Source organism: Dipodomys merriami, unplaced genomic scaffold (assembly GCF_024711535.1).
Source record: "Dipodomys merriami isolate MVZ:Mamm:240054 unplaced genomic scaffold, mDipMer1.0.p SCAF_3, whole genome shotgun sequence".
In the NCBI taxonomy this organism is placed as follows: domain Eukaryota; kingdom Metazoa; phylum Chordata; class Mammalia; order Rodentia; family Heteromyidae; genus Dipodomys; species Dipodomys merriami.
Window position 1 is genome coordinate 42,636,329 of NW_027204492.1, and position 144,179 is coordinate 42,780,507.

General features: G+C 38.7%; 1 protein-coding gene across 2 annotated transcripts; it reads left to right on the forward strand.

The window, feature by feature from the left end:
• Positions 1 to 28,751: 28,751 nt before the first annotated feature.
• Zmat1 (zinc finger matrin-type 1) lies at positions 28,752 to 69,960 on the forward strand. 2 transcript variants are annotated; one of them, XM_070039025.1, is made up of 7 exons: positions 28,752 to 28,867; positions 45,353 to 45,459; positions 48,225 to 48,326; positions 48,407 to 48,581; positions 51,035 to 51,103; positions 59,559 to 59,658; positions 67,995 to 69,960. In XM_070039025.1, the coding sequence occupies exons 1-7, from the start codon at positions 28,804 to 28,806 to the stop codon at positions 69,286 to 69,288; spliced, it is 1,911 nt and encodes a 636-aa protein (XP_069895126.1). In that variant the 5' UTR covers positions 28,752 to 28,803; the 3' UTR covers positions 69,289 to 69,960. The 2 variants fall into 2 exon arrangements, with proteins under 2 accessions (XP_069895126.1, XP_069895127.1); XM_070039026.1 differs by lacking the exon at positions 28,752 to 28,867 and adding an exon at positions 39,538 to 39,580.
• The last annotated feature ends 74,219 nt before the right edge of the window (positions 69,961 to 144,179 follow it).

Below are 144,179 nucleotides of genomic sequence, written 5' to 3' on the forward strand. Positions count from 1 at the left end.
ATAGAGTGCCAGCCTTGAGTGAAAAAGCCAAGGGAGAATACAAGGCCATGAGTTCAAACCCCAGTACTGGCACATGCCAAAACTCACATTTCCCATTCCCCCCCACAGTTATTCCTTTGTATGAAGGCAATTACCTATAACAAATTTTTGTCATCTCGATTTACAAATGAATTTAGGAGGAACTATAATGAAAGTATTGTATGTAAATTGTTTTGTTAAGTTCTCCTATAGGAAAACCAAGAATGGAATAAAATCTGCAGGACAAATGTAGTATATTAGCTATAAACTCTATATTAATGTGTGCAAAAATGCCCTACTATGTAATGTTAAATAAAAATAATAGGAGATTATTATTTGGATTTTAAGGTGTTGGATTAGTCTCCAAAATGCCAGACTAAAATCAAAAGAATTACTCATACTGCTACTGAAACTCTTGGACATAACACTTGACTCCGGGTCCAAACATTCATCCACATTAAGAAAAAAACTACATACTGAAGGATTGACCCCCGCCCTATTGTCCCAGGCCCATAGAGATGCCAGGCAAAATCCCAGGTGTGTGTGAACTTGTGTGAAGTGCAGGCAGGGCAATCCACCTAAGCTCAGCTGTAAACATCCCATTGTGGACCCAACTGAAAGGCTCCCACCTCCCTTGACCTAGTGGCTTTTTCATTAACCTCTGCCTCCTTGCTTGGACATCCAAACCTGCCGGAAGGTCTGTGCCCCTCGCTGTTCCTCAACAATCAGTCCTTGCCTGTTGATGATCGAGTCCTGCCTATTCCTTTTCCGTTCTTCTCCATTTTCCTAACATACACGCGCACGCGCGCGCGCGCACACACACACACACGTAAAATACATTTACAATTTTGGACAGAACTGGATAAATTATTAACCTGTCTCCTCCTTGCCAAAAATTACTACAATTTCTGTATGTTCATAGTGTAACAATTTGTAGAGAGATGAAATTAAAGCCAAAAAATATGTATATGTAGGTCCCAATTACTATAACTGGAAGCTAGTCTTTTTCCTTATGAATAAGACTTTCTTCTGGTGCCAAGGCTCTTGTGATGAACCATTTCCTGTAGGGTATTTCCTGACCCATGCCCAAATTCAAGGTATGCACATATCAGGTCTGGCCACAAAGCTTTTCATGTCAAATAAAGAGAGATGTAATGAGAGGCACAGTGAACACTTCTACCCTTCTTCTTTGTACAGACATAAGCTTTAGGTTTAAGTACATTTTAAAAAAATTGAGGCTAAGAGCATACAGATATGCATAATCACTAAATAATCCAAGTCACAGTGGAGTTTGGGTGGGTCATTATCTCAGTCCTTTTTTTGGAGGTGGTGTGGGGAAGTTGTCCCCCTGTCTTCCTTTTAGGTGGAAGAACCTGGTCAGGATAAGCAGTCATTGTCACCTGGTTGGTGGTTTGTCCTAAGAAGGCTCTGCTGTTCCTTTCCTTAAAGGCAGTTTTCTTCATCCCTTCTTGTAAACATGTTATCAATCAGGTCTGTCCTTCTTGGAGGCCATGCTGGCGGCAAAGTGAATGGCTTACAACAAAGATAGATACAAAAATGAACACAGAGATGCCAAGTTTTCCTACTGCTTTTAATTAATTAATCTGCCTAAAAGTCAGTAGTTGTCAGCAAAAGAAGTTTAAGTAATTAAACTAGTAATTCTTAGGGCTCCATTATGATACTGAACTTTCACCAAATGGAAACTAAATTTTGATTTGATCTTTCAGAAATTAGGAGATAATAGCCAAATTTCTTTGTCCCACCAATTTCAATTAGCATGATAATGTTTATGATCCTTACTTTTTTAAAAAAGAAAAAGTAACCTGAAGTAAGCTGACTTTGGCCAATCCATTATTTTTCTATTGTTCTATCTTCTTTTGAAGTAATCTACATAGGAACTTTGAAGCAACTAACCATTATTTGTTCATTGTTTCTGCTTTCTTTAGGGTTTCCTTATCTATAAATATTCTGCTCTTTCTTATGACATGAAATGTTTCCTGATTCTAGAATTACAAATAAAGCTACTTAAGAACTTTTAATTTGTCAGTTTTGTTTTTTGACAGCTGTCTTATTCAGAGTGTTGTGTATGCATAACTTTGATTTGAAATGAAATTTCATTCTTCCTATGCTTTGTGGTGAGTATTCTATGTTGGTGTCAATGGAGGAAAGGTTGAAGAGGATCCTGGGATAAGAGTCTAAACTTGTCACCCACAAAATTTGAAGTGATTCATGGAAGTAGGAAGAGGCAATGATTTTATCCATTATCTAATTCAGGGCAAACGAAAGATGATGGAGAAAATACACACCAGTAGATTTCCCTTGGATCTTTTTATATTAACTAAAATTGGTTAGGGGAGTTTTACTTCAAGGTTCTCCCACATCATTTTTTATATTTAAAAACAGGTACTATTCAACCATTTTTGTTGTTCCACTGTTTTGCATTGCCACCTTAGACTAGTGGTATAAAATATATTCAACTTACTAAATCTAGGTCTCTGTGATGTAGATGGCATGTTTTCCTTGACCTTCCCTTTAGACAAAGGATGGCTTTGTTAGATGCGCCTTTTAAGCCAGGTGATAATTTTTTTTTCTTTGTAAACATTTCTGAGATCACTGTGTGCAAAGGAGTCATTTTTTTACCAAATGTTTCTTTTCCCAGAATGTGTCTTTTGAAAGAAATTCTTGCCCAGTTCCCAGAGTATGCTAATCATATTGGATAGTGGGAAAGGTTAAAGAAAGGGAGGTGCTTTGTTTTCTCTTTTCTTACTTTTCTTGTGTGTGTGTGTGTGTGTGTGTGTGTGTGTGTGTGTGTGTGTGTGTGTGTGTGTGTGTGTGTTACTGTATGTTGCAGCTTAGTGAGGGAATGTGAAGGTTAAAGCAAACAAAGTTGGGCTTGTGTGCTTTTAATCAGTTACTGTACAAGGTTTAGCTCTGAATTCCTGCCTCCTGTTTCTCATGCCTTTTTTCCCATTATCTATCCTGTGTAATTGGTAGGATTTTATTTCCTGAATACTATAGATAGCTATGGATTTGAAACAGGGTAAAGAATAGACGAGAAGCCATGATTTCAGGCAAGAGAATGACAAGTTATCTAGACTGTGAAGCTGCTGGAAATTTTGTCCAAGTCAGGCATCAGGGCAAAAGTAAAAACAGGAACAGTATCTTAAGCAGAAGATAGGATTGTAAGACCTACACAATAAACTTGGGAGCAAGGCACAGAGAGATCTGATGAGAAATTTTAGGATGACCAAAACACAGAAAGGTGAGGAAAAACTCATCAGAAATTCTAGGATAGTCAGGAGTTCTTCAGCAACCAAAATGAGTAGAGAATATCAAAGAGCAAATATATTAGCCTCTAAGATATGTGGCAAGTTATCCTAGTTAGAGGACTCATATACTTTCTGGAAGATAAATATCAATTGCAGTGCTGGCTTACAGAAGCTGTAAGGAACAATGAGGGCAGATCATGATTTCTATCTACAATGTAAGTATATTTCCATTCCAGTGGAACATTAGTTCTACTCTTCCATTACTCTGGTAGTTTAGCAATAATGATTTCAATACACAAAATGTGCAGCAAATCTGAAAAGAACTTGTGCCGAAATGAAAACAAATATGCAACTTTTAAAAAAGATCATGTAAATCACTTAGTTGACCCAATAAAATATCTACTACTGTGACTAATTTTGAAAATTCAACCAGTATACCCAAGTTAACCTAACCATACTCATTTGTGACCTGGATATCTGTAGTGATTGCTCCCTGTCTGTCTTGTACCAGTTAAAATACATTAAATATTATTTCTCTATATGTCCCTGGGAAGCAATATGGGCCCAGGAGATCTCCAGAGGGAAGAATCCTCACCTAGGCGTACAGTGTTTTTGATGATATCTCAGAGAAGAAATAGGTATAAGTACGCATGAAGAATATTTCTATTGGAAAAGTTGGACAGAGATTGGAATGTGTTCATTTACCTGCTTTTTAGTAGATTTGGTATCATTTATCATAGCTGACAGCATCTAGCTGTGTTTTCGCATGATAGAAGAGTAATAAGGGCAAACAAACTCCCTCAGGCCTCTTTCATAAGGGCACTAATCCTAGGTAAAATCCTAGGATTTTACCTCTTAATACCAATACATTGGACATTCAAATTCAACCTGCTAGTTTTGAAGGGACATGAACATTTAACAAGAACAGATAATCTGTGGACATAATTTAAAATTATCATGCTTCCTTTATATCTTAATCTCATCTTTTTCTCCTACTAACTTCTTATAAGATATATCAATAAATAATATTATTTTAAACTTGCTATTGCTGTCATCATTAAATAAGCTCCAACTGGTGTCTGCAAGGTTTTTCCTGCAAGGATTGAGGCAAGTTTACCTGGTCCCCAATGACTCGTTCATGACCATGTGTAAGGCACTGTGATTACTCCTTGATAAAAATTACCCCAATTGTTTCTACTGTCACTGGAGGTGAGGTTTAGTGAAGCTTCCTTTTAAATGTAGGAACTCTTCACTTAGGGTCCTTGACTTCCATCACAGAATAAGAATTTATGGTTTTTTTTTCCACATTCTAAGTTCTGTTTTGATTTCCTTTTTCAGGGCTTTAAAGTTTTCATCATAGAGGTCCTTCACTTCTTTGGTTAAGTTAATTCCTAGGTATTTTATTTTTTGTGGGGCTATTATGAATGGAGTTGCTTTCCTGATTTCAGCCATGCTTTTCTCATTGTTGGCATACAGAAAAGCCATTGATTTTTGAGGGTTAATTTTATACCCTGCTACTTTGCCAAAGTTTTGAATAAACATGAGTAATTTGGGAGTGGAGTCCGTGGGATTCTTTAAATGCAAGATCATGTCATCTGCAAAGAGGGAGAGTTTTACTTCATCTTTCCCTATTTGGATCACTATTATGTTTGCATCTTGTCTTATTGCCGTAGCTAAGCATTCTAATACTAAATTGAAGAGAAGTGGAGAGAGTGGACATCTTTGTCTCATTCCTGAGTTAAAATGAAATGGCTTTAGTTTTTCATCATTAAGTATAATGCTGGCTGTAGGTTTGTCATATATAACATTTATTGTATTGAGGAATGTTCCCTGGTTCCTAATTTTTCCAGAACCTTCATCATAAAGGGGTGTTGGATCTTGTCAAATGCTTTTTCTGCATCTATTGAGATAACCATGTGGTTCTTATACTTGCTTTTATTGATGTGATGAATTATATTAATTGATTTGCATATATTGAACCAGATTTGCATCACTGAAATGAATCCTGTTTGATCATGGTGTATGATCTTTTGGATGAGTTTTTGAAGTCGATTGGCCAAAATTTTGTTGAGAAGTTTTGCATCCATGTTCATCAAAGAAATGGGTCTATAGTTATCTTTGATGAGTCCCTGCCTGGTTTTGGGATGAGGGTTATGATGACTTCATAGAATGAATTCAGTAGTGAACTTTTTCTTTCAATTTCATTGAAGAGTTGGAGAGTATTGGTGTGAGCTGTACTTTGAAGGCCTTGTAGAATTCAGCTGTAAATCCATCTGGTCCTGGGCTTTTCTTAGATGTGAGGTCCATCAGAAAGAACGTCATTGACCCATTTGTTAGGTAATGGAAAGACTTGGAAAAATTATATTAAGTGAAGTAAGCCAGGTCCAAAGAAAAATAGGTCCCATGGTTTCCCTTATTTGCAATAACTAGTATTATGTCTGAGACAAGCAGATAAGGTCAGATAAGTTGATGTTAGGCAAAATGAATCCCAAGATAAGGATTCAAATGTTTTTTTTCTTTCTTGCGATTGTTTCTAACATACTTATAAAATGATTTCTTTGTTGCTTTGTATGTCCTTCCCCCATGGTATAACCCCAGTTTTCACAGTATTTGCTGTTGGTATCATTTGTGGAAGGGAAGGGAAAATTGTTTAAATAGGGCTACAGGTGGACCCATTGCAACAATGAGATGTACAAGACATTATGTCAAAAAACAAATTTTACAATTTTGGTGGGGGGGAGGTGGGGAGGAGATGGGAAGGGATGAAATGGGTAAACAAAGGAGGAGGCAACAATGCTTGATAAGAAATGTACTCATTACCTTGCCCATGTAATTGTAACCCCTCCATACGTTATTTTCACAATAAAAAAAATTATGGACAAGTCATGATGGTAAGAAAACAGCGGAGCTTTATAAAGTAAACAAGCAGACAGAAAGCAAACACACACAGAAGGTCAGGGGCACACTATGAGTATGGGTGCTCTCATGGGGAGAGATGTTAGGTTTTTAAAGAAGAGGTTGCCTAAGAACAACACCACGCATGTGATATTCAGGTAAGGGGTAGATTTATTCATCATTCTGGCTGGTACCAAGCCAGGGTGGCACTCCATTTGGTTGGGAAGAGACCTGAGAAAGAGAGCATCTGGCCTTGGGCTAGGCCTTATCTAGGGTAGGGGCAGGGAAAGGTGTGGCCACATTGAATCCAGATGTGACCTCAGCTGATGCAAATGTGACCTCTTCCAGGTGTGCCATTTGCCTACGTAATGCAGGTACTGGGCAGAGACTTTGCTGTGAGGGGGGTGGAGTCTGCTCTCCAACAAGAGCAGACCTTACATTCCAGCCTTTTAATAATAATGAAATAAGGCATGGATTGTCTCTGGATACTTCCTGCTCACAAGAGGCTTCAACATTAGGGGTAAAAGGCTGGACTGTGGTCCCCTCCCAGAGAAGCATCGAACAGCAGCTGTCCCTTGGTAGGCGTGAGTCCTTAGATGAAGTCTGGAGGAAGCAATCTCTTGGATGAAGTCTGGAGAAAGTCTCATGAGGCTTTGAGGAACTGAAAAAAATAATACTAGAGAGCAAATAAATGGCAAGAGGAAGGACTTGGGGCTGAAAATTTAAAAATTGGATGACTTGGCTAGAATGACTAGTTCTTATCTCCTGCATTCCAGGATGTCTTGGAGTTGGTAGAAATGTCCCTAGCTACTTCTGACATCTGGCAATTAGGTAGGGGAGAATGTCAAGTAACAAAGGCAAGAATGTAAATTCCTGTCCAGTTAAAAGGTAGACAGGTTGGACATTAGATGGATAGGCTTCTTAGTTCTATTGACCTCCTGGCTCTGGTTAATTTTGAAAGGGCAGGCACAAAGTGGCTGATGTGACATCATCTCCTCTTACTCCTCTCCATGTTCCCTTGTTCCCCAGACTGGCTGAGTCTAGGTGCTCGTTGTTGGGATGGCTTGTCCCAGTTGGTATTCAAGGAGGTTTGAACTCAAGACCTGGCACTGTCCCTGAGCACTTCTGCTCAAGGCTAGCACTGAACCACTTTGAGTTATAGAACCACTTGCAGTGTTTGCTTGTTAGAGATAAGAGTCTTAAGCCATGATTCCAGCCTGGCTCTTTGCAGTTAGTTGGGAGATGGAGTCTTAGGGATTTTTCAGCCCAGGCTGGCTTTGAACTGCAATCTTTGCCACAAAAGCCCTTTATTATTTCCAATTAAAACAACAAGGAGATCAAGTAGAATAAGTAGAGCTTACTTGGTTCTTATCAAGAATTGACTAATAAATATTCTGAAATGATAAAACTTGTTAGATAGATGAAAATTTTAACACAGATATAGTATTGACTTCTTTCTGGTAACCCTAACAGTGCTTAAGTTAACCAAAGTTACAGAAAGAGCCTTAGCTTTTACAAATCCAAAGCAATCTTTCACCAGGAAATCAGCTGTGTGTGATGGAGCCAAGCAAGACTCCAGTCTGCTTTTACCATGGTGGAGGTAGTCAGGATGGTCTGGGTAGGAGTAAGGCCTGTCTTCCAGGTTGGAAGAGATGGACTGGATCTGGACTGCATGTAGACTGGCTGGCACTGAACTACGTATCCAAAGTGAACAAACCAGGAATAGCAGACAATTTAAGCCAAATAACTTGATTACAATGCCAGATAACAAGTTTACACAGACACAGACATACACTTATAGGTGTGCACACACAGAATCAAGTTGAGGTCGATGCAAAATTGAGTTGGCACAAAATAGCAGCTGAACTCCCATAATGCCAAGATGGTGCATCTGCCACATGGTCAATGCTAGAGAGAGCTAAAGATTTTGACAGTAGGGGTGCACTGCTTCTAGCACACATGGAACTTCAGGTTCTACCCCACTACAAAGGCAGAGTAGGGGTCCACAGGGGAGGGGGCCTTGCAGGAAAGGCCACAGAGGGAAGCCCTCGCATGGGAGGCCACAAATAGGGGCTGCACCTCACTTGAGAGGCCACAAAAGAGAGGAGGCCCTCGCAGGGAAGGCCGCAAAATGGGGTGTACCTCACTGGGGAGGTTGCAAATAGGGGTGCCTCACAGGGGAGGCTGCAGAAGTAGGTGGAGTAGTAAGCTTGGTGGAAGGTTGAGTCAGACAAGACCCAATCCTTAACCCACCATGTGGTCAAGATGGCAACTCAAGATGTTGAATTTCTGACAAAACACAAAGAAAACCTAAACAAATGGAAACTCTGCCAATTTTCAAACCTAGAGTGGCTAGCCTTTGAGAGGGAACCTAGAGGGGGGGTCCCCGGGACCCAGCCTGCATTGCACTCCAGGGCACAAGCCAAAATGTTGTAGAAAAGAGAAGAGGAGAAATAGGGAAAGTTAGACATGATTGGCAGAAAGAGAGAGAGAAAAGAGAGCCTGAAAGTAAACAGACATCTGACCATTTGCCATTGCAGTGGCAAAAACTATCTACATCTGAGAATGGCATAAAAATTAGACGCTCTGGCTTTGGAGGTGGCTGGTCTTTCGGCTAAAGACCATAGGAGCTCTCTGGCATGGTGCCACATCTAAACAGAGACTGAGCAACAGAGAACTGTAGAGAGTAGTTTCACTCACTATAGTAGAGAAGTGTGAACGTGGATGTGAAGGCCAGCAATGGTAATGGTGAAAAGTCTCACGTGGTGTCTCAAGGCAGTTCAGTTTGCAGAAAAGGGGCGGTTAGGAAATTCTAACATTTCCAGCTCAAAAACCCCATCCGAGTCACAGCACCATATGTAAGGTATATTAAATAGGTAGGTTTCCTTAGGTAACCGATGAAGAGAATACTACAAGCTATTCAGGCAGGAAAAGAAGTTTATTTACTGAACTGCTGTTTCCCCCCCACACACACCTTGCATGGTGGAGAGGCATGGCTGAAAAAGAAATAGGGGGAAGACCTACCTCTGGGCCAGGAATTATCTAGGCCAGGGACAGGAAGAGGTGTGGCCAAGTGGGGGAAAGGTGTGGTCACACTGGATCTGGATGTGACCTCAAGGTCTGAGACCCTCCTAAGGTCAGATGGGAAGCATGTGACCAGAGGTGACCTAGCAGGAGGGGAAGGTGACTGCTTCCAGGTCTGCCAGTTACCTAGGTAACAGATACTGGGCGGAAACTTAGCTAAGAGGGAGGGAGGTGTCCCTGTTCAGATCTTACAAGTACTAGAATACACAACACCAAACAAAAACTCAAAACCTAAATTTTTTATAATTCTTCCTATTTTTTAAATTTTTATTGTGAAAATACTGTACAGAAGGGTTACAATGACATGAGCAAGGTAATGAGTACATTTCTTATCAAGCATTGTTGCCTCCTCTTTTGTTTCCCCTTCCCATCCCTTCCCATCACCCCCCCATCCCTTCCCCCCCCCCGCGTGCCAAAGTTGTAAAGTTCGTTTTTCGACATAATGTCTTGTACATCGCATTGTTGCAATGGGTCCACCTGTATCCCTATTTAAACAATTGGTTTTTTCCCTTCCCCTCCACAAATTATACCAACATCAAGACTTAAAGAGAAACTTCTCTGAAGAAGAAAGAAGGATGGCCAATAGACACATGAAGAAATGGTTGACCTCCCTAGCCATAAAAGAAATGCAAATCAAATCAACATTGAGATACCACCTCACCCCAGTTAGAATGGCTATAATCAAGAACTCTAATAACAACAGATGCTGGAGGGGATGTGGACAGAAGGGAACCTTACTGCATTGTTGGTGGGAGTGTAAACTTGTTCAATCACTTTGGAAAGTAGTATGGAGGTTCCTCAAAAGACTCCACATAGAGCTCTCCTATGACCCAGCAATCCCACTTTTGGGCATTTACCCAAATGATTACAAACAAGACCATACTAAAGCTACCAGCACAACTATGTTTAGTGCAGCATTATTTACCATAGCTAAGATATGGAACCAACCCAGATGCCCCTCAGTAGATGAATGGATCAAGAAAATGTGGTATATATACACAATGGAATTCTATGCCTCCATCAGAAAGTATGACATTGCCCCATTTGTTAGGAAATGGAAAGACTTGGAAAAAATTATATTAAGTGAAGTAAGCCAGGCCCCAAGAAACATAGGTCCCCTGGTTTCCCTTATTTGCAATATCTAGTATATGTCTGAGACAAGCAGAAATGGTCAGATAAGTTGATGTTAGGTGAAATGAACCCCAATATAAAGACTCAAATGTTTTTTCTTTCTTGCTATTGTTTATAACATATTTATAAGATATTTCTTTGTTGCTTTGTCCCTCCCCCATAGTATAACCCCTGTTTTCAAAACCTAAAATTTTTTACACCATTTGTGTTAGGTTTTTAAAGAAGAGGTGACCAAGTAAGAACCACACCCTGCATGTGGTATTCAGTTAAGAGGTAGGTTTATTCAGTAGACTGGCTGGCACTAGGCCAGGTTGGCACTCCACGTGGTTGGCAAAGACCTGGCAAAGACCTGGGAAAGAGAGCATCTGGTCCTAGGCCAGGCCTTATCTAGGGTAGGGGCAGGGAAAGGTGTGGCCACATTGAATCCAGATGTGACTTCTTCCAGGTGTGCCAATTGCCTAGGTAATGCAGGTACTGGGAGGAGACTTTGCTGTGAAGAGGGTGGAGTCTGCTCACCATCCTGGAGTGGACCTTACAAGAGACACACAGCTCCTTGTGCTGTTGGGATATTTATATGCTAAAGGCAGGGGGTTCTGGTTTTAAAGTTATGCAGAGCTGGGTTCTTTGTCTTTGCTCTAATCACACATGGAGTTATTTTCTGAGTATCAAGGTACTAATACATTCTGCCGTAAAACAGATCCTTATCCTTGAGACCATGAGGCTCTATGCTATCGCATTTTGGGGTAGGTGGGAAAGCATTTTTCTCAGGAAGGCATACATAAATGCATCCCTCAGGAATCACTACATCCTGTTATGTCTCTTTGAAGCAAAGATATCATTACTAAGTTTCTAAATACCACATTTCTGAGTTGCCTTCACTAGGCCTCAGTTTCCTTAAGTTACCCTCAATTTCCTTAAGCTATCCTTTTTTTCACTACAACATGACTTAAATATGGTGTATTATCATTTCTATTCACTAAGTGATGTCTTGGGTGACACAGTCACTATACGGAAATATTTATATTGTATTCCCTGTCCTCATATTATAATCTGTTATTTCCTTTGGGATTGGCATCATATTTGAAAAGAATTTGAAGTACAAATACTGGAACTGATCCTATAAGTCATCTATACTGTATACTTTAATAATATGGAGGTACATTAGTAAAGATCTATGGAGTAAGTGTAATATGGGTTCTGGAAAGGGAAAATATGGTTTAATTTTGTGATAGAAAAATATTTTGAAAAATGAGTTTATCAGCTAAGTTTTTGTGACTTTAGTGGTCTTGTGAAAGTCATATTTGGGGTATCCTGTGATCAATGTCTTTAACAGTGAAAAGTTTATGGCACGGTATGTGGTCACATGGGGTTGAATATGCACTTGGAAGAGCAATCTTCTCTTATGTTTTAAATTCTAATCTTGGTAAAGAAGGGCAAAAACACCTTATTACTTCATTGCTGTTTTAGTGTAGAAAAGAGAGGAGAGCCTCTAGTTGTGAATATAAAGATGCCATATCTATAATCTAGGAAGGGAGATAGTGTTCTTAAGAAATAGATACATAGCTTTTGACCAGTTAAGATGATGTTAAGGGAAATGAACCCCAAGATAGGGACACAAGTGGTTTTTTCTTTCCTGCTATTGTTTCTAATGTATGTATAATGTACCATGTGAATTTTTGTTTCTTTATATGTTCCTCCCCCATGGTATAACCCCTGTTTTCACTGTATTTGATGCCGGTACCCTGCATCTTGTATATACACTTCTCTAATTTATGGAGGGGAAGGGAAGAAACAAAATGCTTAAATAGGGATACAGGTTGACCCATTGTAACAATGAGATGTACAAGACATTGTGTAGAAAAACAAACTTTACAATTGGGGGGGGGAGGGAGCATTGTAGTTGTGGAGGTGGGAGGGAAGGGATGGTAGAGGAAAAACAAAGGAGGAGGCAACTATGCTTGATAGGAAATGTACTCATTAACTTGTTCATGTAACCCCTCTGTACAGTATTTTTACAATAAAAAACATATTAAAAATAGCTACATATTGGTTTGATAGGGACTTAGGTGAACTCTCAGTAGGTAGTTGTTAAACTGGATTCCAATTTGTAGTATAATAATAACTAATAACTTCATTTCAGAGTGTTTAAACCTCTTGAGTATATCTCTTCTAAAAATCAAATGAGTATCAGGACTACTCTTGTTGATAATAGCTCCAGTATGCCTCCTGATGCCACTAGTATCAATGGAATTTACCAGGTGGTATTTCATTGAAATAACCTAATCCTTAAATTATCTTTCTTTACAATTCTGGGCATTTTAGAATCAAGGTAGATGAAATTTAGGCTAGTAAGTAAGGTGAAGGGGAGAGCTGAAGGGATTTATGTAAAGTCAAAATTTGTAGTTACTGAGTTAATCACTGGCACCCAGACAAGTTTCCTGAATTCACTCCAATGACCTCTCCAGCAGTCACAGTACTGTTTTTTAATACTTGTTATGTGGTACTGGGGGATATTTGGAATTGTGTAGACAGCATAGGGAAAGAGAAGAGAGTCAGGACTGGTTCTAGAGGGCCATGGACCAGAGCAGAGGCAGCCCACTTGTGCTCTGAGGTTACCCCATACATGTTCTACAGTGGGTAATCTAATGAAGATGCTCACAAGAATGCATAAACATTACATCTGCCAGTCCAGGAAAGATAGGAGTAGGCTTGAGATATGAATAGGGAAAAAGGATAAAAAAAGATGTAAAAAAAAGATGTAATAAGAATCCTGGCAAGATATCACCAGTCTTCTGTCTTGGGTCCTCTTCTCTTCAGAGAAGTCTGTTACATTCACTTCCAGCTAGTTCGAATCTTACAATAAATCTTTTACTTCTACACTGTCACTTTACATTCTATATTTAAACACCTCCTGATTGTTCAGGCCTCATACAAGATAAGGCAGCCCACTGGTTGCAGTCAGGAAGCTATACTGACAGGCCAGTTATCAAGAGGGAAACAGTCTGGGACTTTTCTCCTTGCTCTGTGCTAAGCTTTTAAGTTCTTGTGTCCTTTCCTTCAATTCTTTTTCAGATTGAGACAACAAACCCCAACCCTAGAAAACATCAGTATCTCACCTTTTAGGGTAATTTTGTGTGTGCACATGTGTAAGAATGCATTTTAGGGGTCAGAGAAAAGCTTAGTACATTGTATTATCACAAAATAGTTACAGGATAGTTACCTAATTGAGTTAGTAAAAAAAAAAAAAAGAAGAAGAAGAAGAAAGAAAAGAGCTAGATGCCAGTGGCTTATGCCTGTAATCCTAGATACTCAGGATATTGAGATCTGAGGATCATGGTTCAAAGCCAGCCCAGGCAGGAAAGTCCATGAGACTCTTATCTCTAATAAACTACTCAGAAAAAGCTGAAAGTGGTGCTGTGGCTCAATTGTAGAGCACTAGCATTGAGCTCAGGAACTGCATCCAGGCCTTGAGTTCAAGCCCTTTTGATGGGTAAATAAATAAATGAAAAAGAAAAGAAAATAATAATAATACCCCATTGTCTTTCATGTATTTTCCTATACCTGTGATTTAGAAGTTTCTCACTGAGTTTTCAAAGTAAATGATATAGAGGAATAGAACACAATACTCCTAGACAAATTAATTCTGTTGTGTAACTCATGAAAATGTGGACTATATCATGTACTTCCTCATGGCAAGGATAAGAAAGAACTTATTTCCTAGAATAATGGTCACATATCATGTATTTGAAATCATGTTAATCTATTATAGCAAAGAAACCAACCATATTCAGTACAGAAGCTGCAATTGATGTTCATAGCCATTGTAGTTTTGGATATTTCCTTTCTTACTCCATAATGCCTGTTGGCTTTTTTAAATTATCTAGACTTGTTTATTAAATACCAAAAATATGGACACTAGTACCCCTACAACCTTAAAGACTTTAAGTGTGACACAAATTTCTGTCACCCCCGCAGGATTTTTATGGAATTCTACTTACTATCTTAATGGTTATTATAGGAACCTCAGATATTTCCACTTGGATTTCCCCAGGAGGCTAATCTTTTGCTCACAAGTTAAGAAAAATCCATGGTTCCCACCACCTGCCATGTGTATCAGTTTAGTTTTATGTTTGTGGATCAGGGAAATGATAAGCAGACTAGTTCATGAACTCACTATAATGACAGTGAACATGAAATGTATCTTCAAGCATCCATGTCAATAAACTCTGTGTCCACTGGCTGGAAAATGTCTAAAGAGTTTTTCTCCAAGTGTACAATTAGCTGAGTAAATTGCCATAAGTCCCTTTGGGGAAGGACTATGAAAATTTTCACTATATAAACTAGTTGTAGAGTTACAAAGCATATAAAGCAAAGTTACAACTGGAAATTGACAATACTAAACTTGGAATTAGCAGATGTGTGTTCCATAGTCTGAACTATCGGTATCAAATAGATCACATTCTCTCTTACCATGTTTGAAACCCAATAAAAACCAGTAACTAGTTAAATGGCCCATGAGCTTTTGAATAATTTTGAGAACAAAGCCCTGTAGAAATTGTCCAGAAGCTCATCTAAACACTAAGAACAGAGTTATTTTGGCCTTAAGTATACTATTGTTTTGTCCTACTCTTGTATTGCCTTATTACCTTAATAAGACTGTTTTCATTTGTACTCTTATCATTCTTTTTCATGAGTGGAGATTCATTTCTGAAAGTAATAAAATTTCATTTTGTTCATTAACAAAAAGATAATCTTTCCTGAAGAAAAGGCTGTTGAGTGCCTCTATTAGTGAGTTCAAAGATGTAAGCATGTTTTATTCAGTACACCCACCCCCACATGTGTGTGTACACACATGCACATGTACGCACACACCATATATATTCAAGGTATATTAGACCATCTTCATAAACATAAAAATCTCAAAATCTATAATTGTACTATATTGCTTCATAATGTTTATGTAAGAAATAGACCCTGTAGCATTATCAGAAAAAATGGATTTAATGTCATTTATTCTGATATTCATTACATATAAGAGAAAAACCAGGCTTAAGATTAGTCTCATCTTGTTTGTGTGTGTGTGTGTCTTTGTGTGTGAGAGAGAGAGAATGTGGCGAGAATGTTCAGAAATGGTGAATTTTGTTTTTTTCATTGTGATGGGGAAATTGTTTAACATTGTCAATATTCATTTTACATATGTCTGTTTTCTCAGCAGTTAGAGATGGGTAGATGGGTAGATATATAGACAAAGGTAGAACATGCAGTAAAAATGGACTCAAGGAAAGTAAGTTAAGACAGATAAATTTACTGTATCTATCTTTCTTAAAGGCGGACTACAATTAGGAACTGTGTAGTGAAAACACATACATATAAGTAGGAATATCTATATGCACACATACATATGAAGATGCATATAAATATGTCAAATATACATGTATACATATATGTGTGCATACAAGTATGGACACAGATTTTTATGGCTTCTGAGCAAACAACCAGTTCCTGTAATCTTAATTATTTTAAACTAAAAATATGTGGTGCACTGAGTGTTGATAGCTCATGCCTGTAATCCTAGCCATTCAGGAGGATGAAATCTGAGGATCTAGATTCAAAAACAGACTGGGCAGGAAAGTCTTCGAGACTATAATTAACCACTCAAAGGCTAGACGTGAAGCTATGGCTTGAGTAATTGTGTTAGCCTGTAGTAAAAAAAAAAAAAAAAAAAAAAAAAAGCTCAAGAACAATGCCCAGGCATTAGTTCAAGCCCCAAGAACAGTACACACACAAACACACAAATACAGTATTACATGTGTGGGTACTTTTATTTCATGGTCACTTGAATGTAGAGAAGAGTCTCCAATGAAAATCTAGCTCTAGACACACCAGGGAGAAGAACTGATGTCTCTAAAAGCCCGAGTTGCCTGGTGATGTAAATATGAAGGATAACAAACATAACACATTAAAATCAGAAAACAAGAGGCACATGAAACAAAAGGAAGTGTGGTGGTTAAATCACTGACTCTATAATTGTGTGATTTGGGGAACAGTGTCTAGTTATATTCTCCCCTTAATCTATCAATCACAGAAGAGAAACTTCCCTGTAGTTGTAGTCCATCAGTAGAATTTATGTAGCACAGAAAACATCAAATATGATTCTAGTATAGATTTGTATATTAAATCACATGGTTAAATATTCCCTTCAGACTCTTTGTAGGCTGATACAAAATGTGTGTGTGTGTGTGTGCGCGCGCGCACGTGCACACACACACGCACAGGTGTGTATCATTTTCTGTGTCTCTGTTTCTCTCTGTGACAGGGTGAGGTTCAGAAAACATGAATGAGAAACATAAATATATATATATATATATATAGTTTTATTCTATAAGACAAATTAAGCAAGCAAAAATATATTTTTATAAAATCTCTATGATCTTTTTAAATTAAATACACATTTGAAAGGTTTTACTGTCAATATTGTACATTTTTATAACATCGGTTACTAATCAGTACACCTTATGATATAATCTAATGTTATACCTTTTTTTAATTTTTTTATTGTAAAGATACTATACAGAAGGTTACAGTTACATGAGTGAGGTAATGAGTACACTTCCTCTTGAACATTGTTACCCCCTCCATTGTTTTCCCCCTACCATCCCCTCCCTCCCCCCCCTTCCCCGAGGTTCTTTTTTTTTTTTATTGTGATTAAGTGATTACTTAATTTCCAGAAATTCACAGTATTGTGGAATAATGATGCTCATTTAAAGTCACTAGTTCATTCTAACTTTCCTGGAGCAAATTGTCTATCACAGTCTGTAATATATAACGGTGCTCACATGTTATATACCATAAATGTGATCAGCAGCATGGGGATATTTGGTAGTGGTTCAACCAGATGAGTGGGAGTTCTTTGTTTCTTAAGTCCTGTTAGTTTTGTCATATCACCTAACATTTTGGATTTATCATCCACTTATCAGGGAGACCATGTACTGTTTGTCTCTTCGTTCTTGGCTTACCTCGCTCAACATGATTCCTTCTAGCTCCATCCATTTCCCTGCAAATGCCATTATTTTGTCATTTCTAATGGCTGCATAATATTCCATTGTGTATAGATACCACAATTTTTGGATCCATTCATCTGTGGTGGGGCATCTAGGTTGTTTCCATATCCTAGCTATTGCGAACAGTGCTGCAATAAACATGGAGGTGCACGTGTCCTTGTATATTGGTTCCTGTTGTTCAGGGTAGATGCCTAGAAGTGGTATGACTGGGTCGTAAGGGAGGTCAATCTTTAGCTTTCTAAGGACCCTCCAGACTGCTTTCCAAAATGGTTGTATAAGTGTACATTCCCACCAGCAGTGTAATAGCGTTCCTCGTTCTCCACATCCCCTCCCGCATTTGTCGTTGGCTGATTTGTGGATGTGGGACATTCTGACTGGGGTAAGGTGGTATCTCAGGGTTGTCTTTATTTGCATTTCCTTCACCACCAGGGATGATGAACATTTCCTCATGTGTTTCTTTGCCATTTTTATTTCTTCATTTGAGAAGTCCCTCTTTAGTTCCCTTGCCCATTTAGTAATTGGTTTGTTAGGTTTGGGAGGGATTAGTTTCTTGAGTTCCCTGTATATACAGGATGTTAACCCCTTGTCTGATATATTGCTGGTAAATATATTTTCCCAATTAGTTGGTTGTCTTTCTAGCTTGGTTGCGATAGCTTTATCTGTGCAGAAGCTTTTTATTTTAAGTTAGTCCCATTTGTCGAGTCTCTCTCCAACTTGTTGTGACCCTGGGACTCTGTTCAGGAAGTTCCTTCCTGTGCCTATTAGTTCAAGTGTCTCTCCTACTCTGTCCTGCAGTAGTTTCAGAGATTCAGGTTTAATGTTAAGTTCTTTAATCCATTTTGAGTTGATGTTGGTGCATGGTGATAGGCTGGGGTCCACTTTTAGTTTTTCTGCATGTGGCTGCCCAGTTTTCCCAGCACCAGCGTTGAAGAGGCTGTGTTTCTTCCATTGTATGTATTTGGCTCCTTTGTCGAATATCAGCTGGCTGTAGGCCTGTGGATTTATTTCTGGATCTTCTATTCTGTTCCATTGGTCTTCGGGTCTGTTTTTGTGCCAGTACCATGCTGTCTTTGTTATTATAGCTCTGTAGTACAGTTTGAAGTTCGGCATGGATAGCCCTCCCATATTGTCTTTATCCCCTAGAATTGTTTTGGCTATTCTAGGTCTTTTGTTGTTCCATATGAATTTTTGGACTGTTTTCTGTATTTCAGTGATGTACGTCATTGGATTTTAATAGGAATTGCATTGAATTTGTATATTAGTTTTGGAAGTATTACCATCTTTACTATATTAAGTCGGCCTATCCAGGAGCATGGGAGGTCTTTCCATTTCCTAGTGTCTTCTGCAATTTCTTTCTTTAACTTTTTATAGTTCTCATTAAATAGTTCTTTTACATCTTTGGTTAGGTTAATTCATAAATATTTTATTTTTCGGGAGGTTATTGTGAATGGGGTTGCTCCCTTTATTTCCTTCTCTTCCTGTACATTATCAGTGTATAGGAAGGCAACTGATTTTTGTGGGTTTATTTTGTATCCTGCTATTTTGCCGAAGTGATTTATGATTTCTAAGAGTTTGGGGATGGAGTTTTTGGGATCGTGGAGGTATAGTATCATGTCGTCTGCAAAAAGGGATAGCTTAACTTCTTCTTTCCCTATGCGGATCCCTTTAATGTCTTTTTCTTGCCTTATTGCCCTGGCTAAGGGTTCTAGGACTATATTGAAGAGGAGCGGAGACAGTGGGCATCCTTGCCTTGTTCCTGATTTTAGGAGAATTGGTTGTAGCTTTTCCCCATTAAGTATAATATTGGCTATTGGTCTGTCATAAATGGCTTTTATTGTTTTTAGAAATGTTCCTTCTATTCCTATTTTCTCCAGAGCTTTTAACATGAATGAATGTTGAATTTTGTCAAAGGCCTTTTCTGCATCTGTGGTGATAATCATGTGATTCTTGACATTGGCTCTGTTGATATGTTGGATTACATTTATTGACTTACGTATGTTAAACCATCCTTGTGTCTCTGGGATGAAGCCTACCTGGTCATAGTGAATTATTTTTTTTATGTGTTTCTGGATTCTGTTAGCTAGAATCTTGTTAAGGATCTTTGCATCTGTGTTCATCATGGAGATTGGCCTGTAATTACTTGTTAACTGGAACTATTTTTAAATGAAGTGTTTTTCTGATCCTGAACTCCTAAATCTACAGTGATCCAACCACAGGATAGGAAACATCTCTTGAAAGTTCAGTTCCAACCAGGAAAGTTACCTGACTCGCAGCCTTTTCAGCCATTACATAGAAAATGAGCCAAACGTCCAAGTATGCATCTTGGGTCAAAGGAAAAGTTATTCATGCTTTTATAAAAAAGAAAAAAAAGGGAAAAAAGGAAAAAACTGAGGTCACAAGACATATTTGCTTCTTTATCTTAGAAAAATGGATGATCTACATGGACTTTCCTCATTTATCTCCTCTATTCCAAAGTTGAGAGCAGGATAAAATCTACTACATCTTCTTAAGTTTAGAAGTCACACATGCCACTTTTCTTCCAGCCTTAGCCACACAATAAACAAAGGTCACGTGCTAAATGATGCCACAAAATATGGTGAATTTGTGATATGACGGCCTCTCATCTCTAGGCGGTAAACAGGTTTCCACCACTGGGTTCTTGATACTGTGTTTTCTTTCAAATTTAGTTTACCATTTAAAATTGTTTTCTGGACACAGCGTCTACCTATGTAGCCCAAGCTAGCTTTGCGCTCACATCCTCCTGCCTTCACCTCTTGAGGCTAGGATTACAAGCGCATGCCACCATGCCCAGTCTGTGTTGTTTTCTTTTTAACATTCATTAAGTAAAACGCAAACATGCATACACAAGGTTAGCCACTGCACAATCTGGTCCTTCCTCAGAAGAATGAAAAACAAAAACAAATACAAAATAAAGCCTTCTGAAAAAAAGTTAACAGCTTCCTTTCCCAAGAGGAAAAAAAAAAACCCCTCCTGTGATTCAAAACTGGAATAAAAATATGTTTCGGTATAGAAACTATGGTAGATTGTTCAAACATGAAATCAACGTCAGCATCTCATCTCAATGCTTTTTTATCACAATGAACATTCAACTACAGAACTGGACCTTTGTTCTTGTGCAGGAATTCTATGTCGCAGGAAAAGCCAAGATATAGAAGTGTATAACTTTTTAGCATCTTTTCCATTTCAAATTACAAACAATATCTGGAATTTACTTCTGTAGTCACAAATGTGTTTTATCAGATATGGTAGAATAACTTGTCAGATCTGTTTTCAAGCTTGCAAAATCATTTCTTTATAATTAACCAAATTGCATTGGAAGACCCACATCAGCTGCTTTATTTCTTCCAGGAAAATCGGCAAGACAATTACATCCACAGGGCATCTCTGTGTAGAATTGGAGAAGACAACAGAGAAATTCTTGCCAAGTCCTGAGTTCAGAATTTTGAGAATATAAAAGCACCGATATCAGGGAAATGTTCTTCCTGTGTGATAAGGTTCCTCGCACAGTCCAGCAGGCCGGCCAAGCCTCTCGGCGCCCAGCGCGCACGCCCCGGGACCGGAGCCCAGCGGGCCCCAGGACGAGTCACTCCGCCATCTTCGCTCCTTCTCCTAATGTTATACCTTTTAAACAATGCAAGAACATATGAATTATCTTGTATTTTCATCATAACCCTGATTTACCACAAACTACCCATTCTTAGTTTTTTGTGGAGTTCTTTTGGTCAGTTCTAAGGTTTGAATTCAGAGCCTGGACACTGTTCTTTAGTTTTTCTGCTCAAGGCTACTGTTCTACCACTTGAGCCACACCTCCACTTCTGGCTTTTTGTGGTTTATTTGGCCATAAGAATCTTACGAATTTTCCTGCCTGGGCTGGCTGTGAACTGTGATCCTCAGATCTCTCCCTCTTTAGTAGCTAGGGTTACAGGCATATGCCACTGGTGCCTAGTCACTCTTAGTATTTTTAAATATATTCTCCATATATATTTTTTTCCCTTCCCATCTCCCACACCCCCCACCTCCTGGCCAAAGTTGTAAAGTTCGTTTTTCGACATAACAACTTATACATCTCATTGTTGCAATGGGTCCACCTGTTCCAGATAAATTTTTATGAGTGTGTGTATAATTCAAATGCTATATCTACATTTAAGTATATATTTGGGGGATATATGGCTTGAACTCCGGGCCAGGGTGCTGTCCCTGAGCTCTTTACTCAAGGTGAGTGCTCTACCATTTTAAACCATAGAATCACTTCTGGTTTCCTGGTGGTTAATTGGAGATGAGTGTCATGGGCTTTCCTGTCCAGGCTGGCTTTGAACTGTGATGTTCAGATCTCAGTCTCCTGAGTAGCTAGGATTACAGGCGTAAGCCATCAGCTTTTGGCTTAAATTTATTTTTGTTCAAAATGGATTCGCTTTACACACACTGCTATAGTTTGAATGTCCTTCCACATGTTTGTGCTAATATTTTATTGCCAATGAGATAGCACTAAAAGTGACACCTTTAGGAGGTAATTAGGTTATAAGAGCAGAGCCACCATGGATGTGTTTAGGGTACCTATAAAAAGATGTGAATGAGGATGTGAAGGGTAAACAAAGGAGGAGGCTGCAATGCTTGGTAAGAAATGTACACATTATCCTGCCCATGTAATTGTAACTCCTCTGTACAGTATGTTCACAAATAAAATAAAATTAAATTTTAAAAAATGTGAATGAGGGAATTCATTATCTTCTACTGTTCTGCCATGTAAGGACTTAACATTCATTCTTCTTACCCTTTTCACCCATTTTGACATGTGAGAATACAAGAAGGCTCTCCCCAGGTATCAAATACCAGTTCCTTGACACGGGACTTCCTGACATCCAGAGTCTCAAGAATCAAATTTCTGATGGCTTTTAAAGTATAAATAATTGTAATTTCACCTATATTCTTTATTAGTATCAACTACTTGCAGAAGAGTGTTTCATCTTGACATGTTCTTTTATGTGTATAAAGCACCTTGTTCATACACAGCCCCTATGTCACTCACTCTTCTTCCAAAACCAATCTCAATAAGCTTCATTGATTTTACTTTTACACATACACATAAAGAATTTTAACCATATTCCTCTTCTTTAATAGTCTCTGCTCATCCTCTACCATCCTATTACTGCCTCACCTCAGATAGGACCTGTTTTCCATTCCTGTTATTCATTTTGGGTTACATGAGAGTATTCAAAGGGGTTTCACCATGGCATTTCACACATGCTAATATAGTCAATACCTGAGTATTGACCCTCTTTGCTTATTCTTGTTTTCTCTATCTCTACTTCCTCCTATTGTTTAACAGCTCTCAGTGAGTTTAGTTTTGCTATATTCATTTATAGGTCCTATGTAATATTGTTCACTCAAACTTCTACAATCCTCGTAAAGCCATAGTAGCAAAAACACTATAGTACTAGCACAATAACAGACACAAACACCAATGGAACAGAGTAGACAACCGACAAATAAAACTACACAGGAACAGAACTCTGATTGTTGACAAAGGAACCAAAAATGTATGACAAGACCACCTCTTCAACAAATGATTCTGGGAAACATGAAAAAAACTGAAATTACCTGGATGCTGGTAGCTTATGCCTATCATACTAGCTACACAGAAGGGTGAGATCTGAGAATCATTGTTTGGAGCCATCAGGACAAACAAAATCCTGAGACTCTTATGTCCAAATAACTAGCAAAAAGCCAAAAATGAAGATGTGGCTCAAGTGGTAAAGCACTACCTAAGAGCTAATAATCCAAATGAACATGATAGGCCCTGAATTAATGCCCAGAATTGGCATAAAAAAGACAAATTAGATTCCTATCTCCTTCCTTGTACTAATATCAATTCAAATTGGATCAAAGATATACATATATGTATATATGTATGTAGGTGTGATAGGTATAAAAAGCATGCTTGTTAAGTTTCTGATTTGTATAGACTACCTAGTCTCTGGAATTTTTGTGTAGCAGCACAACTATACTATTTTAAGCTCTCCTTTCCAGTCACACTTCCACTGCTATACTTCAAGTCTTTGTCATTTCTGGCCAGAAAGAACTATAGCTTCTGCCCAGTTGATCTCCTTTCTTCTGTTCTCAGTTCCTTCTATCTATTTCCATATTGATGTTGTTCATCATGAGCTCTCCATTGCTTGCTGGATAAAATCAAAGAATACAATTTTGTACTGCTGATCTTCCCCGGCCACACATACACATCTCCCTGATTTCATCTTGTACTTCCCCATTCTCCCACTTCTTTTTTGCTTTGTTTTGCTGTTGTCTCATTACGTGGTCCAAGATGGACTCAAACTCACTGTACTCCTTCCTTAGCCACCTGAGTAGTGAAATTGAAGGTGTATGCCAGTCATCATGCCTAGCTTCCCTATTTTATTTTTATAATTCACTTATATAGAGAGAGTTTTGTGAAGAACATGCTAATTCACGATGCAGCGTCATTAGATATGTTGTTCTCGTTCCTGCAATGTCCCTTTTCCTACACTGCAAACCGATGTAATTAACCATATATTCCTTGAAACCAAGATAACATCACCTGCAAATAACCTATTATTCCTGTTTAGTGTTAATGACATACTCTTATGCCCCACACCCATATCTAGTGACTATTTTTAGTGAAGTAGCTTGTATTTTGCCCTTCTTTTTTAAAATTCTTGAACTATTTTGAAGTTAGCATCTGTTTTATTTTTGACTCCTCATGATCCAGCCTAGTACATTTCAAAAAACAGTGGCATCATAACCCTGGACACATACATAATTCCTTAGGTCTAACCTACAGATTTTTCTACTTTATTTCAACAATTACTTATTTCACTCCTTATGAACACTTTGAATATGCATTTCATGCAAAAAATCTCATGAAAATAGTCAGATTTGGCAGTGGTGGCTGTGCATTCCTAACTGGCAACAGTTGGTTGATTCTGAAGTTCAGAAGGTTGGATGGCTGAGCTTATCAGAACTTACATTATATTGGGTTTTTTTGTTCTATAATTTACCCAAGGTCACCCAAGTTAGTGGGTGGTTTCTGTTCACATTACCATGTCCTTCTTTTAGTGTGACTTTTACTCACCAAAGTAATGACTGGAAATTTCAAGAAATGTCCTGCTAAAGTAGCCAAAAGAGAACAAGGTAAATAGACAAGCAAGATGTGATTCTATTTCTTCCAATAGGGGTGGGAAAATCCTTTAAAAAGTGTTTTTTTCAAAATATGAAATACTGTTCACTTATATGTGAGATATGCAACAGGTATATCTATGACTGTCATTTAATATTGAATGTGGAAATTGGGCACTTAATTTATTAAGTTGTGGAAAAAAATCTTCTTTAGACTACATGGAAAATTCTGCCTACTGTTCAATACAATGTTAAAAATAAGAGAGAAGATAATGGATAGACTATAGTAGTTAATTCCCTAACTTCATTTGGTGATATGCTGTTCTTAGCCACTAGGTTGGTTCTTTTAGAGACAACCACCTAAGCTTGAAAGAAGAAAACTTTGGCCCCTTAAATAACTGCAAACTTCACAATAAAATTCTGTTTTATTTCAGAGGAGGCCCACCAGAGAAACTTGCTAGGTGAAATACAAATGATTTGTGTGCCAGCTAAATTCGGAAGCCTTCTTGTCCCACACTTTAAGGTGACCTAGAATTAACTTTTGTTATTATATTGTAATCAGCTAACTGGTTTCTTTATCTTATGTTGGATAGAAATCAAATATGGACTATTTCTAAGGCAAAAGCAAACTTAATGTCGATTACAGTGAGGATGTACAGTAGACTACTACAGAATGTTTTACTATGATAATGAAGTGGCAGTTATCAGGCAGGGGCCTTTATTTTTTGTACATTCTAACTAATGGAAAGCCTAGGACCCCTTTAAAAGCAGAATGGAGGCACTAAGGATTTAAAATGTCACTCTTAACACCTGAAGGAGCTGGCAGTTGCCACATCTGTAGTCCACAGCTTCAATCAGACAAGAATATGCTTTGCGGATTTGTCAATGATGCTCAAAGTGAGGACTAAGGAGGATCCCTTACAGGGGCAGGGACCTCATCTTGCCTTCCAATACCCAGACCTTGACTCGACTGTAAGCAAGAAACAAGGACATACAAACAGGAGGGTTGCATCAGTTTAATAGCAAGCATGTATAGTATAATACACAATCAAGATGTAGAGTCTAAATGTGAAAGAGACCTAAAATCTTTTTTTTGACAGTACTGGAGTCTGAGCTCAGGGCTTTGTACCTGCTAAGCAGATGTTCTACCACTTGAGCCATACCCTTTATGATTGGGCTCATCTGGATTGTAATCCTCCTATTTGTACTTCTAGCATAGCTGGAATTAGAGGCACACATAATAATGCCCAGCTTTTATTGATTGAGTTATTTGCCTGAGCTGTTTTGAATCAGAATCTTCTCTAACTCAGCCTTCTTTGTAGTTAAGATTGCCCCTGGAGAGAAGAGAGCTGAGCTCTTTTTTGTTTAGCAGAGACTATATACCTTTTGGGAGGAATTTATCTTTTACTTTAGCTGTTGTCATAGCATCTTATCTGAAAGGTTTATCATTGTGTTTTGTGACTTTAGAGAGTAAGGGAGCCTAGTGTTTTAATTATGTACTTGAAATACAGCAGTGGAAATGAGAATGGAAAGGAGAGCTTCCAGGAGAGAAACTTTTGTATAAATTTTATCAGGAAGTGTGTCCATTAGCAAAAAACAGATGTGACATTGTACAACACTTACAATGAATAACTACAGTTATGAGTAGCAACATATCTTAGAAAAAAAATCACTGAGTAGACTATGTCCCAGAATGTTACATAGAAAAAAAACCTTATCATTTTTTGCGCATATGAAATCTATGAGAATTAACCCACAGTGTGTGTATTTACATATATCCAGTAAATATGTTTAAAGAGCAAGGAAATAAACAAAAATCAGGGTATTTGCTTTTTTAATTTTAATTTTAAAGGTGATGTACAGAGGGGTTGCAGTTATATAAGTCAGGTAATGAGTACATTTCTTTTTGAACAGTGTTACCTCTTTTCCTTGTTTTTTTTCTCAGTTTTTTCCCTCTGGACGCCTCTCCCCCACAAGTTGTAAAGTTCATTTCCAAAATAGTGTCTAGTGAGTATCACTGCTGAATTAGTTCACCCTTGGTCCCACCATTTCTTTGCTTCCCCTTCCCCCTCACCAAATGAGACAAACTTACATACAAGTCACGAAGTACAGAAATCATAAACAGAGACAAAGGAGGGAAAACAGAAAAACAGAACAAAACAAAAAACCTCTTGTTAAGGTATTTGCTTTTTAGGGGAAGAAAGGCTGAAGGAAAGATTGTGAGATTGAAATTTCTGTGGGAGTTCTGCTTTTCCACGGGGACACTGACAGTTGTTTATTGGAATTTAGATGGGTAGTTGGACAGAGAAGCAGTCTTTTAAGAGCCATGAAGACAATGTGCAGAGAGCAAAAATTCTACTTATTTCTGTTTCCTGTAGTGAGAAGATTCTTTTAAGAGTTATTCTGGAGGTAGGAATCCATAGATTTCCAGCCAGTCCCCCCCCTCCCCATTCCTGGGGTTTGAACTCAGGGCCTGCACACTGTCCTCAAACTATAAGTCGAGGCTACTGCTCTACCACTTGTGCCACAGCTCCAATTCTGTCTCTTTTTTGTGGTTAATTCGATATAAGAGTCTTACCAACTTTCCTGCTCACCGCTGACTTCAACCCACCATATGTGGATCTCAGCCTGCTAAGTAGCTAGGGTCATGGGTGTGAGCTTCTGTCACCCATAGGTTTTATTTTTATTTTTATTTATTTTTAATGCAGATTCTGGGGCTTGAACTAAGGGTCTGGGCAGTGTCCCTGAGTTTTTTTTTTTTTTTTTTTTTTGGCCCAAGTGTAGTGCTCTACCACCTCTTCTGGCTTTTGGGTGGTTAATTATAGATAAGAATCATATCATAGTGAGGCTGGTGCCAGTGGCTCATGCTGAGATCTGAGGATCATGGTTCAAAGCCAACCCAGGCAGGAAAGTCAGGGAGACTCTTAACTACAATAAACCACTAGAAAACCGGAAGTGGTGCTGTGGCTCAAGTGGTAAAGTGCTCTCCTTGAGCTGAAGAGCACAGGGACAGCACCCAAGCCCAGAGTTCAAGCCCCACAACCGACCAAAAAAATAAAAAGAATCATAGGACTTTTCCTGCTCAGGCTGGCTTCAAATAGTGATGATCAGATCTCAGCCTCTTGAGTAGGTACCAGATGACCGGCTTGTAGCGGGTTTTTTGTGCCAGTCCTGGTTTCAGAAGTCAGGATCTGAATGCTGTCCCTGAGCTTTTTGCTCTAGGACTCTACCAGTTGAGCAATAGCTCTTTGAACTTTTGGTAGTTAATTGGAGATAAGTCTCAGTGACTGTGTTGCTAGGGATGGCTTTGAACCATCACCTTTAGATCTCAGCCCATCTTCCAAGTGTGAGCCACCATCACCAGGTGCTGGGATTCCGGCCATTCTAAAATATTAAACATATTATTTTTATATTTATTTATTTACTTTTTTAAAAACTGGTCCTGGGGCTTGAGTTCATGGCTTTGGTGGCGTCCCTGAGCTATTATGCTCAAAGTTAGTGCTCTACTAGTTGAAGTGGATTTCTGTGAAGTGGATTTAAGAGTCTCGAACTTCGCTGCCTGGGCTGGCTTTGAATCTGGATCCTCAGATCTTAGTCTCCAGAATAGCTAGGATTACAGGCATGAGCTATTGGGCACCTGGCTTCCAACTATTTTTTTTAAAAGTGCTTTTATATTAGCTCCTCCAAGGGAAGAGTCTTTATGGTATAAATGCGTCCACATCCCACTCCTTTTGCCCTTTGCTCTTGACCATCCTCACTTCCCCTTCAAAGGGGGTTGGTGATCCAGGCAAGGGAGGGAGGAGGAGGCGTCCTGTGGGTGTACTATGTCCCTATTGGTGGGTAGAAGGATCTAGATCGAGGCTCCAGCTGAAGTGAGGAAAAGAGGGGCGAGAGGGTGGAGCTAAGAGGAAGGAGGGCCTAAAGAAATCTAACGGGATCTAGATGCAAAGTGCACTTGTGGGCGCTTAACTGCGATGGCGCCGGCGCCCATCGGTGTCACCCCGCTGGCCTTGGCGTCTTCCCTTTAGGAAGCTACTTTACCAGCTGCTGCCTCATCATCTTACATCGCCTGCGCCTGTAGCGGTAGCCGTGATTCTGTCAGCCTCCTCTGCCACCTCCACCCCCGCCTGCTCGCTTGCTGGTGGTTGTGGCTACAGCGTTTTGGCGGCTCCACTATGGCGGCGGCGGGGAGGGGGGACAGTAGTTTTAAAGTAGACACCCGCCCTTGGCTCAAAGAAGGTGAGTTCCCGTCCCGGGCGCGGTTACGGCTCCATCCCCTTTGCTACTTCTTGCCAACCTCTCCAAGATCCAGCTGGGCGCGGTTCGCTACTGCCCCACCCCCACCTGCTGTGGCGCAGTAAAGGCCAAGGTCTAACCGCTCTGTCCCGCTGCTGTTAGCTCCTGGGGTGCCAGGTGGATCCGGGCTGAGAGGCGCTTCCTGGCCTCCTGCTCCGCCAAGGAATGGCTGGTACCCAGAGGCAGGAGTTGGAAGGGAAGGAAAACCGCACCTCATTTCTCTCAGCCCAAAACCTTTAGTGGGCTGCAGATCACTGAGGTGCGAGTTGGGGAAAAGAAGAGGCAAAAGTCCAAGTACTACCGACCCAGAGGGTCAGGCATAGGAAAGGGAGATCAAAGAGGAAAGGTCACAGATATAAGAGGGAGGAACACCTCCCCCTTTTGGTGAAATTCAAAGTCCTGTAAAGTAGATATTTACAATAGGTTATTTACAGAGAGCTAGAGTTACGGATATCGGTAGATTAGCCAGTATACTTGAGGTTCCAAGTAGATCTGTTACTTTTGAGAATAGTCTGGTGTGGAGCGGGGCTGGGTGCGGGGAGGGGGTTCGGGGTGCGGGGGCACTTACTAGACGTAGAGAAGCAAAGGGTTCGGAAAAAGCAGATTTTAGAAATCGCTTAGGGTTCTTTCCTTTGGGTTTTGCAAATCGTTTCTTAAGGAAAGCAAGGTATGCAGGTACATCTTCAGATTACTTTGGGTTAAAAATAAATGCTGTTCTTCCTCCCAGCACAGTTCAGTATAAGTGCTGTTCAACTTACACAAAATGCTAAATAATTGTAGATAGTCTACCAAGACACGGTAGTATTTCACATTGAAATATGTTTTAAGTCAGCTTTAGAAATGTTCTTAGATGTTAAAAACAGATTACACTGCAGAAGATCTCACTAGAGAATTTTGCTATTACAAATTTCATAATTTCAAGTATTTGTTGTGCTACTTTATCTTGCTAACTTACCTCTAAAATGAAGGATTGTTAAGTACTAAAACAGAGAAAACTAAGTTACTTTTGTGTCAATAAGGACATTCCATTAAATTTATTCCATAAAAACAAGTTTCTCTTTAAATCCATACCTGATATTTCCCTTTAATGTTGTTACACCATGTTTTGCACCTCTCCTTTGACTGAATGGCAAAACAGTAAAAAACAAACTTCTCACAATGTTTGTAGCAGGCACATTACATATATGCCACTTACAAAACACGGAAGTTAGAAATACACTGTAATTTGATGTTTATCAATTCTTACTAAAGGCAACCTTTAAATGACTATTTACTATGTTCAGTTAGCCATGATCTATACCATTGTTCTATATTAAAGCAGTCTTCTTTGTTTAAAATACTTTTGTACCAAATTTTCTTCTAAGCAGTAAGTGAGAGCAGTTTGGTAGGCAGCGGGATCACTGCTCAATTTTGCTTGAGATTTCATGGAGAAAAATATGATGCTTTTTTGGTCTAGATTTGTAAGAGGCATAATTTGCTGTTTCTTTGAATAAATGCAAATATTAAAAAGTTTAAGAGATGTCTCTGTTCTCTCTCTCCCTCCCTCCTCTCTCTTGCTACTCCTGGGGCTTGAACTCAGCGCCTGGGATCTGTCTCTGAGCTTTTTTGTGCTCAAGACTAGTGATCTACCACTTGAGCCACAGTGCCACTTCCACCTTTTTCTGGTTTATTGGAGATAAAAGTCTCATGAACTTTTCTGTCCGGGCTGGCTTCAAACTACGATCCTCCTATCTCAGCCTCCTAAGGAACTAGGATTACAGGTGTGAGCCACTAGTGCTTGGCAAGAGAGATCTCTTAAAATTCTCAAACTAACAGCAATATTGTATTGATAATATTGCTCACTGGTAAAATGAAGAGGACCCTAGTTTAAGAGTCTGGTGCAGTGAACACAGCTTGCTCATTAATCCACTAAATATTGTGACCTAGAATGAGTCCCAAGCTTCCTGGATTTGGGCTGGAGGATTTGTGAAATAGTTTGGATTACCTAAACCCTGAGATTAATTTCTGATCTGAAAGAATGTGCCATGATTTTGCAGTTCTATACATTCGCTGTCACTTCCATTACTATGTACTTTGTAGTTATTCATAAAGCTGTAAGAAACCTTGACCAGTAGTTGTCATTTGTTACTCACTGAGTAGTAGAATCTATATTGAATTGGTTGGAGACAGTTTATGAGTATATGAAAAATTGTTACTTAGAATTATTTCATTTAAGACGAACATTAACTGTTCTGTCTAAACTAAACTCTTTTCACTTAAGAAATGGTAAATATTTGACATATTGTACTATTTAGAACACTAGTAGAGGGGCTGGGAAGGTGGCTCAGTGGTAGAGCGCTTGCCTTGCATGCTTGAGGTCCTGGGTTCGATTCCTCAGCACCACATAAGCAAAAAGAAAAAAGCCGGAAGTGGCGCTGTGGCTCAAGTGGTAGAGCGCTAGCCTTGAGCTGAAGAGCTGAGGGACAGTGTCCAGGCCCAGAGTTCAGGCTCGTGACTGGACCAAAAAAAAAAGAACACTAGTAGACCTCAGTGTTTTTGCTTATAAATTAATTAAAAATGTAAGTTGTTTCTGGTTATCCTGGATAATGGACAAGGAGAAAATATTACTTGATTATATGCTAATATCTTTTTTCCATTTGTGTTTTCTAAATTCTTGCTATGATATGACTCCAAAAGATGTCAAAAGAACTAATATTACAAGTCCACTCTTGATAATATGATTGCAAGTGCATTGAAAAAGCATTTGTTGACCCATTTTCAACTGTAGCTTGCTTGAGGATTTTATCTGTCTTGAGGTTGGTAATTAGCAAATATCACTGGAGGTTAGAAATTGTAAAGTAGGGAATATTAGAAATTTTCAAAAATTACTAATGAGATATTAAGCAATAAATTTAAAAAGAAAGCAAACCAAAGAAAATCCAAGTGAGCACAGACAACAGTAAAGACATATATACACTTAAAATTGAAGTTTTGTGAGACACTTAATGTTACATTAAGTCAAGTTCTCAAAAAATGTATAATGGCCTCCAAATGAATTTCACCCAGTAACGATGTTACAATATACTCACAGCAAAAGCCAAAGCAAAAATAAAATCCTCACTATTTACAGTACTTCTTCCTTTCTTGAAGGGAGGCAGTAGGAGTTTGATCTCAGGGCCTCATACTTGTTTGGCTGGTACTCTACTGCTTGAGCCATGCATGTAGTCCTACTTTTTTGCTGGTTATTTTGTAGATAGAGCCTAGTGCACTTTTCTGTCTAAGCCTTGAGCCTAGATCCTCTAGATCTCACCCTTATGTAGCTAGGATTTGAAGTGTGAGCCACTGCTACTGGGGTATTTCTTCCTTTCTTAAAGAAAAGGAAATTATCAAATAGTACTTGTTTAAATTGGAAGACATTATGGCAAGTCAGCCATTTGCTCATTTGCATAATAATTATCTTATAAGATTACCTTTGTCTCTGTATTTCAGACAATTTTCAAGTCATGTGTCAGTTAAGTCCACCACAAGAAATTTAGTTATTGATCTTGCCTTCACCCAATAATCATTTATTGAACACCTATATATGGGTGTGCCAGGCACTATGTTTTGTATTGAAACCCACATAAAATTTAGACACAGTTATATGAAAGCATTCTATAGTAGTGCTTGATAGTAAAATTATAAAATAAATACCTGAGCATTGGTAGTTCATTCTTGTAATCCTATGTACTCAGGAAGCGGAGACACAGAAGATCACAGTTCAAAGCCAACTTGGATAGAAGAATCCAAAAAACTCTATTGCCAAAATAACCAGCAAAAAGCTTATCTGAAGGTGTGGCTCAGCACTAGCTGAGGAAGAAAAACTAAGCTCAAACTGTTGTACTTGCAAAATATTAAAAAATACAAAATAAAAACAGTGAGGGGAATGTAGGAATTGTGTTGCGGGGGAGGGGGTGGGAGAGTTATGGCTTGAATTCAGGGTCTCTCATTCTGGCTTTTTCAATCAAGGCTAGTACAGCTCCCCTTCCAGTTTTTTGATGGTTAATTGGAGATAAGAATTTCATAGACTTTCCTGCCCAGGCTGACTTTGAACTGTGACCCTCAGATCTCAGCCTCCTGAAGGATTACAGGCAAGAGCTACTGGCACCCAGCTGGAAATGTAGTTTTAAATACAACTAGTCAGATTCCTAAGCAATCAAAAATTTTTTTACTGTTTATTACAAATATTCATTCTGACTGTAGTATCTTATATACTTGTAGACATTCTGAAGCATGCTGTGTTAAAAATCCAATGTTGATATCTGTGCAGAATAATTAAATAATGAAATAAACTATTAAGATTAAACTTCCATTTCTAGTACTTGGATGTTTTTTTAGTGTCTTCTAGATATTAGACCATTTGTTAATTTCTGGTTGTTTGTATTAGGACCAGAATTGATGTGAAAATAGTTACTGAGCTTGTTATAGAGACTAACTTTAAGTAAGCTTCCTACTTAATTTATTTGTTAGGATGGAACTTTGATTTTTTTTCTGCCTGAAATAGTTCGGCATATCCATTTATATTCATTAATATGTGGGAATGAACAGCATATATTTAATGGCTTTCTGTTACAAAGCATTTGTCAATGGATCAAGTAAATCCTTGCATCACATAGGATATCAATTTAAGTTCTGTTCCCCCAGTAACAGTTTGAACTCAGGGCCTTGGGCTTGTTTGGCTTGCTTGCTCTAGATCTCAGCCTCCTGAGATCCCATTTGTAGTTTGTTACAAAACTACTCTTTCATTTTAATTAATTCTCATAAATGTTATTCAAAAGAGGATCGGTTACATCATTGTAACAAAATAAAGGCTTATCACTTATTTTGGCCGTTTCTTCTGAGCAGTAGTTTGATCATACAGCCACTGTCATTGCATTGATTTCAGATGGAGGTGTTTTCACCTCATTTTTATATTTTTGTATTGTGATAAAATGTACATGTGATAAAACCTCACTTATTGGTGGGTGCTATTGACTCATACTTGTAATCCTAGCTACTCAGCAGATTCAGATCTGGAGGATCATGGAACTAAGCCATTTTGGGCAGAAAATTCTAGGAGACTTCACCTCCAATTAGCCAGCAAAAAGCCAGAGTGGAAGGATGGCTCAAGTGATAGAGCTCCAGCTGAGTGAGCTGAGTGAATAAGAAGCCCTGAATATAAAACGTGGTACCAGCAAAAAAACCTTTTCTATTATTTAAAATATGCACTCCAGTGGCATTAAGAATATTCACGCTATACATCTTTGGAACTTTTTCATTGTCCCAGTCTAAAACTACTTGCAATCATAATACTTTCATATGTCTATAATAATCCCCCATCCAGAAAAATTTTCTGACCCATCTAACTTCTGGAAAGCAACATATATTTATTCCCCCCCCCCCCCCCGCACCGACGTTGTAAAGCTCGTTTTTGACATGACAACTTGTACTTCTCATTGTTGCAACAGGTCCACCTGTATCCTTAAACGACTTGTTTTTCCCCATCTCCTCCACAAGTTATACTGACATCAAATATAGTGAAAGCAGGGGTTATACTGTGGGGGAGGGACATACAAAGCAACAAAGAAATAATCTTATAAATGCGTTAGAAACACATGCATGAAAGAAAAAAACATTAAAATACATATCTAAGGGTTCATTTTCCTAACATCACATTATCTGACCTTTCCTCTTGACTCATACATATACTAGATATTGCAAATAAGGGAAACCATGGGACCTATGTTTCTTTGGGCCTGGCTTACTTCACTTAATACAACTTTTTCCAAGTTTTTCCAGTTCCTAACAAATGGGGCAATGTCATTCTTTCTGATGGAGGCATAGAATTCCATTGTGTATATATACCACATTTTCTTGATCCATTCATCTACTGAGGGGCATCTGGGTTGGTTCCATATCTTAGCTATGGTAAATAAGGCTGCAATAAACATAGTTGTGCTGGTAGCTTTAGTGTGGTCTTGTTTGTAAATATTTGGGTAAATGCCCAAAAGTGGGATTGCTGGGCCATAGGGGAGCTCTATGTGAAGTCTTTTGAGGAACCTCCATACTGCTTTCCAAAGTGGTTGAACAAGTTTACATTCCCACCAACAATGAAATAAGGTTCCCTACTGTCCACATCCCCTCCAGCATCTGTTATTGTTAGAGTTCTTGATTTTTGCCATTCTAACTGGACTGAGGTGGTATCTCAATGTTGTTTTGATTTGCATTTCTTTTATGGCTAGGGATGTTGAGCATTTCTTCATGTGTCTATTGGCCATCCTTCTTTCTTCTTCAGAGAAGTTTCTCTTTATCTTTCGCCCACTTATTTATTGGGCAGTTGTTTCTTTGAGGATTTGTTGTTGCGGGATTTAATTTTTTGAGTTCCAAGTATAGTTTAGATATGAGACCCTTGTCCGTTGTATGGCTAGTAAAGATCTTCTCCCAATCCGTGAGCTTTCTATTGATCTTGCTAGCTATGTCCTTTGCCATGCAGAAGCTCTGCAACTTTATGCAATCCCATTTGTCCAACCTTTCTTTGATTTGTTGTGTTTCCGAGTCTCTATTCAGAAAATTTCGGCCTGAGCCAAGGAGACCTAGGGTTTCTCCTATTCCATCCTGTAATGTTTTCAGAGTGTCTGCTTTGACTCCGAGGTCTTTGATCCATTTGGAGTTGATTCTGGTGCAGGGTGATATATAAGGATCTAGCTTTAGTTTTCGACAAGTAGCTAACCAATTTTGCCAGCACCATTTACTGAAGAGGCTGTCTTTGTTCCATTCTATTGTTTTAGCTCCCTTATCGAAGATTAGATGGCTATAGGTCTGTAGGTTCATTTCTGGGTTTTCCATTCTATTCCATTGGTCCTGAGGTCTGTTCTTATGCCAATACCAAGCTGTTTTGATTACTATGGCTTTATAGTAGAGTTTGAAATTTGGTATTGATATTCCTCCAGCAGTGTTCTTTCCGTTGAGGAGCGTTTTTGCTATTCGAGGTCTTTTATTGTTCCATATGAATTTTTGGATTGCCTCTTCTATTTCCTTGAAGAATGAGGTTGGAATTTTGATAGGTATCGCATTGAATTTGTAGATAGCCTTGGGAAGTATTGCCATTTTCACGGCAACCTATATTTAAAATGTATGCTTAATTTGTTAACTTTTGACAGCCCAAAGGAATTTAGTTAATTACACTCATGAAACACAAAACAAAGTAGTTTAATTTTCTTAACCATATGTATAAATCAGGCCACTTATTAAACATTGGTTTTATCTTTTTTTTTTTTTTTCCGGTCGTGGGGCCTGAACTCTGGGCCTGGGCGCAGTCCCTCAGCTCTTCTGCTCAAGGCTAGCTCTCTACCACTTGAGCCACAGCACCACTTCCAGCTTTTTTCTTTTTGCTTATGTGGTGCTGAGGAATCGAACCCAGGGCCTGAAGCATGGAAGGCAAGCGCTCTACCACTGAGCCACCTTCCCAGCCCTGGTTTTATCTTTTACATATCAAATAATTTTAAGCCCAATTCAGTATCAGATTTAGGTTCTTTCTCCATTTTAACCCTAGTCTTTTAACAGTACTTTCTTATTCACCATTGCATAATTGTTTTTGTTTTTGCCGGATCTGGGGTTTTAACCCAAGGCTTTGAGTTTAAATTGCTGTCCCTCTCTGCCCCTCTAATCACATAGGCCATATCTTCAAGCCAGTTTGTGTGTGCATTGTGTGTGTGTGTGTGTGTGTGTGTGTGTGTGTGTGTGTGTGTGTGTGTGTGTGTGTGTGTGTGTGTGTGCTGGTACTGGGACTTGAATTCAATGTCACTTAGCATTTTTTCTCAAAGCTGGAGATCTACCACTTGAATCATAGCTCCACTTCTGGTTTGTTGGTGGTTAATTGGAGTAAGAGTTTCATGGACTTTGCTGCCTGGGCTGCTTTGAACCAAGATTCTCAGAGCTCTGCCTCCTGAGTGACTAGGATTGCTGGTGTGAGCTATCAGAGCCTGTCTTAAAGACAGCTTTTTGATAGTTATTTTGGAGATGGAGTCTTACACATTGTTTTCTGCCATGTCTGGCTTCCCGAGTAGCTAGGATTATAGGAATGAGCCACCAGTGCCTGGCAGCTTTTATTTTATGTTGAACTACAAAGAAATGATGTCACAATCAGAAATTAGTGTATGTTCAGATGTGCTACTCTAGAAGTATTTTAAATTATCTACAATTAACCTTACCATATTAAACAAGTTTATCTGTAGCAGATGAGAGTCCACTTTGCAACATTCAGAATGTTATCACTGGATATTTTAATGTATAATCTATATTTTTCATCCTAGCTCGCTTAACCTTTTACTGAATATGAGATAGATTTACCACCTGCTTTACTGTCAGAGAAAAATCTAAGCTTATTATGCCTAAATACGAAATGGATGGACTTGGAAAAAATTATGTTAAGTGAGGTTAAGTCAGGCCTAGAGACAAAAGATTCATGCTTAGATCTAATTTATAAATCTAAATGTAAACATATACATGGTCATATGCATATATACAAAAATGTTTTAATTCAAGTATGGTATACTCAAAGGAGGATTCCAATAGAGTAACTCCTTTCAAAAACTAACTTATAGTCTAACAAAATTCATACTAGGAAGTTGGAATTTAAGATGTCTGGGGGGATGTGGTCAAGGGAGGGGGTAGATGAATAAAGACAAGGGTAAGAAAATACAGTCATGGTATTCAGTGTATACATGTTAAATGGAACTAGGAAAATTGACAGGGTAAGTGGGGTTGAGAAAGATATGAATGATGAAAGTGGTGACATTGATTAAGATGCATTGTACTCATAAGCTGACATGTTGAATTGAAACCCCTTTAATTAAAGATAATAAATAAAATGTTAAAACATATTAGTTTTATAAAAACTTTGTGACAATAGCTAAAGTGAGTAAACACTATACTTTGTAGGAGAAATGCTAGATGTGTTTTGCAAAAATTATTTTGAGAGAATGTTACATAGTAAATGCATGTATAAGAACATGAAGGTTATGGAGTAGCAGAGAAAGAACTATTATGAACATTTGATTTTTTAATTACTAGAGACAAATGGTTATAGGGTTATTTCTTATATTCTTATCAAAACTGTAAGTTACATTTAAAATTTGTTACACAAATTTTACGAAGAAAGTGTGTTTTGATATTTACAACAAGCATAAAATGTGCTTTCACCAAATCCACACAGTCTATATTAATTTTTCTTTACCCATCCCTTTCCTCTCCCTTCATTTTTAACAGTTTGGTGGATTTCATTATGTATTATGTAATTTTCATATATATGTACTTATATTAATCTACCTGCTACATTCTCTTTTTTCCCTTTCTCTGCCACTAGTTCCTCCAAAATAGTCTCTATTTTACAACTACATCATATTAGCATTTTTAGATCTAGATTTTGCATATGAGCAAAAACTGTAATATTTGTCTTTTTTTGGTCATATTGAGTTTGAACTTGCTCAGTTTGCTTGTCAGACTGGTGCTCTACCATTTGAACTATGCCTCTAGTCTGAGATTTTGCTGGTTATTTTTGAAGACAGAGTTTAGTGGGCTTTTCTGCCTGGGCTGGCTGCAAATCTCAGCCTTCTGGCTCTCAGCCTTCTAGGTACCTAAGATTACAGCAATGTCTGTGGTAATTATCTTCTTACACTTGGCTTACCTCATTTTCATGATGATATCCAGAGGAACATATTTTTTTAGGCTCTTAAGGTATTATTAACTGTATAGGTCCTTAAAGCTTTAAATTATGTTTTCGGTTTGCTCATTATTATATTATTTGGAAGGAGCTAAGACAGTCAGTTCCTCTGTAAGTGCCTTGTCAGAATTCTGATTCTGTATATATTCCTATTTGAAGTACTTTTCCCTACTAATCACCATAGAAAATATAAAATCAAATACAAAAGAAACTTCAGAAATAAAGGTCTGAAAGATATTCTTTTTTGTTGGTGGTGGTCATGGGGCTTGAACTCAGGGCCTGGGCACTGTCCCTGAGCTCTTTTTGCTCAAGGCTAGCACTCTACCACTTTAAGCCACAGTGTCACTTACAGTTTTCTGGTGTTTAATTGGAGATAAGGGTCTCATGGACTTTCCTGCCTGGGCTGGCTTTGAACCATGATCCTCAGATCTCAGCCACCTAAGTAGCTGGGATTACATATGTGAGCCACCCGTGCTCAGCTTAAAGTTGTTGTTGTTGTTTGGCAGTTGTGGGGCTTAAACTCAGGGCCTAGGCACTGTCTCTGAGCTCTTCATACTCAAGGTTACAACACTAAAACTTCAAGCCATAGAGCCACTTCTGAAAGATGTTCTTGATCATATAACTAGTTAGTACCAAGGTGAAGACAGTTTTGTTTATTCTGGTACTTTATTTTAATAACACTGTTTGGGGAATTAAGAATCAATATAAACACATATTTAGCCATTAGTCAATAATATGCATTTGTTTTCTACATTAATAGGCTAAAGCAAATGTAAAATATGGGAAGAGTCTAAAGAAGAAAAGGAAAGGAAGATAGAAAATCCCCAGGTTTCTTCACTATGCCTCAGTTCCTAAGTCCTAGTTCTTTGCCAGAACACTTTAGTTTGTGTAATGTGGAGAGTTCCCAGAAAACTAGATTCTGTCCTTCTTCATCACAGGTAACAGTATGTGCTCAGTTGACCTCTAATTTAACATCCATTTTCTCTCTAGGTCTCAACCCTGAGATAGGTTGTAAAAAATATTTACTGTTATCAGTTTCCTCTCCCACTTTCAGAATTGGCTATAGGCCATTTATTTCTAGGAGTCCAAAAGTCATGTCTAAAACAGTAGGTGTAGAAGGTAAAATAATCCTTTATTTAGCATCTCTTGTGGATCAGATGTATTTTCATTATGAATGCCAACCCTAGATATGAAGTCTACCATTCAAGATTTTGGGCTCTTTGTGTGTGTGTGTGTGTGTGTGTGTGTGTGTGTGTGTGTGTGTGTATGTTGGTCCTGGAGCCTGAACTCAGAGCCTGGACCCTGTCCCTGAACTTCTTTGCTCAAAGCTAGTGCTCTACCACTTGAGATACAGCCTTACTTCTGGCTTTTTGGTGGTTAATTGGAGATAAGAGTCTCAAGAACTTTGCTGTCCAGGCTGGCTTTGAACTGTGATCAGATCTCAGCCTCCCAAGCAGCTAGGATTACAGACATAAGTCCCCAGTGTCCAGTTCATCTTTGGACTTTTTAAAAGTTAACTCTCAATGAACCCTTGGTCAGACTTGTCTGTACCAACTAATAACTGTGTGACGTTAGGAAAATCATTTAATATCTCCAAGTTTCATACATGCTCCTCATATTCCTGTTTAAAAACACATATTCTTGGACTTTGCACATGGAGATTGAAGTAGATTTGAGGTACTGTCTAGTAATATGTACATTTGTCCTCCTTTCCCATTCCACTTCAGCTACCCCTTCTCTTTTCTCTTTCACTTCTCCCTCTGTTCCTTCCTCCCTAGTTCCTTCTTTCCTTTTCTTTTTGTCTCCCTCAGTTTCTTCCCTTCGTTTTATTTTGTAAAAAAACCTTAATGTTAGTCTGATGCATAATTTAACTTGATAACCTTCTAGATGATAACAAAGTTTGCTTATTATCTAAACAAATGCTGGACAACTATGATATGTAAGAGTCTGAGCCTGAAGCTCTTGCTGAGCTTCAATGGTTCTTACCTGTAAATCCAAGCTACTCAGAAGGCTGAGGTTTGAGGATAGCAGGAGTCAGCAGAGACAGAAAAACCCATGAGCATCTTTTCTCCAATAAATTAACAAAATGCTGGATTGGGGATATAACTCAAGTGGTAGAGAGGTAGTCATGACTGACAAAAAGCTCAGTGATAGCACAGAATCCTGAGTTCAACTCCAGTGCCTGCCCCCAACACCAATGTGAGCCTGTGCATGATTTTGAAAAACTGCATATGTGAATTTGATGAGAAACCCCAAATAAGACTCATTTTTACAAGAATTGTTCCAGAAATTTTGATATTTAATCATATTTGAATTGCTTAGAAGAGTATAGTATACAGATAAAATTAGAGTGAATCTTTTTAGCTACATTTCAAATGTGTCATCTCTGAAATCTCCTTTTATAATTTCATATATTTTAATTTTTGATTAACCGAAGTAAGGGTTTCAGCATATTTAGTGTATGTATGTGTGTATGTATGTGTGTATGTGTGTATGTGTGTGTATGTGTGCTTGTCTGAGTATGAGGACTTGAACTTAGGGCCTTACACTCATGGCTTTTTTTGCTCAATCTGGTGCTCTACCACTTGAGCTACACCTCTATGTCTTGCTTTTTGCTGGATAACTGAAGACAAGTGTATAACAGATTTCTCTGCCAGGGCAGTGATCCTCAGATCTCAGCCTAACTGAATATCTAGGATTACTTGCATGAGCCACAGGCACTCACAATACACACTCACAAATATACTTACATATGTAGCATATATATATACATACATACATACATATGCACATTTTTATGACATTACTAAGGCTTTCACTATTAATGTTACATCCACATTTTTTCCACTGTATAGATGAATTTATTGGATACAAGGTTATAACTTCAGCCCTAATATTGAGTATCATTTCTTATATTTGGATGTAATATATCTAAGGGTTTACCATGCGTAAATCAAATTCTAAGCTCACCTGTTAATGCCTTCTAACTTTTTACTTTTCTTCCTTTCTATATGCACTGCCCCTTTTCTGGTTCAACCACTTTTTTTTTTTTTTTTTTTTTTTTTTGGTCCTGTGGCCTGAACTCTGGGCCTGGGCACTGTCCCTCAGCTCTTCAGCTCAAGGCTAGTGCTCTACTACTTGAGCCACAGCGCCACTTCTGGCTTTTTCTGCTTATGTGGTGCTGAGGAATTGAACCCAGGGCCTAATGCATGCAAGGCAAGTACGCTACCACTGAGCCACCTTCCCAGTCTTAGTTCAACCACTTTTAAGCTACTCTTTGCCTCTGTTAAATGCAGACGTAAATTTAAGTACTCTCTGTCATGATTTGGTTTTATTCAAAGCTTTCCATTATTGTTATTTATAGTATTTCTTACCTTGAAATACATTTACTTGATTTTTTACTTAAAATTGCCACATCTTTTAGTCCCTAGATAAAGAGTTATTATCTACAAAGTGTCCTTAAATTCCTTAGCAGGAATATACTTTACCTTCTTCTCTCTCTCTCTCTCTCTCTTTTTATTGTGAAAATACTGTACAGAGAGGTTACAATTACATGGGCAAGATAATGAGTACATTTCTTATCTTATCAAGCTACTTTACCTTTTTAACTCTTACAGTATCTAAAATATTTAGGATTTGGGATTATAGGCTTCTTTGTGGGGTTTTATTTGTTTTGTTTTGCTTTTTGGTCATGGGGCTTGAACTCAGGGACTGGGCACTGTCTCTGAGCTCTTTTTGTTCAAGGCTAGAGCTCTACCACTTTGAACCATGGCTCCCATTCTGGTTTTCTCATGGTTAATTGGAAATAAGAGTCTAACAGAACTGTTCTGCTCCAGCTGGCTTTGAACTGTGATCCTCAAATCTCAGTCTCCTGAGTAGTTAGGATTACAGGGTGAACCACCATTTTGATTTATAGTTCTTTCTATACACATTTTATCTTTTTGTCAGTCATGGGGCTTGAACTCTGGACCTAGGAGCTATCACTTAGCTCTTCAGCTCAAGGCAAAGACTCTACCACATGAGCCACAGTGCCACTTACACATTTTATCTTTGCTAATGGATTGTATACTCCCTGAGATTATTCGGTTTATCATTTTCTACATGTAAAATAGATTTGTATGTGTAATGGAGTTAAAGTTAAACAAAATTCATGTCCCAACTCCATTTAATAACACAAGTGACAAGTTATTTTCACTTCACTTAATTCTAATTTCCTAACTTTCACAATATAGTCAATATAACATATCATATACATTTGCCTTTAAAAATATAAAGGAATTAACTGCCATCTTGTTAGACACACTGTAGACCTTCAATTAAAGTTCATTCTTTTCCTACTTCTTCCCCAAATATCTAAGCTAATGATGTCCACAGACATTCAGGGCCCAAACTAAGCAGTGTTATATGGAATTAAAAGGAAGAGGTAGATAGGAATGTTATGTTAAAATTGACACAAATCAGTAATTTTCTGAAAATTATTCAGATTTTGAGCTAGAAAATATCTTTTCATAAAGAAAAATAAACCAAAGTGGGCATGGTGAATTTGGCCAAAGCACATTGTGTGCATATCATAAATATCACACTAAGACTCTTTTGTACAATTCATTTATGCTCATAATATGGTTTTTTAAATGTTTTAAAAAGAATTCATATCTACTAGACCTATTTTGGACTTCATTCATACCTCCAGAGGTGCTAAAGAATAAATTTGTTGTTTTGAGCCAAAAAGGGAAGAAAAGGGGGAAGGGATGGAGAGAAGGAGGAAGAAAGGAAGGAAGGAAGAAAAATTAAAGCAAATCAAACTCTTTCTGAGAAACTGAGTTAAAGACAGTAACTTATGCAATGCATGTGTGCATGTGTACACACGTGTGTGTGTGTGTGTGTGTGTGTGTGTGTGTGTGTGACTGAGGCTTGAATTCAAGGCCTCCTGCTCTTGCTTATGATTTTCTTTCAATGTTTGCTCTCTATCACCTGAGCCACACCTCCACTTCTGGCTTTTTGGTGTTTAGTGTTTAATTGTAGACTTTTTTTTTGCTGGGGCTGGCTTCACACTTCAATCCTCATATCTCAGCCTCCTGAGTAGCTAGGATTATAGGCATGCGACATTAGTGCTTGGCTAATCAATACTACTCTAAAGGAAAAGTTAGAGAGGAATCAGTAATTTCATGTAACTGATGACTAGGAATGAAAGCCTGGATTAAAATTTTAACCAGATATTCACCAACCTGAGTGTCAATTTCAAAACTTTCTTAATAGTGGGTCAACCTGTAATTATGGGTTGATATAGAAAATAAATCAGAGTATTATTTAGGAATTCTTAAATATCTAAATTGGTGGTTCCTTATTCCTTAGTATATTATTTATATAATATGGCATATTGTCTCCAAAGGATAACCTCACCAGAGATTTGGGGCAGGTCTCCTGATGTGATTCTAAGGAGAACTTGCTGCTTGATTCCTTGGCTAGTCTGGTTCCTTGGTCAGCAACAGGTAGGTCCTCAGGATTTAACTTAGAACATGTACACAGTATGATAGATATTTTTCATGTCTTTAAGGATAGACCTAAAGCTAGGATGCACAAAGGCAGGTCTGGTTCTTCCTGCAGAGGCTAGTCTGAAGCCTGGACATATAGGAATTTACCGGGTACTGGAAAGAGCCTTCAGCCTGAATCTGCAAGTGCTAACCTAGCTCTGTGGTAGGCTGGGAACCTGGAGCCACTATTACAGACTTGGCACCTGAGCATTCGATGGTGGACTTGGAGCTTCAGTCCAAGGAGTTCAGCTTGTCTCTAGGGTTTAATCGAGTAGCCTGTGCCCTGAATTTTGTGAAAAAGGATTGAACCCTGGGTATTTTGGAGCCAAGGGCCATAGAGAAAGGTCTGGAACTTGGTGCTGGGGCCAATATGGAGTCTGAGTCTGGAAAAAAAAAATCTCATCTGGAGCCAAAGATTATGGTTAACTAAAGCTAACCTGTTTTAAATTTAGTTTCTATGTATTTAAGTTTCTGTTAGTATTATGAATTGGATGTATTATGTTTGTTCTACAACTTTCTATCTATTTAACATAAATTTACTATGTCTCCATGAAATTATGCATAATACCAACTTAGTCATTTAAATAGCCAAATACTAAGTAAAATTTTAATGTTCTGTGATTCATACACTATAAAGTAACAATCTTGTTCAGAACACTTGGAAGCTGTTAGGGAATTTGTATGTTAAGTGTGTAAATACAAAAAATGTTTGACATGTGCTATTCATTACAGGGAAAAATACTACAACATCAGTTTTTAGATCTTAATACATGATCATTACTTGATATTTTGGTGGTGGAGTTATGTGAGATTTGTTTGGCCGAATGAGTGTGCTAGTGTTTACACAAGTGTTAGTCTTACCTGCACAAAATAACAACTATTATAATTTTAAAGTTTATGTTTTAATTATTGATCCCCCATTCTATGAAGCTTGTAACGTTACTGGTGCCCTCAAATTTATCACCTAAACTTACAATACTAAAGTGACTAATTCTTACCATGGAAGATATTAGAAGCTTATCTAATATATACATACTAAAATGAATACTTGACAAGCTATACCTGCAACCCCACAAACTTGAAAACATGAAGTGATACTGTGAAATAATATGCAATCATGGAATAAAAATTTTGCCTGTAAAGATTTGTTAATGTGATAGTTTTTTATTCTATTCATAGATATTACTTGGAATGAGCAGAGGAAGGCTGAACTTTTTACAAATGATTTTTGTCATATTTGTGGAGTGGTGCTGCAGTTTGAATCCCAGAGGATTTCCCATTATAAGGTTGGTTAAATATAACAGGAAAAGAGTGTATGGCAAATTTTTGATGTGGCAAGTAACTTCTTATAAAATGTCTTACTTTATTATTACAAAAAATGCCTAATATTTCCATTCATGGAGGGAAATATTGGCTCAGAGAAAGACAGCAACATATGACCTTAAATTTTGGGGAATCCAGGTTAAACTCAGTTGTTTTGAACCCAATGGTCATTTTCTTTTCATTACATTATTCTGTGTCCCTTTATGTTGATTGTCCTCATAGTAAATATATAAAAGGCATTATAACTCTTGAATAGGAAATTTTTACTGTGAATCAAAGGATGTTATAGAACATGTATAATCTTCTTTTACAACAAATGGAGACTATAGAAACAAAATAAACCAGTTTTGACTTGGATACATGTTTTTAAACAGTGAACCAGAGAATTCTAGAGCCAGAAGAGAAAATTTTTAGTGTTCTTACTCTTAGCTTATAAATTAGAAATCTGAAACTCAAAGTGATTTTTTCATAGGTATTCACCGGCATACCTAAGCTTTAAAATGATCTGATTTCATATTCAGTGCTCTTTTATTTGGCACTGCTTCAAATTCTGTATCATCAAATGAAATATTAGGTTTGTCTCATATCTAATATTTAGATTATCAAGAGTACTAAATACATTTATTTCAAACGAATGTAATTCCCATTCTACATTTTAAAATTTTTTTTACATTTTAATTGTTTTTATTAGGTGAAGTACAAAGGGGCAATGTTTCATAAGTCTTGTAAGGAGTACATTTCTTTTTGGGCAATGTCACCCTCACTTCTATTTATTTAAACACCTTATTTTGTTTCACTTATTGCCTCTCTTATTCACAATTATATTTTGTTTCAGATGTTCACTGGGATTGAATTACTGAGGGAAATTGTGTTGTATGTGGATTGAGATGAAGTAGGTTTAAATCTTCACTCTACAAATGACTACTTATATAACCCAGGGCAAGTGGTTTTGCCTCTCTGAGCATGTTTCTTGAACCTCAAAAAAATAGGAATAGTGAAAATATCCCTCGTCATACTTATGAGAGTTAAGTAAAGAGTTAAGTAAGAATGTGCCTAGCACATTCTCAGACAATATAACACAAAGAATTAGAATTAGTAGTGAGACAGATATGATATTGAGCTATCAAAAGAAAATCGAGGGGCTGGGAATGTGGCTTAGTGGTGGAGTGCTTGCCTAGCATGCATGGAGCCCTGGATTCAATTTCTCAGTACCACATACATAGAAAAAGCCAGAAGTGGAGCTGTGGCTCAAGTGTAGAGTGCTAACCTTGAGCAAAAGAAGCTCATGAACATTGCCCAGGCCCTGAGTTCAAGCTGCAGGACTGGCAAAAAAAAAAAAAGAAATAAAAAAAGAAAATTGAGAAAAGATATGCAGCATATTCCTAAAATACGAATTTTACTATCTATAAATTCAGCAGTGTATAAACTGTATAGTCACCAGCAAATGTTATAAAAGAATAAAAGCATGAGAGAAAATATTATACATGAACTTTGAGTTAGTATGTACCTATGAGGAGAGAGAGGAAAAGATTGTGGGCATGAGGGTATGGGACTCTATCTGAAATTGTTTTTTAGAGGGGGGTCCAGTCATGGGGCCTGAACTCTGGGCCTGGCCACTGTCCCTCAGCTCTTCAGCTCAAGGCTAGCGCTCTGCCACTTGAGCCACAGCGCCACTTCCGGCTTTTTTCTTTTTGCTTATGTGGTGCTGAGGAATAGAACCCAGGGCCCCAGGCATGCAAGGCAATCACTCTACCACTGAGCCACCTTCCCAGCCCCTCTATCTGAAAATTTTAGACAAAAAAAGTTGATGTGAAAAAAATGAACCAAAATGTTAATATCTGTTGAAACTAGATGGTGAGTATGGGCTTCAATTGTAGTCTTTCTTTTCTGCCACATCATGGTGAATATATTCCACAATTTGAAATTTTATAGAGAGAATAATTGCTAGAAATAATATGTTCAAGAAGTTCTAGTTTCCCTTTTTCCTACACCAACATCTTATTTATTCTTACATATTTCACTATACATTTTTTTCCGGCGATTGTTTCCAATGGGGCTTGGCTTGAGTGCAAAATATTTTATTTCCTCAAATAAAACAATTTGAGAGATAGACGGTGAAGGATTTATTTGAAAACTCCATGACACAATGAGGTAGCTTGGCATTTTGTCTTTATACTCTGATGAATAAGCTTTTGTTTTCACGGCCACCCATGGTCCAAGATGACTATTGGAACTTCATCCTTTGCAGCTTAATTCTAGAAGCAAGAAAAAAGAAGAATAGAAAAATTATCTCACAGCTTCCCAAAAGTTTCACACAACACTTTGGATTAAATAGTAATTAGTGTGTGTTGATTGTACAAAGGGCTATCATATATTTTATTGGCCACAGTCTAGATATATGTCTATAGTTTGCTGAAAGGAGGCTGGAAAATATACTCTTCAAGCTGGAAACATTGAACAAGAATTTAACTAAACATTTGTTTACTGAGTAGTAACCAGGAGCCTCTGACAAAAGGAAGAATATAAAAATTATTGCCTTGTACATGGTAGAATTAATTTTACTTTAACAGAGATTGAGGAATGTGAGCGTATATGGAACTCTTCCATAGAATTAATGCAGATGAAATATATTAAAACTTACATGCTGTCCTGAAATTCAGAAAGATTTAATATGCAATGATTCTGCTATGGAATTAACAAAGTCTTATTATATTGTTCTTTTTTCCAGAGTGAAAAACATGCTCAAAACGTTAGATTTTATTTTCAAATGTGTTGGGAACAAAAGGAAGTACCTGGTAAGAAAAGCAAGATGTATGTTGAGAATTTCCAGGTGAGTTTTCTATGTTGAGTGTGGTAATTTTAAACCTTGAGGTTATTTTACTCTTTCCAACAAGACTTTGCTTATTTCAGATGCATGAGAATGAAGTAGTGGACAGAAACAAATTTTGTGATCCCTGCAACATGATTTTTAGCTCCTCAGTTGTCACTCATTCTCACTGTGAGGGGAAGATACATGCTAAAAGACAGAGGCAATTAATGGAAGAATGCAATCAAATATCTCCACCAGGATTTCAACCAATGATGAGTAAGGTTCTATTCCCTATTTATCTTGCATACAGAATCTTCTCAACCCCCTTCTACCCCACCAGCTCTATCATCTATTTTTATTGGGAAAACTTTTGTGTTTTTTACTTTTATATTATTAAGTAATTATACAAAGAAGTTTCAAAATGTCAGTACACCTTGAATACTCCAGTTTAAAAACTTTGACTATTGTTTTGCTCAGTCACTTCTCTTGTACTTTCTGCATCTCTTTTTTTTTTACTTTTTAAATTGTTGTCTTCAACTGTATAAAGGAGTTGCCATTTAACAAAGCCATTTATGAATACAATATATTGTGATCAATATCACCCCTTTCAACATTCTTACCCATCCTTCCCCTACCCATCCCTCTTCTTAATTTTATAGGATATACAATGGATTCTTGTCTGCATTTCCTCTGCTTCATTTGTCTACCCTTTTCCTCTTTGCCCTACCCCACCCCTTTGAATACTGACCTTCTTTTTGTTTATTTTCCTGAACTTTGACTTCGCCTTTCTAAGAAATTATACCATTTGAGATATCTTCTGAATGTATTATATTTCTGTTGATACAAATGCCACCCAATGTATTTACTTATGGATTTGTAAGCTAAATCTACCATCCACATATAAGGGAAAACATGGAACCTTTGTCTCTCTTGGCCTGACTTACTTCACTTAACATAATTTTTTTCCAAGTCTTCCTATTTCTTTACAAATGGTACAATATCATTCTTTCTAATGGATGAGTAAAATTCTATTGTGTGTATATATAGCACATGTTTTTGATCCATTTGTGTATTTAGGGGAATCAGGGTTGATTCTATACTTTGACTAGAGTGAATAGTGCTACAATAAACATGATTGTGCTGATGGCTTTACTGTATCTTGGTTCATAATCTATATCTCCTTTTGTTCTCTATCTCTTTCCTTTGGAGATTATAAATACTAGCTGATTTTTTTATGTTTTATCCCTCTCTCTGTTTTCTAAATCAAAATAAAAGCAACTGATTTGCCACACTGCTATAAACAACAGTAGAAAACTAGAGTTATTTCAGTTTCTAAGGAAACCATAAAATCTTAGCCCATTGCTACTGTATTTTGCTACACTATTTTCCAAAACATTTTCTCACATGTATGTTCAGACTAATGTCTTTATCATAATATAGATAAAAATATGGTATTTCCTAACTATAACCATAAGTTAAGAAAAGTTAATGAATCTTTTATCCTGATAGCTTATTCCTTTCTTCTCATGAACATTAAAAACTCCCACTAGCACCATGAATCAGTAGTCCCTGAGCAATTACAGTATATTAAATCCCAAAGATGCAGATGCCTTTTCAGAGAGATTGGGATTCCAGCACATATGAGAAATTTGACCAAAGTGTCCTGAGATGGCAAAGTGGATTCTGAAAAATTCAATGTTTGTATGCTACATCAAAGAAATGATGATTAATGTTTTGCCATAGTCACTGACATTAGAAACATTATTAAAGCTCATTGTTTTCTTAATGAGTGAAGACAGAATTAGTGTTAAATTTATTCTAATCTCTCTAAAGTGTTGTACATTTATTTATTATGTCTGCCCATCTAGAAGTAACCTAATATGCAATGTAAGAGAGATATTTTGAACATTTTGTCTTATCTCCAGTCCCCAAAATTCATTGATTTGTTCTCAAGAGGAGAACAAATAAAAGAGCAAAAAAACAACTGGAGTTGTAGCTATGTGGATATATATATATATATATATATATATATATATAGTATATATACATAATTTTACATTTCTAATTACAGTTTTGCAAATACAGTTAGAATAGATGACTTATTATGTTATTCAAGAAAAATACCAACTTAGAATTTGGTGCTATCTGACTTACCCTCACTATTTTCAATCCTGATATGGTTCCCATGCTATCACTGGTTCTTCAAATAAATATATGTTGTCGATTTCTTATACAGAACACTTATTTCCTTCCAGGCCTTTATTTAACAAATTTGGTGATAGACGAATCAATTTGCATTGTCACAGAAGGAATTCTTTATTATTAAATACCTTTGTCTAGTAGTGCTTTGCTGACCAAATCCAAAAATGGAGTGTTTTTAGAGAATTCAAAGTTTCTTTCTTTTTTTTTTTTTTTTGTCGGTCGTGGGGCTTGAACTCTGGGCCTGGGCGCTGTCCTTCAGCTCTTCAGCTCAAGGCGAGCGCTCTACCACTTGAGCTACAGCGCCACTTCCGGTTTTCTGGTGGTTTATTTGAGATAGGAGTCTCACGGTCTCTTCTGCCCGGGCTGGCTTTGAACCGCGATCCTCAGATCTCAGACTCCTGAGTAGCTAGGATTACAGGCGTGAGCCACCAGCGCCCGGCTAATTCAAAGTTTCTTTAACACTTTGTCATGAATGTAGTTCTAATATCTGAATCCCTGTTGATCATTTCTCATTACAACTATTTCAGCAGGTGAACGTTTTCCCTTCTCTACAGCATCAACCTTCTTGAAGCCCTTTGCTGTCAAACCTCCTCCAGGTAAGATTATAATCAGGATTGCACCATCTTCCTACAGTCAGTGCTTTGAACTTGAATAATCCAAACAAGTATTGTGAGTTCTGTCCACTGATGAACCAACATTATGTGGGAGAAAGAAATCACAAAAGATATGAAGCTAAGAAGTCATTTGTAGACAAGATAAGATAGAGATCTTTTCCAGAAAAATTAAACTCAAGTGTTAAACAGGAAAATTATTGGGAACTCTGTCACAGGAAGTTTGTATTTTATAAAACATACTACTTGGGGCTGGGAAGGTGGCTCAGTGGTAGAGCGCTTGCCTTGCATGCCTTAGACCCTGGGTTCGATTCCTCAGCACCACATAAGCAAAAAGAAAAAAGCCGGAAGTGGCGCTGTGGCTCAAGTGGTAGAGCACTAGCCTTAAGCTGAAGAGCTGAGGGACAGCACCCAGGCCCAGAGTTCAGGCCCCACGACCGGACCCCCAAAAAAATAAAAATAAAAAAATAAAACATACTACTTTATTTTATACTTCATTACTTCTGTTGATTAAGAAGTGATAACACTCCTGGAATCACAGAATTTTAGAGAAGTAATGACTTTCAAGTCCATTTAGTTTGAATTGTTTTCTAGAAATTATGCCTAAAAAATTTTGGATGACAGTTATTAATCAAATCAAACTTAGGTATTCACATGATTCCATGTTATTTTGAAAACTCAAGAAAGTATTTGAAATTCATATTTGGCAACATCATTCATTCATTAAGTATGGTGTAAGTATGGTGTAAGTTGCTGGACTACTTTTCCTGAAGGAACAAATATGTAAACTAGTCGAGTTAAAAACACTGCCTCAATTTCACAAGGCAGTAGACATAATTTTGAATATATATTTTTGCGAGGTAAAAGAGTGAAACATCATTTAAATTTTTTGGTTATTAGAAATGGGAAAGCGAAATGATTCAGACACAATATAAAGACTAAACCACTTACTCTTCTAATCATATTTAAAAAATTCCCCCCACAGACACCTTCTGAATACTCGTACTTTATCCTCAGCTCACAATTACTTTTCATTTCTTTACTTAGTAGAACCTTTTTCTTTGTGTAAAATGTCCATTGCTCCTGTCTACTTGAACCTCTGTTCTTTGTCCTATATAGAACTCCTTATGATCAGTTCATTTGCCTGCGTTTCTGTTTCTTGTCCACTTTGTATATTGGCTCTGTTTTATTCATTACCTAGATGTCTCATGGTTCCATTCTTGGACTTACTCTACAAACATGATTCAGTCTATTTCCGTGGTTTAGATCCCTTTTGTATGCTGTGACTTTTCCATTGTTTCCCTTTTGCATGATGTGACTTTTCCATTAAGACTGAGACTGACATTGGCTAAATGGAAACTACTCTTTCACCTGGACACTTCAAAGGCATCAAATTCACATGTCCATAGTAGGACCTACAATTAACTGTAATCTTCCCAACAGCACCTTCTTTACTTTCTATATATAATGAAATATTAAGCTGTGGTCATTTTACCTCTGAATATTACTATACCTTTATCTCCAGCTCTAATTATTACACCCTTCATTTCTAATTTTCTTTTTTTTCTTTTTTTTTTTGGGGGGGGGGTCCGGTCGTGGGGCATGAACTCTGGGCCTGGGCGCTGTCCCTCAGCTCTTCAGCTCAAGGCTAGCGCTCTACCACTTGAGCCACAGTGCCACTTCCGGCTTTTTTTCTTTTTGCTTATGTGGTACTGAGGAATCAAACACAGGGCCTCATGCATGCAAGGCAAGCGCTCCACCACTGAGCCACCTTCCCAGCCCCCATTTCTAATTTTCGTCTTTCATTTCTTCCTAGAGTTTTGCTATTCAGACTATGAGCAGTACCATTGACATCCCCTGGAAGCTTGTTAGAAAAGAAGAATCTGAGGTCCCAGTACACACCAACTGGACCAGAATTGTCATTTTAACAAGACCTCTAGTGATTTATGCTCATTGAGTTTTGAGAAACATTACTCTAAATATTACCAAAATGACCAACTGTTGCTAACCCAGTTTTGTCTCCCAAATCCACTCTCAATTTAAATGCTAGAGTGTTTCAGTTAAAACATATGTTTCTATATCACTTTTCTTCTTAAAAGTCCATCAGCATGGCTGGGAAGGTGGCTCAGTGGTAGAGTACTTGCCTGGTGTGGATGATGCCCTGGGTTTGATTCCCCAGCACCACATAAGCAGTAAAGGCTGAAAGTGGTGCTGTGGCTCAAGTGGTAGAGCACTAGCCTTGAGCTGAAGGGCTGAGGGACAGCACCCAGTCCCAGAGTTCAGGCCCCATGACTGACAAAAAAACTCCATCAATGTTTTCTGTTTTGTTTTGTTTTTGTTGGTCATGAGGCTTGAACTCAGGACTGGGCTGGTTAATTTGAGATAAGAATCTAATGGACTTTCTTGCCCTAGCTGGTTTTGAACCACGATCCTCAGATCTCAGCCTTCCTGAGTAGCTAGGTTTACAGGAGTGAGCCACTAGCTCCCAGCCTTGCTTTTGTGTGTTGTGTGTGACACTGAGGATTGAATTCAAGGCCTTGTGCTTGTTAGGCGGGCATTCTGAACCACATCTCTGGCCTTTTTTGTACTTGTTATTTTTGAGATAGGATCTCCCTTGCCTGTGTTATAATGTGTCTATTTTACTAGGATAATAAATAGATTCCACTGTGTCAGCTCTTAGTTTAGAAAGAGTCTTGGAACCTTTTCTGCCCAGGCTAGCCTCAAACCATATTCCTCCCAATCTCAGCTTCACAAATAGTTTAGATTATAGGCATGAACTACTGGCACCTAGTAAATATTTTGTTTTGTCTGTACTAGGTTTTGAACTCGGCACTTTGCTAGGCAAGTGCTGTACTACCTGAGTCTACTATGTGTGGGGGGGGGGAGGGAGAGAGAGAAAGAGAGGGGGAGAGAGGAAGAGAGAGAAAGAGAAAGAGAAAGAAAGAGAGAGAACAATGAGCGATTGTGAATGCACTGAGGCTTGAATTCATGGCCATTGCCTGGATTCTGTTTCTTAGTTGTTTCTGTTTTGTTTTGCTCACTCAACTTCTGTCTTTTTGCCAGTTAATTTTTTATTAGAATCTCATAGATTTTTGTGCCAGGATTGGCTTTGAACCACCATCCTTAGATCTCAGCCTCCTGAGTAGCTAGAATTAGTGGCATGGGCCATCAGTGCCAGGCACCCACTCTATCTTTAAACATGAAATTTAAGCTCATACCTTTATACCTTCTTGGTACTAGCCTCTTCCAGACTTGCCCTCTACTACCTCCTGCCATGATCTATGTGGTTTACTACCTGAAAATTGCTTACAGTTTTCAGAATAACATTAATTTCTTATCTATACCTCTGTGTGTGTTTCCATATTGCCTTGACTATCTCTACAATCTTTTTTTTAGATAACTCCTACTTATTCTTAAACATGCTTCTGTTACCTGGAAGCCTTTTCACTTCCTTCATAGCCATTTTTCTGTGCTTCCTTAACCTGAATGTCTCTATATGTTTTCCCCACCCCACCCCTATTACAATGTGAGGTCTTTGAGAGAAAACACTTCATCTAATGCATCCATATTTCCAGTGTTAGACATAAAACAATGAGACAGAATTAGTCCTATTACAATATAGACTAGTTTAATAAATGAATCCTAGAACTGTTTGTTTTTATTTTTGAGTGTTAATACCTACTATTTCAATTTCCTACTGTTTAACACGGATTGATCTATCTCCTGCAAAAGTCCATAGAGATATGTTGTTTTGTCTAGGATTTTAAATAATGTTGATTTGGGCAAGTTCAGAATAGAAAGTAGATGCTTGGAAAATATAGCCAACTTCCTTCCACTTGTTAAGGAATTTTTCCTGTCCCTGATCTGAAGGTTTCTGAAATAGTTCCTGGTTTAGTAGCATTATGTAAATTTAAAGTGACTCAACTATAAGAAGTGCTCACAATCTTGTCTCCAAAGGAGAGTTCATTTATACTCCCTGAAGAATTTAGAAATTATCATCAGTTTAATGTAACCCAGTTCTTGAAGTCTTCACACTAAATTCTGAAGCAATTTTTGAAGGACAGATTTTCTCTGTCTTGACTACTGATTCAGTAACCCTAAACAATTACAATTTAAAAATAACTGGAGAAATTAAATTATATGATGATAATTTTTAAAGAAAATAGAAAGCAGAAATCCATAGTACAATTGAGAACATGGTAAGTAAAAATAACATGGCTTATTAATTATTCACATTTTGCTCATGTTCTTCTCTCTGTCTTTGCCTTCCTCTATCTGCTCTTGCTTGGATGTATTTCTCTTATATCTAATGTCTTCCCTTTTTCTTGATCATTCTCACTGTGTTTTATTGTCCATCCAACCAAGATCTTACTAACACAGGAATGGGTACCACAACAATATGGAACCAAAGTATGTATGTATTATTTATTTATTGTACTTGTTTCACCTATCTTGCTAATTTCTAGCTCCATTGTTGAATTCAATATAGCACCCTCACCTGTATCTCAACATATCTAAAATTAAATTACTGATCCTTTGTAAAAACCAACTTGAATTTTCCAAGTTTTTGTCTTTCTAGTAGTACCAGCATTAATCCTGTACTAGGATCTTTATGGACATCTCTGGCCACTTAATTCCCTACATGCTTTCCATCAGCAAGTATTATCAAATCTTCTTAGAACTATTTCCCTAATTGTTTCACTACATTTCTACTACTATTACCTCACACATTAATGTGAGAACATTCTAGAAAGCTTTACATGCATTTCAATGTTTTTCTCTCACTCCCTAGTAGCAAGGTATCAACTCTGGATTAACTTCACTCCCCACTTTTTTTTCTACTTCTGAATTTAAGATACTGAGCTATTCTATAGCAAACTATGTACATTTAGAAAATGGGTTCCCATGTAGTCTAGGTATGAAACCTCTTTGAGTCTGTAGTCCTTTTTAATTATTTTTCTTCATTTAACCATTAGCAATAATTTTAAGCAATATAAATCTCCAATAATAATCTTGTATTGATCTACACTTAACCCTCTTTGCTATCAGACAAGAAAGAATTGGCCATCAGATAGGGGTTACTTAGAAGTAATTGTTTTGTGCTGGTTCTGGGGCTTGAACACAGGGCCTGAGCACAGTTCCTGAGCTATTTTGGCCAAGACTGGCACTGTACTATTTGAGCCACAGTTCTACTTCTGGCTTTTTGGTGATTAATTGTAGAGAAGCGTATCATGGACTTTACTGCCTGGACTGGCTTTGAACCATGATCCTCAGATTTCAGCTTCTTGAATAGCTAGGGTTACAGGTATGAGCTGCTGGTGATAGGCTTAGAAGTAATTCTTTTTATTTTAAAATTTTATGTGGTAGCATGATAATCCAAGATAAATTTAACAGCTGTTGACAATATAAATGCAAAGTAGTATTGTTTATACAGTAGTAACAATAGACAGAAACTTAACACTGAATATTATATTCTGTGTCTTCTTTTACATGGAAAAAAAGTATTTTAAAATCTCTTGCTTAGAAGTAATGCTTAACTCATAAGTTCTTTAAGTACAACATTCTTTTTAGCCAAGACTGTGTGTATGTGTGTGTGTGCATGTGTTCATACTGTCTTCACTTGTATTCACCCATTCCTCAACTCACTCATTTGTTGGCACACATTTTCTCAGCATTTACATCTCTACTTTTCCACTTGATTGAAAATATTCCTTACAGTGCCCACCAGATTTCTAAATCAAGTGGATACATTTATGACACTTTTGTCTACTTATCCTTTGAACTCTTTTCTTCACTTAAAATTTTTTCCATATATATTTTTATATATACGGAGCAGTTACAGTTACATGAGTAAGGTAATGATTTCATTTCTTATCGAGAATTATTGCCTCCTACTTTGTTTTTGCCCTACCATCCCTTCCCTCCCTACAACCCCAACTCTTCCCTACCCCTCCGAAGTTGTATAGTTCATTTTTGACATAGTGTCTTGTACATCTCAGTTACAATAGGTCAACCTATATCTTTATTTCAGCATTTTGTTATTTCCTTTCTCCTCCCCAATTTAGAAAAATGTATATACAAGATGCAGGGCACCAGAATCAAATACAGTGTAAGCAGGGGTTATACCATGGGGGAAGAACATAAAAAAGAAAAAAATGATCACATGGTACATTATAAATACATTGAAAACAACATCAAGAAAGATAAAACCTCCTGTGTCCCTACCTTGGGGTTCATTTCGCTTAGCATTATCTTATATGGTAATATGTACATACCTTTTGACCTTTTCTGCTTGTCCTAGACATATACTAGTTATTGCAAATAAGGGAACCATGGGACTTATGTTTTTTGGGGCCTGGCTTACTTCACTTAATATATTTTTTTTCCAAGTCTTTCCATTTCCTAACAAATGAGGCAGTGTCATTCTTTCTGATGGAGGCATAGAATTCCATTGTGTGTGTTTATATATATTATGTATTATAATATATATCACATTGTCTTGATCCATTCATCTACTGAGGGGCATCTGGGTTGGTTCTATATCTTAGCTATGGTAAATAGTGCTGCGATAAACATAGTTGTTCTGGTAGCTTTAGTATAGCCTTGTTTGTGATCGTTTGGGTAAATGCCCAAAAGTGGGATTGCTGGGTCATAGGGGAGCTCTATGTGGAGTGTTTTGAGGAACCTCCATACTGCTTTCCAAAGTGGTTGAACAAGTTTACACTCCCACCAACAATGTAGTAAAGTTCCCTTCTGTCCACATCCCCTCCAGCATCTGTTGTTATTAGAGTTCTTGATTATAGCCATTCTAACTGGACTGAGGTGGTATCTCAATGTTGTTTTGATTTGCATTTCTTTTATGGCTAGGGATGTTGAACATTTCTTCATGTGTCTATTGGCCCAGGCCCTTAGTTTATTTTTTTTTCTTTTTTCTTTTTTTTTTTTTTTTGGTCCAGTAGTGGGGCCTGAACTCTGGGCCTGGGCGCTGTCCCTCAGCTCTTCAGCTCAAGGCTAGCACTCTACCACTTTAACCACAGCACCACTTCCGGCTTTTTTCTTTTTGCTTATGTGGTACTGAGGAATCGAACCCAGGGCCTCATGCGTGCAAGGCAAGCGCTCTACCACTGAACCACCTTCCCAGCCCAAAAGAATTTCTTTTTTCTTTTTTTTTTTTTTTGGTCGGTCGTGGGCTTGAACTCTGGGCCTCGGCGCTGTCCCTCAGCTCTTCAGCTCAAGGCTAGCGCTCTACCACTTGAGCTACAGCGCCACTCAGGCCCTTAGTTTAAACTCCATCACCAACCAAAATTATATATATATATATATATATATATATGCATATATATTCATTGTTTTTACTTAATCTTTTGGGATATTTCATGGGTATGTTGGATAGAAAAAGAATTAGAGGCAACTAAGTATAGTGGCACATTCTGTGATCCCTACTACTCACAAGACAGTGATAAGAGGATCATAGTTCAAAGCCAGGCCAAGCCAAAACAACAAAAACAACCAAAGACTAGCAAGACTTTATCACAATTTAATTAATTAATTAAAAAAGCCAGGCTAGGTGACATACATCTGTAATCCCCGATACTTGAGAAGCAGATTTAGGGGTATCATTGTGTGAGTCCAATCTGCACAAAACAGGAGAACTGATCTGAAAAATAAAACTAAAAGTAAAGGGACTAAGGTCACAGCTCCATGTAGTAGAGTGTTGTTTAGCAAGCATGAAACTAAGAGTTCAATCCCCAGTAATACACTGCTCCCCCCAAAAAAGGAAATAAAGGAGGGAAAAGATAGAGACAGAAAGGAGAGAGAAGGAAGAGAATTAGAGACAAAGAAACAAAATGAGGTTCATTAAGACATGAATAAAGATTAATTAACTATGCTAAATTTGAAACGTCGACTACACCTCCTTATAACAATAAGCAAGCAGATTATGAATTCTTAGGAAGTAAGTCAAGGTTAAAAACACGGTGTAGTATAAAGAATTCTGGTTCTTTTTTTTTTTTTTTTGTCGTGGGGTTTGAACTCTGGGCTTGGGCGCTGTCCTTGTGCTCTTCAGCTCAAGGCGAGCACTTTACCGCTTGAGCCACAGCACCACTTCTGGTTTTCTAGCAGTTTATTGGAGGTAAGAGTCTCACGAACTTTCCTGCCCTGGCTGGCTTTGACCGCGATCCTCAGATCTCAGCCTCCTGAGTAGGTAGGATTACAGGTGTGAGCCACAGGCGCCCGGCTAAGAATTAATACACATGTGCTTTAAGAGGCTAACTCTTTGACTAATTGGTTCTGAGACCCTGACAAAGTCATTTACCTATGTGGGCCCAATCTTGGAAAAATTTAAGTAGCTGGTCTTGAATACATTTTTAGCCAGATCTAACAATAGGTGATTGTAATTGTATCCACACTGACCTTTTAAACTTGAACTTTGATTTTTCAGCAGTTCATATGCGTACTTACATATGTCGTATTTGCCGCATCATCTTTACATCTCTGAATATGTTCCGGTCTCACATGCAAGGAAGTGAGCATCAAATTAAGTAAGTGGTTTTTGCCAAAATAGTCTTATGATAACAAAGACCAAGGCTTCATCTTCACTTTTATTCCAGGCCTGAGAATTTTTTTATTAGCATATATTGATTGCACAAAATAATTGGTTTCATTGTGATATTATCATACATGCATATGACATACTTTTATCAAATTTAACCCCATTAGCTTCTCTTATGCTCCATCTCTTTTCCTTAAACTCTTTCCTAGTAGCTTCTATTCTACTTTGATGCCTTTTAATTTAGATTCCACATATAAAAGAACCCATGCATGTTTCTGAGTCTAGCTTACTTTGCTAAAATTATTCTTTCTAGTTCCATTCATTTTTCTCAAAATTTATTTGTTCTTTTTTTGGCTATATAATACATATATATACACACATACATATAGATGTATATACACACATCTATATGTATGTGTGAGTATATATGTATATATATATATATATATATATCACATTTTATTTTTCCATTCATCTACCTATGGACTGTTTCCATAACTTAACTATTGTCAATAGTGCTACAATAAACATAGGCGTTCATGTAACTTTGGTTCCTTCTGGTACACATCCAGTAGATGTACAGACCGACCATATTGTAGTTCTAATTTTAGTTTTTTGAAGATTCTCCAGACTTATTACCATAATGACTAATTTACATTCCCTGCAACAGTGTATTAGAGTTCTTCTCCTCCTACCTCCACCAGCATCCTCACCAGCATTTGTTGTTTGTTTCTTTGATGGCTGCCATTCTGACTGGGATGAGGTGGAATTTTTATGTAATTTTGATTAATATTTACCTGATGGCTGAAGATGTTGGACTTTCTTTTTCATGTATGTATTGGCCATTTGTATTTCTTCTTTAGAAAACTGTTCACTCCAGTTTACTCCATTGACCAGATTGTTTTTCGCAGCTTAATTTTTAAAATTCTGTATATATTCTTCTAATTTAATTATAATAACTGTCAAAAATCTTCAATTCTACAGATTGTTTATTCATTCTGGTAATTGGCAGTACAGAAGCTTTATAATCTTATATAATACCATTTGTCAATTCTCGAGATTCTTTCTTGAGCTTTCTATCCCAAAAGTCATTGCTTATGCCTACATCTTGTTTGCTCTACTTTTTCTCCTAGTAGAATCAAAGCTTCCAATCTCAACTGTTTTGAGTTGATTGTTGTTCAAGTTGAGAGACAGAGATCTAGTTTCAGTCATGTATATGCAAATATCAAATTTTGAAAAGGATATCTTTTCTCAAGTATATGCCTTTGGCTCCTTTGTCAAAGATCACATGTCTGTAATTGTGTGATTTTATTTCTAGCTTTTCTACATTGGTCTTCATGCCTCTTTTGGTGTCAGTAGCATGTTGTAGTCATTACTATGATTCTATAGTATAATTTGAAGTTAAGTATTGTGATAGCCCCAGTGTTGCTTTTATTCTTGGGATTGCTTTGGTTATTTCTCAAAGGTTAGCATGGTTCAAGGGATTCAGGGTAGCTTGTGCTTCCATATGCATTTTAGGCTTGATTTTTCTATTTCTTTCTTTGATGAAAGGTTTTGGAATTTTGATGGGAATTGCACTAATTTCACATATTACCATTGTTAAGTTAGCCATTTAAAGAATATTGGTTTTTGAGCCAGGCTTGTTATCTTGTTATTGACCTGTTACAGGTCAATATATAAATAACACCTTGGTTCAGTTTTTCTGGCAGCATATATATATATATATATATATATATATATATATATATATATATGTATATATACATATATGTTTATCCATTTCTTCTACATTTTACAGTTTATTGAAGTATGTTTTCAAAATATTCCCTAATAATTCTCTCAATTGTAATGTATCTGTTGTAGTATTTCTTTATTCCTCTTTATTCTCTTTAATTTGGGCATTCTTTGTCTTTCTTTTGGAAACTTTGCTAAGGGTTTGTCCATAATGTTTATCTTTTCAAAGAACTATCCCTTCGTTTCATTGAGTCTTTGTGTTGTTCTTTTAGTCCCCATTTCATCTCTCTTGTTTATTATTTCTTTCCTTCTAGTAATATTGTGCCGGATTTGTTCTTGTTTTTATAAGTTATTGAGTTGTGTCATTAGGCTATTTGTTTGAGGTCTCTCTGATTTATAATGTAGGCACTGATAACTAAACTTTCCTCTCAAGACTGCCTTTGCTATTTCCTAAAAGTTCTGATAAGTTGTGTTTTAATTTTCATTATATTTAATTCTAGAAAGTTTTTTCTCCCATGATTTTTTCAATAACCCACTGATCATTCAAAAGACTATTGTTCAATTTCCATTCATTTGTATATTTTCTGTAGGTTGGCTTGCTGTTGATTTCTAGTTTTATTCCATTATGATCTGGTAAGATACAAGAAATTATTTCAGTATTTGTACTTGTTAAGACCTCCATTATGGCCTAAAAAGTGATCTAGCTTGGTAAACAGAATCCATGAGTTGAAAAAAAAAATGTATTTTTGTGCTATTAAATGAAATATTTTATAGATGTCTCTTATGTCATTTTAATTTGTGATATAGTTTAACTTTGAAGCTTCTGGGAGTTTTTTTGTCTGAATGATCTATGGATTGATTACCCACTATTATTATGTCTAGACTTCTCTGTTCTTTTTGCCCAATAATGTGTTTTATACAATTTGATACGCCAGAATTCAGCACATACATATATATATTTATTTATAATTGTTATATATTTTAATTAAATTAGTCCATTTATTTGTATGTAGTAATCTTCCTTATTGTTTCTAATTTTGGTTTGAAGTCTTCTTTGTCAGATATGGTATTGCTACTTAAGCTTGCTTTTGGATTCTGTATTCTTGGAACTTTTACCATCCTTTCAGTTTTACTCTGCATGTCTTTACCAATGAGGTAAGACTATGGGTTTTGTTTTTAAATCCAATCAGCTATTCTTCATCTTTTAATTGGAAAGTTGAAACCATTTATATTTAGGGTTATTAATGAAAAACTTGTACTAATTCTCATTGTTGTTTTGTTAAACCCAGGGCCTTGAACATGTTAGGCAAGCATTTTATTACTAAGCTACTCCCTAGCCCTTGTGTTTGCTTACTGCCTTTTTCTCCTGAAATATTGTGTATTCCTTTTTTCACTCATTCATCTTAGAGGTTTGCTGTTTTGCTAAGTTAATAACATTTGATTCTTTCTTAATTCTTATTTAACTGTTCTTTTAGTGTGATTTATTATTTTCCAAGTCTTCATAGTTGTATATATTATCTTTCTTTGTCTGTATATAGGACTGCTCTCGGTATCTTCTAAAATACTGGCATCTGTTCATAAATTGGTTTATGCATATCAAGGAAGGTCTTCATTTCTTCTTAAATGTTAAAGGATGACATTGCTGGATATAGTAATCTTGATTGGCAGTTCTTTCTTTTTTTATTGTGAAAATACCCTACAGAGGGGTTACAATTACATGGGCAAAGTAATGAGTACATTTCTTATCAAGCATTATTGCCTCCTCCTTTGTTTCCCCTTCCCATCCCTTCCCATCTCCCCCCGCCGCACCCTTTGTCCCCCGCCTCCTCCACCAAAGTTGTAAAGTTCATTTTTCGACATAATATCTTTGTTTGAAGTACATCATTTTATGTCTGCTTGGCCTTTAAGGTTTCTGCTACTGAGTCAACTTTTATTCTGATAGGTTTGCCCTCATAAGTGATTTGTTGCTTTTTACAGTATTTGATATTCTTTACTTGTACATTTAGCAGTTTAACTATAATATGACAGATATGTTCATTTTGAATCATGTCTTATTGGGATACTAAAAGCCCCCTGTGTCTGGATGTCCATATATTTTCCTTGATTTAGAAATTTTTTTGCTGGGCTTGGAAGGTGGCTCAGTGGTAGAGCGCTTGCCTTGCATGCATGAAGCCCTGGGTTCGATTCTTCAGCACTACATAAGCAAAAGAAAAAAGCCAGAAGTGACACTGTGGCTCAAGTGGTAGAGCGCTAGCTTTGAGCTGAAGAGCTGAGGGACAGCGCCCAGGCCCAGAGTTCAGGCCCCACGACCGGACCCCATCCCCCCAAAAAGAAATTTTTTTGCTATTATGTCACTAAGTAGTGTTTTTGTGCTTTTTTTGTTGTTGTTGGTACCACGGTTTGCACTCCAGACCTCACGCTTAGTAGGCTTGTTTTCTAGACTTGTTTGTTCTAACCACTTGAGCCATGTTTCCACTCCAGCCCATTTTTTTGTTGACTGTTTTGGAGTTGGAGTCTGATGGACTTTCTTGCTTTGAACTTTGATCCTTCAGATATCAGCCACCTAAAGTGTTGGATTACAGGTATGAGCCACCTGTACCAGGCTCCAAAAATTCTCAAGGTTTGTTTCTGGCATAAATTTGTGTCCTCTATGTCTTTAATGTTTGGTCACTTTCTTGCATTTTTGTTTACTGTCTGAATGTACTAATGCACCCATCTTGTCTTCAAACCCTGGCATTCTTTCTTCTGCTTCCATATAGCTTATTAGTCATGATTGCTGGTGTCCTTTTTATTTAATGTCCTTTTCATTTAATGTTTTCATTTTTAATTTATCTTTGTGTATCTGTGTGTGTATTTGTACTGAGGACTTGAATTCAGGGTCTTTTACTCTTGGTTATCTTTTGGGCTCTTGATTAGAATTTCCAAGATTTCTATTCGGTTTATTTCAGAATATTTCTTTGCTGGGTTTCTTATTCATAACCTGTACTTTCTTACTTTGATGGTTTCTTTATATTTTTATTTGAAATCATAGATCATCTTTTGAAAATAGGCTTTTGAGACATAGGATAAATAATAAATAAGATAACGTTGCATGTATATACAGAGATTGCATAAGAAATAGTGAAAGAGTGAGAGGGTAGGTAGGAAAAGAGATAGCAATAGATGAAACAGAGATGATTAAGTTAAAATGTATGTATATGTGAATTACCATAGTGAAACCCCTTTATACAAGTAATACACACTTAAAAATAGACAGGAAATTAAAACAAGTTTTATTGATGGTGGGTACATTGGAGTCATGAGGGCCAATGTAGAGGGTGTATGGGAGTGGATATTGTTGAAGTAGTATATTTGCATGTACAAAAATATAATAATTAAATCTGCTGAAATTGTTTTAAGAAATTGGGAAGTAGGATGAAGGAGAGTGAAGAAGGGGGTGAGTTTGATCAGAGTACATTTTGTGCAAGTGTATGGAAATGTCACAGTGAAACCTCTTTGCACGACTAAAATATGCTATTAACATGTTTTTAAAAAGAGTCTTTTGAATTCTTTGCCCAGCATTTCATCTGATTCACTAATTTTGAATTACTTATTGAAGAGTTAGAAACTTCTGGAGGAGTCATGTTGCCTTAGGTTTTCTTATTCCTGGTGTTTCTATGTTGTGATTTGAACAGAGTTCTTCCATTTTTATGTAGGAGTCTTCTTAGTGATCAGCTCAATCCCCAATATATCAGTAGCAGTAGCAACAATACAAAAAGCAAACAAGATCTCTAAGTATAAAACCAGAAACACTCAATCCCATCAATAATGCAAATGAAGTGGTTAAAAATAATGTTAGGAAAACTGGCTGGGCACCAGTGGCTCATGCCTGTAATCTTAGCTACTCGGGAGGCTGAGATCTGAGGATTGTGGCTCAAAGCCAGCCTGGACAGAAAAGTCCATGAGACTCTTTCTCTAATAAACTACTCAGAAAAGCCAGAAGTGGTGCTGTGGCTCAAGTGGTAGAGCCCTAGCCTTGAGCACAGAAAGGCTTAGGGACAGTGCCCAAACCCCAAGTTCAAGCCCCAGGATTTGCAAAAAAGAAAAAGAAAAATGAAGAAACTAAAAAAAATTGGTAGTGGAGCTGTGGCTCAAATGGTAGAACACTGGTTGTTGAGCACATAAAGCTCCAGAACAGCACCCAGACACTGAGTTCAAGCCCCAGGACTGGCACACACACACACACACACACACACACACACACACACACACACACACACACACACACACACACACACACACACACACACACACACACACAATTATGATGGCAAATTTAAGGAGTTGAAGGCACGGCTCAATTAGTACAGCACTAGCCAATGACCAAAAACAGGTACTGAAGTTTGAGACCTGATTTTGGGTCTAAAAAGGAAAAAAAAAAAACAAAAACAATTCTCAGGTTTGGAGGCATGGCTCAATTGGCAGAGCACTGGCCAATGAACAAAACATCAGGTATGGAGTTCAAGTCCCAGTCTTGGACCTAAAAATTAATAAATAAAATTTAAAATCTAATAAAGGTAAAATTAATGATAAAGTAATAAAAAGGGAAAGTAGGGGGAAGCAGAATAGAAGGGGATGCAATATGTAAGAAGAATGTGAGATAGATAAACAATTAAAAATAGTGAGGGAACAAGAAATGTACTCATCTGGGCTGGGAAGGTGGCTCAGTGGTAGAGCACTTGCCTTGCATGCATGAGGCCCTGGGTTCAATTCCTCAGCACCACATAAGCAGATAAAGCTGGAGGTGGTGCTGTGGTTAAAGTGGTAGAGTGCTAGCCTTGAGCTGAAGAGCTGAGGGACAGCGCCCCAGCCCAGAGTTCAGGCCCCACGACTGGACCCCCCCCCAAAAAAAAGAAATGTACTCATCTAACTTAGGTAACTATGACCCCTGTGCACATCATATTTATAATAAAAATAACAAACCCCAAATGTAACCATTCAAAAAAAGAAAAAAATCCAGAAAAATAAACCCAGAAATTTCTCCTTGCTGAGACTGGGACACTCCTTACTTCTTTCTTGGCCTCTGCATTGAGTTTGTCATATAGAAGGCAAATTCTAAAGTTCTTTTCTAAATTCTAAACAGGTTGAACTAGGTCAGGTAGTATGGAGGCTAATGCCTGTATCACCTTGTCTACATGCTCAAGCTAAAACAATATACCTATATGACTGTTTTCACCCAAGTGAACTTTGTGTGCAAGACTAGAATGACTTTAAACAAAGGAGGAGGCTGCAATGCTTGGTAAGAAATGTATGCATTATCCTGCCAATGTAATTGTAACCCCTCTGTACAGTATGTTCTCAAATAAAATAAAATTAAATTAAAAAAAAAGAAATGTACGCATTATCCTGCCCATGTAATTGTAACTCCTCTGTACAGTATGTTCACAAATAAAATTAAATTAAATTAAAAAAAAAGAAAAGGAAGCAAAAAAATAGAATGACTTTAAGAGCTCTCTGTATGTCATTCTTGCCAGCCAAGCTTGTAGACCACTTGAGTGAGTGACCCTTCACACATAACATGCTTCATTATTGAGAAATGCCCATTGTCTCTGAACCTCTGTATGTGATAAAGGCAATAAAAACCAAAACAGTCTTTGCTAGGGTCAGACTGGGAGGAACAGCTGCTGATGCTGAGTGATTCTTCCAGCTCTAGCCACATACGTATCCTTCCCAGACATGTGCAGAAATACACACACGACTGGTCTTGCTCTTCTCAGAGATCCAACGGCTGCTATTGAATGAAAGCTCTTTCTGCTTGCCTCTCTGATAGAGACCATGCTTCCCAACATTCAGACTTTTATCCACAAACTGTGTCCAAGTCACAGTCAGTTTCCAGGGCTCACATGAGGTCTCAAAGTGTCTACTTAATAAGCCAGTGAAGCAGAAAAGTTGTTGGAATTTGACAATGTAAAAATGTGAGAACTTCTTTTCTAACTAGCAGTAATGTCAGATAGTAGGATTCTTCTTAAAGATTTCTCTTTTTGCAGCATTTGTGACTAAGCTGGTAAACCTAGCACTGGCTTGCTAGTACAAATCTTCTGTCTTAAATTGTGCCGGATTCTTCACTCAAAACACTCACCAAGCGCTTCCTTCTCTCTTTTGCTTGTAACCCCATTACACATCCCCTTTTGTATACTGGGTGATAGAGGTCTCTGTCTTACAGTTCTACAGTCCAATATTTCTGAGTTTTACCTAGTTGCTGACTATTTCATTCTACTGACTTTCTATAACTCCCACTTGTCCTGGCAGCCCACAATTGTTCTCTTTCAATTTCATAAAACCACATTAAAGTACTATGTTTCTTTAATTTTTTTCATCTTCTGATTCTGACGAACAAATTTTGCACAAAAATTGTGAGGTTCTGAGACATATCTGACTATATCTGAATATTGCTACTGTATCATTGTAACACACACATCCTTTTTAACTCTTGTAAAGAAGTAATTTTATAATTTGCTTGAACTTTTGTTAATTTTATTAATTTTGAGAGCAAAGACAATATTCAGGACAAAAAATTCTAGTTACAAGAACTTTCTGTTATTATCCTTGCAGAGAATCCTTTGTAATCAACCTAGTGAAGAATTCAAAGAAGACACAAAACCATTACCAAGATGAATGTGCCAATTATATCAAAGTGCAGAAATCCAGAGAGCTTGACTCCACAACTTGTTTCAGAAAGATGGAAGACAATTCTTTGGAAACACATGGGTACAGAGAAGTTGATTCCAGACGCAGATTTAAAATTTTTGAACAAAACATCCCATTTGAACCTTTCCAGACATACTCAGGACCATACAACAATCCACAAGCAGTAGAAAACCAGTTACCTCATCACTTACCAACTCATTCAAAGACACAAGATTCTTTCCAAGATGAACTTGAAGACTACATCAAGGTTCAGAAATCCAGAGGTCTGGAGCCCAAAACTTGTTTTAGAAATATGAGAGAAAACTTTATGAACCACGAGTACAGAGAAATAGTGGATTCTGGGCCCAAACAAAGAATGGCTCAGCAAAGATTTTCATTTGACGATTCCCACACCTACCAACAACAATACAATCCTTTACCAGTGGAAGGCCAGTTACCTCATTGGTTAACATCTGATTCAAACAAGACAAATGACTCTTTCCAAAATGAACTTGAAGATTCCATTGAAGTGCAGAAAGCCAGAGGATTAGAGCCAAAGACTTGTTTTGGAAAAATACTCAGTATCTCTATGGAAACTCACAAGTATGGAGAAATGGTTGATAACAGACCCAGACAAAGAATATTTGAACAAAGACACCCATTTGAGACTTTCCAACACTACATGAGACCATATAGTAGTTCACAGGCTATGAAAAACCAGTTCCCTCATTCACTACCTGCTCATGACAGCAAAAGGAGACAAGAATCTGTGAATCATCATCACCACACTAGAGAATACTCAGTACCCCTCAGCCTTAGTCAGCATAAAAATAACTCTGGCTCACACAGTGTAGAATGTGAAGTTTACAAGCACCTCCCCTTAGAAAATGTTACCCAGGACCATCAAGAAAGTCATAAACACAGACATCAGAAGAGAAAACTACACCCAGGGGAAAGCAAAGGAAGGCCAGAGAAGGAGCAATCCAAACATAGAAGGAAAAAGAGCTATAATTTAGACAAAGATGAGAGCATCAAACAAAATAAAAGATGGGAAGATAAAGTCAAGATCAGTTCAGGAAAACTTAAGCATCGAAAAAATAAAAAAAGCCATGAAGCATCCTCTGAGAAAGAACGGAAGCACAAGAGAGAGAAAAAGAAATATATTGAAGAAAGGACAGAAGAAGAAATACTTTGGGATGAGTCAATTCTCGGATTTTGAACTATAAGTTTACCCATGGATGTTTTAAGGAAAATAATATTGACTTGGATAAAGACAGGACTGTCCAATAAGAGATAGATGAAAGTGTCAGTTCAGGAAGCTTAGTATTTTGTGTTTGCACAGAAATTGAAATTGAATTGAAAGAAGAAATAAACATACAAGGAAGCTTAAATCTAGCTTTGAGAACATAACATCAGACAAAAAGAAATTAATTGAAAAAAAAAGTGTCAATATTTTGGGGTGAGTCTACTGTTGAATTTTAAGCTTTTATTTACCCAAGAAACCAATTGAGAATGTTAAGTTATATAAAGAAAAAAGTATCAGATGGGAAACAAAAAGGTAGATGCAGTCAGTGTCAGTTGAGGAAAGCTGAATTCCTCCTTTCCTCCCTCCCTTTCTTCCTTCCCTCCTTTTTTCCATTCTCTGGAACCCTAAATGAAAGAAGAAACTCATAAGCCTGAACTTAGTGACTGAGAAAAAGAGAACAGAAGAACAGAAGAACAAAGAGAGAAAACTACTGAAAAAATAAGACTCAATATTTTGGGATGAGTCTGCTCTTGGATTTTAAACTCTCCAGCTTTGTTTTCTTAAAATTTGAAAGTGTAGACTGAAAAGTTTAGTTTCATGAAACTTGTGTTACTTGAATTTTCTGTGTGGAAGCATAATTTAATCTTTTTCAAAAGCCAAGTGAAGTGAAAGTATTCAATATGTTTTCATCAAATTACTTTCATTTAATAAGAAGATACAAACAACGAATAATTGTTATCTGATTCTTACATATTATGTAGTTTTCCTAAATGGTGTTGTTTCTACTGTGTTCATAAAACTGTAGTATAGTGAATTTTTTATCCATTAGGGAAATTATTTTAAATGAGAGGATTACTAAATGTTGTTTATAATGAAACCACCCTGAATTCACCTGATCTTGTTTTAATCTTGGAAACGTGGTGGAGCTGTCAGACAGCAAACCTTGCAGAATCCATTCCTTTTTGGATTTTCATTAGAGTTGATAATATTTTATTACTGTTGTGTGTTTGTTCATGTTTCTCAGTATCTTTACAGGAAATATATGAAAGAATTTAGACTGGTTTTTTCTTTGTTAAATCTAATTTGCAGTGTATTTTTGTATTTTCTACTTTTGGAAGTGGAAAACAAAATAGTCTATAATAAACTTAAATGATATATACTTTATAAAAGTTCTCAAAAAGTATAGATAAAAAGCAGTCTATATTCTGGAAATGTTTATATATTAAAGTATTCTAATTTCTACGTCTTGCTTAATGTAAATGATCAGTTTCTTTGTAAAAGTGATTATTCTAAGAGTGAGTGGCAATAATTAAACAGTATTTACTATCCTCAGGGGAGATCACAGTTCACAGACATAAATATTTCCATTTCTTCTACATCATGAGCAATACAAGCTAGTATTCAATCTTTAGCACAGTTTAAGCTTAGCAAAATACCATCAACTAATTACTTGAAACTGAAGAAGGAAAATTTTAAAGGAGTAGAGGGTCATGAGGGTTTATTACCTTTCAATTCTTTGGTTTTCCATTTTTATACTCTATTTCTCCCTTTTTATGATCATCACCTCCTGTAGGCATTTGAGAATCATTACTGTGTCACATCATTCCAATCTAGGATTTGTCTTAGTTGTACAACCAAGTTGTCATGTGAAGTAAACGTATTTAATATGTTACAATTGATTCTTATTTAATATGTTGAATCAGAGTCCAATATAGAGTTGCTAGGAATAGGAACAATAAGCTAATATATCTTGCCAATCCTAGCAAAAATAAGCAAACTTTGCCATTTTTCCCCTTGTGATTTGAATAAATATGTGTTGAAGCATTGTATTATTAGTTGGCTTTATAGCTAGTTGAATGAATAATACAAAACACCTAGATGGTAATAAAATCAACTTTGCTTCTATTAGACATTTGAAGGAGATGGCAGGGGGTGGGGGCAGGGGGGGAGTGGAATCCATGTCAGAACAAATAAGCTGGATTTTCAACCTAGGCAAATTCTCTTTTTTGAGCACATACAAAAATGTATTTTTTCACAGAAAATGCAAAATAAGTACAAAAGAATTATAATTTTTAAGTTGGTAATATTCTTTCATAAATCCACTTTTGACCTAATCTGAGAGGGATTCATATCTATATATATATGGAGGGATTCATATATATGAATGATATATGATATATATCACAGATGTATTCATTAGGATAGTAAAATACTGTTATTGTTTGAAAATATATAAAAAGTATTGCATGAAGAATAACCACATATGGTTTTAAGCTTTGGTGGGTAAATCATTTAAATTATAGGAAGTGGGGATATGGCTCAAGTGTTTGAGCACCACCCTTGAGCAAACAGCCAAATCAAAGTGAGAGGCCCTAAGTTCAAGTCCCAGGATTGGCACATAAGAAAGTAAATAATAAACAAACAAATATGGTGGTATGGAGAGTGGAGGGAAAGAAGATGGTGTGGTATTGATTATAGTATTAGTTAGGAAAATGTCTTTTACAGATTTTAAGACAGAAACATTTTTGCCAAAAATAAATGTCATGTAACTAGAAAACTTCTACACTTTCTGGTTGTAGCTGGTGACAAGGACCTGGAACTCATCTTTGATACATTTCTTCTCCTCTCATTCTCTGGCTCTGAGTACTTGGAGGTAAGAGTATGTATAAATAATGGCATTTAAATACATGTGCAGAATCCAAAATGATCTCCGATTCTGGAGATGTGTGCTGCATCTAAGATAAAATTTAATAATACTAATTGCAAAACCTACATTTGTGTATGGAAAACAACACAAAAATATTTGAGGAGACTTAGTTTAAGATATTACAAGTGAAAACAATGTAGGGAAATGTATTACATTTGGTTTAAAAGAATAATATTGAGACATAAATTCACATATAACCAGAGACAAATACAAATATATTGAAAACCCTGCACAGAACAAGTAATTAATAGTGCCTAACTTCAGATATATTTATATATATATATATATATGTGTAGATGTGTAGATATGTAGATATATAGATATCTTAAATGGAACTAAAGATACAGGAAGCAAACAGACTGGATTTGAAAAAATAATATTCAAATTACTGAAATTATAAAATGTATTTATTAATTTATATATATAATATTTATTTATTAATTTATATATATTAATTTATAAGTCCACGGGGCTTGAACTCAGGGCCTGGGCTCTGTCCCTGAGCCTCTCTGTGCTCAAGACTAGAGCTCCACCACTTGAGCCACAGTGGCACTTCCAGTTTTTTCTGTTGTGGTACTGAGGAATCAAACCCAGGGTTTTATGCATGCTAGTCAAGCACTCTACCACTAAGCCACATTCCTAATCTTCAAATTACAAATTTTAAAATTTAGAAGTTTTGAAGAATATGACTATCTTTGAAAAATTCAGTATTTTGTCATATGCATGGATTGAGCAAAGAATCAGTATGTGCTAGGAAGGAACTTGAGGAAAGAAAATGAAAAAAGGTTCTGTTCTCAAAAAAACTCAGTGTCCAATATAGAAGATAGAACATGAACAGGTAATTGCAACATGAATGTGATAAAAAGCTATGATAAGTATGATGAAAAGTGTTGCGTATAGCAAGAGTAACGAGCTTAATGGATGGGAAGAGGCATCCAAAACTAAGTTCTGTCTGTTCAAGGATTTATTCCTTCAAAACTGGAGGCATGGCCCAAGGAGTTGAGTACCAGCCAGAAGTGGAAAATAAACAAAGCATGAGGCCCTAAGACTGACATTAAGAAAAGAAGAAAAGGATTTATTTCTTTGATATATTCACATAGGAAACAGATACTGAAAACTTAATATAGCCAAAGCAGAATTCTGCTTCTGCCATTACTAGTCACTCACCTCCTAGTTTCTCTTATCTATCAAACCTTTATGCAGTTGCTCAAGCTAGAAATCATACTTTTCTTCCCTCAATTAAGCATGAGAAATTCCTCATGAACATATCACCAACATATCTACCTTAATGTTCAATTTCCTCCACCTTCACTGCCATTATCCTAATCAGAGACATCAGTATTTCTTGATCAAACTAGGAAAACAGATTTGAGAGCAATTGAATCATTTGAAGACGTTACAGGTAAGTGAAGAAAACTAAATTGAATCATTGAGATAAAAGCTGTAGTGAACAAAGTCTTTGAGGATTTGGGAACTATCCATCATATATTTTCCTCCAGAAGAAAAATTCTACTTAGAAAAGGAGAAGCAATTGTTGTGGAGAATTCAGTCAACAAGAAACAGAGAAGCCACATTTTCATAGGTTGAATTGGGAGTCTTTATTGGAGACTTTATATGGTCAACTGCACGTGGACTATTGTCAAAAAGACCTGCAGCCCAGCACAGGACTTGCTTGCACAAAGCATTTAAAGACAAAACCACATGTTGGGTTGGAGACCCAATTCTAACAGAAGCAGATATTATATGGAAATACTCAGATATTTCTAGGTACTCAGGTACCACCAAAACTTTCCATCTATGGAAGTAGTTCAGGGGCCAGCTAAACTTTCCATATAGGGAGATACTCATAGGTGAGCAAATAAAACCATTTATAGAGATAATAGCAAAGCTCCCTTGGGGCTAAACATGGTTTGTGCAATTCTCTGAAGCAGAACTGTCCTAGCTCTCTTGCAGCTAAGCATCTTCAATTCAAAGAATGGCTTGTCTCACCTCTAAGCTTGGCACCCAGCTAGGTGCCAAGACAGCTGTGAGGACAAGGCATGTTGCTTAGACCCAGTCTCCTTTCTTCACAATCATCTCAAAATTCAAATTGAACAGAGAAGAAACATTGTAAGTGATAAGGGGAAATTCAAGTAGTATGGGGGAAGAATCAAAGAAAGCATATGTCATGTCAGAAAGTACATAGACAACAAAATAAGCTTACAAAAAAGTGAGAGTGATGACTTGCTAAGCAAGACTAGTGAAATGTAAACACAGCAAAAACACAATAAAAAATACATGACACATTCATGAAGCGTTCCATATTTTTGGTTTATTTGGAGTGGAGACATTGTTTTTTAAGGAAAAAAACATGTCATGCAGGTTGTCTAAAAATAAAGTGCATTTAAACTAAAAAATACAGATACAGTACATTTGGAAATGTTAACAGTATTTTTTTCAAACTTTGGTGGTGAGAAGGAAGTAGAGTCTCACTATGTAACCCAGGCTGGCCTTGAACTTGCAATCCTCCTACTTCAGCTCCCAAGTTCTAGGTATCCTTGAATACCTTCACTCTTTGTCTTCATCAGATCTCCCCTGAACCCTCTGAGCTCTTGGGTTAATAAATAAACTAAAGAATGCCGAGTGCCATTTAAATTTCATACAAATAGGTAATTTTAGCATAAATATCCCAACCAATATTTTGGACAAGCTAGTAAAAAAATACTTCTTTATCTGAAGTCCAAATTGAACTGACTGTCATTGTATTCATTCATTCATACATACATACATTCACTTCCCTAAATATGATCATTGGTGCTAGACTTTTTGTCACTGTACACAAAAACTCACAGAAACAACTTAACAGAGGAAAACTTCATTTTAGCTCATGATTTCAGAGACTTCATACTCTTCAGACTCTGTTTATTCTGGGCTCATGGTGAGCCAGAACATTATGGTAGCAAAAGTATGTAGAAGAGAAGGCTGTTCACCTGATGCTGGAGGAAACAGACACAGGAAAGGGTCAGGACAAGATACCTCAAGGACCCACTCCAGGAACCTACTTCCTCCAATAAAACTTCACATACTAAAATATTTAGTGTTAGGAAACTGAGTTATGAGAAAGAGCAGAAAACAAACTCAACAGAGCACATCGATTTTAATGCAAAGTTGAAGAGAAAGCTGGTGACCTGAGGAAAATCTGGAGACAGTAGGCTTGCTGGAGGGCAGGGTCTTTGGTAACTGGAAGGTTCAAAGAGAGCTTAAGATGCAGATCTGGCTCTGAGAACCTATTTGAGCAAGTCCCCTGCCTCATCTGCTTGGAAGAACTCAGGTACCTATATCCTAGGTGGGGGTGCTTTCATGTAGATTTAAGATTCTGAGCTGGAGAATTTCAGCAAGGTCCCACTGGGGTAGAGGGGAGTCAGTGGGCCAAGCCTTGGGAGCAACATTGAGTTATGAGAACAGCAGATTCCCATCATCCAGCACTTCCCAAAATACCACCCTTAACTACGGACCTAAGCTTTTACACATAAGCTTGTGAAGGACATTTCATATTTGATCCATAACTCACCCCATAAAACAACTCATTTTATGTAATTAATGACTATATCATTCTCTTGCATGAGATGATATTTTTGTCCTCCACCCTGCAGGAGAGCAAGCTCTTTCACCCATCATTTCTTCCTGTCATTCATGCTGAGCACCAGAGTACTTTTCTGATAAGATGAAAAAGGAAGAGGTTTGGTGGGACTGGGCTCAAAGATCAAATAATTAGTGTCAAGATTGCAAGAGGTCTGAAAGTTTCCAGGAGAAGCTCCACTGGGAAAGGAGAATCAGGAACAGAGAAAGAATAGGCTTTCCACAGAGGGAGCTGCCTACCTGAGAGTATACAGCAGAGGCTAGGCAAATGGAGAGAGTAATATCAAACACAGAGGACTTTTACAAACAAGGAACAAAAGGCTTGGTCTGTTGGGATTTAAATGGTTTTTGTCCCTTTCAACATTTTTTTTCTGGAAACATAATCCTCAATGCAGCAATGTCTTGAGATGAGGCCTAATGTTGTGTGGTTAGTTTGGCAACAGTGTTCCACTACAATATATAGCCTTGTGGAAGTGCTTTCACTCTCTTCAATATTTTTTGCCATTTGAGTGACAGCATTCAAGGGACCAGCTAATAAGTGGAGACCACATCCTTTCTACATGTCAAATCTGTCATTACCTTGGTTTTGTTGACATCTAGCCAAGTGTGTATTCTTTATAAATTACCCAGTCTTGGGTATTCTGTAATAATAACACATAATGGACTATGACAGACCATGGGTATTTATTTACCTAAGCACAAAAAGATGAGAGAAAGCTGGTCTGGATAATTTCTGATGGTCTTAAGTTGGTGTAATGTGCTTATAAAAAATTGTGGTGAGCCAGGTGCCTGGTGGCTACTCAGAAGGCTGAGATTTGAGGATTGTGGTTCAAAACCAGCCCGGAGAGGAAACTCCGTGAGACTCTTATCTCCAATAAAAAGCACTAGAAAATTGGAAGTGGCGCTGAGGTTCAAGTGGTAGAACACTCACCTTGAGCTGAAGAGTGCAAGGACAGCGCCCAAGCCCAGAGTTCAAGCCCCATGACTGACAAAAAAAAAAAAAAATTGTGGTGTGAAACTGAAAAGGTAGGCAAGGAAGGAAGCTATCACTGGACAGAGAGGTAAGGTTTAGTGAAGCTTCTCTTTATATGTAGGAACTCTACATTTAGGGTCCTTGATTTTGATCACAGAAGTGATCCTAGACAAGTCAGGATGGAAGGAATACTTGGCAGAGCTTTATTGAGTAAGTAAACAAGCAGGCAAACAGACAGACAAAAAGCAGACAAGGGTTGGGAAGGTGCCTTGCATGCATGAGGCCCTGGGTTTGATTCCTCAGCACCACATAAGCAGAAAAAGCTGGAAGTGGCGCTATGGCTCCAGTGGTAGAGCGCTAGCCTTGAGCTGAAGAGCTGAGGAACAGCGCCCAGGCCCAGAGTTAAGGCCCCGTGACAGACAAAAAAGCAGACAAACAGAAAGTCAGGGGCATACTCTAACAAGGGTGTGGGTGCACTCATAGGCAGAGACACATAGCTCCATGGTCTGTTGGGGTATTTATATGGTAAAGGCAGGAGTCTGGCTTCCAAGTTGTGCAAAAGTTGAGTTTTTTGTCTTTGCTCTAACTACACCTGATATTATTTTCTGAGTTTCTATGTAAGAATGCCATAAAACAGATCCTTATCCTTGAGATAAGGAGGCACCCTTAAGTTTGGGGAAGCATTTTTCTCCAGAAGGCATACATAAATGCATCCTTCAAGAATGAATCCTGTTTCTCTTTATTTCTGAGTTGCCTTCATCAGGCTCCCACTCAGTTTCCTTAACTTATCCTGTTTCAAGGCGAGCAAGCAGAGTTCAAATCCTGGTACCAGAAAAAAACAGACAGGGGTGGGGTGTCTGTGGAGAGGGGAAGAGAGAGAGAGACTGACAGAGACAGAGAACAGAACTTCATGTACTATGTCTTAGATATGAAACTGTTTCCCGTTAAAGGCTTGGTCCTTTCCCACCTGGTAACAGTGTTGTAAAATGATTGTATAATGAAGGTTCTAACTTCATCAATAGGTTTATCCATTGATTGGTTTTATACTGAATGATTAGGAAGTGCCAGGAGCAAGTAGGTCACTGGAGTATGTCATTGAAGGGTATATCTTCCCTTCTCCACCCTCCTCCCCCACAATGGAACTTCTTTTACATTCCTATCATCCATTTTTAGTGTATATTAATTATATATTTTGGTTATTCTATGTCCTTTCACAGTTGAATGTATTATCTTTTAAAGATTAATCTACTACTCCCATCTTGTTACCCATTTCGCTACCCCTATTATTCAACAGTTCTCAATGAGTTTTCTTAAGCTATCTTCATACATAGGTAAAATTTATTTGATTATTCATCTTCTATCATTATCTATTTCTCTTTGCTTCCTATCCTTCTCATCTCCCAGTGTTATATTTATACATGTTCTTTCTACATATATGAATATAATATATTCATATGTGTAGATTCATAAAATAATTTATCTGTTGACCTTTAACTAGCACACAGAGGATAGAAAAGTGTGTCTGGGAAAACTTTGTACTTTTTTCTCAAAATATTGTAAATCTCACCTCATTAGTTAGATAAACCAAGGGAAAAGATAGTAGTTAGAAAAAACAAAGTTTAAATGAATGTTGATGGCTCAGGAGGTAGAGATCTGGAGGATTGCAGTTTGAGGCCAGCCTAGGAATACAAGTTTTCTAGATTCAATCTCCAAAATTAATCAGAAAAGGCAAGGCTAGAATCATGGCTCAAGTAGTAGAACATTAGCCTAGAAAGCACAAGGCTCTAAATTCAAACTCCAGTACTTTAAGAAAAAGGGAGGAGGAGAAGTCTAGCTGGAAGGTAACCCCTCTCCCCAGTCTAATGGCTAAGCAGAAACTGAATAGTTCTATTTCGCCGTCATTTGTAGTGAAATAAGGATACATGCTTTGCCCTCACAGACATCCTGGCTCCTAGCGGGTGATGGGGGCTTTTCATCCGGTTTCTAAAGCCTACAGGTGAAACAAGCCATTCTTTGAATTGAAAACGCTTAGATACAGGGGAGCTGGGAGAGCTCTGTCTCAGAGAATATGCAGATGTTATGCCTTTAGGAAGTTTTACTGGGCCCTGACTGTTTCCCTATATGGAAACTTTTGCTTGTGTGTGGTTTACTTTTTTTTTTTTAATTTTATTTTATTTTATTTGAGAACATACTGTACAGAGGGGTTACAATTACATTGGCAGGATAATGCATACATTTCTTACCAAGCATTGCAGCCTCCTCCTTTGTTTACCCTTCACCTCCCTTCCCAGCCTCCCCCCTCCCCCCCACCCAATCATACCCCCCTCCCCCCCACACCGACATTGTAAAGCTTGCTTTGACATGACATTTTGTAATTCTCCTTGTTGCAACAGGTCCACCTGAATCCTTAAACGACTTGTTTGTCCCCATCTCCTCCACATGTTATACTGACATCAAATAAAGTGAAAGCGGGGGTTACACTGTGGGGGAGGGACATACAAAGCAACAAAGAAATAATCTTATAAATGCGTTAGAAACACATGCATGAAAGAAACGAAAACATTAAAATACATATTTGAGGGTTCGTTTTCCTAACATCACATTATCTGACCTTTTCCGCTTGACTCATACCTATACTAGATATTGCAAATAAGGGAAACCATGGGACCTATGTTTCTTTGGGCCTGGCTTACTTCACTTAATATAATTTTTTCCAAGCCTTTCCATTTCCTAACAAATGGGGAAATGTCATTCTTTCTGATGGAGGCATACAATTCCATTGTGTATATAAACCACATTTTCTTGATCCATTCATCTACTGAGGGGCATCAGGGTTGGTTCCATATCTTAGCTATGGTAAATAATGCTGCAATAAACATAGTTGTGCTGGTAGCTTTAGTGTGGTCTTGTTTGTATACATTTGGGTAAATGCCCAAAAGTGGGATTGCTGGATCATAGGGGAGATCTATGTGAAGTCTTTTGAGGAACCTCCATACTGCTTTCCAAAGTGGTTGAACAAGTTTACATTCCCACCAACAATACTTTTGTTTAGGCTTGGTCTACACCCCAGCATGTGGTTTTTGCTTTTAAAACCTTTGTACAGGCCCAGTTTGGGCCTACAGGTCTTTGATACAGGAGTTCACCTGTAGTCACCAGTTCTCCAATAAAGACTCCCAATTCAACCACTCAAAATGTGGCTTCTGTGTTTCTTGCCGATCAAGTTCCTGTACAAGAGTAGATGGGTTTCAAAAAGTAAGAGGTTTATTTGGTCCCTTGAATTTTCAGCCACTCTGAAATGAGTAAATCTATAAATACTGGCATAACCAAGAACCATAGCTTATCAAGCTCCCACATATTCTGAAGTATTACATAAAGTAATCAAGAAAGTAATCATTTATTTTATTATATTTATGGTAAGTCATATATTTCTCTTCCAGAGCTGATAGAGCCTTTAAGAGTTTGGATGGGACAGGGCATAGATCCTTGGCAGGAAAGGAGAAAATCATTGCCTTGTGTATATCTCACATCCAATCAAGTTTGAACAATTCTGAAATTTTCCTTGAACTGAATTCTGGGTAGTGTAGTGTATTCAATAACTGGACTCAAGCTAAGAGCCATAGTTACTTGTAATTCAGGAGGGAGAGGCAACACAGAGTGGTTGAGGCCTGGGATCAAGATTCAGGGTTCAACCTGAGGATCAGGGTTCAACCACTCTCAGGTTCCTAAAAGTCAATGAGGTCGAGTTACTTAACTTTTTTAAATATTTTTTTTGTCATCTATAGCCTGGAAACTTAAAAAAACTTAATTTCTCAATGTTATTCAGACATATTGAATTTCCATAAATGTTAATTAAATTAGAATATTAAGAGAGAAGATTTATGGAGGCTTTAACTAGGTATTTCATTTAGTGGAAGAGCATATGTCTAGCAACACAAGGTCCTAATTTTGGTCCTCAGGACTGGGAAAAGTAGCTAAAAAATAATGTGATATAATACATAAATAATATAATCATATTTAAATATAGGCATGCATTTGTATTTAAATATATACACATTTATATTTAAATAAATGACATTAAATATATAGACAATGTAAATATTTAAATATATGCATATATACTTCTATTTAACATATATATTAATATGAATTATTATCAGGCCACTATTGTTGTAAGTGGTTTGGGCTGTTTCTTGTCTTTATATATATTTTTATTGTAAAAATACTATACAGAGGGGTTACAGTTCCATAATTAGGGTAATGAGTACATTTCATATCAAGCATTGTTACTCCCTCCTTTGTTTTTTCCCTACCATCCCTTCCCTCCCCAACTTCTCCCTCCCCCCCTTTAAATTGTAAAGTGTGTTTTCAAAATAATGTCTTGTACATCTCATTGTTACAATGGGTCAACCTGTATCCTTATTTCAGCATTTTGTTAATTCCCTTCCCCTGTCCAAATTATAAGTATATATATACAGGATGCAGGACACCGAAATCAAATAGAGTGAAAACAAAGGTTATACTGTGGGGGGAGAACATACAAAAGAAACAAAAAAATCACAAAGTACTTTAAGTATATTAACAGCAAGAAAGATAAAAACACTTGTGTCCCTATCTTGGGGTTCATTTCGCTTTCCATCAACTTATATGGTCATATGTACATAGCTTTTGACCCTTTCTGCTTGTCTGGTAAGATTATCCTACAGGTATACTAGTTATTGCAAATAAGGGTCTGGCTTACTTCACTTAGCATAATTTTTCCAAGTCTTTCCATTTCCTAATAAATGGGGCAATGTCATTCTTTCTGATGGTGTAATAGAATTCCATTGTGTATATATACCATATTGTCTTGATCCATTCGTCTACTGAGGGTTATCTGGGTTGGTTCCATATCTTAGCTATGGTGAATAATGCTGCAGTAAACATGGTGATGCTGGTAGCTTTGGTATGACCTTGTTTGGGATCGTTTGGGTAAATGCCCAGAAGTGGGATTGCTAGGTCATAAGGGAGCTCTATGTGGAGTCTTTTGAGGAACCTCCATACTGCTTTCCAAAGTGGTTGAACAAGAACAAGTTTACATTTCCACCAACAATGCAGTATGGTTCCCTTTTGGCCACATCCCCTCCAGCATCTGTTGTTACTATATTTCTTGATTATAGCCATTCTAATTGGGGTGAAGTGGAATCTCAACATTATTTTGATTTGCATTTCTTTCATGGCTAGAGAAGTTGAGCATTTCTTCATGTGTCTATTGGACATTCTTATTTCCTCTTCAGAGAAGTCTCTCTTTAAGTCTTTAGACCACTTATTAATTGGGCAGTTTTTTCTCTGAGGATTTTGTTGTTGGGGGATTAAATTTTTTGAGTTCTAAGTATATTTTAGTTATGAGACCCTTGTCCTTTGTATGGCTAGTGAAGATCTCCCAAACCATGAACTTTCTATTGATCTTGCTAGCTATGTCCTTTGCCATGCAAAACTCTGTAGTTTCATGCAATCCCATTTGCCCAACCTTTCTTTGATTTGTTGTATTTCTGGGTCTCTATTAAGAAAATTTCATGGGGAGGATTGGTTGGGGGGGCAGGGGGAGTATGGGAAGGGATGGGAAGGGGAAACAAAGGAGGAGGCTAAAATGCTTGATAAGAAATATACTCATAGGTCTGGGAAGGTGGCTCAGTGGTAGAACGCTTGCCTTGCAATGCATGAGGCCCTGGGTTCAATTCCTCAGCACCACATAAGCAAAAAGAAAAAAGCCAGAAGTGGCGCTGTGACTCAAGTGGTAAAGTGCTAGCCTTGAGCTGAAGAGCTGAGGGACATCGCCCAGGCCCAGAGTTCAGGCCCCCAACTGGACCCCCCCCCAAAAAAAGAAATGTACTCTTTATCTTGCCCATATAATTGTAACCCCCTCTGTAAAGTATTTTCACAATAAAAAAAAGAAAATTTCAACCTGTGCTAAGGAGCCTTAGAGTTTTTCCTATTCCTTCCTATAATGTTTTCAGTGTCTGCTTTTATTCAAGGTCTTTGATCCATTTGGAGTTAATTCTGGTGCAGGGTGATATATACGGATCTAGCTTTAGTTTTCTACTGGTATTTAATCAATTTTACAGCACCATTTACTGAAAAGGCTGTCTTTCTTCCGTTCTATTTTTTAAGATCCCTTATCGAAGATTAGGTGGCTATAGGCCTGTGGGTTCATTTCTGGGTTTTCGGTCCTATTCCATTGGTCCTCAGGTTTGTTCTTGCACCAGTATCAAACTGTTTTGACTACTATAGCTTTATAGAAGAGTTTGAAACTTGAAATTGATATTCTTCTAGCGCTATTCTTTCTGCTAATGATTGTTTTTGTTATTTGGGGTCTTTTATTGTTCCATAAGAATTTTTGGATTTCTTCTATTTCATTGAAGAATGAGGTTGGAATATTGATATATATCACATTGAATTTGTATATAGCCTTTGGCAGTATTGCCATTTGCACAATTTTAATCCTCCCAATCCAGGAGCATGGGAGGTTTTTCCACTTCCTTCCCCTTCCACTTCCACTTCCTTCTTGCTTTAATCTCCTTTTTCAGTTTTGTCATAGAGATTCTTCATCTCTTTAGTTAAGTTTACTCCTAGGTATTTTATTTTTTGTGAGGCTGTTACAAAAGGGGTTGCTTTCCTAATTTCTGCTCTGTTTTTCTCATTATTGGCATACAGAAAAGCTACAGGCATACAGGCTGCTACTTTGCCAAAATTTTGGATCAGCTCAAGTAATTTGGGATGAGTCCATGGAGTTCTTTAAATACAAAATCATGTCATCTGCAAAGAGGGAGAGTTTTACTTCATCTTCATCCCTATTTGGATCCCATTTATGTTTTCATCTTGTCTTATTGCCCCAGTTAAGAATTGTAATACCAAGTTGAAGAGGAGTGGAGAGAGTGGACATCGTTGTCTCATTCCTGGATTTAGAGGAAATGGCTTTAACTTTTCACCATTAAGTATAATGCTGACTGTGGGTTTGTCATATACAACCTTTATTATATTGAGGAATGTTCCATGGATTCCTAGTTTTTCCAGAGCTTTCATCATAAAGGGGTGTTGCATCTTGTCAAGTGCTTTTTCTGCATCTATTGAGATAATCATGTGGTTTTTATCCTTGCTCTTGTCAATGTGATTAATTATATTATTTGATTTGCATATATTGAACCAGATTTGCATCTGTGAAGTGAATCCTGTTTGATCATGGTGTATGATTTTTTTGCCAAATTTTGTTGAGAAGTTTTGCATTGATGTTCATCAAAGAAATGGGTCTTTGATGATTCCCTGCCTGGTTTGGAGATGGGGGTTATGATGGCTTCATAGAAAGTGTTTGGTAGTGAACTTTCGCTTTCAATTTCATTGAAGAGTTGGAGGAGTATTGGTGTGAGTTCTGCTTTAAAGGCCTTGTAGAATTCAGCTGTAAATCCATCTGGTCCTGGCTTTTCTTGGGTTGCAAGGTCTCTTATTGCTGTTTCTATTTCGATGCTTGATGTGGGTCTGTTAAGTTGGTTTAAATCATCTTGGTTTAGTTTGGGCATGTCAATATTTGCTAGAAATTTGTTCATATCTTTCACATTCTCAAATGTATTAGCATAAAGGTATAAGAAGTATCCCCTTATAATGTTTTGAATCTTGGCTGTTTCTGTAGTGATGTTTCCATTCTCATCTCTGAGTTTGTTTATTTGGGTGTGTCTCTTTTTTTCTGATAAGATTTGCTAAGGTTCTGTCAATTTTGTTAATTTTTTTTTGAAGAACCAACTCTTTGTTTTGTTGATTCTGTCTATAGGTTTTTTGACTCTAATTCATTTAAGTGATTTAATTTTAATTATTTGTTTCCATCTACTAGACTGAGGTTTAGCTTGTTGCTGTTTTTCAAGGAGCCTCATTAAATTGTTGGTTTCAGATCTCTCCAATTTGTTAATGTAGGAACTCAGAGCTATAAAATTGCCTCTGAGTGTTGCCTTTGCTGTGTCCCAGAGGAGGTGATAGTTTGTGTGTTCATTTTTGTTAAATATCATTAACATTTGAATTTCCTTTCTAATCTCTTCCATGACACACTGGTGGTTCAACAGTGTGTTGTTCAGCCTCCATGTGTTACAGGATTTCCTTTGGTGGCTTTTGGTGTTGAATTCTAATTTTATTCCCTCCCTTGTGGTCTGACAGAATGCAGGGCATAATTTCAAATTTCTGAATTTGGACAATTTGCTTTGTGACCCAGAATGTGGTCTGCTTTGGAGAATGTTCCATGTGCTGCTGAGAAGAACGTGTATTCCTATGCTGCTGGGTGAAATATTCAGTAAATGTCTGTTACGACTAGTTGATCTATGCTTTTCTTAAGTTCCGAGGTTTCTCTGTTGAGTTTTTGCCTATCCAGCGGGGATAGTGGTGTGTTACAGTCCTCAACAATTATTGTTTTTGGATCTATGTGTGATTTGAGGGAAAGTACTGTTTCTTGGATAAATTTGGGAGCTCTGTTATTTGATGAGTAGATATTTAGAATTGTAATATCCTCCTGAAGGAGAAATCCCTTACTTAGTATGTAGTGACCTTCTTTATCTCTTCTTAATAATTATAATTTGAAATCTATTTTATCTGATATTAGAATTGCAACTCCCAACAGTTTATAGGGGCCGTTTGCTTGGTATATTTTTTCCCCCTCCTTTTATAAAAATGGCCAGAGTTGACCTTTGGCCCGGCTGAGAGAGCCCCTGTCCAATTTTGTGGAAGTACAGTGTAGGCCATATTATTGCCACAAACAAAAACCTGGCTCTGTTGTGAGTATAGGGAGGCAGAAACATTAATAACATTGTTGCACAGGGAAAAGGAGGATATCCCAACATTAATGCCATACTACCTGGGGAAGTTTATAACACTCTTTGCAATAAAACAATTAGCGTGGATGATCAAACTGAGGTAGTCACTCTGGGAGGTAAGGGTTAGGGAATCTACAGTGTTACAGGCTTGTGATTAACACTTGGCCTAGTCTGCTGGGCTCATCAAATGGCCCTAATCTTGAGCCCCCTAAATCGGGAGTTTTTACACAGGAATGCGGAGGAACATACTCCTTGTTTCTTATCTTGGGTCCCATTTGGCCATATAGGGAATTTACTTGTTAGCCCTTTAATTACGACTACAGAGCTTGTCCCAGGGCCAACACCTAGACCCCGAAACCTTTTCTATATCTTCAGGGAGGGGAAGGGTCAGTGCTAGCGCAAGCAAGTTTACAGAAGCAAAACCAGCAGTTAGCAATTGTAAAATGTAACTCTAATTTTTAATCTTTTATTCCCCCATTTTTGGGGGCTAATTTTAATCTTAAAATTTAGGGGTTTTTATCTCAGTCATAGGGGTGTCTCTATATTATCTTGTGGGGTGTCAGTTGTTCTCAATGCTTGGTATTTGGATCTCAGAACTAATAGGACTGCGCTGATCTTTTTCTTTTACAAAAGACACCAGTCTGTTGAGTATACAAGGTCCGATTGTAACAAAAATAACAGTACCAGAGCCCCTTACATTTTTTTTTCAAGGCTTTCTTTACTACCCTCTTTTTTTATGATTTTTTGAGCATCTTTGTGGCTGTAGTTTAAAACTGCCCAATTTTTCTTTGGCTTGCGGAACCTTTATCTTAGAACAGCCTTAAGGCACCACTGTGATGCAGAAGCTTGCTAGATTTTAAGGCTAAGAGTATTACCTCCACTGATAACACACTCAGGTTATTACCATACTAGAGCCAAACTAGGCTGTGACCATAGAGTGGATTTTCAGTCACTATGCACTGAAGTGCCTAAGACAAGCAAGCCAGTGATATTCTTGTCCCCAGTATCCACTGTGGGAATAGAGGGTTTCTGGATATCACCCAAAAGAATGTCCCACAAGATCTTAGATTTAGCAGCAGTCAACCAGGAAGCAGACTCAGGTGATGGAATCAGGCAGGAGTTTCTCCAGGTGACTGTCAGACCTGCGTTGAACTTTACCCATCAGGGTATGCAGCAGCAACAGCAGGGTCTCTCAGTGGCTCCAAGGGACTGTCACACCTCATGCTGGGCTGTAAATTCCTACACAGACTGGTTAAGGATACATTGCATAGGCTTGGCAGGCTTTGATCCTGCTGGTTTTTAAGATCTTTAAACAATAGTCCAGGACTGTTAGGTTTTAAAAAGAGGTGACCGAGTAAGAACTGAAACTGCACCACGCACGTGGTATTCAGATAAGGGGTTTATTCAGTAGACCTGCTGGGACCAGGCAAGGGTGGCACTCCACGTGGCTGGGAAAGGCCTGGGAATGAGAGAGAGCTGGGAAGAGAGGAAAGAGAGAGAAAAGAGCAGAGAGAGGGGTAAGAACAGTAGCACTCACGTGGTATTCAGGTAAGGGGTAGACCTGCTGGGACCAGGCAAGGTTGGCACTCCACGTGGCTGGGAAAGAGAGAGAGCAAGAGAGCAAGAAAAGAGCAGCAAGAGCTAGAAACGAACAGAGAGAAAAAAGAGGGGAGTCTGGGCCTGGGCTAGCCCTTATGTAGGGTATGGGTGGGGAAGGTGTGGCCACATCAAATTCAGATGTGACCTCAGCGGATGCAGATGTGACCTCTTCCAGGTGTCCCAGTTGCCTAGGTAACGCAGGTACTGGGTGGGGACTTTGCTGCGAGGAGGGTGGAGTCTGCTCGCCATCCAGGAGCGGACCTTACATTCCAGCCTTTTAATAATCATGAAATAGGGCGCGGATTCTCTCTGGCTACTTCCTGCTGACAAGGGGCGTCGATAATAGGGGTAAAAGGCTGGAATTTGGTCTCTTCCCAGAGAAGGCAGTGAGCAGCAGCTGTACCTTGGTGGCGTGAGTCCTTAGATGAAATCTGGAGAAGTCTCATGAGCATTGAGGGGCTGGAAAAAAAATACTAGAGAGCAAATAAATGGCAAGAGGAAGGACTTGGGGCTGAAAATGTTGGTAGAAATGTCCCTAGTTACTTCTGACATCTGGCAACTAGGTAGAGAAGTCAGGTGACAAAGGCAAGAATATAAATTCCTGTTCAGTTAATAGGTAGACAGGTATAGACATTGGATGGGCAGGCTTCTTACTTCTACTGACCTCCCGGCTCAGGTTAATTTTGAAAGGGCAGGCACAAAGTAGCTGATGCGACATCATCTCCTCTTACTCCTTTCCACGTTCCCTTGTTCCCTAGACTGGCTGAGTCTAGGTGCTCGTTGCTGGGATGGCTTGTCTCAGTTGGTATTCAAGATTTGAACTCAAGGCCTGGGCACTGTCCCTGAGCACTTCTGCTCAAGGCTAGCACTGAACCACTTTGAGTTATAGTACCACTAGTATTTAAGGAGGTTTGAACTCAAGGCCTGGGCACTGTCCCTGAGCACTTCTGTTCAAGGCTAGCACTCTACCACACTGAGTTATAGTACCACTTGCAGAGTTTAGCTGGGAGACGGAGTCTTAGGGATTTTTTAGCCCGAGATGGCTTTGAACTGAAATCTTTGCCACAAAAGCCCTTTATTATTTCCAATTAAGGCAACAAGGAGATCAAGTAGAATAAGTAGAGCTTACCTGGTTCTTATCAAGAATTGCCAACAAATATTCTGAAATGACAAAACTCATTAGATGTGATGAGAATTTTAGCACAGATATGCCCAGTATTTTAGAACCACGTAGTCAGTAGTAGAATACACAACACAAAACAAAAAAGGCAAAACTCAAAACCTAAAATTTTGACAACATTTAGACATCTTTGCTAACAAAGCACATCAGATGGTTGGGCCTCAGTTACTAGGGCCTGCGAAAAGAGCAACTTGTTAGCAAGGCACCTTAGAATAGATGGAGTAGTAAACTAAGTGGAAGGTTAAGGGTCAGATGGGGCCAAACCCTTAACCCACCACGTGGCCAAGATGGCGGATTCAAGATGGCGAATTTCTGAAAGAATGCAAAGAAAGCCTGAATAGATTAAGCCTACATTGGCTAGCCTTTGAGAGGGAACCTAGAGGGGGGTCCCTGGGACCCAGCCTGCGTCGCACTCTTCAAGGCACAAGCCAAAAAGTTGTAGAAAAAAAAGGGTAGAAAGTTGCCCATGAATGGCAGAGAGAGAGCAAAAAGCCTGAAATTAAACTTCTGACCATTTACCATTGCAGTAGCAAAAACTGTGCTTCTGAGAATGGCATAAAAATGAGGCTCTCTGGCTTTCCAGGGAGCGCGGGAGACATTTCAAAGGGGTTTCACGGCTCAGGCGTGATTCGTAGCACCCCATTAAATGAGTAGAAGAGTCAGTCTGGTGAGTGAAGGAGAGCTGACCAGGCAGAAGCGGCGTCCCGACTTCCCCCAGAGCCCTCTAGAGAGAAATGGCCAAGCCCCCAAAGCCAAGCGTCCTTGGCTTCAGAGGTGACCGCCTTTCAGCTAAAGGCCGTAGGAGCTCTCTGGCGTGGCGCCACGTCTGGACAGAGACTGAGTGACAGAGAGCCGTAGAGTAGTTTCACTCACCAGAGTAGAGAAGTGTGGACGTGGATGTGAAGGCAGCAATGGTATCGATGCGTTGATTCCGCCGCAGACAGACTGGTTCGCAAAAGGCCGTCAGAACTGCGGGTATTCCTCAGAGCATAAAGGGAAGAACAAAAAAAAGAAAAAGAAGAAAAAAACAGAGAAATCCCAGCTATCCTGACTTTAAGCCTTTATCCGAGTCATGGCACCATTTATGTTAGGTTTTAAAAAGAGGTGACCGAGTAAGAACTAAAACTGCACCACGCACGTGGTATTCAGATAAGGGGTTTATTCAGTAGACCTGCTGGGACCAGGCAAGGGTGGCACTCCACGTGGCTGGGAAAGGCCTGGGAATGAGAGAGAGCTGGGAAGAGAGGAAAGAGAGAGAAAAGAGCAGAGAGAGGGGTAAGAACAGTAGCACTCACGTGGTATTCAGGTAAGGGGTAGACCTGCTGGGACCAGGCAAGGTTGGCACTCCACGTGGCTGGGAAAGAGAGAGAGCAAGAGAGCAAGAAAAGAGCAGCAAGAGCTAGAAACGAACAGAGAGAAAAAAGAGGGGAGTCTGGGCCTGGGCTAGCCCTTATGTAGGGTATGGGTGGGGAAGGTGTGGCCACATCAAATTCAGATGTGACCTCAGCGGATGCAGATGTGACCTCTTCCAGGTGTCCCAGTTGCCTAGGTAACGCAGGTACTGGGTGGGGACTTTGCTGCGAGGAGGGTGGAGTCTGCTCGCCATCCAGGAGCGGACCTTACAAGGACAATTTACCAAAATCACAACTTTTTTTACTAACCAGATATTTTTGTAAATATTTTGTAAATAGACACAGGCTCAGAAGGCTTAGTCTTGTAGCCATCTCTGACAGATGCAGTCTCCACACCTTGCACACCGACAACTGTTAACACTATTTTTTATGCCTTTTTTTAAAATCTATTTTGCCTCATTTTTCCAAAACTGACTCTGGACCCTTGATCTTAAAATGGGGGTAGAAGGGCGAAGGTCCATCTTCTGTAACTTCTTCAAGCTGACTTCAGGGGCGTTGATCTTACCTAGCCAGGAACCTATAACCTTAGCCTATTTTACAAAGAGGCTATCAGGGTTAGATGTCATTAAGAACAATATTTTAACTTTTGACAACTGCACAGACCTTTTCTCCGGCTACAGCAGTGTAGCTTGTTTAGCACTCTGGTTTGCAAAAACATCTTTTTAGATGGCTTAGGAATGTGATCTCTAATGTCCCAAACAATGCTTAAGTTACCTTTGCAGGCCTTTAGACAGATATCAATAGAAACACACTCTCAGGTTTACAAACTTTTTCCTGAGCAGATGAACTTCATGTAACTGATGTCAGCTCAATAGTTACTGCCAATTAAAGGGGTTGAGATTTAAACTATCCCCCACATTTTATAACATTAGCTTTTTATTATCACAGAGGACTGGCAAGTTTCTGTTCCTTACAAGGTAGTCATGAACATTAGGCATGCTTTCAAACTATCTTCCTATGACCTCCCGGCTCTGACCAGTTTTGAAAGGCCACGCACAAATGACTCTAAGATCTGACATTTCTGCCATCCAAGCAGTGGCTTACTGCCTCTGGATGCTCCTCCATTGCTTTTGTCCCAGGAGTGTCTTCTTCACATTGGGATAAATGCCTCATTGGCATTTCCCTTAGCTGGTCACTGGACTTGAACTCGGGGCCTGAGCACTGTCCCTCAGCTCTATAGCTCAAGGCTAGCACTCTGCCACTTTGAGTCCCAGACTCGGGGCTTGAATGCTGTCCCCTAACTCTTCAGTCCAGGGCTAGTACTCTGCCACTGTGAGTCTCGAGCTTGGGGCTTGAGTACTGTCCCCTGACTCTTTAGTCCAGGGCTAGTACTCTGCTGCTGGCTGAATAGAGGTGACAGTCTCACAGGAACCTTTTTGTGCCCGGGCTGGCTTTGAACCAGATTGCAGATCAATGAGTCTTACAGAAGGCCATTTTACTCCAATTAAAAGCAACAAGGTGGTCAACATAGAAGTAGCTTTTAAGCATGCTCTTACCTGAAACTTATTAAGAGTCAAAGTTACATCTGACAACTTGTAAGAATCCTCTGTGCTTTGCTTTGGGCTTGCTGGAAACTTAAAAATCCTATAAGAGCAAACTAGAATAGCAATTATTTTGGTAATCTTAATTTTTCCTTTGTGCACATTGAGGCCAATGTTAAGAACAATTTTATATTTAAACTTTATATCCAAAAATCCATTTCTATTTTTTTAAACCTCTTATTAATTACCTTTAATATTTTATACTTTAGTTTTTATTTGCATTTTGAAAAGATCCCTTAAATCTTGAGGCCAAGTGTCACTCATTGCCTCTTGGTTGCTTGTTTTAAAACAGACACACATTAAGATTTTTAAACTCAAATGACAATTTTTCCTTAATGCAAGAATTACAGTCATCTTTACTATATCACGAAGCTAGACTTAACACCTTTATAACTTTTAAAAGCATCCTAATTGTGGAACATAATTGAAAGTAAGCCACATTATATAAATAACTTTTTAGCCCTCTTTTAAGGCCTTTCTAATTTTAATGTTAACACATCCAAGGGGAGGTTTTAGCAATACTAATCAGATCATCACATCACTCATTTTAACCATCATGTTTTCAGTGTCTATCTGCAGAGAAAAGAGAGAACAAAGATGGGCCACCCAGCCCCTTCTATAGAATGGCCACACACCCAATCTGACTCTTTAGGATTAGATGAACTGCATTTGCATCAGCTTGCCCTCTTTTACCATGCGTGGACTCCTCCCAGGGCCTGTCCCACCATGCATGACAAGCTGAACTGCACTTCTGCTTGTTCACCCCTCACCCCTAAAGATAGGTCTTCTGTTGGCTTCTAAGTTTTTCCCCGTCTCTTCTCTTGGTTCTCGAATGAAATACACAGTTTTTAGACAGACAGAACAAGTAACATCTTTGACAGTGTTAAACTAACCTTTACATTTAAATTTCTAATACTTATCCCCAAATTTTAGCCAAGGGAACTAGATCCCAAACAGCCAATGCATTTTTGTTAAGCCAGGCAACTTGATTACAGTATAAACTGTCTTATGCATTTTAAAATATTAGTTTTTAAAGACCAGATTTTTTAAATTTGCAAGTTAAAGAATCCTTACAAAGCCATTTAAAACAATGTGAAGATTCTTTAAAATTTTTGGTAATGTCCAAACCTCATAACCTTTTGAATTTTTAAATTTAAACTCACTCGATTGTTACAGCATGCTGACAATTTTATCTTTGATCACGTTTACAGACACACTCAAAACACTCACACAGATCTTAAAGCGCGCAAAAATCAAATCAGTTGTACGTACACCTTTTAAAGTTTTTAAACAAAAATTTAAGACAGTATTTCTTTTAAACCAGGTACCTTTGTTGGGCTTCATTTTCCCAGAGCTTGCTTATCTAGCAAGGCAATTCACTAGTCTTTTGAATCTCTGTGCTGTTCTCATTCAGCAAGCTGAATCCAGAGTCTGCTGAGTGAGCCTGCCACACTCACCCAAATCTTCCCTACCTCAGAAAACATAAAACGAACACACACACTAAACAAGACAAACAAGTGGCCACAAAGACAAAATCAGGTCTCAGTGAATGGGGCGACATCTCACCACCATTCACTTACCAGGGGACTCAACACCCCTACTCACCTCCGGAGGATTTTTTCTCTTAGATTCCTGCAGACGTTGACCCAGGGGCCTTCCAAGGTGGAGGAGAATTCCCAGTCATCTTGGGGCAAGGGAAAAGAAAAATCCCTAGCGGCCGTCCCCTCAGACTGACAGGTTCTCCACCACGCCCAGACCCCCTGAGCCAAGGCCCAAGGCTGAGATCTAACTGGGGCCACTCGCAGGTGGTCAGTGGCAATTTCATAATTGACAAACAAGCAAGTTCCTAAAGCCTGACAATCTGGGCTCGAGCTGTAACTTTTTTCCAGTGATCTAAAGTCAGACTTAAGGGGGTTGTTAGTTGCCGCCCCTACCCTTTAAGGTCAACAAGACAGACAACAGAGACAATTAACACTAAACAGAAACAGAGGAAACCAGACAGGCGCTGCGCGGCAGTCGAAGGACTGCAAACAGAAAAGCAACTTCAGATGGTAATGGCCATCTGAACATGTTTTTTGTTTATGATAGCCTGAGCCTCTGCCTTATCTATAAATTCAGCCTTCCAGGTTAAGAACTGGCTTCTAGTCAGGACTGACTGAACCACTTTAACCCACTCGTGAGGCAGCAGGCTGCCTCCTTGGCCCAGTCCTTCAAGTATAGAAAGGGTGAAGGGTGCATTAATACCATAATTTTTTACTGCTGAATGTAAGTCTTTTAGATGTTTAATTTTTAATTTTTTATATATGGCCTGGCCCACAGTACCTCCCCCTCGTTCTTCCTCTAATTCTTCCCCCTCTCCCTCAGATGCCGAGGTCCCTTGTTCAGCATTTTCATCCTCTGAGTTATCACCCTGGGTGGTGTCTACCTGATTTCCCTGAGTACCAGAACGGGTGATTACTGGAAAAGAGAGTGACACTGAAGTTGGTGTCTTGCTACTTTTACTTATCCTTGGCCTGGCCTGTGCTCTGGGTAAGGAACCCACACAGGGCAAAACAAAGCCAGCTTCTCCTGTAAGGTCAATCTGTAATTCCTGTATTTGCTGGGTGAGATCTCTCAATTCCCTTTTTATGGAAAGGACATCTCATCTTTTAAAGAGGAGACCTGTCTTAACAGGGAGTCTTTAGTTTTTAAGAGTCCTTCTACCCCTGGAATCTGGGTAAGAGGAACTAAATTATTTGGGGGGGCGCTTGGAGCACTGGGGGGACATGGCTCATATGGAGGTGGATAGGGCCAGTGGAGTTGTCTGGGATGTTCCCAGTCTGTTATAAAAGCTTGGGACTGATATTGAGGGTGGGACCCGTGTTTTTCTTCCTCATATCTGGCAGCCTCCGTCTCGAGGCTGGCCTGCTGTGAGGGGTCAAGCCAATCATCGTCAGGGACATTTTGATGAATTACAGGATAGAGTGCCTTATTTTTTGATGATTTATCTGGAGGAGGTGGCCTCAATAAAGGGGGGGCCAACTTCGTGGGGATAGGCTCATCAATAAGGGATGGGGAGGGCGAAGCCGCACCAGTGGCAGCCTCATCCAGGCCTGATGTCCCCTTTTCCAAATTAGTTTCATTTCTTAAAGGGACGATTGGCGGACTGACCTTGGAGCAAGGTTCATGTTCTGCCGGGGGACAAGTAAAGAGGTCATCCGCAAGGGCTAAGAGATGGGAAAATCATCCATCTCCCTCCACATCTTTTAAGATGTCCCTGATGACCCCATAAAAACTAAAAAAGGCTTCAGGAACCTCTTCTCCGTCTCTGAGGAGTTTAATATCCCTTCCTACCTTATTCCAGGTAAGAGGGTGAATTCCTGGACCATGTAACACTAACCATGGACATTTTTCTTCCACAAAACAAAAAAATTTATGCAAGTCCTTTTTCTTAACTCTAATTCCTCTCTCCCTGATACTACTTTTCATTTCCTTAATGAAAAGACCTTCTTTAGACAGATTACTTCCCATGGTCAATCGACAGCAATGCTTACCCCGAGACCTTTCCGGTGCACGAGCGATGCAGTCCGGCCGTCTCTACCTCGCGTCAGGAGCTCCTTGTTTGTCGGCTGTCGGTAAGTTACCGCGTCTCGGGCCCCACGTTGGGCGCCACTTGACCCGTCCAGCAGGCCAGGTAATTTGGTGGGGGATCCGAGGGGGCACCACCTGAAAACCAAGGGGGGGAGAGAGAATCGAGACCAAGCGCATTAAGAAAGACAGAGCCACTCTGAGTCGCGTCAAGGTCTGCTTTATTAAAGTGAGGCAGGGTTTAAATACCCGAAGGGACAGGGGAAGGGAAAGAAAAAAGAAAAAAAAAAACTTTGCAGAAGCAAGGGTGAGGAGTCCCGGGGTCAGGGATGGGTCGTGCTTATCCTTTTGGCCATTGTGCTCTTCTTAAAGGTATCTCCTGTGATTTCTTTTATGGTTAGCCAGGCGCCGTTTGCTCAGGGCCGGAGATAAGATAAGTTTTATGGCTGGCCAGATGTAGTTTGTTATAGGAAGTTATCTAAATGTGCACCTGGGAATTTCTGAGAACGGCTACTTGTTAATTAAGTGTTTGAAAGAGGCCAGAGCATTCTCAGGCAGGTTTCCGGTCTCCAACAATTTTTTGCCAGCCTTTCACTTTCAGAATGTTTGTTTTTGTGAGCAAGGTGTGTCTCCTGAAGACAGAAGATAGAAGGATCTTGCTTTTTGATCCAACTAGATAATCTGTCGCTTAATTGGAGAGTTAAGTCCATTAATATTGAGAGTTAAGACTGAGAGGTGGTTCATTTCACCTAACATCAACTTATCTCAAATGGTTTTTCTTTCTTACTATTGTTTCTAACATATTTATAAGATGATTTCTTTGTTGCTTTGTATGTCCCTCCCCCACGGTATAACCCCTGTTTTCACTGAATTTGATGTTGGTATAATTTGGGGAGGGGAAGGGAAAAAAACAAATTATTTAATAGAGATACAGGTGGCCCCATTGCAACAATGAGATGTACAAGACTTTATTTCAAAAAACGAACTACAACTTGGGCGGGGTGGGGGGGGCAGGAGATGGGAGTGCAGGGATGGTAAGGGAAACAAAGGAGGAGGCGACATTGCTTGATAAGAAATGTACTCATTACCTTACTAATGTAATTGTAACCCCTCTGTATGGTATTTTCACAATAAAAAAACAACTGATTAATAAAAAAAAAAAAAGACTGAGAGGTGTTTGTCTGTCCCTGCATTTTTATCCATTTGAGGGGGGGCTGTGCCTTGGCTGTTCTTGCTGTGATTATGTAGTTCTCTGTGGACCGTTTCATTGCCAATATTCTGTTCTTGTTGGTTTTCTACATCTTTGAGGATTTTTGTCGAGCTGGTTTGGTAGTTATATATTATTTCAGTTTTTCCTCGCTGTGGAAGGTTTCTATTTGTCCTTCTCCTAGGAATGAGAGTTTAGCTGGGTAGATTATTCTTGGTTGGTAATTATTTGTCTTTAGGGCATGACATACCTCTTTCCAAGCCATCCTTGCTTTCATAGTCTCTGCTGAGAAGTATATTGTTACACTATTGTTGTAAGTTGTTTTAGATGTTTCTTAAAATAAATCCTGATATAGACAAATTTAACAAAATGATATATATGAAATGTTGGACTTGGAAATTTTAGAAACTGTATTTTCATTATTTTTATTGGGACAGATTTACTAGGAAAAGTCTACCTTGAAAGAGTAATAAACATAAGACAAATTTCTCATGTTAATAGAGTTTTCAAGCTACTGCTTTATAGGATGCATTTATTTTACCAATGGCTAAAATTATAAAATAGTGGATATGTAATTAATAATTGTACTGTCTTGAAAGACCCCCGACTTCGGGTGTCCCCCATATCAGGACCTCCCTGCCCCAAGCACCAGTCAGACGACACCAGATGCAAAAGGCAAGAGGGTTTTATTTGGGCATGCCCAGGTTCCCAGGTGCACGTGACCTCGAGATCCGCAAGGTTCGGGTCAGTGGCTGGGAACCCCGAGCAGTCCCGGGGATGGTCCTTTTATGAGACCCCTCTGTCCGTTACAGGAGTGCCCGCGCTTTTTCAGCCAGTAAATTTAAAGTGTTACAACCTGGTCTGCACGCAGGCAGCCAATCCTTTTAAAACAAATCATGTGTTTTGGCCAATCACTGTTCGAGGGGGTCCCTCGGTGTACGTGCCGAGTTGTGTGTCTCCGGCCCTTGGTATGAGGAAGTGACCTTTGTCCGAGTCGACGCCTAATCGTTCGCTCACACCAGGGGGCTGACTGCGGGGTGGGGTTAGTTAGTAGTGTGTGGGCTTATTGATTAACTGGTGAGGTTAGTTATCAAAAGGGGGAATATGGGGGTAATATAATTTTCTTAGCAAAGCATGTTACAGAAGCCAGAAATAGCGTGGTTAGATACAAAACTCTGTTCCCCTAAAAAAAGGAGGCTCAGGGCCTGGTTGGTTAGGGAGGGGGTCTTTCATTCCCCCATTTCTTTTGTTAGTGCCTCTAACCTTAGAGGCTTTGTCCTTTTTTTTTATTTTAACTACCAGTTCCCTGTTGTCTGAGGGCTTGATATTGTTGGGTCAAAACTAGGGCCTGTACTACCGATAGGCAGTCTTTTACAAATTGTATCAAGCGGTTCACAATGCAAGGGCCTAAAGTAAGGATTAGCATTAGTAGTATAAGTGGTCCCATTAAGGAGGATAATAGGGTAGTGAACCAGGAGACTTGTTCCATAATCCTTCATACCAGCTCTGTTGGGACTCAAATTCCCGCTTTCTTTTATCTAGCCTCTCTTTGAGTTTGTCTAGGGTCTCGATTATTACTCCTGTTTTGTTAGCGTAAAAACAACACTCTTCTTTTAAGGCTGCACATAGGCCCCCTTCCTTTAGAAAAAGCAAGTCTAACCCCCTTCGATTTTGGAGGACTACCTCAGCTAAGGAGCTTATGGAGTCTGTCAACGCCCGGACAGACTTTTCTAGGGTCTTTAAGTCTTTATTTACAGCCTGATGTAGGAGCATGTATTGATCTGCCTTCATCAGGGCTGTGGTTCCTGTGGCGATTCCGGCCATTATTCCTCCAAGGCCCAAAAGAACAGCTAGGGAGAGAGTTACAGGTTCTCTGTTGTCCCTGTATACAGGGTTCTCGAAATACTGGAGGACAAATTCATCGGGATGGTAGGTGATGGGGAGCCAAATTTGCACTAGTACACAATAATCCCTAGTTGGGTTAAAAACGGCTGTTGACACACACGGGGTAATTCCAGTGTTACAAGCCCAATTTTCCTTTGGCTTGCAGAACCTTTATCTTAGAACAGCCTTAAGGCACCACTGTGATGCAGAAGCTTGCTAGATTTTAAGGCTAAGAGTATTACCTCCATTGATAACACACTCAGGTTATTACCATACCAGAGCCAAACTAGGCTGTGACCATAGAGTGGATTTCCAGTCATTATGCACTGAAGTGCCTAAGACAAGCAAGCCAGTGATATCCTTGTCCCCAATATCCACTGTGGGAAGAGAGGGTTTCTGGATATCACCCAAAAGAATGTCCCACAAGATCTTAGATTTAGCAGCAGTCAACCAGGAAGCAGACTCAGGTGATGGAATCAAGCAGGAGTTCCTCCAAGTGACTGTCAGGCCGTCGTTGAACTTTACCCATTAAGGTATGCAGCAGCAGCAGCAACCGTAACAGCAGCAGCAGCAGCAGCAACAGCAGGATCTCTCAGTGGCTGCAAGGGACTGTCACACCTCATGCTCCGCTGTAAATTCCTACACAGACTGGTTAAGGATACATTGCATAGGCTTGGCAGGCTTTGATCCTGTTGGTTTTTAAGATCTTTTAAACAATAGTTGAGGACAATTTACCAAAATCACAACTTTTTACTAACCAGATATTTTAGTAAATAGACACAGAAGGCTTAGTCTTGTAACCATCTCTGACAAATGCAGTCTCCACACCTTGCACACCTACAAGAGTTAACACTATTTTTTATGCCCTTTTTTAAAATTATTTTATCTATTTTGCCTCATTTTTCCAAAACTGACTCTGGACCCTTGATCTTAAAATGGGGGTAGAAGGGCGAAGGTCCATCTTCTGTAACTTCTTCAAGCTGACTTTAGGGGCGTTGATCTTACCTAGCCAGGAGCCTATAACCTTAGCCTATTTTACAAAGAGGCCATCAGGGTTAGATGTCATTAAGAACAATATTTAACTTTTGACAACTGCACAGACCTTTTCTCCAGCTATAGCAGTGTAGCTTGTTTAGCACTCTGGTTTGTAAAAGCATCTTTCTGGATGACTTAGGAATGTGATCTCTAGTGACCCTAACACAATGCCTGAGTTACCTTTGCAGGCCTTTAGACAGATATCAATAGAAACACACTCTCAGGTTTACAAACTTTTTCCTGAGAAGATGAATTTCATGTAACTGGTGTCAGCTCAATATTACTGCCAATTAGAGCTTTTGGCACATAAAGGGGTTAAGATTTAAACTACCCCACACATTTTATAACATTAGCTTTTTACTATCACAGAGGACTGGCAAGTTCCTGTCCCTTACAAGGTAGTCATGAACATTAGGCATGCTTCCAAACTATCTTCCTATGACCTCCCGGTTCTGATCAGTTTTGAAGGGCCACGCACAAATGACTCTAGGATCTGACATTTCTGCCATCCAAGCAGTGGCTTACTGCCTCTGGATGCTCCTCCATTGTTTTTGTCCCAGGAGTGTCTTCTCTACTGGACTTGAACTCGGGGCCTGAGCACTGTCCCTCAGCTCTACAGCTCAAGGCTAGCACTCTGCCACTTTGAGTCCCAGACTCGGGGCTTGAATGCTGTCCCTTAACTCTTCAGTCCAGGGCTAGTACTCTGCCACTGTGAGTCCCAAAGCATCTCTGCTTGCTCTTTCAGCACTCTGCTGGCTGAGTAGAGGTGACAGTCTCACAGGGACCTTTTTCTGCCCGGGCTGGCTTTGAACCAGTTTGCAGATCAATGAGTCTTATAAAAGGCCACTTTACTCCAATTGAAAGCAACAAGGTGGTCAACATAGAAGTAGCTTTTAAGCATGCTCTTACCTGAAACTTATTAAGAGTCAAAGTTATATCTGACAAACTGTAGGAATCCTCTGTGCTTTGCTCTGGACTTTGCTGGAAACTCGAAAAACCTATAAGAGCAAACTAGAATAGCAATTATTTTGGTAATCCTAATTTTTCCTTTGTGCACATTGAGGCCAATGTCAAGAACAATTTTACATTTAAACTTTATATCCAAAAATCCATTCCCTATTTTTTTAAACCTCTTATTAATCACCTTTAATATTTTATACTTTAGTTATTATTTGCGTTTTGAAAAGATCCCTTGAAATCTTGAGGCCAAGTGTCACTCATTGCCTCTTGGCTTCTTGTTTTAAAACAGACATACATTAAGATTTTTAAACTCAGATGACAATTTTTCCTTAATGAGAAAATAACAATCATCATAACTGAACCAAAAAGTTAGACTTAGCGTCTTTATGACTTTTAAAAACATCCTAATTGTAAACATTAAAAGCAAGTCACATTATACAAATAACTTTTTAACCCTCTTTTTAAGGCCTTCCTAATTTTAATGTTAACACATCCAAGGGGAAGTTTTAGCAATACTAATCAGATCATCACATCACTCATTTTAATCATGTTTTCAGTGGCTATCCACAGGGAAAAGAGACAGAACAACGATGGGCCACTTGGCCCCTCCTATGGAATAGGCAGGCACACACCCAATCCGACTCTTTAGGGTTAGATGAACTGCGTTTGTGCCAGCTTGCCTCACCATGGGTGGACTCCTCCCAGGGCCTGTCCCACCATGCATGACCAGCTGAACTGCACTTCTGCTTGTTCACCCCTTACCCCTAAAGATAGGTCTTCTGTTGGCTTCTAAGTTTTTCCCCCTGTCTCTTCTCTTGGTTCTCGAATGAAATACACAGTTTTAGACAGACAGAACAGGTAACATCTTTGACAGTGTTAAACTAACTTTTACATTTAAATTTTTATTATTTTTCCCCAAATTTTAGCCAAGGAATTAAATGCCAAACTGCCAATGCATTTTGTTAAGCCAGATAACTTGATTACAGTATAAACAGACTTATGCATTTTAAAATATTAGCTTTTAAAATACCAGATTTTCTAATTTGCAAGTTAAAGAATCTTTAAAAAGCCATTTAAAACAATGTGAAGATTCTTTAAAATTTTTGGTAATGTCCAAACCTCATAATCTTTTGAATTTTAAATTTAAACTCACCCAATTGTTACAGCATGCTGACAATTCTCATCTTTGAACATGTTCACAGACACACACAAAACACTCACACAGATCTTAAAGTGCGCAAAAATCAAAATCAGTTGTATGTACGCCTTCTAAAGTTTTTAAACAAAAATTTAAGACAGTATTTCTTTTAGAACTAGGTACCTTTGTTGGGCTTCATTTTCACAGAGCTTGCTTGTTAGCAAGGCTTTTGAATCTCTTCTGAGTTGGAGGAGGGCTGGGGGAGGGAGTCACCTAAAACAAAACTGGCCTGATTTATTTATTTATTTATTTATTTATTTATTTTACCCAATTTTAGACAGAACTAGCTGAAAAGTCCAAACCAGGCACACAGCCTTCTACGCCCTCGCCTGTCCTCCAGCAGCCTCCACTGGGAGAAGGTGCAGCCTGAGGCTTGAAGGGAACCAAACTAGCCCAGTAACCTTCCATGCCTCGCAGGGAGGGTGGGCATAGCAGGTCTGTGACCAAGCCCAGTTGGAGCTTTTATTCCCTCAGAGATGTTTAAATAAATAAATAACAAAAACACAGATACACACAAAAACCAAGGATCCACATTTAAAACTGGTACCAATTTTAAAACAGAACTAGACAAGAACCAAAGGCTGAGTTGGGGACTAATGGGCCCCAGTTTATCCCTACCGGAACTCTGTGCTGTTCCCACTCAGCAAGCTGAATCCAGAGTCTGCTGGGTGAGCCTGCCACACTCACCCAGAACTTTCCTACCCCAGAAAACATAAAACAAACACACTAAAGTTAACAAGACAAACAAGTGGTCACAAAGACAAAATCAGGTCTCAGTGAATGGGGCGACATCTCACCACTTACCAGGGGACTCAACACCCCCTCTACTCATTCCAGAGAAATTTTTCTCTTAGATTCCTGCAGACGTTGACCCAGGGGCCTTCCAAGGCAGAGGAGAATTCCCAGTCATCTTGGGGCAAGGGAAAGAAGTCCCTAGCGGCCATCCCCTCAGACTGACAGGTTCTCCCCCACGCTCAGACCCCCTAAGCCAAGGCCTGAGGCTGAGATCTAACTGGGGCCACTCGCAGGTGGTCAGTGGCAATTTCATAATTGACAAACAAGCAAGTTCCCAAAACCTGACAATCTCGACTTAGGCTGTAACTTCCAGTGATCTATAGTCAGACTTAAGGGGGGTTGTTAGTTGCTGCCCCATCCCTTTAAGGGCAACAAAACAGACAACAGAGACAATTAACACTAAACAGAAACAGACAAAAACAGACAGGCGCCAAACAGAAAAAGCAACTTCAGATGGGAGTGGCCGACCACGGCTAAACTCCCCGGGAAGGAGAGAGATTCCACGTTCCCTCCTTTCCCCGAGAAGGAGAGAGATTCCACGTTCCCTCCTTCCTCCAGGTCACCCTGGAGTAGGACTCCAGGGCGTGGCCAGGAAGAGAGAGATTACTTCTCCAGTGGTCTAGGGTTAAAGACAGAGGAGTAACAACAGCCTGACCCATGTTAAAAAGAACAAGAGTTAAACCAACACTGAACACAAAAAGAACCAAAAACGGACAGGTTAAGACAAACGCTGCGCGGCTCCGGTCACAAACCGAAAGCAGATTTTCAGATGGGGAAGCAAAATCCCCGGGAAGGAGAGAGATTCCACGTTCCCTCCTTTCCCCGGGAAGGAGAGAGATTCCACGTTCCCTCCTTCCTCCAGACATGAGCTCCGAAAAATCGAGCCCCTCTAATCCCTGAGGCGTCCCCCAGGGTGGCGGGGGAGAAGTCCGAGCTCGTCAGCTCCTTCTCAAGCCGCCCAGATACAGAGCTATTACGCGTAATAGTACAGACGCTGCGCGGAGACAAACACCAGACAGACAGAGACAAAGACAAAGGCTGGCTTACCTCCTGGTGGGTCCGAGCTGGAGTGGGTCAGGGGGCGATCCCGGACGAGCCCCCAAGATGAAAGACCCCCCGACTTCGGGTGTCCCCCATATCAGGACCTCCCTGCCCCAAGCACCAGTCAGACGACACCAGATGCAAAAGGCAAGAGGGTTTTATTTGGGCATGCCCAGGTTCCCAGGTGCACGTGACCTCGAGATCCGCAAGGTTCGGGTCAGTGGCTGGGAACCCCGAGCAGTCCCGGGGATGGTCCTTTTATGGGACCCCTCTGTCCGTTACAGGAGTGCCCGCGCTTTTTCAGCCAGTAAATTTAAAGTGTTACAACCTGGTCTGCACGCAGGCAGCCAATCCTTTTAAAACAAATCATGTGTTTTGGCCAATCACTGTTCGAGGGGGTCCCTCGGTGTACGTGCCGAGTTGTGTGTCTCCGGCCCTTGGTATGAGGAAGTGACCTTTGTCCGAGTCGACGCCTAATCGTTCGCTCACACCAGGGGGCTGACTGCGGGGTGGGGTTAGTTAGTAGTGTGTGGGCTTATTGATTAACTGGTGAGGTTAGTTATCAAAAGGGGGAATATGGGGGTAATATAATTTTCTTAGCAAAGCATGTTACAGAAGCCAGAAATAGCGTGGTTAGATACAAAACTCTGTTCCCCTAAAAAAAGGAGGCTCAGGGCCTGGTTGGTTAGGGAGGGGGTCTTTCAGTCTCACATTGGTCATAGTTGTATTTGTAAGCCAATTTCACATATCAGAATTGTCCCTAGTTCACAGATGAAGAAAGTAAGGTTTTTCTGTTCTCAGCAAAAGTTATGCACTACCTGAAGATAGTTAATATCTATATGCCCACCTTAGTGGCCTAATTTGTCAAACATCATATTCTCTGATGAAAAAAAAAGATTACTTGCAACTACACACTAGTGACTTACACCTATAGTCCTTGCTACTCAGGAGGCTAAGATCTGAGGCTCTCAGTTCAAAGCAAGACCAATTAACCACCCCAAACAACTCAAAATGGACCTGTGGCTCAAGTGGTAGAGTGGTAGTCTTGAGCAAAAGTTCAAGGACTGTCGGAGGCATCCACTCACAAGATCCCATCTGAGTTCCTGTGTGTCCTGAGGATGTGTGCTGGCATGCATTCCTCTGGTGGGGAGGGGGAAGAGGGATGCCCCTTCTTCTGTGCGGGGCAAAGTCCTGCGCCCGGAGCCAGACTCAGGTGATGGTTTTTGGGAAGTGCCTTTGTGCTCATCTTAGTTAATTATGTACAACTATGCCTCAAGATTCCTCTTGTCTTTTAATGGAGCCCAACCTGTACCTTGCTTCCTCTTTTATTACCTTGAATGACTCTTTTGGATCACCGATTAAAGGCTGTTAATTGCCCACATTCCCCAAGAAAGTCAACTTCCTGTCCCCTGATTGTCTCATGACTATCCTATGACTGTCCCCTAACTACAGACTTACCTTCTCTGCCCCTATGCCCTATATAAGTATATGATGTTTTAATAAACTCTGTCTATACCTTCATGGTATGGTCCTTTTCTGCCAACCAGATATGGAGCTCTTGGGTCTTGCTGTGTGAACAGCAACAAAGGATAGTACAGAGGCCCTCAGTCCATGCTTCAGTATTGGCACAGACAGAAACACACAACACACATACACACACACACACACAGAGCACACACACACACACACAGAGCATTACTTTCAAGAGTGTAATACTGTCACATACTAGAAATACTCCCTCACTAAAAATATTTGGTAACTTTGCAACTATCTGAAAAAAGAAAGAAAGGACTGGTCCAAAAGTATAGCCCTCCCCAAAACAATGAATTCTATCAGGAAGGTTTAAGTTCTGTTGATTAGAGAGCGTCCTTAATGCATGGAATATTTATTCAGCCATTTCTCTTATAGAACATGAAGAGAAGGGAATTGGAACTACATTTTCAGTACTGGTATAGGACTAAATTTTTTTTTTTGCCATGAGGCTTGAACTCAGAGCCTGGACACTGTCCCTAAGCTTTTTTGATGAAGGCTAGTGGTCTACCACTTTGAGCTACAGTTCCACTTCCAGTATTTGAGTGGATAATTGAACATGAAGGTCTCCCAGGGACTTTTCTGCCTGGGCTTGCTTTGAACCATGTTCCTCAGATCTCAGCCTCGTGAGTAGCTAGTATGACAGGCATGAGCCACCAGCGTCCGGTTTGGACTAAGTACTTTTGCAAGTTACTATTTCTTTGAAATTTTACATTACTGATGAGAACCTAATAGCAAAAAAGAAAAGTCAGTCTCAAATCTATTACCCAAGATCATAGAGATGAAATGGGGGAAGAGCTGAAATGATTGTAATGTCCACTTTTTTTTTTACTACAATACCCAGGCCTCTAGATACTTTTAGGGGTCCACAATAATGGTATAATTTAGGGGACTGGATCCACTCGAAATGTCAGCCTCATGTGCTCCGATGGCCCTGTCCCTCTACAAAAGCAAGAAGGTAAAAAAAGTTATGAGAGGAGCTAGGAAGGTGGCTCAGTGGTAGAGCACTTGCCTTGCATGCATGAGGCCCTGGGTTCAATTCCTCAGCACCACATAAACAAAAAGAAAAAATCCAGAAGTGGCGCTGTGGCTCAAGTGGTAGAGTGCTAGCCTTGAGCTGAAGAGCTGAGGGACAGCACCTAGGCCCGGAGTTCAGGCCCCACGACCGGACCCCCCCCCCAAAAAAGTTATGAGACTCAGTATTCACAGAACTCTGAATTGTAGTCAAAATTTTACAACTAGAGGAAAGTTCAATGAGTAAAGAAGCTGTAACATTGCAATAAGGGAGTGCTGTTGCATTTTAAATAGTTTTCTTAGCATCCTCATTCCCCAGGTCAGTAGCAACCATGAAGATTCCTAATGGAGGTTGCCAAGAGCCAAAGGAACAGTACAGACCTTATTCTAAAATAGTAGATCTCCCTGAAGGTATGTTTCAGGGCTTCTCTTTGTTTCTCTTGACTTGGAGAATTCTTCCAGCTAAGGCAGTTTTTGCTGAGCAAAGGTGTCCAGATAGTTGGTCAGACATTATTCTGGATGTTTCTATGAAGGACTTTTTAAATGAAATTAACATTTAAATTAGTGAACTTTGAGTAAAGCAGATCACCCAGCATAATATGAGTGTGTTTAATCCAATCATTTGAAGGCTTTACTTAAAGACTGACCTCTCAGAACAAGAAGAAAATCTGCCAGCATATCTTTTCTACTTGAACTGTAGGCTCTTAGACCCAGTCAAGTGACTAGGTCCAGGTTCTTGGAAAACCCTGACTTAAAAAAATCTTATGGTTTTTGTGTCCATAATCTTGTCAGTTAATTCCTTAAAACCTGTCTGTCTTCCTGTCTGTCTCTCTATCTATCTATATAGTGTTAGTTCTGTTTCAAAAAGTTAGACTAGTAGTAGATTTTTGGTATCAAGAAGTGGGGTGCTGCTGTATTAAATGTTTAAAAATGTGAAAATGACTTCAGAGAAGAATAATAGGCAAAAACTGCAAGGGTTCTGAAAAACAGTATGGAAAAAGTATAAATTGTCTTAAAGAGGCTATTACACCAGGCACTGGTAGCTCACACCTTTAAGCTACTCAGGAGGCTGAGAACTGAGGATCTCAGTTCAAAGTCAGCCCCAGATAGAAATTCTGTGAGACTCTTTGAGAGGATCAATGAAAGGATCCACCACATCCATGCCAGGGGACCATTTGGAGGCAGGCAGGCACAGGAGAAAGATTATTAGAAGATTTATTAGAGGAGCCGTATTTCCCCCAGAGAGAGAGCAACTGGCAGTCTCCGCTATAGGCAGCAGTAGGGTCTGGGGGTTAGGAAGTGAGGTAGATGGGAGGTCAGGTGGATTTGGGCGGAGAGAGAGAGGGGCCAGCTGTTGGCAAGGAACTCCGTGACAGGGAGGGGCTCAAGTCTGGGTGGAGCTGAGGACTAAAGGTGGGCATAATGTTTACACACTTATCTCCAACTAACCACCAGAAAACTAGAAGTGGTAGTAGAATGATAGTCTTGAGCAAAAAGAGCTCACAGATAAGGCCTACGCCATGAGCTCAAGCCCTACAACAGACCAAAAAAAAGAGGTTATTGGTAGAAATATAAATACTAAAGTTAAATCTGGTGAGAATTAAAATGAGAATTAAAAAGAAAGGAGAAATATGTTATAGGAAACTGGAGGAAAGAATATTTTGTTGTGTTTGTCCTAAATAACTTAGTCAAATTGAGCCTTAGTGTTTTGTGGAAAGTAGATAATGATGAATTTGGATATTTAGCAGAGGATATTTCTAGGTGAAATATTGAAGGCTTATTTGGCATCTTTGTTTCATTATAATAAGATGCAAAAGGAAATAAACTTGCAAAGAAATTAAGTACAATGTCACAGAACTTGAAGATTAGGCGAATCTTTGGTATATTGATACTGCAAAAAAGGGAGAAAGTATATTCTAGAGAAAAACACCAATGGAGTGTCTGAACAATCACACAATAAAGAGTTTACATGTATGACCAATGGATCTAATTGAGTATATTATCAGATTTCAGTAACACAGATACCAGCAGTAACACTACCAGCTTTTATTGAAGAGGACAGACATGGGCAAGACAAAGGAAGGTTATAAGACTTCTATGTGGAAATCTATGGATGCTGAGCCATGAGGTCTGAAAAGGGATAAGGAAAGTTGGACTGTCATTCTCTGACTTGCAGTTTGCTGGGAGTCACCCTGGAAACATCAATCACTTCTGGTATTACAAAGACCCAGGATTCTACCCTAAGTATCAGTAAATACAGCTCCAAACTTTCTGGGGCCTTTGGGATAGCCAAAGGCCTATGCAACTTATAAGTTGTTTACTGCTTACCTCTACTTCCTAAGATAATGAAGTCACTTATGACTTGCATATAAAATTGTATCACATGTTGATGCTTGTGACTTCTAAGGTATTGATTAAGATTGTATCACATGTTGGTGCTTGTGACTTCAAGGATATTATATCTTACTTTCTGCATATGCTCTCTTGTGTCAAACTCAATAAATACCTTGTTAATGGGACCTCGGAAGCCTGAAGCTGGAGGAAGGCTTGAAGCCTTGGCTCAAGGGCATGAGAGAAGATGTCAGGTGAGCCAAAGAATTTGGAAAAGGTTAACACTGGAACGTTGAGGAGTTTGGTTTCTGTAGTACTGCCAGGGTAACAAATCGGACTAACTAAAAGCAAAAGGGCCAGGTATGTTGAGTCAATCAGCACATTGCTGATGGCATCAAGAGCAAAAGTAAAGAGAAAAGATTTTGAGAAATTAGCCCAGTATATAGAAAAGTATGGCCATCGTCTGCCTCCACAAGAAATGCTGCAAGTCACTGGCGGGAGATTGCAAGATCCTTTACATAGCCCAGAGCTACGGGGAGATAAACCCAGTAAAAGTTTGGTCTTTATACAATTTAATCATAATGGTGTTGCAGCCTCTTCAAGCCCCTCAGCCACCAGAGTAGGGGTCAGTGTGGAAGCTCCTGTGCAGAAGAAAAATATGATTGAAAACTTTGGAGCTTATGATAGAAAGTAAGAATGAGGCTGAAAACTTAGGGCCTTGTGACAAACAGCAGTTAGAATAACCACTATTGAGGAATGATATTGTATCACTTATAAGGAAATTGAAAGATTGGGAAAATTTTATATTAAGTGAAGTTAGCCAGACCCAGAGAAACAAAGGTAGCATGGTTTCCTTCATTTGTGTGAGATAGAATATCTATAAATCTGTAAGGTAACATAGTGGGTGATATGCAAGTGGTTACAAATTAATTAAATAAAGTATAATAGATAATAGACTCTAGGAGAGCTCAAGTAGTATAATCCTTTAGAAAGACTAGGTCAAGCCCAACAAAATCCACCCCAGGAAATGAGTATATCCAAGAGGGATGGTGGGGCTGAGAGGATAGGGAGTAAATGAATGAAAGAGGGAAGGCTGGAGGAATGTAGTCAAGAATTCATTGTATGTCCATGTAATTGTAACCCCTCTGTACAGTATGTTCACAATAAAAAATAAATAAAAATTTTTAAAAAAGAATTCATTGTATGTGCCACAAAATTAAGAAAAGGGAAGGGATGAGTCAAATTGGGGTGAGGAATGTTGATCAAGATACATTTTGTTCATAAACTGTTATATGTACCTTATTTGTAAACTATTTAAAGAAAACAAAATTTCAAAAAATTGTTTTGGATTTATTTATTCCTGAATAAAATGAATGGGTTTATTCTTTAAATTTCTGATGAACTGAATTCCAAGTAATATATTTTACAAAACCACAGTAACTATAATAAATCTGTTCAGTTCACACACACATGCAAACATACACACAAAAGTGGCTCATGATTTCAGTTCTCATTCCATCATGGCAAGAAGTTCATGGCAGAGCTCATGATGGCTCCCAGAAAGCAGACAGAAAAAGAAAAAGAGAAAAAGGCTAGCAGATTGTTTCATTTATCCCATCCTGGTGTACAACTTATTGGATATTGCCACCCACAATTTGAACAGTTACACTGTATATTTGGGGAATTGTGTATCAAAATGTCACATGAATACATACAATTTTTAATCCTCAGTCAAAATATTTTCAAAAGATCAAATATTGTAAATTAGAAGTCTTATTTATAATGGGGAATTGTTATACTTCTTTCGTTGCTCCTGGGGCTTGAACTCCTGGCTTGGGCGCTGTCCTAGAACTCTCATACTCAAGGATAATACTGTACCACTTTGAACCACAGCTCTATTTTCGGTTTTCTGGTAGTTAATTGGAGATGAGTCTCACAGATTTTTTTGCCTGGGCTGCCTTTGAACCACTATCTTCAGATCTCAGCCTCTTGAGTAGCTAGGATTACAAGTGTGAGCCACCAGGGCTCACACTAGTTATACTTTAAAGCAGAATTTAGTTACATTCTGGTTTAAACATGGCTTGTCCCCTCTAAAAATCAGAATTGCTGCTACAGAACTCTGCAGGTACATTCTTTACCATCAGGTGGTTATAGCTGCCATCATGTGATAGGCCATAATATAAGCATCTCATTACCAAATGTCCTTCCTTTATTCCTGGGGTCACGTGCCACACTCTTGTATCCCAAGATTAAGTTTTCTAGAACCTTCAAGACTGAAGCTCACCTGCACTATGCAGTCGCTGACAATGTGGTACTCTTCAGACCAGCACTTGAGAGGAAGATATTATATGTATTTTGTATTATGTGGATTTTATAGTCAAATTAGTTTGTCTATTATTAGGTAACAGGTAATCATCTAATAAGTACACTGGTGGTCTTTGGTCTTTCTGAGGTTTAAAAAAAGTCTTTAGAAGTGATTGGCACCAAGGCTTTGGCTGAAGTTTAAATCAGACATTGGCTCAGATAATAATTTTTCCACAGACTTTAATATTCTGCCAAGATTGGGCATTTTCTAGTAGATAGTTCACTCGCCGGTACCAGAAATTTTCCTCAGAGCATCGGGCCAACTTTAAGTAGCAGCCAACCAACAGACAGTTTTAAGAGGGTGGGGATGGGAGTGGAGAAATTTCTAAATGTGGCCAAACTTTTGTACGCCTGTCAAAGAAATCGTGTGCTCCTATGTCTGGACCACAGGAAGGGGACAGGGATGTGCCACCAGCTGTGGTGGGAAGCGGTGCTGATAGGGGCGGGGTCGAGGTCGGGGCGGGAGTTCAAAGACCAGTCTGGCCCCAGGTCGTCTCTGAAAAGCCGGAAGACCAGAAGGAGCCGTCTTTCTGTCTGCTAAGCCTTCGTACTATTTGCAGTTCAGCCTGCTGCTGAATTCAGTCTATTCAGAGTGATGCCCTTGTCTGGCCTTTTTTTCTTTCAGTGTTGACGTTTGATATCAACGCCTTGGCCAGCTTGCTAGGCGGGCGTTCTAGCCCGCCCCCACGACCCCAGTGCTCTTTTGCTTCATTTTTTTTTTTTGAGTAGGGTCTTAGCATTAAAAAATGAAAATCTACACATGCTTGGGATAAGTTCCCACATAGCACATCACCACGCCCAGCTTTTATACCTAGCTATTGGTTGACATGAGATGAGGGAGTTCTCACTTAACTTTTTGCCTTGGCTGGCTTCTAAGGAGGACCTCCCATCTCTGCCCTGCTACAACACCTCAGTAGTTGGAATTACAAGTATGAGTTACTGTGCCCTGCTGCAGCTGTAGTATAGGGTGTGTGTGTGGGGGGGGGGGGGTGGGTGTGGGTGTGTGACAGAGAGAGAGACACAGACAGAGAGAAAGAGAGAGGGAGAGAGAGATTTTATATGATTTTATGTGATTTTATGTGTATGTGTCCTGGTAACTGAGCTCGGAACTCGGGAATTTTCACTCTATGGACATTTTTGCTCATATTTGAAGTTCTACCACTTTGATACTTCAGTTCCAGAATTTTATTTTTGTTAGCTTATTAGAAATAATTCTCTCCAGAATTGTCTGCTTGGTGTGGCGTAAAACCTCGACTTGTAGAACTCAGCCTCCTGAGTTCCTGAATTACAGGCATGAGTCACTAGCACACTGCTGTCTGTATTGTTTTCACAAAATTTATGAAGAGAGTACTAAATGAGTACAGTTGGGTAAGTAAAGGATTGTCCTATCATTAATGGGAGGTTTGATGAATTTTAGTATTGTCTGAATAAAAGTTTAAAATATATAGCTTGATTAAGCATGATAGTTTATAATTGTGGTATTAACTACTTGGGAGAATGAGGTGGAAGAATTGCTTGAGTGCAGGAGTTCTGGACTGTACTGTACTATGCTGATCAAGAGTACATGCCAAGTTTGATGTCAATATGGTGATCTCCTTAGAGCAAGAGACCATCCAGTTTGCCCAAAGAAGGGTAAATGAGCTCAGGTTGGAAACAGGAAAACTAAAAAGTACTACAGCTTGTTCATATTTTACTTACACGTACCTTAAATAATCCATTTTATTTTTCTCTCACCCAGTACTTCCAAGTATGCTCTGCAAAATACTATACAACAACAACAAAAATTATTCCCTTATCTGAGAATTTAGGAGAGACAGGGATGAAGGTAAAAGAATGTCTATATTTTAGGAAGTATATTTTCTAATATAGAATATTAATCTTCAAAGGGTACTACTTCCCCAATTTATATGTGCATGGCAAATTTTTCCACAGAGAAATTGAAGTATTAGCGTTCTTTAGAAAAAAATGTTGGACAAACCTGCTCAAACTAAATATCTTCTATCATATTGGTATCCTGTTTACTAAGAAAAATGGAATGTGTTTATTAATCATTATAACCTATTCTCATTAAGTAGTTAATAATCTAACTCATTATAATTATTTTACTCATCACTGTCTTACACAAAATTTTTCTTTTTCATTCTTTATACTCTCAGTTTATAAGTATGTGATTCTAATATCAAGATAGCAAAAAATAAGGGCAAAACTGCAGTTCATTGGAACTGTTATATATGGTAACAAAATGCTTCACTCTGGTAAGCAGGTTATAATTTACTTGTTTGTATGAACATATCTAATACTTCTCATTTTAAACAAATGCTCCAGTTTTTCAAAACAATTTTGCTATTTAATGATTATACATGTCATAGTTTTTAGACTATGTCTCAATCATCATACATATCAGTATGTACTTTCTCTCACTCCACCCTCAGAAAAAACCTGAGTGTTGTTATTTACCTTTGCACATGAAATTTATAAGCCATAATAAGCTAGAGAGTACCATAATTATAGGCAACCCTCAAACTTCAGTGCCTTATTTATCACTGCTAATGCGCATCATTGTCAGATGCACATCTTACATTAATGGTGGGGCTTAGATGATTCATAACAGAATGACTTAAAGACTCAAACTGATGAAACAGCCAACATCCAAATGCCAATTAGAAGACAGTATAATCTAGGAGATAGATATGGGTGATTTGGCCAGATTGGTGGCAATGGATGAGGTGAGAAATGGCTAACACTTTGGACATACTTTGAAGATGGAGCCAAGATAATTTCCCAATAGGTACATGTGGAGTATGAGAGAAGAAGACCACTCCCAGCCACATCCAAGTTTTTGAAGTCCTGCAACTAGAACACCTGGTTCAAAGCTGTACCCAAATTAACTTTGTTTCCAGTGCTTCTTCCACCCAGGAGAAAACCCAAAAGAGAGTGAACAAGTGTGCATGTGTGTATGTATGTGTGTGTATATGTGTGTGAGAGAGAGTGAACTGAGACATAAACAAACCACTTTATAAACATTCCTGAGGCTACATCATTCAATAAGCTTGACACAAGAGCAAAGAAAATTAATGCAAGACTAAGAATGCTTTTGCATAATGATAAAAAGATAAATCCACCAGACTCACATGCATATTAAGTGTATATGTACCAAAAATAGAGCTTCAAAGTTTATGAAGCAAACACTGATGGAGATGAAGGGAGAGATAACTAATTCAATGGCTATTGATGTGGCTCGGTGGTAGGATGCTTGTTTGTATGTGCAGGGTCCTGTGTTTAATTCCCAAGATTGAGAGACAGAGAAAGAGACAGAGAAAGGCAAACAGATTCTGCAATGAAGTCTTCAACACTCTGCTTTCTAGAATTACTGGAGAGAAAAATCAACAGGAATATATAAGATCTGATTGATAGAATACTCCACCAAAGAACAACAGAGAATACTTGTTTATTTTTAAATTCCTTGGAGTATTTGCATTTGAGTATCTTCTAGAAAATTAGACAAGCCTTACCAAATTTTAAAGAACTGAAATCATACATAATTGTTAACTGAAAGATAACAGAAAAGTCTCTAAACATATGGAAATTGTATTTTATGATTATCTTTCTGGTTAAATTTAGACTGTCATTCATAAAGCTGAGAAGTTTAGAAAGAATTGTCACCTGGACTGAATTTTGCATTGTAATTTAGCAAAGAGAAAGTTTGCTATGGGTAGTTCAAGCACAGTATTGTTGAGGTCAAAGGTGGAAACAGAGACACAGTTTAGGGGATTAGTACATTATTCCCACCTTCCCTGAAAGCTTGCACTGCACTTAAGCAGTCATGCTTAAGTACAGCTTGGTGATCTACAGAATCAGTTCAGAAAAGACTGGATTTAGGAGATGTGAGAGAGGTGAAGTTGTCTCCTAGCTACCAGTGTAGTCCTTAGATTAGAAAAGGCTGAAAGAAGACCAGATTAAGACAGTTTCCTGGTATGCAGTGTCACCCTTTCAACATTCTAACTTATCCTTTTCCTAGATCCCCTTCCCTCACTTTTGTTTATAAATCCTCTTCCACTTTTTAAAAGGATCAGCACAGTGACTTCCTCTTAGAAGATAAATCCCCCTGATTGTACTACCTGGAGTAATTTTGGAAGGAGGGATGTTCATCATGAGAATACTAGGTATATCTTTCCAGTTCCAAAACTTTAGGATTATGAAAATGTGGGAATGAAGTATGATCATGGGGACCTACACACCAGATTGTAAGGCAGCTTGGTTAGTGTATAACAGTCCCTGGGATTGTGCAACTCACTCTATGTGGATGTTTGTTCACTGGAAAAAATGAAGAATGGTTGAGGTGGTCGCTGGTTGAACAGACCTCATTGCATTCTAGTATAAATTATGGGAGAATGAGTGTAAGACTTCCTTATCATTTATGAAATGCCCTATCCTCTCCCTTTTCCAGTAGCTCTTATGCCATTAAACACACGAAGAGAGGGAGAAGTTATAATGAAGACCAAAGTGATGTTACTACTCTGAAGAGGAATAAAAAGCATGGAGATAAAGACATGGAACAGTGCAAAAGAGATGAAATCCATGGAAAGCTGGTTCAAGGTCACTGTGTGTGTCTTGGCAAGATCTGCATTAAGTAGAATATTATAGAATCTAAGAACACAATCACATTGAACAATGTAAGTTTGTTACTTGGAGAAGAGCATTTGAATAAAGTGATTTAGGAAATTTATATTCGGCATAAAAACAAGAAATGATGTTGGTGTTCTCTTCAGGAGTCCTTTAAAGGTAGAAAAGTTGGGAAAGAACACTTGTTTGGGTATGTCCAAATCCTGATTCTCATTATCTCCTTGGCATCTCTTCTCTAACTCTGCTTCTACTTTTTACCTGTAGGTCCCCTGTGGAAGAAGGTATGACAAGACATGGCTAAGGAATTCAATCCAAAGCTACTGCAGTGTGCCCTTTACCCCAGTCGATGTAAGAGAGGATGGTGAAGACATCTGGGTGGTCATAGGGGATGGGGACAGGCTAGGCCAGGCCCAGCCACGGGTCCTTGGCCTCTGACCATTGCTTCTGCCTTGTAGTTCCACTATGACAGAAGTTGGCCCAGTTCTTTGTTGAAGGTGTCAGGGGTGCCAATGCACTGAAGGAGATGTGCTAGAAGATCAGTGGTGAGAAGACTCAAAAGATGTGTGCTGTGGGCATTGGTGGTACCTGGATCCTGGGATGGGAAAAAGTGGCTGGTGGACATTGTTGGCTTTAGAGGTCCTGATACAAAATCCCACTTCTCCTTCACACAGGTATCTATCTTTGTCACTCCTTCTTCTGGATCCTTCTTGATAAAGAATATGCTCGTTTGGGGCTGGGAAGGTGGCTCAGTGGTATAGCGCTTGCCTTGCATGCCTGAGGCCCTGGGTTCAATTCCTCAGCACCACATAAGCAAAAAAAAAGCTGGAAGTGGCGCTGTGGCTCAAGTGGTAGAGTGCTAGCCTTGAGCTGAAGAGCTGAGGGACAGCGCCCAGGCCCAGAGTTCAAGCCCCACGACCGGACCCCAAAAAATAAAAAAGAATATGCACGTGTCCAAAGAAATAAAGGAGATAAAGGAGATAAAGGTAATACAGACAAAAGGAATGTTGTGTGCCCACATTCCAACCCCCTCCACCCTGCAGCTTTCTGATATTTCTTTCTTTATTTTATTTTATTTTATTTTTTTTGCCAGTTGTAGGGCCTGAACTCTGAGCCTGGGCGCTGTCCCTCAGCTCTTGAGCTCAAGGCTAGCACTCTACCACTTTGGGCCACAGCGCCACTTCCAGTTTTTTCTGATTATGTGGTGCTGAGGAATCGAACCCAGGGCCTCATGCATGCAAGGCAAGCACTCTACCACTGAGCCACTTTCCCAGACCCAGCTTTCTGATATTTCTGTCACCAGGTTCCTCAGAGCTTCAGAGCCTCTCTTTCCATCTGTCTCTGCAGATGACTATAAGGAAATGATACATTGTCTTCCAAAAAGTTCTGAACCTCAGATTTCTGCTTTGACCCAGGTACAGCTGCCCACAGTAATTCTAGAGCATGTGAGAGCAGAGGGGTTTCCCTGGGAGGAAGATACAATGATGACAATTTGGGGAGGGGTCATTGTTATTTATTCAACCAGGCCCCCTCAGCCCTCTGATTTCATTCTCTCTGCTTCCTGAAGATTTGATGGGCCATGATATAGATGAAACCTGAGACTTAGCCGCTGCATGGATATCATCCTGAAGATCATTGAAAGCAGTTTCCCTGACGTGAGGCCTTAGGCCCAGTGCTGCCATTTGAGTAGAATGCTTAGAAGGAATGAATTACTGTATAGATCTGTCTCTGAAGCCCCAAATAATAACCATTGCTCTTTCTTCTTTCACTAAAGTTGTTGTTCTTGGACTTGGCCAACAATGAACTGTGTGAGCTAGATGGCCTATCTGCCATACTAGAAAAGGCTCCTCAGACCAAGGCTCTGGATCTCTCTGAAAGCAAGGTGAGAAGGGGGATCCAGATGATATTTGGGTTGAAGGTGGGTGGTAGTATACATCGGGTGATGGCAAGAGGTCTGCAAAGCTCTGTATATTACCTTTATAATAATAATAATAATATATAATATATAATATTATAGTATAATAATTGAAATTTTAAAAAAAAGCAGTGCAGGAGGAGGAATTAGAAATTCGGAGGAAGGAGGAAGAAGAGGAGGAGAAGGAGGAGGAGGAGAAGGAAGAGGAGGAGGAGAAGGAAGAGGAGCAAGAAGAAGAGGAAGAAGAGGAAGAGGAAGAAGAAGAAGAAGAGGAGGAGAAGGAGGAGGAAGAGGAGGAGGAGGAGGAGGAAGAGGAGGAGGAGGAGCAAGAGGAGGAAGAGGAGGGAGGAGGAAGAGGAGGGAGGAGGAGAAGGAGGATGAGGAGAAGAAGGAGGAGGAGGAGGAAAGAAGGAAGGAAGGAAGGAAGGAAGGAAGGAAGGAAGGAAGGAAGGAAGGAAGGAAGGAAGGAAGGGAAAGAAAGAAAGAAAGAAAGAAAGAAAGAGAAAGAAAGAAAGAAAGAAAGAAAGAAAGAAAGAAAGAAAGAAAGAAAGAAAGAAAGAAAGAAAGAAAGAAAGGAAGGAAGGAAGGAAGGAAGGAAGGAAGGAAGGAAGGAAGGGAAAGAAAGAAAGAAAGAAAGAAAGAAAGAAAGAAAGAAAGAAAGAAAGAAAGAAAGAAAGAAAGAAAGAAAGAAAGAAAGAAAGACAGAAAGACAGAAAGAAAGGAAGGAAGGAAGGAAGGAAGGAAGGAAGGAAGGAAGGAAGGAAGGAAGAAAGAAAGAAAGAAAAGAAGAAAGAAAGAAAGGTGTCCAAGAAATCTTTGGGTGAGGATAAGGGCTATGATTGCAGGGCCTTAGGAGTGTCTCTTTCTCTGAGACTGCTTACCTGTTCCCATCCTGCGTTTTTCAGATAAATTTTCTATCAGAGTTGGACAAGCTGTGGGTACAAAGAAACACCTTGAGCAGAACATTTCCAGACCAATATACCTACAAAAGGGGAGACAATTCAGTCCCTTTTCCTGCAAACATTTTTCCCCTAAGATCCTAAGCTGCCTATGATTCTCTGGTGGGTCACAGGCTCTGCCCTCTTCCTTGTCTATATACTCAGCTCTGGTCACAGGCCTTCTGGTCTGCCACCTTTTCAGCTGAACTGGAGTGTGTTTCCCACCTCTAGGCACATGGCCTTGCCCGCCCTACCATACCTCATGCAGATGTGGCCTCCAGAGATGTCTCCCTCCCTTGCTCCTGACAGGTGCCCCGACTGTCCCAGGCTGGCATGGAGGCTGTCCTCCCCCATGCTGAGGATGGAGGCCTTCAGCTGTAAAGATGGCTATCATTGTGTAATCTGTTTCTCTGGGTCATTGCTGGGACCACTACCTTCCTTGGGGAGAAACCTCGACTCCCTAGATCAAGAAGTGGGCAGTTGGATTCTTGAAGCAGGAGTTTAAGATAGAGGGCAGGAGAGTTTGAAAACAGGGCATGCCTCTTAGGAGCACTGCCTCTCCCACTACATCAAATTGTTCTACCTGCTCCCAACCACAGAGAAGTATGGGTAGCCCAAGAAAAGTATGGTTCCTTGGGCAAGACACAGATTCACATGGTCATAGGTGCACAGGGACCATAAAGAGAGGCCTCATGCTCTCTATCTCATGCTGACCGGGGACTTGACCCTTCACACCTTCTGGTTCTGAGGAATGACAACCTCCTCCAAGGATACTCTTGTTTCCCATGCCTAGTTCACACTGTTCACAGTGGGGAGAAGGGTTCACCCTATGTGCTGTGGGCCCAGTGCAGTGGGTGCAGATCATCATTCTTGCTTTTGTGAGTACTTACAGCATAATAGAAATAGAAAGAATTACAAAGACCCCTGTAAGTGTTATGGGGAAAACAGGGAGGTGGAGACAGTCATGGGAGCCAAAGGCCATGATGTGGCAGCTCTCTGATCTTTCCTTCTCCATTCCTTTACAGTTGTGAGATAGCAGCTGCTGAAGCACAAGAAACATGATGTTGTAGACTCCCTGTGTCTTGCCTAAAAATTGTCAACTGTTTCTCGGTGGACACGTGTTCATTTACAGTGAGGGCTTGCTTCCACTCTGAGATGGCTAGATTTGGATAGGAGGTTAAGTAGGGCTTGCTTCCACTCTGAAATCTAGATTTGGATAGGAGGTTAAGCAGGATCCTTTAGCCTGTGTTCTTCCATTTCAGGAAACTATGCTCTGTTTTTCTGACAATGAGGTGTCTGAAGAATGTAAGTCTGTGTAGAATTCTCTCTCTAAATTCTTCACTCTTCTCTCCCCAGGGTGAGAACCCCCTCCCTTGAACTTTCAACTTCCTGGATTCTGGGCCTTTTCTTCCTATTCTTGTTTTTCTGTTCTTCTGCCAATAACCTCTCCATAAACCATCTTGGCTTGATCTACTTCATTGCTTGTATGTGCCAAAGCTCAGGCTGTTGGTGGTGCAGGTTGTGGGGTCTGATGACTTTATTCAGTAGCAATGGACTTAATATGAGCTAAAATATCCATTTCTGGGACCACTGTGGGTCCCAGAAACAGGAACAGTGTGAACTTTTCTTTCTGGTATTGAGGTTTGAATTTGGGGCTTCATGCTCACTTGGGCTTGTTTGCTCATGGCTGGCCCTTTATTACTACTTGAGCTACTACTACTTAAGCTCAGCTCTTTGTTGCTTATTTTGGAAATGGAGCCTTTGTGGACTTTTCTGCACAATTTCCATGATCCTCTAGATCCCAGCCTCCTAAATAGCTAGGATTTACAGGTGAGCCACAAGCACCTTGCCTGAAATGAACTTTTGGAGTGGTATTCACAGGTCCCAACACATGATAGGAGATCCATCACTGTGAGTGGATTATTCCTAAACTTGTCCTCTAACCTCCACCCAGCCCTCCTGAATCAAAGTTAACATTTATCTAGGTGTGGTGGCCTTCAGTGTAAGATTCTCACTGGGGAATGCTGTATCAATATGTAAAGCATTTGTAATTCTAAGGGGATATTTTTGTTCATTGTCCTTGAAGTGGAAGGAAGGTATCAGGGATATATTCGTGCCTTCACTGAGACCTTCATCACTATCATTGTCATCAATTCAAGGTGAGTGCTGTTTTGTGGATGATAGCATCCATCCCATTGTGGGGCCATCAGCATAGAAATGTGGTAGTGCAGTCCCTGTCGTTTTCTCAATGTGGTGGAAGATCTATAGGAAGATCTAAGAAGCAATCTAGCCTAGTGGTTAAGAGCATAGACTTGGGGGTCAGAATACCAGGTACTCTTCCTGACCTCAGTACTCTCTAGCTATATGGCTTTGGTCAAGACATAACTTGTCTCTGACACAGAATCTTTCTCTAAAAATGGATATGAGAATTAGTGTTGTGCAAGGTAAATGTATTGGGATGAAATCTAAAAATCTTGTCTTGCTGGTGGATAGTCTCTCCAATGGTAGATTGCTGGAAGTCAGATATAGTTGAAATATGGCAGGTATCTGGTTACTGAATTTAATATAGGATTAATATTGGTAGGGTTATCCATCTTTTCAGTTTTCTAAGGATCAATTTTTCTTCCGGTATACTTGTCATTAATGACAAGCTGAATATGAGGAATGCCAGCTCCAGTGAGACCCTGAATGCCTTCTGTGATCCAGTGCCTGCATTCTGTTCTCCTCACCTACTCATGCTATTCCAGGAGCAGGAGAAAATGGTGAAGTCATTCTCTCTACAATACAAAATGAAACTGCCTTGGTCTCAGAAGTAAATGTGTACATGAATGGAGTGAACTGAATAACGGCAATTCTTCAAACTGGAAGAAAGAGATTTGAATGAATAAGAAGAAAACAATGGAAATTATAAAATTTACTGGCAAAAGGAATCATGTGAACAAATTCTGAATGATCTAATATTGCAAGTACAGTACAAAAACAATATGAATACTAAGTATAAAATAATTTAAAACAGTGATTACCTTAATGTTAAGAAATACATAATACAGAACACAATAAATTTTGTTGTCTATTTTCTCTTTCTTTGGACTTTTTTTCATTCTTTTCTTTTTATGACATATTAAATTACTATCATTCCAGAAAATCCTATTATAGTCAAAAGATCTTTTTGTAAGCTTCATGATAACAACAAATGAAAATCTTTAATTGACAAACCAAAACTAATAACATTCTCTCTGACTCTCTCTCCCCTCCTCCCTTGCCTCCTCCTTCCCCCCTGTCTCTTTCTGTGTGTGTGTGTGTGTGTGTGTGTGTGTGTGTGTGTGTGTGTGTGTGTGTGTGTGTGTGTGTGTGTGTGTGTGTGTGTGTGATGAACCTGTGACTGGAGTTGGGGGCCGTTTTGACCATAAGCTAAAGTTACCTTACAGGCCAGCTGACATAACTTCCCCAAGGGCCAACCGTTGTCCTCCCTATTTTCCTTATTGAAGTTGGCTGTTTGTTCTGACAATAAAGAGTGGCATTGCATGTTGAAGGTTGTATGTTCTGGATTGCTCACCTCCTGCCCTAGCCATGAGCCAGTGTGGCCAAGACTGAAAGGCCCTGCAACACCATCCCATCCCCATCATGCCTAGATGTCCTGAAGCAGATCCATGAAGCTTGCCTCCTGGGAACTTTGTGAATACAAGCTCATGAGAAAAGACACAGTTGTCCAGTGATTGGCCTTTGGAGCTTTTGTGGCTCTGTCGGATGTTTTTCCTATAGGCCTGCAGAACAAGGTGTGTCACTGGGCACCATGGGGTCTTTACAAAGGATGTCTCTTGGCTAGTGAGGGCAGATCTAAAATTTATTCAGGTCTTAACAATGTGTGCAGGTTTGAACCCTATAAAACACATTTTATAGGGGTTTTTCTTTTTATTCCTACAAGGGCTCTCTAAGGAAGATACTCCTCTGTCCATTTTATAGGTAATAAAGGACTGACCTGAGGAGCACTAAATAATTTTGTATTGTAATATGTCATTAAGTACAAGAATGAGCTTCTTTTCCCTTTCCCACAATATTTCTATCAGTCTCTCTTTGAGATGATGGGTCAAAACTGATTATTTTGAATTTTTCTAGAATTATGACCACATGGGTATTGCTTCAATATAATATGACTACAAAGTTGAAATCTTGTGCCAACAGTGAGTCTGATCCACACAGCTGAGTTGATCCCTGAAATGCTAATCAAGGCTCATATAGTCACAGTGATTGTTGTTTCGGGGTAGTGACCCACAGAAAGGCTACTAACATTTGCTCAAGGACTTTAATCAATACGTTCTTTTGTTTGAGGTTTGTTTTTTGTTTTTTTTTTGTTTTTTTTTGTTTTTTTTTTTTAATTTTTTTTTTTTTTTTGCCAGTCATGGTGCCTGAACCCTGGGCCTGAGCACTGTCCCTCAGCTCTTCAGCTCAAGGCTAGTGCTCTACCACTTGAGCCACAGCACCACTTCCAGCTTTTTCTGCTTATGTGGTGCTGAGGAATCGAACCCAGGGCCTCATGCATGCAAGGCAAGCACTCTACCACTGAGCCACCTTCCCAGCCCCTGTTTTTTGTTTTTTTTTTGTTTTTGGTTGTGGGGCTTGAACTCGTCCTGGGCACTGTCCCTTAGCTCTTAGCTCAAGGCACGTGCTCTACCACTTGAGCCACAGCGCCACTTCCAGTTTTCTGGTGGTGTTATTGGAGATAAGAATCTCATGGCCTTTCCTGCCTGGGCTGGCTTTGAATTTTGATCCTCAGATCTCAGCCTCCTGAGTAGCCAGGATTACATTCGTGAGCCACCAGCGCCTGGCATCACTATATTCTTTTTGTAAGTATTCAAGGTTCTGTTGACTGTTGAAATTATTTAGATCAGGGCATGTGAGTTATGAGAAGTTAGGCAATTTTCCAGAGAAAGAGCTTTGTAAACTTATGCCCAGTAACTCAAAACCAGCAATTACATAGTGCCAATATTTTCCTGCTATTATCTAGGCAAACAGTAAACCTTGGTGTGGTATTTGGGATTCTCTTTAATGAGGAGCTTTGCTGCCTAAATATCTATCCTTAAATCAGTCATATATCTAAAAATACCACAAGTACAGCAAAACTTAAAAGCCCAAATATTTAAAAAGATAGGAGCTGGGTGCTGGTGGCTCACGCTTGTAATCCTAGCTATTCAGGAGGCTGAGATCTGAGGATCGAGGTTCAAATCCAGTCTGGGCAGGAAAGTCCATGAAACTCTTATCTTCAACAAACCACTGAGAAAACTGGAAGTGGTGCTGTGGCTCAAGTGATAGAGCACTCCTCTTGAGCTGAAGAACTGAGGGATAGCGCCCAAGCCCAGAGTTCAAGACCCACAACTGACAAAAAAAAAAGAGAGATAGGTTAAAATATTTGCAACTTGAATTGCAGATATGAGATTAATATCCTCCATCTTTTAACTGAGGAATGGGCCAAAGATCACAACAGAGAATGTAAATAAAATTTAACATAAATACCCAGTGAACCATTCAATAACATTCTCAATGATACAGTAACATGAAATGTTAGTGGGATCTCATACTACATAAAACAGGCAAAGATCAACACAGTATGGAGAAGGCAATCCCAAGTTTTCAAAAGAATATTGTCTTCATATATGGAACAATATAACTACATTTTATGAAGATATACATAAAAAATTGACAGAATATGCACCAAATTATTAACAACAAATACAGTGATGGGAGAGAATAGGATTATTAATATCTTGACATCTGCATTTAACACAATCAGCAAAAATCAAAAAAAGTTATTTTTATACTAGTTAGGAAATTTTCTTTTCAGTAAAATAACAATGGTCCTCATCTTGAAATCACAGTACTGGGTTTTGAACTCCAGGCCTTGGACTTTCTGGGATGGCATTCTATCACTGAGCCACTCTTGCAGCCCTGCCTTTTGTTAATTATAATGGAGATGGAGTCCTTCTGATTTTTCTGCCTGGGCTAGCCTCAAATGAAAGTCGTAGCTGGAGTTACAAGTATGAGCCACTCGCACCCAATCCATTTTCTTTTTTTATTGTGGTATATATATATATATACTCATACTTAGTAACTCATACTTAGAGATTGAATATTAAAGTAGCTATAACTGTTAGAATTTCTCTCACAGCTGGTGGACAAAACTGTCCCAAGTCAGAGACAAGAGACTGCAATGTGCATAGATGTAATACACCTAGGGCAGTGGCCAGGATATGAGAAGTAAGCAGTGTATGCCAGTATACGTCACCACTCTGAAGACAAAAGGGACTTTTTCAGTAGGGATATCAGATCACCCCTTTCTAATGCACCCATAAAGTGCCTGCTTGTATTAAGATACCATAGTATATGTCTTTCATTTGACACAATTTATTTGCAGCAAAATTTATAGACAAAATTATTTGCATGATATATAGGGAAATCTGACTAACCAAAAGTGTCATGTTCACTTATACCTGCTGGTAATAAAGAAAATGAAAGCGAACTGCAATCAACATATTTTAAATTGCTCAATAGCATCAAAATAAAATAAATGCAGTTGAGCCAAATGGGATGGCATAGGTCTATAATCCTAGCCACATGGGAAGTATAAGAAGGCAAGACCTAAGCCGGGCACTGGTGGCTCACGCCTGTAATCCTAGCTACTCAGGAGGCTGAGATCTGAGGATCGCGGTTCAAAGCCAGCCCGGGCAGGAAAGACCATGAGACTCCTATCTCCAATAAACCACCAGAAAACCGGAAGTGGAGCTGTAGCTCAAGTGGCAGAGCGCTCGCCTTGAGCTGAAGAGCTGAGGGACAGCGCTCAGGCCCAGAGTTCAAGCCCCACGACCGACAAAAAAAAAAAAAAAAAAAAGAAGGCAAGACCTGGCCAAGAATTTGAGATCCTATGTGAAAAATTATCAAGGTAAAAAGGGCTGAAGATGTGGTTCAAATGGTAGAACATTTGCCTAGCAAGCTCAAGGTCCCAAGTTCAAACTTCAGAATCATCAAAAATACATAATTGAAAGTGTTAGGATATATAAACATATAGGCAAGATAGACAACATAATGCACAGCGTTTTGAAGAATATATATGTTCATGAGATACATGCCACATTTTACTATACATGCCATATTTTCAAAGGTGAGTCAGAAAACGCTAGCATAATTGGAGAGTATTTCCACATCAATTGAATGAGTAGTTGTCTTGAAGTATACCCAGGACTGTTTATCAACTTCTCCAGTGTTCAGGGGCTAGGGGAACATGTACATGGATTTTTTTAATTGTTGCATTTTTGCTCATTATTTGGCAGTAATGGAGTTTGAACTCAGGGCCTAAGCATTTGCTGAGCAGGCACTCTACTACTTAAGCCACTTCATCAGTGTTTTGTTTTGGTATAGTTTGGTTTTATTTTTTCCTATACCAGAGTCTGAATCCAGAGTTTCTTAGTTGTGTTGTAATTCTTTGCTCAATACTGGAGTTATACCATTTGATTCATGCCTCCAGCCTGGCTTTTTGATGGTTAATTGGAGAGAAGATCTCACCGACTTTTCTGTATGGGCTAGCTTTGAATCTTGATCATCCAGGTCTCAGCTTCCTGGGTAGCACATTGTTCTTTCAGATGGTGGGCCATGACATGATGCCTAAAGGCCTGCAAGCCAGAATGCTCAAGGCCAAGGTAATGTAATGTAATGTCTAGGAGCCTGCATACATGACTACTCAAAGCCATGGTGAAAGATGGAGAACCTCTGTGGGAAGAGGCCTTGCCTGATAACCTAACCAGCTTTTTCTGCTCTCACTGGGATTATAGACATGAGTCATCAGTACCTGAGCTCCCTACACTAGTTTTTAATTAGCAAAATCAGTACGATGAAATTATGACAACATTGGACAAACGTAATTGTGGTTTGATTTATAAAACTAATGGTGCATCTGTGTACCAGTAGTACATTTCTGTAATCCTAGCTACTCAAGTGGTTGAGATTTGAATTATTATAGTTTGAAACTAGTCACGGGAGGGAATATCCAAGAGACTCCATCTCGATTAACCCAGAAAATTGAATTGGAAGCATGACTCAAGTGTAATGAGCAACTAAGCAAGTGAAGTGCCTTAAATTCAGGCTTTACTAGTGCACACACACACACACACACACACACACACACACACACTTCAAAATATGTTTCTGGCAGTAATGGGTGTTAAATACATTAAAACACAAAAAGAATGCTGCTATAGATTCATACTTATAATCACATACATGCACTTACCTGTTTTTAATATGAGAGAGTGACCTACGGAAATTCTGTGGTATGTTATAATGTTTGTGGGCTCTGTGTGCATCACTAGTGCTTTCCTTGCCACAAGGTTTCTCCTTTGGATTCCACAGGGACAGTACTCTCTCCAAATTTACTAGGTGTGTTGTTAAAAAGTGATACCTAAGTTGTGCTGGTGGCATATGTCTGTGATTTCAGCTATTCAGAGGTTCAGAAGTGAAAGGATCAATGAAAGGATCTGTCACATCCATGCCAGGGGATCAAGCAGAGGCAGGTCTTTCTCCTGTGAGAAAGATAATTACGAGGTTTATTAGAGGAGCCATATTTTCCCCAGAGAGAGAGAGTGCATGACAGCCTCTGCTATCTAGGTAGCAGCAGGGTCTGGGGGGTAGGAAATGAGGTAGATGGGAGTTCAGGTGGGTCTGGGTGGAGAGAGGGAGGGGCCAGCTGTAAGGTGGGAACTCCAGGGCAGGGAGGAGCTCAGGTTTGGGTGAAGCTGAGAACCAAAGGTGGGCATAATGTTTACAAGAAGGATCTTAGAGACATACCCTGGGCAAAAAGTCCTCTCTGAAAAAATAACAAAAAGAAAAATGGCTTAGGGTGTGGCTCACCTGGTAAATTGAGGCCCTGAATTCAAATCCAAGTACAGAATTCACCCCAGTCCCATCAAATGATATCCAACCGGCAGTTCTGGATTTGGTCACCAGATGGCAGCAGCCTCCAACTTCAACCATTTCCTCATGTAAAACATATTTGGCAAAATGAACAAATCCTGCTTTTGAGCAGAGATTATGAAAAAATATGAAATAAAATCTTGATTAGTTCTTTAAACCATCATTCTTTAGCACTTTCCGTTGCTACATCATTTTTAAATTTTGTAGAATATCAGTCTCAAACTTCAGCTTCTATCAGATTTATCTGGGCTGCTTTGTTGACAGACTTCTAGAACATAGCCCAAGGGATTTTGGTTCGATAAGTCTGGGATAGAGTTAAGCATATGAACATTCTAGAAACTTCCTAGATGAAGCTGAGTCTACAGTTTGTAGACCATACTTTGAGACTTGACACTGCAGATTCACAAAGCAATATAACACTTCCTATTTGGCCACCTAGAGAACTGTCATGCTGAGAATGTTGATGGAAGTCTTTGGGCTGGAGTCAAGACCATGGGGGCTATAGTATGCCCTAGGACAAGAGACTCAAGCAGTGGGTAAAGCTTGAAAGTCCTGGTGAATAGAACAATGGAGATTATTCACGTGGACATTGATGATTTCACAAGGACCTCCAACCACTAAGGAACATATTGAGTGAGAGATTAAAACTCCAAGCTCTCAAGACTGAGAGAGAGGCAGAAGGATGTAAAGTAATCAGATCACATCCAGTTTCCTGGCCCATCCCAGCCTAGCATTTATCATGGCTACTCTTTTTGCTATTACCTTCTCGCCTCTTTATTTGTTTAAATTAAGATGCATTTCTACTTTCTGTTTCATTATTATAAAAGTAATCTACACTCACTTAGAACCATGTACAATACTACTAAATACACAGAAGAAAATATAATAAGCACACCCACTTCCTAATGCTTAACATTTAAAAAAAAACTTTAAAACATTTTTATTTCTAAGTAGTTACAAGTAGTGGTTAATTTTTGGCACAGTTTGTGACAGCATTTTCCCCATATTTTGATATATACACACATGAAAATATGGAATTCTATTCTGAGGAAATTACTTCTATTGGAAAAATGATAGAATTAAATCAAGATGCAGGTCTCCTGTCAGGCAAAGAATTGGAGATGAAATTATCTACACGTATGCCAGGAAAGCAATATACACCAGGAACTCTCTTTAATGAGGAGAAAGAAAAGTAAATGAACATTTGAAGCCTCATAGAAAACTGCAATTAAATTTCTAAGATGTCAAACAAAAAATGAACACAAACGTAGGTTTTTTAAATTTTTTATTTTATTTTATTATAAAGATGCTGTGCAGAGGTAACCCTAGGATTATGCATAAAGTATTGTCACATTTTTAGGAAAATTGCCTAAAAATGTATATCTATCTCCCTACATTTTCAATGAAGAAAACTCATCTCCAGAATAAGCACACCATCATTAACAAAGAAGTCTAGCAGCGAGAAAGGAGGTGCATACAGTATCATCTTATCTTCCACATTTGTCTCTTTTGTTTAATTTCTTTCCATTACAAACATGTATTGGTTTGAGGATTTAGTAAAATGCGATGAATTTGAGAAGGAAAAAACTTGTTATGGTCTGATTTCAGAATCTGATTTCATGTTTCAGTTCATGTCTTGAAAAATAATTCATACCTAAGGTTAGATTTTGTTTTTAAAGATGGGTATGATCAGGACAGAATGGCTGGAGAAGGGTTTCTCAGGATCCATAATATTTATTTAAATAGAAGAAAAGGATTATTTCATGAAAATATTTCACTAGTCAGAAGGAGCCACACCTTCATTTTCCATTATGAGGGTACTTTATGTTTGTGGAAATAATTGCTGATGGGGCTGGGAGATGGGAGGTACCTCTCAATGCCATTGTTCTAGTCAACTAATATATATGATATTTCAAGGTCAGTATTACCTCTGCATTTGAAGAAGAGGAAACTGTAGTTCAGAGCATGAGAAAAATTGTGGGAATGAGTAGGAGAGTTGAGGTGATTCCAGGTATATTTGAAATGAAAGCACATCAATGTGCATTTTGATAATTTTATCAAATGACTTTAAGAATCCTATGAAGAGAGAATTGCTTTGCTCCTTTTCAGAAGGAAGAGCTAACATCTCAAGGAAGTTAAGTGCTCTCTAATAGAAGACAGAGGCCCTAAGCGTGTGAACTGGGTATGATCTCGTTACCTTTTCTCTTCCCACCTCATCTTATACTGCTTTGTGTATCTTAACTACAAGTGCTTTGAAAGGCTTTGCTTCTTTTTAGAAATTTAACTCAGAGCTGGAGATGTGGCCAGGTGATACAGTGCTACCCTGGCTAAGCCCAAGGCCCTGAATTCAAACCTCAAAACACAAAAACTACTGCAAAGATTTTTAAAGGGAAGAGGTGGATAAGAGAGAAGTGAATGTGCTCAGAGCATATATTATACACATGTATGAAAATACCACAGTGAGATACCAAATTCAAATCCCAGTAATACTAAAATTTTTTTTAAAAACTTTGGAATTCCTACCATTTTTTTCTGTATTGAACTTATTAGTTCAATAATGTGGAAGTTAATTGTCAATTTGTGTTTTGGCAATTTCCTTGCTACATTATGTGTGTGTGTGTGTGTGTGTGTGTGTCTGTGTGTGTGTGTTGTGTGTGTGTGTGTGCATGTGCACACACGCTTGATGCATGCATGTGCCTATGCATGGAGATTGAACTCAAATTCTCACACTCTCACTCAACTTTCTTTTTTAAAATTATTTATGGTAAAGGTGATAAACAGGGAGCTACAGTTATATAAGTAAGGTAATGAGTACATTTCTTTTTGAACAGTTACCCCCTCCCTCATTTTCTCCCTCACTTAACTTACTTATGGCTCACATTGAGCCATACTTCCAGTTTAGCATTTTGCTAGTTAAGTGTAGATGGTGTCTCATGGACTTTTCTGCCCAACCTTCCAAACTCCATACTCTAGATCTCAGCTTCCTAAGTAGCCAGAGTTATAGGTATGTGCCACAGATACTCAGCTGCTACATGAAATTTTTATTTAGTTACACTATGAAAAGATAATTCATATTCATTGTTTTTCCATAAAATGAAATTTTATTAAATTCTCTCCTTTTTGGTGATACTGAACTCAGGGCCTACACTTACTTAGCTTGCTTGCTTGGTAGTTCAGACATGCTTTCAGCCTTTTACTGAATTTTTAGGAGACAGAGTATCACAAAGTTTTCTGCCTTAGCTGGCTTCAAATCAAGCTCCGCCAGCTTCAGCCCCCTGAGTACCCAGGATATCAAGTGTGCACCACCAGTGTTTTGATAAATTTTTAATAAAGTTGACAGCATAATTTAACAATATGACAGAAAATTTCAAGCTAAAATACTTTGAATAATCACTATTAACAGTAGTGCACACTATTGAGAAAGAAAAATAATTTAAAATACCAAAGAAATTCAGTTAAGATATTATCAAATGTGTAGATGAGTAAAAAACATGCAAGTAATCTTTCATCACACTCGCTGATAAACAGCACTCATTCATAGCTTGTTGTACTCCTTTTCAAACAGAAGCACACCCAAACACGCACATATATGTACAGCCTCATATGCACTTTTAGACAAAAGTGTAGACCCGAGGTTCAGGCTGACCATGAACTCCTAATCCAGCTGCCTCTACCTCCTGAATGCTGGGATTACAAGTGTGAACCACCATGCCCAGCTACATTGTAGACATTTTACATAACCAGAACCACACAGGATATCCATATGGTATGTGTATAAGTGATGGAAGTAGTATATTACTTGTAATACTTGTAATATTACATATGATATTCAGTGCAATCTAACTAGCTTGCTACCACTATAACAGCTATTTAAAGATTGTTTAATGAGTATTAGAGAAGTTAAGAAAATTGTGAAAGATGCAACTAGGAAAGAGTAGCAGCTAAGGCCTGGTCGGTGTACCAGTTAACATTTCATATGAGGCTAGGTCAGAGACATAGCCAGCACTTGCGCAGTAACTCCTTAAAGGTCCTCTAGTCTAAAAGGCTCGATTCCCCTCTACTGTCTCCTTTCTCCAGGACTTAGTGGAAGAGAGTTTTCTATACATGTCCAATGAAATATTGGGATCAATATCACATGCAAATAACAGAAATACTTCAATGTCATCTCTCCCCAAATTCCTCAGATCCCTCACCCCACAACTGAAAGATGGCATTCAAATTCATATAGGATGGAAATTTGTATGTATTTTATTTCTTCTTGTACATTGTCTCTCTGATTCTTCTGCTTTTTGTTTTAAGTTGAATTATCTTTTCTTATGGGGAGGAATCATGGAGGGCTGGACAAACATTGTGGAAGTCACAGTAGGTGCCACCATTCATTTTAAGTTGTTGCAGAGAGAGAGAGAGAGAGAGACAGACACACAGACAGACACACAGACAGACACACAGACAGACACACAGACAGACACACAGACAGACACACAGACAGACAGACACAGACACAAACACAGAGACACAGACAGAGAGACAGAGACAGAGACAGTAAGAGAAAGAGAGACAAGAAAATAACTACCCTGTGGTAAGGTATCCATTTCTTCTCCCTCTCAAGGGGTCAGGTTCAGACTCACAGGCATTAAGTTGGTTTTCCAGGATTACATAAGTGGTAAGTGACAGAAATGGAGTCCTGTCCTCTGTTCTCCTCTCCATAGAGGACTCTGAACAATCTGCTTTAGAAATGAATTTCCAGGCCTAAGATGAGATCACACTACCCTCTCCTGCTACTGGGCCCCGATGGTCCCTCATGTGCAGCCCCATTCAGTGATTAGGATGGTGGAGGAGATGGAACAGCAACCTTTTTTGCCAGGAGCTTTAGCTACATGAGCAGGTTGATGGAGATGACCTCAAGATAAACATGGACATCAAAATAATGTGTGTCATAAAAACTTCCTATTTTATCCCTTTAACCTTAAAACATAGCATTCAAGGTTTTGATTACTATCTTCTTCCAAACTTACAGAACAAGCCAATATGCCCAGGTCACCAAAAAGATAAATTACTGACCACAGACTATGAGTCTGAAATTGTTCTAAAATTCAAGCATTTCCCACTGGGATCTGTGGCCTCATGAGCTTTGAATGCTCTCTATGTCTAATCTCCCAATAAGATGATAATCGCTCCTCCCTGGTGTATTCTGTAAACACTCATAATTAATGACAACTCTTTTACCAATAAAAATCAGTGAGAATTTAAAACACTCATATCATTAAAATGATTTAAAAAAAAAAGAAACAGAGTGGGAAGAATTGCTCCCTTATATAACAGACATTGATTTAATGTTCATTTAATATGTTTGCTATCCTACCACTTCGTTGCTGTTGTCTAACTATACACCTTTCATTTTCAAAAGTAGCAAATAAAATGATCATCTCTATTGTCATTATTCACAGAGAGAATTATGTATGGTTAATATCAGATGGAAAAAGGTGACTTCCAATTTTCATTTAAGAAAAGCAATCAAAGCTTTTTCTTCCCAACATGCTCAGAAAACAATACTCAAACATAGTAACAAAAGTAATACAAATAACAATTTAATATCTAATTGGAAAAGGAAATGGGCAGGTTTATCTGCTGTCTTTTGTTGGTTTGTTTTTTGCCTGAGATTAAATATACACAGCCTGAAACCTGTAATCCCCGCATCCTGGAGTCTAAACGAGGAGGAACCCATAGTCCAGGACAACTTGAGTTACATAGCAAGACTGTATCTCAAAAAAAAGAATTGAAGACAGAATGGATGCACATTAATTTTGTACATACATATGTATGTCTAATTTTTTGTGTAAAAAATTTTAGGTGTTATTACTTATATGTGTAATTTGTATATATCATTTTCTATTTCTATACTACCCTATGGGTTGATATCCTTAAAGAACAAATATACACCAGCTTTATGAGTCAAACATAGTCGAGGGACAAGTTTCAAAGCATAGGAGAAACTTCCAATCTGATTCACACAATCAGTATTTTAGAAATATTCACTCCTACATATTCATTATTATGCTTAAAAAACAGAATGCACACTGCATGTACATGATTGGTGCCATTCACAGTTGATAATACTCCTAAGTATATGTGTAAGTACATGTCTGAAAAGATGACCCCAAATACAAAATAAGCACACACATATACACTGTAGCTATTACCTCAGATACTCATACCATACTATCTCTTCATCTGAGACAGGAGTGGAACTTCCTGCCAAGAGTTCAGAGAGCTAGGCAGCAATGGATTGTGCAAGAAGGGCTGCTTATGCCATTTAGTCCTCCAGCAGTCCCTGTTTAGTGCATGAGGCCTAAGGCCCTTCCCTCCACAAATCCTTACACAGAAGTATCTTAGATATTCAGAGACGTAGTAGTAACTTTGACCAGCAGGTGGCAGTTATCTTCACAAAAGCAGAGGATCAATACAAAATCAAGTCCTAAACGCATTTGAAAAATTCATATAGAGAGAAAAAAGAAAGTGTAGTACAGTTTCATTTATTGATAATAACTCTGAAGTTTAACCTCTTACAGTCACTTATTTATTTAGTACACATTCAGGGGGCACTGCAAGGAAGAGTCCACTTGTTCCAGTTTTTTTTTGATGTCCATATCCTGATACCCAAGTACCTTGAGAAAGATAATTATAGTTCTTTTCTGCATGTAAAGAATGCATGATTCTCTAATGTTAAACTGAAATATAAAGAAACAGACAAAACTAAATAATAAAAAGACATAACGTAAATATTTTCTCCTCTTCCATACTCCACCAGAAAATATATGCTACAAAAACAATACAATAGCTAATAAGTGTGTGTCCATTTTGTATCTTGGGTGTATATTTTCAAATTCTCTTTAATACAGTTATGTTATTTAGTTTATATAGAAATTTTCTTATTTATAGAGGAAGGATTCTGAGACCAGCATTTCTACTAATGTTCCAGTCAGTATTGTTTCTCCTGATATTCTTTTAATTTTTATTAGCATAAATTAATTGTACAAAGGAGATTAATTGTAGTACCACATGCATATAATGTATTTTTTAATCAAATTCACTCTATCTACACTGCTTTCCTAGCCACCCTCCTTCCTTCCCCACGCCATTTAAACAGCTTTGGGTGAGTTTTATTGTGCTATTTTCACATATATATATACATACACAAACATACACAATGTATTTGTGTAATATTGACACCTCTGGCAACATGAGGCCTCATGTGGAAAACTGAGGCCCACCTAGCTTCCCACATAAGCATTGAACTGGTTGGGTTGTAAGCGGCACTGGCATGAGTGGTAAGACCTCTTGCCTCAGGCCACTATGCCCTCTAGGAAGTCAGAGGCTCTAGGGAGCAGAGCAGACACCAGGCCTGGTGGTAGGTGGAATAGCAGGAGGCAGCAGACTACTAGCCAGTGATGCTGCACCCTGGCTTAGGCACCCCGGAGGAAGGAAGACAGCTTAGCACTGTCCTTCCCATCTGTATCTCATGTAGAATTTCATGCTGAGGTTGAATGTTTACAGGACATTATCATGGATAATAGCTCCAGTTATTACAGAGCAATTTTATGAACAAGGAATACCAAGATTTTGAAGACAGAAGAAAACAAATTCACCTGGCATTTCTCAGTCATGTAAGCCACACTGAAGCAGATCCCCATTCAGCAAGGTCACTGTCACACTTTACAGCACCAAAAAGATGAAGTGGCTGGTGACGTATTTGACATGCTGCTCACATTTACAGATTTTCAAACTGTCAAAGAAAAGTTTCTTTCCTAAAATACTGGTCTTAAACAGTGGCTTAGTGGTGACACCCTTATGCGCATCAAATCATGGGTGAGATCAATCTGGACATCACCATTTTAGTAGGCTCAGAGACTTCAACTAATGATGACAGAATTGTGCATCTTGGAAAGATTGGTATTGTGCAGCCTTTATTTGTGTTAAGGATTGATGGGTCACAGACAACACAACTTGGCCCTCTAGAGCCAATTTCTCTTAGCAATGCTAATACTCCAGCCCTTATTTGAAATGTGGACACCTGTCCCCAGGTGCTTTTGAGCCAGATCCCTCTAGAGAAAGCCCATGTTAACCATCCCATCTAAGGCCCTTCTCCAGTGAACATGTTGATGTGTCACCAGCATGGAATAACTTCCCATCATGAGCCTTTAATCCCAGCAAGCTTTGCATGAGTCTGTGTGCTCACAGCTTCAGCCTCAATGGAGTTTTATTTGGCAGTATTTACATAAGGACTTCCTTGTGTCAGCTACCTGTCATATGGTTTCTCAATCTCCTGGGGTCACAACTTGTCTTGGTTGTAGGCATCAACTGAGACCAGTGTTTTCTTCCTAAAAGCTGCAAGTGAAAATCTATTTTTAGTGTTATATATACAGTCCTTTTAACACTGTCTTTTATTCTTTTCTAGAAATCTCTTTTAAGCATTATTTTTGAAAACCTTTTTATAGGTACATCTCAGGATATGATTGGAACTTGAATTAAAGATCAAAGATCAAAGCATTATATTCTGTGTTCATGTCAGCTGTCGATGCTATGAAGGAAAAAAACGCTTTCTACACTGTTGTACCTGTTTTATTAGGAACTGGTGAAAATCAGCTATGCACTAAAAATAGGCTCGAAGCCATCCTGATGTTACATAGCACGTTAAGAATGTGTGTGAACATTTGGTTAAAATCCTTTCTGTATAAACCAGCTTGTTGGTTTTCTTTGGGAGAAGATAGGGACTGTCATTTCTTTTTCCTATCAAAAATCTCTCCCATCAAAAAGGTATTTAGCGCAGTATAAAAAAAAAGAAGCAGATGATTGTTTTGCTGGTCATCCATCTGCTTTGATAAAACATTGATAGAACATTACCAAACAGAAAACACATGTGTCACACCTCTAGAAAGAAAGTAACAGTCCATTTCCCAATGCGTACTTTTAACTAGTCTTTTTATGGTAAAGAGAAAACTACTGACTTTTCAGTGGCTATTCTGGTTTTAGAGGATGAGCTATAAAATAAGCTATGTGTTTTCCTGTGGTATTGTGTCACATATTACGTTTGTAACATGAAAAGAATGTGAGGTGTGTTGTAAGAACCATCAAAAATATCCATGCCCTCATCACTCTCTCCTTTTCTCTTCTTTCCATCCACAGATTCCCTCCTAAGCAATCTCCTTTTAAAACTATGATTGTCTTCAGGTCTATATTTCTCATATGAGCAAAAAACAAGTTATTTTTTCATTCTTACTTTGGCTTATCTCCTTTAACATGTTGATCTCCAGTTCTACCTATATTAGTTTAGCTGATATTCTTTTTCAAAATCCTATTTTTGCCATGTAGCAATGATCTATCCTACATGATCATTTTATATTTGTATATAATACATATATTATTTTTGACAGACATAATATGCTATCTGTGAAAACATTGTACTAATGAAAGAGCCGATGATAAAGTAAAAAAGGCCATGGTCAAGATGGGTCACACCTCAGCAGTCATCTGTTTAGAGAGCAGCCTATTGCCACAAGAACAACCAAGGTAACACTTCCTTCTTCTCCTTATCCCACAACCATCCACATGCCCCAAACCCCATGATGCAGAGTGGGTGGGTGGAGGACAACAGAGACTTGTGGGTATTCTTAATGGGAAAGACAGTGCAATTGCGGGTGGAGTCAGTGGACAGTCTGACCAGAGGCAAAGGTCCTTCATAGTTTTGCACATCTGAGCGCATTGTGAGCAAAAGTGGGCACTGCTGTGCTAAAAGGTAATCAAGTCAGAAGTCTCAGTTTATTTCTCAGTGTATAAGTTCACCTTTTCTATATTAAAGTGTATTTCCTTTCATGTAGACTTCACCTCTTCACTTTAAAATAACACCCTGTACTCTTGCCTTCTGCCAAATCATTTCTTTTCCCAGTGTGTGAAAATGGATAGTCTCAATGGGAGAGCAAGGATTTCTTTGTTATCAGCCACATTTCTTTTGAGAATATAATAGAAAGAATTTATATTAGAACTGGGATTTTTGTCACCGTTTCTGAGTCAGTGCAATTTGATTTCATTCTCAATTTGTATGATTTTGAATTTTTATTACCCATAAGCAAGTATATTATTGTGCAGTTTTATGTTAGCGATTACATTTAATATAAAAATATTTAATTTTGAGAAAAAAATCAGCTGGAAGCCATGCTTTCATACTTTTTCTGCCTAGTTTTGACAAAGAGAATTTGGTATTTATAGATATTTTTCAAAGTCAAATAATAAGTGTATTTTTCTCTGTGTAAACACTATCCACTTACTAGCAGTGTAAATTTTCTAAATGAGGTTAGAATGAATGTGGAATCTTTCACATTAACAGGAGTGTGTGTGTGTGTGTGTGTGTGTGTGTGTGTGTGTGTGTGTATGTGTGTGTGATTACTGATACTTTAACTCGGGGAGCAGGATGATTCTATTAAGCTACATTAGTTGGCCAAGTGGGGGAGCATTTTATCATCCTCCTGTGCATCTAATGTAGCAACCGCATCTCCTCTATCACTCTCCCCATCCCATTCCTCTTTTCCAAAACATTTTCAGCATGTTTCATTATTTTATTTTGTTACAAATAAATGACTTCAATTATATTCATGCTCTTTGACTTGCCCTCATTAGACCTATCCCCTCCCAGTGGCAACCACCACCCTCAATGCAGCCCCATTCACTTTGGGGTTTAATTAATCCCATTGGAGAAAAAAAAACTAATATTCAAAGTTAGCGAAGACCAGTATAGATTATCTGGTTAACATTTCCTCTTCACTAGCTGAAGTTATAACTGAGATTTGTGTATTGTGTTTTCCACAGCATGATTTAGGTCCTTGATTTCATAATCTACGGAACATAGATTCGTCAGCTCTTGCTAAAAGTGGTCTGTGATCAGAGTCCATATAACAAGAGTCCATATAGGCTGAAAATTTTTGTACAACATAAAAAAGAGATCTTAGCAGGGCAGGCAGGCCAAAATAGAAAACTGATCTTATTTTAGGAAGACTCTTGGTGCCTGGCCACAGAGTTCCCATTTTTCCTCATTGAATATTATATTTGAACTTGAGAGCTGAGGCTTTGTGGCTAATATTTTTGTTTTATTTATTTAGTTAGTTAGTTAGTTGGTGTGGGGCTTGAACTCAGCTTGGGCACTATCCCTGTGCTTTTCAGCTCAAGGCAAGCACTCTACCACTTGAGCCACAGCACCACTTCTGGTTTTCTGGTGGTTTATTGGAGGTAAGTCTCATGAACTTTTCTGCTCAGGCTGGCTTTGAACCCTGATCCTCACATCTCAGCCTCCTCCATAGCTAGGATTACAGGCGTGAGCCACTGGCACCTGGCTTGAATATTTTTATTAACCACCAAATAACTTAAGCAACTAAAAAAATTTCTATTTTCTTATGTCTAGACAAAGCATGTCAGGTCAACATCTTTGTGTTGCTGCTCTTTTTCTCATTCCTTTTCTTTTCTTTTTCTATTTTTCCTACTACTAATCTTTTAATTGGACTTTTCATATAAAATAATTATGAAATATTAATCATGTCTATGTTTTGAAAAACATAGTTTGTAACAGAGAGTAAAAATTGGTGATTTGAGGAACACAAACATTATATTTAATCTTTTAGATTGGAAGACTTCATAGGTAGCTACAACTCCTTGGCTTATTTTGAAAAATGAGATTAGGTCTTAAGAGGCCTATTTCCTTCCACACCGTTAAAGATAAGACTGGCTGGACCTCAGTTCACCTAGGTCAACACTATACCAGTCCTATTGTATGACTCCCACTTGACACAGAATATTATGGATTTGTTCAGGAGGTGGTTTGTATTGTTGTTTTTGTTTGCTGGAACCAAGGTTGTTGCTTGCTCAGCTAGTGTTCTACTACTTCAGCTACACCTTAAGCCCTGCCTTTTTTGTGTCAGTCATAGAGCTTGAACTAGGGCTGTGCACTGTCCCTGAGCTCTTTGATTCAAGGCTAGCCCTCTACCACTTGAGAACAGTGACACTTCCAGTTTTCTGGTGGGTAATTGGAGAAAGAGTCTCACGGTCTTTTTTGCCCAGGGCTGGCTTTGAACTGTGATCCTCAGACCTCAGCCTCCTGAATCCTAGCCTCCTGGCTAGGATTACAGGTGTAAGCCACCAGTGTTTGACAAATCCTACCTTTTATATTCTGAGATGAAATCTCACACTTTTCTGCCCAGGCTGACTTCAAATCAAGATCTTGTGGACCTCAGCCTCCTGAATATCTAAGATTACAGGCATCGGCTATCAGTGCCAGACTAGAATGTTGTTCTATTGTATTGTTATTGCTATTGATTTTCTTATAGTAAAGGAAAGGTAAAGTATTTCTTATCAAAAGTATATTTTAAGGCTTGGAAGGTGGCTTAGTGGTAGAGTGCTTGCCTAGAATGCATGAAGCCCTGGGTTCTACTCAGTACCACATAGAGAGAAAGCCAGAAGTGGCACTGTGGTTCAAGTGTTAGAGTGGTAGCCTCAAGCAAAAGAAGCTTAGGGACAGTGTCCAGGCTCTAAGTTCAAGTCGCAGGACTGGCAAAAAAAAGTATATTTTAGATACAGGCACCAGTGGCTCACAACCTGTAATCCTAGCTACTCAAGAGGCTGAGATCTGATGGTTGTGGTTCAAAGTCAGCCTGGGCAGGAAGTTCATGAGACTCATCTTCAATTAGCCATTAAAAAGCCAGAAGTGAGCTGTAACTCAATGGCAGACCTCTAGCCTTGAGCATAGTACCTCAGACAGTACCTATGGCTGATTTTAAGCCCCAAGACTGGCACACACACACACACACACACACACACACAGAAAACAGTATATTTTTAACATTCTTACTACAAAAGCAATTAGTAGATGAGGTTATAGATATGTTAGTTACTTTTATTTAACCATTCCACAATGTGTGCAGGTATCAAAATATCACATTCTACCCTGTACAAATGTACAATTAGTATTTATCAATCAAAAATAGGGTTTTATTTTGTGTCTTTTGGGGACTTGAACTTAGGGCCTGGATGCTATCCCTGAGCTTTTTTACTTGAGGATGGCGTTCTACCATTTGAGCCACACAGCTCCACTTCTTGCTGTTTGGTAGTTAATTGGAGATAACAGTCTCACTTTCTAGCCCAGCTGGCTTTGAACCAAGATCCTCAGATATCAGCCTCCTGAGTAGGTAGGATTACAGACTTGGGCCACTGGCACCTGGCCATGGTACAATTTTTTAAACCAATAAAGAAAAAGTATACTTGCAACAACTTCTTAATAACACATTAGAAAAATGTTTGGTAAAAAAGTGAATGTTCATTTTCCATTTTTAGTGATTTTGCTTTATGTAACCTCTAGCTGGCAGGTCATGATGGAGCACTGAGAGATAATACATCTTTGACTAATTCATTTTGTGCCAAGTTACCTCTGGCCATGATATTTCCTCTGATCCAGTGAATGGTGTGAGGAGTACATTTCAAATCTACCAGCTCACATTAGAGGTAGATATTGAGCTCAACAGCCTTTGCCAATTTTTAGAACGATTTGCTTTATGCCCTTATATGAATTGTATCACAAATATTCAACTTAACTGTAAGTGCCTAAAAGCTAAGGGAATGAATTTAATGGATTTGGATGGCAGGTAATAGAATCAACTCTTGGTGCTGTCTACATTTGTAATTTTATTTGTGAACCCACAGGAAAACATGAACTTAACTGCTAAACTCCCTCTCTCAAAATTTCAGCATTTTATTTTTTCCATACTTCCTGCCAATCCTTGCTTCTATGCAACCATTTGGCAATACCATGAAAACATGTTTGTCTCTTTGTTCATTTATCAAATTTTATTGTTTTTAAATTGGTAATATTTATGTATATATGGGTACAATATATTTCAGTGTATGTATATAATCTGTAGTGATCCAGAAAATGGGAACAGGGACAGAGAAAAGGGGAGGGCCAACAGAGAGGGTAAAGGAAGGTAAACATGGCCAAAGTCCTTATAGGCATTTATAAAAATAGAACAAAGAAACTCATGGAATTTGTTTTAATAACAGAAGATGAAAAAAGAGATGAAAGGCATGAGTTTGATTGGCATATATTGCATGTGTAAATGGAAATGTCACAATGAACTGGGAGAAAATGTGGGAGGGTGACACTGTTAAAAAGAAATGTACTTATTACCTGACTGGAACCTCTCTGTACATCACCTTTACAACTAAAATATTCTAAAAAAGAAATGTCACAATGAAACTTTCCCTTGTGCAATGAATATATGCAATAACAAGATAAAGTTTATCAAAACTTGAACCTGGAAGTCCAGAGCACTTCCAAATGTGAGGCTTTAGGGTACTATGAGCCAGGGTCCAAAGCCCATCTTTCTCTTTTTTTTTTTTTCCTTTTGTGGTACTGAGGTTTGAACTAAGAGTTTCATATTTCCTCAGTTTTCTTGCTTGTCTGGGGCTCTACCACTTGAGCTATACCTCCAGCCAGTTCTTTTGTAGTTAATTTAGGACATGGAATCTTTCAGACTTTATTTTGTTGCGACTGGACTCAAACTGTGATCCTTAGATCACAAAGTAGCTAAGACGGGCACCCAGTGAAGACCTCTGAACTTTTAAGAACATTTCTAGGAATTTGTCCCTCTCTTGTTTCCGGGTTTTCTGTGATAACGAGTATCAGGTACCTTTTTGTGTGATAGTTTAGAGCAAAAGTTGGGATAAAAAGAAGATTAAGATGGGAAAATTAAGAAACCAATAACATAGTCATTGAAACAATGGCCTGCCATAGTACTGAGGCTTTGCAGCAGAGCTGATGCTTTGGGATCACAGAACTTGAAAAATTCAAACTACAGGGTAATGTTGGCAATGGATTAAAGAATCAAATTCATATTGGTGTTAGCTTCTCCCTGGGAGCTTCTCTCGTAGAGGATAATCGTGGACCTTTCTGCTTTAATCACTGTGTTGGGCAAGGCAGTAAAGATCACATAAACCTGAGCATAAGAGAATAAGCAGAGGAATATAGAATTAAGATCCACAGCCTCTGCCTGTTTTGGAGCTGAGGAACTTGTGAGTGCTGGTGTATGTTGAGCAATGCAGCCGATGCTTTATGTATGCAGTCAGAGTTATTCTCTACATTCTTGTGACATAGGAAAATTACCACGTAGGTGAGAAGACTGGAAGAAAATCTGATGAATTATCTTGTTCAGGGTCCCATGATCACTGAGTGGATAAACAGAGATGAGCATCAAGCTCTTTCTGATTGTCAATCCTGTTTCCACCCTACTTTACAGGCAGTTATTTTATATTCATAATGCATAAATAAATCTGAATAGCTAAGAGTTTTGCTCAAACACTATTGTGAAATAATTGAAACAATAATGCCATTTCACAAAGAAAAATGAAAAAAGAAAAGGTATAATACATATCAATAAAATGTATTAAAGGTAATATATGTATATTATTCTTAATGTATTGTGGTTGAAATTTTGAAGAACAATATAAAAGTTCATATGCATTTATCTACTTAGTACCATACATAGAGAAATATATCTGGAAAGTATAAACCAAATTAGGATAGACATTTTGAGATAAAACATGTTGAAAGTTAACAAAAACATTTTCTCCAATAAACGATCATTTATTTTTAGAATGAATGCATTAATTTTGATATCGGACAAAACCCCAAAACATTGACACTGTAATATATTGGAATTTTATCACAAAATAATTTTGTCAAAGTCTATTTCTGAACACACATATTTAATACATTTACAATTTTTAAAAGGAAACTAAAGGAAGTTTTGTGATATATATCTGTGTGCAGAAACTTATGCACAGGCATATATGCATCATATATTTTAGTATATATCTCTATCATCTATCTGTATGTAGACAGATATAGTCACATTATCCTAGTCATACAAACTCAAACACTCATCCACACAAAGCCTTTATTTGTGCAGGTCCTGGGGCTTAAACTCAGAGCCTGGGCACTGTCCCTCAGCTTTTCTGCTCAAAGCCAGTATTCTATCACTTGAGTTACTGCTCTACTTTAAGCTTTTTTTGATGATTAATTGGAGATAAGAATTGCATGAACTGTCCCTAGTTTTGAACTGCAATCCTCAAAGTTCAGGCTCCCGAGTAGCTAGGACTACAGTTATACACCACTGACATCTAGCAAGATTTTTTCTTATTTATCATGGAGATTAAATAAAGCATCTTAATGCCTAATTTAATGTGACCTAATATACAAAGACTCTGAATCATTTCATTTGCACATAATTATCCAGAAACTTTTTCTAGGGCATGGGGTCACTTTCCCAGGCTTCCTGCTAAATAGTATGCAAATAGCCATTCTGGATCTGGTCACTAGGTGGTACTGATCTCCAATTTCTGACTTTTTCCAATGGAAACTGTTATTTGGGAAAATAAAACATATCTATTAAATGTTACTATGCAATCATATGTAAAATGAAACTGTGATCAAATTTCTTTGTTGAACAATTTTCTTCTTTTCTCTACTTCCACAAATGTAAATCAGAGAAGTCTGAAGGATATTGTAGACTTGGAGGCAGAACAAAGAAAGGAGAATGGATGCAGACACTTTCAATTGTCCTCTTAAGTTTCACACAGTTTTCCGGATATGCTAAAGTGCCCAATAGTGGATTTCCACACAGGATTTCCCCAGGGATGAACGAGGTCATAGAGCATTTCCTGTCTGTTATATCTGGCTAGAATCTCAGCATAGCTCCTCCTTCTACTCTTCCCCTGGCTAATACCTTCTTATCCCTCATGTCTCAGTTGAAGCATCACTTCCTGTGGGAAGCCTTCCCAGCACACTCTAATTGTTTAACTTTAACTTTAATCTACCAGCTTCACCATTTCCAGATGAACTTTTTCATCTGAAAGTGGTCCAGTGAGGATGAGCTCAAAATTTCTCATGACTGGTTTCACACAATAGAAGATTCTGAAGTTTTCAGACATCTAAAACTTGGCCCCTAGTTTTCACCTCCTCCACTTTTGACAGGAATGTCTGGGACACAGGTCAGATAAGCAATGGAACTCCAGAGTCATTCCATAGAGAACAGCTGAGAAAGTACGTCAGAAAAGTTGCTGAATATGAAGAAGACTGGGAATTGTTGTTTCCTCCTTTGAAAGATGAAAACGATAATATTGTTTTTTCTTAAGATATAGTTTTTACATGACAAAAATCTACACTAACTTTCTGGAGATAGAAATGTAGGGTTTGAAAAACTTTAAAGGATTATTTTGGGGGATGGCTCTTTAAACATAATAATTTCAAAGCATTTAAGTAAATTTTGAAAGTGAGAAAAATGTAAAAACACCATCAAAACCATTTTAAGTCCTCCTTTAAATATGTTTATGTTTTCACTAGTTTCATTAAAAAATACCATTGAAATGACACAATAATATTTAACCCCTTTGACATAATTGCAAGGTTATTATAGTGTTCTCTTTACAAGTACGTGCACTGAGTCACTCATCCCATGCATGACTTACAGCAAACCTTCTGTGTGACTTTTACTGCATTTATACATTACCAAATCTAGATAAGGATCCTCTGGAGAAGAGAATAATCACTTCACAGATGGA

Coding starts and splice junctions, on each gene's coding strand:
- Zmat1 (XM_070039025.1), top strand. CDS start 28,804: ATGGCGGCGGCGGGGAGGGGGGACAGTAGTTTTAAAGTAGACACCCGC. Junction 45,460..48,224: donor AGAGGATTTCCCATTATAAG/GTTGGTTAAATA, acceptor TCTTTTTTCCAG/AGTGAAAAACATGCTCAAAA. Junction 51,104..59,558: donor TGCTGTCAAACCTCCTCCAG/GTAAGATTATAA, acceptor TTGATTTTTCAG/CAGTTCATATGCGTACTTAC.